Raw genomic sequence first — 131,098 nt, 5'->3', positions numbered from 1 at the left:
GAGGGCGCTGCTGAAGCTCGCCGCGTTCAGACGTTGGTGGGCGCGGATTATCATCATCAGTGAGTGAAACTCTAGACGAGACTCTGCTTGCGGTGGTTTTTTATTGCTTCATCTTCTGTGGCGAGACTGTACTCTATAGCAGAAAGATCGACAAAGTCACAACCCAGACAATACCGCAGGCGTGTTCATTTGCCACTCTACAAAAAGCTCTGGATATGACAATGACTAAAACTAAAGTATTTTCCGATGTTGGCCTGGAAAAGTAAAAGCTCTCCGACAGACGAGTCTCGCGGCACATGGTAAGTTTTACGAAAAAGAAAAAAGTTTTCTCCTGTGTCTCACAAGCGTGTTTATATGGTCCTTTTTACATATCGAAATCGAAATGTACGCGGATTCCTTAATCTCCGATAGTTCGCGTGATGAAGAGTAAAGACACGGACAATGAAAAAGCCTAGATAGCCTATATTTGTGCATTCTGGTATCGTGACAAGCACACTTTTGTTGAGCATTGTCAAGCTGTTACAAAGTTTGTATTTTTAACTGAGCACAGATGTGAGTCCAACCATCAAAGCAGAGATTTTGGCTGCGTCTCAAAACTTAGTGAGCTGGCTTCCTAGACAGCATATTATACCCAAAATGCTGTCAAGGTAGGCAGTCACTAGACTTTGAATCAAACCCAATCCGTTAAATTAAGCAGGCTTAACAGAAGGCTGTGTTTTGTTAGAAATGAACCAATATTGTTTTTAACGGAAGATTTTTACAAATAAATATTGTTTTGTACTTTTTATACAACAATAACAAAAAAATTATAAAACTACAACAATAAAACATGATATTCACGGTTAATAAATGATGATGATGATGGCGAACTAAAATGTAAAAATGTCGAGTTTATTTGCAATTGAGCTTAAATTGCTCTGTTTCTCACTTGAATGAATGTCTACAAACAGCTGAGTAATTATGTTGTTTCCTGTTGAAGGAAGTGGCATTAGCATGATTAAGTAGGCCCTACTACTCTTTAGAGAGCCACCAAATGGTGCCATTTGTCAGTAGACCTGAACAAAACAGCAGTCCAACTTTACCTGTTCATTATTGCAACCCATTAATAATGGTACAAGAAATCCACATATTCCTAGATATTGTTTTAAATGATCTTTGTTCTAGGGATTACGAGTGCTACAGTATATTACATAAAATTGAGATAATGCTGTGCAGTGTGCATGAGCTTTCTAGGATATGAGTGGCAACCTGCATTATGTCAACTGTACTGTAGTCAACAACCATAAAAATGTTGAACGCTTTGATGCATGTCTCTAATTCAAAGGTTACGTGCTGCTGTTGGCATCACAAAAAGTACCTGGCATACAAAAGTTGTATTACTGAGCTGTTTGAGACACTAAGCTCCCATTAAATCTGAACCCCCCTTAAAGTACTGCATTCTTTCAGCTTTATTGGATTAGGATGTCTGCTGTCTGCTAATTAAATTGGTTTAGAACCAACTTTAGTTCTTTTGTACTGTAGTTTTCTTTTGGCTATGTAAACTCCAGGAAAGATACATTACGTTTAAAGTGCCCCTATTATGATTTTTCGAATATTTCCTTTCATGTACCTATTGCGTGTACTTTTTCATATAGCTGTGTGAATGTAAACGGTCTGCACAGTTGGGAAGTCGGAAGTGCACGGCAAATAAAGTTATTGTCTCCCAAAAGAAAGAATTGACTCTGAACCGCCTAAACGAGTCGTCAGAAATTCCAGCCTCACATTCATGACCTGCATATGTAACAAGATAACACATTTGCATAATGCCTGCCTATGATCTTCATTGGCTGCCCAAGAACAATGTCTACTTTGACCCGCCCTCAAACGTGCTCGGAGTGATTGGTAAAATCGACGTCATTGCTAATATCTTTACAGTGTAAACAATCTCTCAGCTTTAAGGAAGCCTCCGGAGTGGAAGTTCAGTCATGGGAATGGGCGTTTTTTGTTTAGACACGCACTGCAAGCGGTAGACCAATCACAACAGACTAGGCAGTCTGGCCAATCAGAGCAGAGCAAGCTCGCGGAAAGGTGGGATTTAGAGAGACTGAATCCTCTGATGTTTTTGGACATTTGATGCTTATAAACCTGTTGTAGGAGACCTTCAAATCAAAACTAGGAACCTTTAAAATAGCATAATAGGCGCACTTTAAAATGATCTGCGTTTTGATACTAGACCGTTTTCATGCTGACTCAATGGTTGAGCCTCACAGTCTCACTAAAAGGGGAGAAAGATAAATGGTTTAAATATGTAGCTGTTAACCACTGACAGTGATTGCTCTTAAAATACATTCCACTTAGACTTCAGGCATTCTAAGGAGGGACTTAACAGTGTACCACACCTGGAGAGTTCATAACCCCTGGAACACAGGCAGATGTCTCCTCCCTGACAGAAGAATTCCATGCCTCCAAATTCCATTCATTTTGAATGTTCTAAAGTTAGTGTTGTTGCGTATGTGTAACATTACCAAATACAAAATTAATAAATAAAGGGGCTGAATATGGTTTTCAGTGCTTTCACCTCATGTCCTAACTCCTAACCAGATCTTGACCAGAGCGAAAGGGAAAGACATGGCTGAGGTTACAAGTCTGTGTCTATCCTAACAGATACTGCCATTTAAAGGGATAGATCACCATAAAATGCAAATTTTATCATCATTGCCAATCGTTCTTTTTCGGACCACAAAAGGAGAAATCTTTTTAAAAATCTCACACTCACACTCATCCATATAATGGCAGTAAATAGCAACCACACTCAATAAAGAAAAAAAATTCAGATAAAGCCACTGCTTTAATGGCAAACGTTTCGGTCTCATATGAGCTTTCTCAATGCCAAGTTGACCACTGAAAAAGGTCACATGTGACCGAAACGTTTGTAGGCTGAGTCTTTTTTTTAAAAGCTTGATGCTGGTCTCTATTCACTGCCATTATATGGATAAGCATGAGTGGGATTTTTATTTTATTTTTTATTCTCCTTTTGTGGCTAGAAAAAGAAAGAATGGCATACAGCATTAGGTTAGTAAATGATGACTTAATTTTCATTTTAGGGTGAACCAACCCTTTAAGCAGATTCATCAAGTATAAGCAGCACTTTACAGTGTTTACAGTTACATGGTCACAAATACTTTTTTTTTTTTTTTGGTACCACTTTCTCATAGCATGTCTGCTATTGTTATAGTAAAAAGATTATAAAACCGTTATAACTTATTAAATAGTTGTAAGTGTGTACTGCACTCTGTAACTTGGTGTTTTCATTGTACCTATTATGCAGTCAATTACATAAGAGGTAGCCTAATTGTTTACCTAGCGTGCTGGTTCTGTTAACTGTTATCTATAGCAGTACACACAATCTTACAGACTAATTATTGTTCATTTTTGCTGCTTCATTCTCAAGTCTCTTTCGACCTGGTTTGTAATCAGGTTAACCCATGCCCGGATTCAGCGGTAACTTTGTAGAGTGTGGAAACAGGGTTTAAGTTCATGTCAAATAGTTAAACAAAGAGCACATGGTAGGGTAATCAGGCAACAAAAGTCGTAAGTAGAGCGTGGCAGAGCGTTTATAGATTTTAGCTGGAGTCATAGAGAACATCTCCACCTTTTAGACACATAGACCTTCTGTCTGAGAGTTTTTGAGAGTCTTCTGCGTACTTCATGAAAACACGTAAGCAAGATTCAGATATTTATGTGTAGAATGATGGTTTAATCTTATTTTGCACTTTATTAAGTAATCAGTTTAAAATATTTACATGTGTAATTCAAATTATGCAATATATATAGGTCTACTGGAGTTATTCAAACTCTACTGGAGACATTTCAAAGTTAAATAACTGGCTGTAGAATTTTTTTCAGAGAAACGAGTATGTGAACATAGTTTCCTCGATATATCCAAACATATGGTGTTTTTATGCTTTAGTAGAGTGAAAAAGTTACATACAGCACCTTTAAATATTAAGACCGTTTTCAACATTGATAATAATAAACAATTTTCAATGATTTCTGAAGGATCATGTGACTGAAGAATGGAGTAATGATGCTGAAAATTCAGCTTTGCATCACAGGAATAAGTTACATTTTAAAATGTATTAAAATAGAAAACAGTTATTTTGAATCGTAATAATATTTAACATATTGCCATTTTTTTCTGTGAGTATGAGAGACTACTTTCATAAACATTAATATTTTTTTTATTCTTATTTTACTTAAAAACTGAATTACATTTGGACGGTAAATTATCATTAGATATTTAGACATACATTTAGAGTTCTTTCCATTTTTAAAAAATGTATTTCACAAGTAAACCTGGCTATATAGATATGCGATATACAATAATTATTTGGACTTAATCATTGCTAATAATACTGGTTTGCATATATTAAAGCATCAAAGTCTGAGTTTCATTTATATTCTTTAACTAAATGATGTGCTAACAGCTCTTAAATTCTCCATGAGAAAAGTATTGCACCCTTGTAATCATGACAAGTTGTCACTGTAATTGAAAAAGTCCAATTTAACAGGCTCTTTGATCATACGAATTAGGTCAAATCCTTTGAGAAGGTGCAGAAAAATAAGGGCTCATCAAGTTGCACTAGAAGAGAAGAAGCTTGAATATTTATGTTTTTCGTGGAAAGGATGAATAAACACAGACCCAGAGTGACAAGCATGTACGTACAGCTGTAAATGATTGGCTACGTCGGTCTACAGAATTAACACGTTAATGAGTGACTTCTGATTTCTTCAAACCTCTCAAAGGCCCCTGTGAAGTGGAGTCTTGTTCAGTTTTGATGATAACATATGCCATGCAAGACCCTTTTTTTTACATTCAGTCGATTTTCTTGAGAATGATTTTTGGTGATGCTTGAAGTTAATGTGACTTGATTGGTTCTGTTTTGGGACGTTCATGGCTATAAAATTAAACCCTTTAATGTGTGTTTTTTGGTTTATAGCTCACCATGGCCACATTGCTGTGTCTCTTCTTCTCTGTGCTTGGCCTGGCTGTCATGGGAGCAGTGAAGAACTGCCATCCGCAGTGCCGTTGTGAGGTGGAGAGCTTCGGCCTCTTCGACAGTTTCAGCCTGACCAAAGTGGACTGCAGCGGGATCGGCCCCGGGAACGCTCCTGTCCCCATCCCTCTGGACACCTCCCATCTCGACCTGTCCTTAAACTCCATCACATCCATCAGCGATTCGATGCTCTCTGGACCAGGTTACACCACCTTGGTCAGTCTGGACCTAAGCAGCAATGTCATAGCACAAGTCAGTCCCAAAGCGTTCTCTAAACTTCGTTATCTAGAGTCGTTGGACTTGAGCAACAACGCTCTTGAGGGTCTTGGCGATGGCTGCTTCACTGGACTCCCTCTCGTTGAGCTGGACCTGAGTGAAAACCAATTCAAAGAGTTCAGCCTTGATCTCTTCACCACCAGGGCACAGGATATACCAATCATGGTAGACCTGTCGCGAAACCTTCTGACCTCCATTACCAGGAGGACGCCTGGCCATCCGCTGTACATCAAGAGTCTTATGCTTGCAGGGAACAGATTGAAAACGGTCCCAGCGCTTAACGGAATCCCACTTCAGTATCTCAACCTGGACGGGAACCTCATTTCCAGCATTGACGCAGGGGGCTTTGATTCGATGACAGAACTGGTTCACCTGTCTCTCAGCGGCCTGTCTGACCTGACCTTGATTCAACCAGGTGCTTTCAGGGGTTTGAGGAACCTGCAGGTCTTAGACTTATCAAACAACAGCCGGCTCAAGACGTTGAGCCCAGATGTATTTAGCGGACTCGTCTCTTTACAAGAGCTCCATTTGTCCAATACCGCTGTCACACCATTATCAAGGACCGTCTTTACCCAGATGCCAAGCATAAAGAGTATAACTCTAGGGTCAAACGTGCATTGCTGGAAGACACACAAGCAAGGACAGTTTCACAGACAGATTGGACAGGCAAAACCCAATGATATACTCACCTGTGACAATGCAGGAATGATCTTATGAGCCTGAAGTGCCAGGAAAGACTCGTTTTCTCATCTCTGTGCCTTATTAGTATCTCTTAAGATCTTTTATATTTTCTAATTCAAGATTGCATCGTATTTGCACATACTATGCCAGCTAAGGTCCGCTATTTCACAGGTGTTCATCATATTTTAACACAGAGACAGTACATAACAATGGCCTTTGCACTTTATTTATCACATTTCTGTTCTTCTACTTAATGTCACCTGAGATTTGAAGTGTGATGTCAGCTCTAATGTGATGTTTATTTAGTTTTTTTAACACAAACAGTCTTAAAGTCTCATAAGTTCATAAGTTGTAAATTCAAACAAATGTGTACTAGGTCAATTTAGAAGTCATGGTGCCTTACAGTGTCCTTCATTTAACAGTATTCTGGAACAAAACATTTCTAATGTTTTGATGCCCCATATATGATACACTTTAAATGACCATAGAAGCCGTACAGTTTACACTAATGCATATAAAAATTCTCGGAAGGTGTATTGGAATTATTTTTCAGTGGACCTTAAACACTGAGGTCAAGCAAATTTGGTTAATTTAGATGTTTTTACTTGTTTTAAAGTGGGGCATTTCTTTTTCGATAGAAGCACAAAGAATAAAATACAATATGTGGAATTTAAGAATTTAAATTTGGCATTTTAATGTAATTTTTTATTTTAGCAGTGAAATGTTTTCCTAATACTGAACCTAAAATATGATTTACATACTACAAAATTTTCTACACATCACTCAGTCTGACGTTTGAGGGAAATGTAACATTAATGAATTCCTGAGTCGTCATCACAGACGTTTACATGATGTTGCTCTGAAATTTTGCACTTTTGATGTTTTAAGATGGCTCATCATGTGAGTTGAGGTATGTTTTATGTTTGTTCAAAACTATACTCCTAATAAAAGTTAATCAACTTTAGATATCTAATATCTTGTGATTTAATGCTCACTTCCCCAAACAGTATAAAAACTTCCAAAGTTAAGCCAGGGCTCTTTCTGAGTCACGTAGTGCATTGGTCATAATGTGGTTCTCTTCAGTCTGACGCACTCAGACTGCAATGATTTGTTTATAAGAAACACCCAGTGTTTTATCCCACATTTTTTCTTTATATATATATACACACACAATAATTAAGCATTAACCATTCACTCAGACTAACCATAGACAGCAGTTTTAGGTGGACAGAAGACGTCATTGCTGAATTGGACCAGATGACTTTAGCCTGTCATGCTTTAGGTTTGTAGTCTTCATATATCCCCCTAGCTACTCTGAATTGTTGCCAAGATCCAGCTCTTTGAAATTCTAGGAGACTAATGCAAGAGACACATCCCCCTCTTCTTTTCTACACAAAAGCTTAATGGAAAAAAAGGTTTACTTAACGGCTAAACTTTCACTTCATCACTTTGCACTTTCTGCCATGCTCAGGATACATATGTAAATAAATGTGGGCCAATGAGGAACAACAGTCAAGAGCAAACAGTCAGTCAGTGTTATCATGACATTCTCTACATGTTTCTGAGATTTCTCTTTGGAGAACACAAGAACACCATTTTATAAGGATAAATCCTTTAAAAGACCTTTAAATGCAAATTAGAGTTGCAATTCCCGAAGAAAATACTAGCACTACAGTGAAATAATAGCTTTAGTTTTCTTTGCCATTCTGCTACACTTTAACACACAATTTTTAAATTAACATTCTATTAAATTAACATAATATTTAATGTTTATCTAGAGATATTCAATACTTATTCTCCTTTTTTTATATAAATTGTAGTATTTGATTTTTCTGGTAAGCCAACTTCACTGTTGTGCCCTATCTAACAAATCAAAATAAATGAGCATTAAACTTTAACATTCTTTTACAGAACATTGTAAATGTCACAATGAATTGCTAAATTTGATTTAGTACAGACACTGCTTATCTTCCTTGTCTTATGAGCCTCAACTTGCCTTACTATGCGAGAGGTTGTACTAGATATGATGATGTAAGCAGTATATGGTACAGAGTTGAATGGTTTAGGGTTATGAACTTACTCTGAATTTTATTTCTCCTCCTTCTACTTCTGCTATCCGGCTTGTAAAGCCATTGTAAATCTATTAGCCTCATATCACCTGCTCTCATTTTAGAACAGAAATTAAATGGGCCTTAGGTGAATAATTTGATGGCATAATCAAAAGCCACAGTCCACTTGCCAGACATAAAAAGCCGTGGTGCATGGAGAGTTCATTTAAAAAATATAAAAAATAAACTTGTCAACTCCAACCATGCAAAATCCTCTAGTCTGTTGAAGCCTCTCGACCCCAGATTCCCAATGTCCAGTTAATTCAAGGCTGAATTGCCAGAGAAAAGACAATGGCCCACTGCCAAACACCTGACACAAACTCAAAGCACAAGAGAATCGATATGGAACAAACAATCAACTTTAAGTCAGATTAAAAGGCTTCAATGTCTGGAACCAGAACACAAACAATAAATGGAATGAAGCCTAGAAAAAAATGCAGCCATGGTCACATTTCGCCCATGAAAATCTCATGAATTTTTCATTGGAGAAGCATTCTTACAAAGTGCCACGCAAATGCTTGTTTCAGACAGCATGCTGCTATTGATTTCCAAATCAGATTAATAGCATGAGAAAAAAGATATGACATCTTTTTCATAGTTGTACTTTTAAAATGACAGTCTTACACAGAAAAACTTCACTATACATGCTCATAAAACATCCCACATGATGCAGTCTCATTGCAATTCGTTGATCTGTTTTAGATTTTGGCGAATTGGTGGCTAAATTGTGTGAATTCGTATCTCATTCGTAAGTTTTCGTACAATCTGTTTACACCCCTGTGACTGGTATATTTAGGGGTGGGGTTAGGGGAGAAGCTTAATTTTTTCTATAAATTGTACGTTTTCCCATGATTCACATTATATAAAAAAATTACCACCTCGCGAAATAGTTAGTTTCCCGTGAGATTGGGTTGGGTGCACAGTACAAACAAATTAAAAGTTCTCATGTGCTCCCTTGAATAAACAAAGACAGGATGGTAACATGACTATCTAGTTCGATATACCTTTTAAAAAACACATAAGCAAATAACAACCTTCTCTAGATTGCACAACCTTATAACAGCATGAACCAGTTGCTCTACATATATTCTAAAAGTGTGCTGAGGTTTCATTCTCAAGCTGTTGTTGACATCACAAGCAGTACAGTCATATTCATTCCCTTTCTGCCTAATGTTAAAGACTCAGCGTAAGTCTCACAGTATCAGAAAACCAGCACAATAGAGCCTTTCTCGCTGTAACACAGCGTGCAAAAGAAAAGCTTTATTGTGCACCAGAATAGACACATCAGGCTCTGTGTCCATACGTCACGCTCAACTGGGTTAGTTTTTTTGTGTCAGAACAGGCCTTTGTTGCTAAAATCAATTGGAGAGGTTCTGACCACATAATGATGTTTGCATTCCATGTAATGCATTAGCGCAATACCATCTTACACTTGTAATTTTTTTTTAGTGCCTACTTCTGCAATGTGGGTTCAAGAAACCTCAGAGAGCCTCAAGCTAGGGGGAAAAAAAGAGCCTTGTTGTAGATTCAATGAAGGCTGAGGACGTAATCTGATCATGAAGCAAACTGTTTTGCCAAGAAATCTTTCTTTCTTGGGACTGTCCCACTCAGAGGACACTAATCTGTCTTTTCATGTGTGAACAAAAATGATTTGTACATGGCTCTAAGCATTAGCTAACTCCTTTGTCCTGCAAGGCACTATACTTCGAAAATATGGAAGAAATTAGTGCTTTATTGTAGGTTTAGTCAATTGTACACTATTGTTTGCTCCTGAGCATAGACCTGTGAGTGTTTGCTTTTACTTTAAAGCACGTGGGTTAGCCAGCTCATGCTTATTCCTGCCCACTCCTGAGTGGTCATTCCAGGTTTCTTGTTTTGATTGATAACAGTGAGGATTGGAGATCAGGTTCACTTTCAGATCTGTAAAAAGGGACGGCAACAAAGTTTACAAAAGTTCTTCTGCAGCTCGTACGAGCATATGAATAAGCTAAACGATGAAATGATTGTGTTAGACATTGTGTAACTTTGGGTTGGTGTTGTACTGCGGGCGTTCCAAGAAAAACAGATATATCCTGATTGTTAACCCACACCGCATCTGGTTGCCATTAAGGTTCGCTGACTCAAGTAACTCACGGCAGGAAACAATCGCACAGCTCAAAGGAACCTTAGGGAGCTTCTCTTTGCTGAAATGCTGCATTTGTTGTTTAAATGGATAATTTCACCCCAAAAATGTATATTCTCATATTATTGTCTAACCCTCATGTTGTTAAACCTGTGGATGAATATCATGTCATAGGATGCCATAAGTCACTTTCAAATTAGTGAGAAGTTGTCATTTGCAGCTCAAAATTGTATGTCCATATTATTAATCTTAAAAATTTGTTTTTTTTATATTTTTATTAACCTTATTATTAAACTAATTATATAAAACTATGTTGTCAGTGCACTACAAATAAACTGGCTATTGCCTTTATTTTGTCATTCAAACATATAGCCTAGAAAAAGACAAGGCCTATTTAAATACATACATACATACATACATACGTATATATATTATTATTATTTTTTTTATTTTTTTTAAGTGTTAAAAAATGTGGTTGATTATGATTTCACTTTTCTAACTTAAGTTAGTGTGTAATGTTGCTGTTTGAGCATAAACAACATTGCAAAGTTACAATGCTCAAAGTTCAAAGCAAAGGGAGATATTTGCTTTTAAAGGGACAATGTGTAGCTTTTTAGGTATTTTATTACCTAAAATCTATATTTTTATTCATAAATATGCCCTCAATGGTGTACAAATACCTATGCCAATGTTCAGACTAATCCTCGTAAACGAAGAATTTATTATCTTTATATACATGGGACGGGTAAGTCCACGGAGGCTTCCATGTAGTTCCGCCATCTTGAAAAACTATAATAGCAGAGAGGGACAAAAAGTACTAGGCCAACGCGTTTCCACAACGCGTTTCGTTCAGAGCCAGCGTCACGTGACTGAAGCCAGCAGAAGCGGAGGAGCAGAGCAGTGAGAGGCGCTTGTCACTGCCGCGGCAAGTTTAAAAGGATGCACACTGCACGATTATTTATACACCGTTCATTCATACATACATATGAGTCACAGGATAAGGAGTCCTCGTCGTCGAAAAAGTCCAAAATAGATCGTAAAAGGAAACGTGACCGGAGATTACAAAAACAAGGGTTACTGTCAGGATAGCTAATGCAGGAGAAAGCTTTCAAAAGAGACACTGAAGTTGCCTGCTTTCTTCTCGACAGGTAAGTCAATGTTACAGTCTTAATTACAAGCTTTTTTTTCATTGCTTGGTTGTGTACTTTATTATATAGACAGTCGAACATTTATAGTTAAAAGTTAAACAGGCTCTTTGATGAATAGCAGCTATTGAGTAAAGTAATGTTAGAGAAGGCTGTGATGATGATGATGATATCTAACAATGCACATACTTCAAAAAATATAACGAGTAAAGAAGGCATTACTACTAATTACCATAGTTAATGTTTTTGACAGTCAGTAGTTCATACTGTAACATTCTTTTTTTCGTTGTTTCAAGTTTCAGTTTGTTTTAAATAACAAACATGTTCACCCGAAGAAAAACTCGAAGTGCTATTTTAAGACATCCTGTCATAGCTTTTAGGTACATAACGGCTACCGTAGATGCAACGCGCATTTGAAAAAGTGAGGCGCTGGAGAGCATTATTTGTTTGAATGCAAAATACAATTTCACCACTAGATGGGAGAAATTCCTACACAATGTCCCTTTAAAGAAATTGTTTTTTAAGGACTACAACAATTGGCTGGTATGGACTACACAAGCTTCCTCCCGGGTTAGTGACATCATCAACCCTAACATTTACATACCCCACCCCCCTGAACACGATTTATAGATTATCAAGACAGAATATGCTAATCAGTGACTAGAAGAAAACTCCATATAAGCTACATAAATTCATCAACTAACCATTAAGAAATTTCCAGTTGCTTCTACATGTTGTCACTTCTTCTTAAGTCTCTCCATTATTGTCTGACTTCGGTTTGAACATAAAAGGCTAAACGTTTTTGAAATTTCCAGTGCATGTGTGTGTGAGGTAAAAGGACACAAGCAGTTGTAGCTCCGCCCCCTGTGCCGGGAGCAGCAGCTCATTTGAATTTAAAGGAACAGACACAAAACGATGTGTTTTTGCTCACCCTCAAAAAGTGACAATTTTAACATGCTATATAAAAATATCTGTGGGGTATTTTGAGCTAAAACTTCACATACACACTCTGAGGACATTAAAGACTTATTTTACATCTAGTGAAAAGGGCATTATACCACCCCTTTAATACATTTTCTGGCTTAACTGACTGGTAAACAGTTTACAACTGATCCTAATTCCAGAGCATGCGTTTTCACACAACCTGACTTCCTGTTGGGCTGACGTATGACTATGAGGGCGAAAGTTTCAATGAATGTATCAATTTGGTTCCTGTATGTGAAAAGTGATGCACTATACAGAGGACTAAAATAATAATATAATAAAAATAAAAATGATCAAAAATAATAATAAGTATATAATACATATATGTATATTTGAAGAATCTGTCCATATTGCAATTATTAAGTTTTACCTCTTAACAAAAAACAACTCTTTTTTAACTTTCAAGGCTTGTCTTTATCATATGAATTTGACCCTTTTTCAATACAGATTTCAAGCTAATTTATCCAGTGCAATCTAGTGTAGGCTATATCAAGACATTGTGAACGTCGTTCATCTTAAAGCCACAGAGCAGCAGCAGGTTGTGTTTAAGCTCAGCTTTTATCTCCAGCAGCAGCAGCAGCTGTGTAATTGCCCGCACATGCCTTTTTATGCTTCAGCAATATCCAGATTTCCCAGCTGACTGCAGTGAAACTATTTAGCTTTGAGCACCACCATGTGGCTGCAAAAAATAGAACAAACTATTGTTTTTCTTCAAGGAATTTCAGTGACAGAAAGTGATATACAGTATCTGGCAGCACACACACATATATATATATATGAAGAGTTCAGATGCAAAAGCCTCTAAATGCCATTTGAAATTTTCTTATAGAATGATCATTTTTATCAAGCTTGTATATTTAAGTTCAGTAATTTCACTTAAATGATAATTAATAGATAATCTTCATTGCCATTTAAGTGAAATGATTGATTTTAAGTATACGAGCTTGATAAAAATGATAATTCTATAAGAAAATTTAAAATGGCATTTAGAGGCTTTTGCATCTGAACTCTTCATATATATATATATATATATATATAGGCTTTTTTTTTTTCATTTCTTTTTTTTCAGTAAGGTATCTGGAAATCATTGGCACGTTTTCATGTTTAAGCATAAATCTAACAATATATAATAATTTCCCAGTGGTGTAAGAAAATTATATTCTCTATTCACTCTTTGTATCTAATGCAGTTTTTCTTCTCGCATAAAGATATCTTATTTTAAGGATGTTTGGATATTTTTACTAGAAAATGACAAAATGCTAAGCAAATTATTACTGTTATTTGCATTATGGGAAGAAACTCTAAACAGCAACACAAAGAAAAGAAAATATCGACTGCATTTTAAAACTGAAGGAAAAACTAGCAGGGTAAAGTTAGTTTTAGGTTCGATATTCGCCAGACATTCACATAGGCTGATTTAGGGACCGTCTGCAAATTCAGCCCACAGTGCAAACCGAAGTCCACTAATTAATGTTTTTGTTTTGTTTTGTGTGTTCAAAAGGTTGCAGTTGTTCATAGTGACGACTCTGGCTTACTACATATGATATTTTGCCAATAGCTTCCTTAATGTACGTACAGTACACAAATATTAATATAAAATATTATAATATTTCACATATAGTGTTTTTTCCTGCTTTAATGGTTGTAGTAATTCCCTAGTGACCAGACTGACTTACTACAGGTGAAATTTTAACAATACTTCCCTTACTGTATGTACAGTACACAAATATGAATGTGATTATTATACTGTAATTCACCTAAAGTGTTTTTTTTTTCATGTTTCAAAGGTTGTAGTAATTCCCTAGTGACCAGACTGACTTACTACAGGTGAAATGTTGACCATACCTCCCTTACTGTACATACAGTACAAACATATTGATATGAAAATATTACTGTAATTCACCTTTAGTGTTTTTTTTCAAGTTTCAAAGGTTGTAGTAATTCCCTAGGGACCAGACTGACTTACTACAGGTGAAATTTTGACCATACCTCCCTTACTGTACGTACAGTACACACAGATTGACATTAAAATATTACTGTAATTCACCCTAAAGTGTTTTTTTTTTAAGTTTCAAAGGTTGTAGTAATTCCCTAGTGACCAGATTGACTTACTACAGGTGAAATTTTGACCATACCTCCCTTACTGTATGTACAGTACACAAATATTGACAATATAATATTACTGTAATTCACCCTAAAGTGTTTTTTCATGTTTCAAAGGTTGTACTAATTCCCTAGTGACCGTACTGACTTACTACAGGGGAAATTTTGACCATACCTCCCTTACTGTATGTACAGTACACACATATTGACAATAAAATATTACTGTAATTCACCCTAAAGTGTTTTTTCATGTTTCAAAGGTTGTAGTAATTCCCTAGTGACCAGACTGACTTACTACAGGTGAAATTTTGACCATACCTCCCTTACTGTATGTACAGTACACACATATTGACAATAAAATACTACTGTAATTCACCCTAAAGTGTTTTTTCATGTTTCAAAGGTTGTAGTAATTCCCTAGGGACCAGACTGACTTACTACAGGTGCAATTTTGACCATACCTCCCTTACTGTATGTACAGTACACACAGATTGACAATAAAATATTACTGTAATTCACCCTAAAGTGTTTTTTCATGTTTCAAAGGTTGTAGTAATTCCATAGTGACCAGACTGACTTACTACAGGTGAAATTTCGACCATACCACCCTTACTGTACGTACAGTACACACATATTGACAATAAAATATTACTGTAATTCACGTTAAAGTGTTTTTTTCATGTTTCAAAGGTTGTAGTAATTCCCTAGTGACCAGACTGACTTACTACAGGTGAAATTTTGACCATACCTCCCTTACTGTACTTACTGTACACAAATATTGACAATAAAATATTACTGTAATTCACCTATAGTTTTTTTTTCAAGTTTCAAAGGTTGTAGTAATTCCCTAGTGACCAGACTGACTTACTACAGGTGAAATTTTGACCATACCTCCCTTACTGTACTTACAGTACACACATATTGACAATAAAATATTACTGTAATTCACCCTAAAGTGTTTTTTCATGTTTCAAAGGTTGTAGTAATTCCATAGGGACCAGACTGACTTACTACAGGTGCAATTTTGACCATACCTCCCTTACTGTACGTACAGTACACATATTGATATTCAAATATTACTGTAATTCACCTATAATGTTTTTTTTTCATGTTTCAAAGGTTGTAGTAATTCCCTAGTGACCAGACTGACTTACTACAGGTGCAATTTTGACCATACCTCCCTTACTGTACGTACAGTACACACATATTGACAATAAAATATGACTGTAATTCACCTATAGTGTGTTTTTTTACAGTCAACGTCTAGGCTATAGGCTAACCTAACACGTTTATGATTAGTGCTATTGACAGTCGACTGTAGTCAGGATTATCAAATGTTGTTTTTACTCACCAGTTTTGAAAGCTGTAGATAAGGAAAAATAATCCCCAAAAAATAATAGAACAAAAAGAACAAAGAAACATATCACACTGATTCAGTAATATAAGCGTGGAAATCGAGCCGATCGCGATGGCAACTATGATGCACTGTCTCAACTGTTTTGTTCTAATTAAAATCCGTCAGAGAGAATTTTTTTCTGAAATTTATTTTATAAATTTTTTTCTCGAAAATACTTTAAAGATTTCTGTCTGACGGCTTTTAAAAATAATAAAAATTGTTTTTATGAACAAAATATTTTTTAATTAATGAATAGATAAAAATAAATAATATTTTTCTTCATATTTTTTCTTCCAAAGACAAATTAAAAAAACATATTTACATGAATGATAATTCTAATAATATCAGATTTATTGTGGACATGTACATGTGTAGATATATCTGTGTGTGCGTGTGTAACGCATCACGCATAAAGTGATGAAAATACATATACATACACTAGATCGGTAAGATTTTTAATGTTTTTAAAAAAAAGTCTCTTCTGCTCACCAATGCTGCATTTATGATTTAAAAAAAGAAAGGAGTAATTTTGTAAAATTATAATTACAATTTAAAACAGCTGTTTTGTATGTGAATATATAGTAAAGTGTAATTTATTAATTCTATATATGATGATTTGATGCTCGAAAAACATTTATGATTATTATCAATGTTGATAATAATTTTTTTTCAGGATTCTTTGTTGAATATAAAGTTCAAAAGAACAATATTTATCTGAAATAGAAAGCTTTTGTAACATTAAAAACTACCGTTCAAATGTTTTGGGTCAGTAATAATTTCATTTTTTATTTTTGGGGGAAATAAATCAATAAATCAATACTTTTATTTATCACGGATGAGTTCAATTGATCAAACTTGACAGTAAAGTCATGTATGATGTTTGAAAAGATTCTATTTAAAATAAATTGTTATTTTGAACTTTCTATTCATCAAAGAATTAAAAAAAATATGAATAATGTAATAGACGATGTCATTACTCTTTTCTTCACAAAATGATGTAGTAGAAGATTTAGATATAATTAAGTTGAGGTTAACATGACAATGTGTAACTATGTAATAAACCACTAACAGTTATGTGTGTTAAACATGAAAAAAACCACTATAGTTGAATTACAGTAATATTTTCATATCAATATGTGTACTGTACGTACAGTAAGGGAGGTATGGTCAAAATTTCACCTGTAGTAAGTCAGTCTGGTCACTAGGGAATTAGTATAACCTTTGAAACTTGGAAAAAAAACCCACTATAGGTGAGTTACAGTAATATTTTCATATCAATATGTGTACTGTACGTACAGTAAGGGAGGTATGGTCAAAATTTCACCTGTAGTAAGTCAGTCTGGTCACTATGGAATTAGTATAACCTTTGAAACTTGAAAAAACCCCACTATAGGTGAGTTACAGTAATATTTTCATATCAATATGTGTACTGTACGTACAGTAAGGTAGGTATGGTCAAAATTTCACCTGTAGTAAGTCAGTCTGGTCCCTATGGAATTACTACAACCTTTGAAACATGAAAAAACACTTTAGGGTGAATTACAGTAATATTTTATTGTCAATATGTGTGTACTGTACATACAGTAAGGGAAGTATGGTCAAAATTTCACCTGTAGTAAGTCAGTCTGGTCCCTAGGGAATTACTACAACCTTTGAAACTTGAAAAAACACTTTAGGGTGAATTACAGTAATATTTTATTGTCAATATGTGTGTACTGTAAGTACAGTAAGGGAAGTATGGTCAAAATTTCACCTGTAGTAAGTCAGTCTGGTCCCTAGGGAATTATTACAACATTTGAAACTTGAAAAAAAAACCACTATAGGTGAGTTACAGTAATATTTTCATGTCAATATGTGTACTGTACGTACAGTAAGGGAGGTATGGTCAAAATTTCACCTGTAGTAAGTCAGTCTGGTCACTATGGAATTAGTATAACCTTTGAAACTTGAAAAAACCCCACTATAAGTGAGTTACAGTAATATTTTCATATCAATATGTGTACTGTACGTACAGTAAGGTAGGTATGGTCAAAATTTCACCTGTAGTAAGTCAGTCTGGTCCCTATGGAATTACTACAACCTTTGAAACTTGAAAAAAAAACATTATAGGTGAATTACAGTAATATTTTCATATCAATATGTATACTGTACATACAGTAAGGGAAGTATGGTCAAACTTTCACCTGTAGTAAGTCAGTCTGGTCCCTATGGAATTACTACAACTTTTGAAACTTGAAAAAACCCACTATAGGTGAATTACAGTAATATTTTCATATCAATATTTGTACTGTACATACAGTAAGGGAGGTATGGTCAAAATTGCACCTGTAGTAAGTCAGTCTGGTCCCTATGGAATTACTACAACCTTTGAAACTCAAAAAAACAATTTAAGGTGAATTACAGTAATATTTTATTGTCAATATGTGTGTACTGTACATACAGTAAGGGAAGTATGGTCAAAATGTCACCTGTAGTAAGTCAGTCTGGTCCCTAGGGAATTACTACAACCTTTGAAACTTGAAAAAACACTTTAGGGTGAATTACAGTAATATTTTATTGTCAATATGTGTGTACTGTAAGTACAGTAAGGGAAGTATGGTCAAAATTTCACCTGTAGTAAGTCAGTCTGGTCCCTATGGAATTACTACAACCTTTGAAACTTGAAAAAAAAAACATTATAGGTGAATTACAGTAATATTTTCATATCAATATGTATACTGTACATACAGTAAGGGAAGTATGGTCAAACTTTCACCTGTAGTAAGTCAGTCTGGTCCCTATGGAATTACTACAACTTTTGAAACTTGAAAAAATCCACTATAGGTGAATTACAGTAATATTTTCATATCAATATGTGTACTGTACGTACAGTAAGGGAGGTATGGTCAAAATTGCACCTGTAGTAAGTGAGTCTGGTCCCTATGGAATTACTACAACCTTTGAAACTCAAAAAAACACTTTAGGGTGAATTACAATAATATTTTATTGTCAATATGTGTGTACTGTACGTACAGTAAGGGAAGTATGGTCAAAATTTCACCTGTAGTAAGTCAGTCTGGTCCCTAGGGAATTACTACAACCTTTGAAACTTGAAAAAACACTTTAGGGTGAATTACAGTAATATTTTATTGTCAATATGTGTGTACTGTAAGTACAGTAAGGGAAGTATGGTCAAAATTTCACCTGTAGTAAGTCAGTCTGGTCCCTAGGGAATTACTACAACCTTTGAAACTTGAAAAAACCCCACTATAGGTGAGTTACAGTAATATTTTCAGATCAATATGTGTACTGTACGTACAGTAAGGTAGGTATGGTCAAAATTTGACCTGTAGTAAGTCAGTCTGGTCCCTATGGAATTACTACAACCTTTTGAAACTTGAAAAAAAAACATTATAGGTGAATTACAGTAATATTTTCATATCAATATGTATACTGTACATACAGTAAGGGAAGTATGGTCAAAATTGCACCTGTAGTAAGTCAGTCTGGTCCCTATGGAATTACTACAACTTTTGAAGCTTGAAAAAACCCACTATAGGTGAATTACAGTAATATTTTCATATCAATATGTGTACTGTACGTACAGTAAGGGAGGTATGGTCAAAATTGCACCTGTAGTAAGTCAGTCTGGTCCCTATGGAATTACTACAACCTTTGAAACTCAAAAAAACACTTTAGGGTGAATTACAGTAATATTTTATTGTCAATATGTGTGTACTGTACGTACAGTAAGGGAAGTATGGTAAAAATTTCACCTATAGTAAGTCAGTCTGGTCCCTAGGGAATTACTACAACCTTTGAAACTTGAAAAAACACTTTAGGGTGAATTACAGTAATATTTTATTGTCAATATGTGTGTACTGTAAGTACAGTAAGGGAAGTATGGTCAAAATTTCACCTGTAGTAAGTCAGTCTGGTCCCTAGGGAATTACTACAACATTTTAAACATGAAAAAACACTTTAGGGTGAATTACAGTAATATTTTATTGTCAATATGTGTGTACTGTACGTACAGTAAGGGAGGTATGGTAAAAACTTCCCCTGTAGTAAGTCAGTCTGGTCCCTTTGGAATTACTACAACCTTTGAAACATGAAAAAAAACCACTATAGGTGAATTACAGTAATATTTTCACATCAATATGTATACTGTACATACAGTAAGGGAAGTATGGTCAAAATTTCACCTGTAGTAAGTCAGTCTGGTCCCTTTGGAATTACTACAACCTTTGAAACATGAAACAAAAATATAGGTGAATTACAGTAATATTTTCATATCAATATGTGTACTGTATGTACAGTAAGGGAGGTATGGTCAAAATTCCACCTGTAGTAAGTCAGTCTGGTCCCTATGGAATTACTACAACCTTTGAAACATGAAAAAAAAAAACACTTTAGGGTGAATTACAGTAATATTTTATTGTCAATATGTGTGTACTGTACGTACAGTAAGGGAGGTATGGTCAAAATTTCACCTTTAGTAAGTCAGTCTGGTCCCTATGGAATTACTACAACCTTTGAAACATGAAAAAAACACTTTAGGTTGAATTACAGTAATATTTTATTGTCAATATGTTTGTACTGTATGTACAGTAAGGGAGGTATGGTCAAAATTTCACCTGTAGTAAGTCAGTCTGGTCCTTATGGAATTACTACAACCTTTGAAACTTAAAAAAAAACACTTTAGGGTGAATTACAGTAATATTTTATTGTCAATCTGTGTGTACTGTATGTACAGTAAGGGAGGTATGGTCAAAATTTCACCTGTAGTAAGTCAGTCTGGTCACTAGGGAATTACTACAACCTTTGAAACTTAAAAAAACACTTTAGGGTGAATTACAGTAATATTTTATTGTCAATATCTGTGTACTGTATGTACAGTAAGGGAGGTATGGTCAAAATTCCACATGTAGTAAGTCAGTCTGGTCCCTATGGAATTACTACAACCTTTGAAACTTGAAAAAAACCCACTATAGGTGAGTTACAGTAATATTTTCATGTCAATATGTGTACTGTACATACAGTAAGGGAGGTATGGTCAAAATTTCACCTGTAGTAAGTCAGTCTGGTCCCTAGGGAATTACTACAACCTTTGAAACATGAAAAAAAAAAAAAAACACTTTGGTGAATGACAGTAATATTTTATTGTCAATATTTGTGTACTGTTCAATTGTAATGTAGCCTACTAATTGTAATGTACTAATTCCTTAGTGACCAGACTGACTTACTAGAGTAAGAGAGGTATTGGCAAAATGTCACTGGTACATCGGTGTTAATAGTAACCAACTGTAAGCTTTGGAATTTGAACTTGTCTGTTTTTTAAGTGTTAAAAATTATACGTTTTAACGCGGTTGGTGTAATTTGCAGACGTTCCCTCGAGCATTATGAGCCGTGACAGCGCGTTGAAGCACTCTCATGTATAAATATGCAGCTATAATGCACGTAAGATAATTTTTAACGAATATTTCATGCCAACATAAATTGATTGACTACTGTTAAAAGTAATATTGTTCTTGAAATATCTGTAAGACTGCTGACTTTATAGAGCAGTGACATAGAAAAACGAATGTCTGGCGAATATCGAACCTAAAACTAACTTTACCCCGCTGGAAAAGCATCCTTATCTGTAGTTTAATTTCCTGCCCAGTGCAAAATTACCACAGCTGGACAGACACACATAGCTATTGCAAAGAAGGATTCACAAAGTAGCAATGTTAGTCTATCTAGATTCCATCATTCGTCTCCTAGTTTCAGTCAAGTTATAATGGGATGTCAACAGTGATAGAGATTCCCTGCTCCAACAGGAAGGATATGATCTAGGTTTCCCTAGCGAGTGGCAAACGTGCCTTTCCTTCCTTAAAGTGCACATGAACAATTCGACTGAAGCTGCCAAGCGTAATTAAACTGAAAGAGTACATTTCCCTGAAGTGAATAAAGAGAGTGGGTGTTTACGGAGCTAGAAAGAGTTTAGAAAGGAACTAGTATTGTTGTAGGAAACCTACCGCGGAGACGTGACAGAAGAATCATCCGAACTTCGAGGACTGCTCGTCAGATAGTATGGAAAAATTGTGAATGATGAAAAGCGCTTACAGGTGTTCCTTGACGTTTCTGGCATTTTTGAGTATGTTAAAAGGTAAGCCACTTCTCAAATTCATAGTTAAAACTGCGGTACTTTCAAAAGTAGGCTACTTAAAACTGTTTTTCTTAATAAAAAATTTTGTAGTAGTGTAAACATGTCTTTCTCAGACTTTTCTTTTTAATGGTTTTGCACCCAAAAATGAAAATTCTGTCAACATTTACTCACCCTCGTGTTGTTTTAGACCTGTATGAGTTTCTTGCTCTGTTGAACACAAAAGAAGATATTTTAAAGAATATGGGTAACCAAACAGTTGTGGGGCACCCTTGAAGTCCATATGGGGGAAAAATACTATGAAAGTCAATGGTGCCCACAACTATTTGGCTACAAACTTCTTCAAAATATCTTCATTTGCGTTTAACAGAACAAAGAAAGTCAGACAGGTCTAAAACAACACAAGGGTGAGTTAATGATGACAGATTTTTTTTTTTTTTAACTATCCCTTTAATAGCAGCCTACAATCGGAACACAGTAAACGTGCTTTTGTGTAACTTAAATCTCAACTCGCTTGAAATACTCTGATTTCAGCATGTGAACTGTGCTTATCTGTTCGAGCAAGTCGTGCTTCCAAGTTTGTTCCAGAGGGAAGCAGTCTCGAGTTGAGCTGTGAAGTGCAACACTGTGGGGTTGGCTGGACTGGAGGATGGGTCTTCCAGGAAATGCAGAGCACAGGATTTACTCTCCTCACTCCCTCCGGAAGAATCGAGCTGTCTAATTACAGCTCAACAGCCAGTAGCACACATCTGTTAGTCCACATTCACAACATCAACCAATCAGATGCTGGATCATACATGTGCTTGATAACCTGGGCTCAGAATAAAACTACCAGCAATGGGCATGTGACATATGTTAATGTGACTGCTGCAGGTATGTGTATTCTGGACATGCTATTGTTTTGAAATTTGCATACACAATGAGAAAGTTTGAATGGGATCATCAACCTTTAGCTGAATCAAATCCATTTAATGTCTTTATTTCTGGACAGCATCAGTAGACTCATCGGGAAGAAACCTCTCTCATAGAGTTCTGCTGTGCCTTAGTGCCTCGATGTGCTTTCCTTTTGTTCTGGGATTAGTTTGGTGTCTGACCCGGGATCATCCACCACCACCCCCTGTCCCGCCTCGCTCCTACACTTCATGTAAGAGCCAACTCTCTATCTATCTATCTATCTATCTATCTATCTATCTATCTATCTATCTATCTATCTATCTGTGTGTGTGTATTGTTGTTTATCTGCCTAGTGTTGACATTTTTTTTTCTAGTTGCAGCTAGAGTGAAACCAAAAAAGGAAGTAAGTACCTCAGTTTCTTGTGCTTTCTGTTTAAAGCAGTAATGTCATCAATTGTTTTTACATTTTTTTTAAAAATGTTCTCTGAGGTCCAATGTTATCAAGATTATCAAGATACATTAAAAAAACATTTTTATTAAAATAATTTTCAACGTCCCTGCCATTACATCTCGAAAACTTCCGATGTTGAAAAATATTTTGTTAATAGTTTAAACATTTTCCAACAATGTGACACATTCATGCTTATTACATATGCTTTTAAGTCTTGGTTGTGGCAAATAAAGTGTAGTGTCGTGTTTTTAAATAAAATAAAAAGGATAGAATAGCATATCACAAGTTTGACTGCGGCGCTACAGTATAAATACTCAAAAGATCTTATATCAAAAGATCTGTATCAGACAAAGCAATAGTGACACATGGTAGAAACACTGCAACACACACTTGTGTTTTGCGACATTACTGTCGGATCCAATGTAGTTGGCACTGCATCATCTGTTATTTTCAGTCTCTCTGAAAAGCCTGCAACTGTGTCTTGTTTAAAAATGAATCCACAGTAAAATGAATTGAACAATTGAATAGTCTTACTGACGCCATTTTAATTAAATTTGACGCCATTTGACGCCCTTTCTTAAAGGGATAGTTGACCCAAAAATGAAAATTAGCCCATGATTGACTCACCCTGAAGCCATCCTTGGTGTACAGTATATGACATTCTTCTTTCAGACGAATACAAACTGAGATATATTAAAAAATGTCCTGGCTCTTCCAAGCTTTATAATGGGAGTGAATGGGTGTCTGTCTTTGGAAGTCCATCAAAGTGCATCTATTCATGATAAAAGTGCTCGACACAGGCTCTCCGGGGGTTAATAAAGGCCTTCTGAAGTGAAGCGATGCATTCGTGTAAGAAAAATATACATATTTAAATCTTTGACTAAAATAACTAGCTTCTAGCAGACGGCTGTATGCATCCATTTACGCCAAAAGAGTAAAGGTTCTTGCACACTGTGTATATTCGTATATTCGTCATTCCTTGTCTCAAAATGCTTGCTACGAATGCGAAAAACACAGAAAATCAAAACCCTTTCGAATTTTTTTTTTATGACGGATGAAAGTTTCGGAGGCAGTGTGAAAGCGTGATTGACATAACGTGAGGTCGTATTTATTTTTTAACGTGCGAAAATTTCGGACGAGAATTTCGGACTCGGTGTGCAAGGACCTTAATCCTTGAACTTGACAAACAACGTAATGACGAACGTGGTTGCCCAGCCCTGTTTGTTTAAACCGCAAGAGGCGTCAATTGCCGTCATTACGTTGTGCATCAAGTTCAACGGTTACGTTACTCTTTTGGCGTAAATCGATGCGTACGGCCGTCTGCCGGAAGCTAGTTATTTTAGTCAATAAAGTTTTAAATAAGGATATTTTTCTTACACAAACGCATCGCTTCACTTCAGAAGGCCTTTATTAACCCCTCTGAGCCGTGTCAACCACTTTAATCATAAATAGATGCGCTTTGATGGACTTCCAAAAACATACAGCCATTCACTCCCATTATCAAGCTTGGACGAGCCAGGACATTTTTTAATACAACTCTGATTGTATTCGTCTGAAAGAAGAATGTCATATACACCTAGGATGGCTTCAGGGTGAGTAAATCATGGGCTAATTTTCATTTTTGGGGGAACTATCCCTTTAAAGTTAGGATCACAAGGTTGGTAATGCAAAGACGTCTTGTAATCCCCAGAGACGTCTCCATGGTTTTGTTGTTGGAGTAATCCTGTGTTTGGGTCTGTCTCGTATTTACTACATGACATGTTTGAATCAGTGGGGGGCTAAAGAGGCAATGATGTAGAAGTAGGCGTTGATCTTCTTCTGTAGAGGCGGTCTTTCGTCACATTATAATGTCATAATGTGACAAAATCCAAACAGAGTCGTTTTCTGAACTTGATTTAAATAAAAGCTGGTTCTGGACTGGAAGTTTTCAGTTCTAAAACTTACAGGATATTTTTATAGTACAATGACCTCTTATATGTCAAAAGATCAAGGGAAAGTAGATTTCTCTATTCATGACCTTTGAATATGATTGATTTCTTGTCATTATTTATGCAGTTGGTGTATGCAGAAGTTGCATTGAAAAATTCAAGGCGGAAGAATGATTGTCCAAAACAAGTGCCTGAGCCAACTGTTTACTCCTCTGTGCATTTCTCCTGAACAGAAAGACTTCATCTTGCATTTCTATCTCACATGTGGCTGCGGGTATTTTTGAATACCAGAACAAACATGACTGTAAACATAGTGGCTGTACAGTTGCAATGTTAGACACAACAAGAATATATCACACTTGTGATCCTTTGAAATGTGAATGCTAGCAATGTTACACTTTGATTTAATATAGTTGTGATGCCGTATCTGATGGTGTTGCTCTTCCAGAGATGCCTGTAAGATGTGCTTTGTGTATATGGATTTTGTGATTGTACCTGAAATAAAAGGAGGCATATTTGAGCAAATGGCATTGGAGATATTTTTCAAATGATTTAGACAACAGACCGCTATTTGACACAAAATACATTTTATTTTATAATAAATTCTTAATGGCACATGCCATAACCAAATATACATATACATCATCTTTTAAATTATCTTTTAAATAGTTTTTGACTCTGTATGTTTTTTTTTTTTACGTAACATCAACAACTTTTAAAAGCAATAAATTATGGCAGTACAAACATATATGCCATCACATTTTATGTGAATGTTCTTACTATTGTACAAGAATATTTAACTCGCTCTCTGCAGTCTAATGCCCTCACCAATAAGTACCGCTGAAAACTAACAACTGATTCATGAGGAATGAGAAGAGACACATATTTGTAAATAACACAATTTCCCAAAAAAAAGAAAAAGAAAAAAAAGTCCTTCAAAACATTATTCTGCTAGCCATGGTTGAATAACGGTGCATTTACATTACATTGAATAACGTTATTACATCCACAAGTCCATAAACCATGTTGATGTGTCTCTGCTTTCTGGCCTGGTTTCACAGACAGTGCTTAGATTAAGCCAGGATTAAGCCTGGCTTTCACACTTCAAGCGGATGCGGACTGTATTTCACAGTCAACATACGGCTTTTTTTGCCCAGGGTAAAGCAAGGAAAACTACACCTTACCTCAACAAGGCCAAAATGGATGGCACTCTTTTTCATCTAAAATGCAGCATACGTACTGCAAACAGAGTACGTGTGAAACAGGCGTTAGTTCAATTAGGATATTTAAGTAGCTTTTTAAAAACATTACTGGTGTGCATTCAGAGATAAAACAATAGCACTGAAATATTTTAAGATATGCCAGTGCAAGTTATTTCAGTTAAAACAGCTCAAACATGCATTTTAGTCTGGGACTAGCTTAAGCCTTTTCTGTGAAACCAGGGGTAAGTGAATAATTTAAATATGTATAAATATATTTGGAAAGTAATTTTCTTTTACTCAATTGTGCTAATATACCTGTTCAATAAAGTCAGCAGTAGCTGCCAACCCAGTGTTGAACAAATTTATTGTAGTCTTTATTCAAAAAACTAAATGTATACTGAAAAGATTTTGCTTTAAAATATAATAAAATGTGTCTTTGTCAATCACACAATGGCATGTTTTTTTTTGTTGTTAAAACCTTTAACTTTCTACCAACAATAACCCCAGGTAAATCTTCCTCTTTGGTTGCCCTCAGGAAAGAATTCGACCTCTTCTTACATCACTCGAAAAGAACAGAACCAATTCATTTCTCAGCAGTGCACGGCTCTTTAAAGTGAAGAGAATTTTAAGGCTTACACTGATGGGCGATGCGTTACAAGACTCAAAATGACCCGTAATCTCTGCAACAGACAGGGTATAGTAGCTGTACAGGAGCTGATAATGCAGTTTTGTAGTCCTTCTCTCTTGTAACATTTAATGACTGTACTGTTCAAGTATTTCAAGTGGCTGTGTTAATATTGAGCATCTGTCTAGAAAGCAATCGCAGCTAGGCAAGGACAGTTTTCAACACTTGTTTGAGCACTACATTTAAAATGTTGGACTAACAGAGACATTTGTTGCTTTTTCTACTAAGACTGGTGTCCTCTAAACCCTTTTTGTGCGAGATTGTAGGATCAGTTCTTAACATAGTGTTCAGTTGTGTAATATGTTGAACAGTAATAACTGTTGCATCGGCTAGAGAAAATGGTCCCTTTTTTCTTCCAATCTATAAAAATCCATTCATAGCCACTGCCTAGAAAGACAAAGAACAGACACATTGGGTAAATTATGTACGTTAAAAGTGCACAGATTCATTAAAGGGATAGTTCACTTTGAAATTAATTTTTGGTATGTTTTAGCTTACCTCAAGGGCATCCAAGATGTAGGTGTCTTTTTTTCCGCAGTAGTTTCAATTTTGATATTTTTAGGTCAAACCGTTCTTGTCTGTCAGTCATATAATGCAGGTCGATGGTCACCGCCTCAAAGAGCATGCACAGAGTCCAAATTAAAACAATTCCCCGTCGTCCAAATTAAACAATTCCCCATCGTAAGTACACATTGATGGCCTAAGACACGAAACGAGCGGTTTGTGTGAGAAAACGAACAGTATTTATATCGTTTTTACCTCTTATACACAGCCATGTCGAAGTGATCTGATCTGACGTGTGCGCAGGCTGGTGCATAGATATATACACACTAGATGTCGCCTTAAAGACATTCGTTCCAATGAACTGCCGTAGACAAGGCGACATCTAGTGTATATATCTATGCACCAGTCTGTGTACACGTCAGATCAGATCACTTGGACATGGCTGTGTATAAGAGGTAAAAACGATATAAATACTGTTCGTTTTCTCACACAAACCGCTCGTTTCGTGTCTTAGGCCATCAATGTGTACTTACGATGGGGAATTGTTTAATTTGGACGACGTGGAATTGTTTTAATTTGGACTCTGTGCATGCTCTTTGAGGTGGTGACCATAGACCTGCATTATATGACTGACAGACAAGAACGGTTTGACCTAAAAATATCAAAATTGAAACTACTGCGGAAACAAAGACACCTACATCTAGGATGCCCTTGAGGTAAGCTAAAACATACCAAAAATTTATTTCAAAGTGAACTATCCCTTTAACAATCCATTAGAAAGGCCTAAATTGAAAATGATCAGACTCCTTTTTTGTTGTTTATTTGTTAAAAACAATTATAGAACATGTTTCAGCATTCATTTAAAGCATTCATATTCCCACGAAATAGTTCCTATCCAATCCATATATGCTGTACTTGCTAACAAAATGAGTTTTTTCACCTCAAAGCTTATGATATCCATTCATTTTCATTCTAAATAAATCAAATGTAATAAAAAAAACTTTATTTATATTTCTATGCAAGTGTCAGTATCGAAAGTTTTGATATTTCAATATGCATCTGCTCATCCCTACTAGCTTAAAGATGTGTGCATACAGTAACATGCAAAGTACCTTTTGTCCATGCAGTGGCTTCTGTCTGACCTAATGACCCTGAAAGAAAGGATTGTTCTCAGTAAATGTATTTTCATTATTCACTTTGCAAATAGAAACAAATGCACTGTTATAGATCTAAGATATCAAATGCACTTTCACCATAAAACCCAGAGTAACACACGTGCCGTTATCATTTCAACATCACCGTTGTTATCAATCTGATCTACCAAAAAACAATCGACTTTGAAACCAATATCAAAATACACACACACCCTCAATATTAAAGGTTATTCGAGGACAGGGAACTTACTGTGGAGTGGCTCAGCTTGTCGAAGCGGAATTTCAAGTTTGACCTTGGTGAAGTTTTGCTCTTTACATCTGAGGAAAACAGGGGGAGTTCTTGTTTTTTTGTTACAGTGCCAACGTGCAAGAATTTGTGTGTGCATGCCAAGTACATGTGCGTGTATGCATACAATGGCCAAAAGTACAGTATGTGAACACCACCCTCAGTCTAACTGATGATTCAGACTATTTAAAGGGATCCTATTATGCTTTTTTACATTTATTATTATTATTATTTTTACATCTTTCTAATCTGTTTGTGCATGAAAAAGTTGAAGCCTAAATTCAACCTGTTCATCATATAAAGCGATCAGGTCTCTTCAGAAAATTTGAACTAAACCGCATATGGATTAGTTTTACAATCTTTTACAAGCATAAATGTGGTAGTTGCGTAGCTGTCAATGGAGGGACAGAAAACTCTCAGATTTCATCGAAAAAATCTTAAGTTCTTTGATCTTTAAAAGTCTTACGGGTTTGGAACGACGTGAGGTTGAGTACTTCATGACAGAATTTTCATTTTTGAGTGAACTAACCCTTTAATTGCGAGTCTGACTATTTCAGCTATTTCCAATTGCCTATTAATACTGAATGGTTTTGACGTGAAATGTTCATCGAGCCCCTATGGGTGTGGTTTTCGGGTGTCTGTCCACTAACTTTTAGCCGTGTAGTGTATGATTGCTTTTTTCACCTGTGGGACTGCGGCACATGATCAGTGGCGTTCCGGAGTTCTGGCTTTCCACGCTGAGAGACGGACTGTACACAGATGAAGCCGTGGACGGGTGACTGCTCTACAGGACACAACACACACCAAATGACAGTCTGAGTGAACTGCAGTGGCACTGTTAATACTACTGCATTTGTTATAGATTGTCCTAGAACTAGTTCTGGTGCAGTAATTAGGCACATTGACAGGCGTCAGGCTGAGTGGATCAATGCAAAGGGCCATTTAGAAAGTGTGCGATGGTTATCTGCAAATCAATTGTGTACTGGAAGCTTCTAGATGTGACAGAAGCGTAATTGAATTGTTTTCATAGTGAGCTTTTCTGAAGCGATTATCCGCAGGAGCTTTGCTAGAGAAAGAAACATATGGCAAAAAGTATTTTCTTGATCATTTTGTCTCAGCTTAAAAATTATTTAAAAAACACATCTGCAATTGATTATCTGCAAATCAGTTGTGTACTGGAAGCTTCTAGATGTGACAGAAGCATAATGTAATTGTTTTCAGTGAGCTTATCTGAGGTAATTATCTGCAAGAGCTTTGTTAAGAGCCAGACACACTGCAAAAATTATTCATTTTGTTGTTTTTCCGCTGTAAAAAAACATCCTTAAAACGTTTTAATACTCAATTGATTTGATTGTATTTGCTTTAAGCATAAACCTAAAAAAATTTTGTTAGACTTAGATTAAAACAAGAAAAATAAAAAAATTTCAAGGTAGATTATATATTTTATAATATGTGACCCTGGATCACAAAACCAGTCTTAAGTCGCACAGGTATATTTGTGGCAATAGCCAACAAAACATTGTATGGGTCAAAATTATCGATTTTTTTTATGCAAAAAATCATCAGGATATTAAGTAAAGATCATGATCCTTAAATATATAAAAAATATATTTTTGTGAGTGGATGCAGCACAATCACCTATAGAAATTTGAAAACTCCCTGATTTTCTCAATATTTCAATTTTTCTGCACCCTTAGTTTCCAGATTTTTAAATAGTTGTATTTAGGCCAAATATTGTCATATCCTAACAAACCTAATATCAATGGAAATATTATGTATTCAGCTTTCAGATGATGTATAAATCTCAATAAAAAAAAACAAAACACATAAGACTATGATTATGTGGTCCAGGGTCACATATTAAAATAAATCATATGTATCGTGTATATACACAGTATATATATATAGTGTGATATAGCTGTATATCAGCATGGCTGTGATTCGGCCGTAGGTAATCACAGTATGCTGATATACAGCCATATTGCACGGTTACGAGTGTGATATTGCATTTATACAACAGTTTGACATTGTATAAAGGTTTTTTTTGCATTGAGTAAATAAATCTTATTTTTTCACACGTGAGTAAATAAATAAGAAACAACAACGGAGTGTCTTTGAAAACCCTCTTTTGTGTAGAACTACTTCCTTCCACCATGGATTCAAATCTCAAGTTGACAGTAAAGTCCCTTTAAGACTTAAAGCAAAACAATTCAGTCAAACGTACAAGCAGCACTCTAGTACAGGATTTAAGTGAAATATAGCCTAAATATAAAGTTATGAAACCTAATTTTCCCCTTAACCAAAATCAATTTGTTCCGGAATAAGTAATAGATTAATAAGACCAAAGATTGCTCGTTTGATATACCCAAAATGAATTATATCTCATGTTTAAACACTATCTACATAAGAGCCAGCAGCAAATTCCTGAAGGACTGGGCAAGGTGAAGCTGTTCTCTGTGCGCACATGAATGCTGAAGAAAAAACAATTTTTTTGTAATGTGTGTGTGTGTGCGTGCGTGCGTGTGTGTGTGTGTGTGTGTGTGTGTGTGTGTGTGTGTGTGTGTGTGTGTGTGTGTGTGTGTGTGTGTGTGTGTGTGTGTGTGTGTGTGTGTGTGTGCGCATCTTTTGAATCTCCTGAAAGGTCAACAGAACCGTTTTTGTTTCTGTATGTGTGTGTCTGTGTGTGTGTCTGTGTGTGTGTGTGTGTGTGTGTGTGTGTGTGTGTGCGTGCGTGTGTGTCACCATTTCCAGCTCCTCCAGTCCATCTCCATCCCCCGCTGTGCTGCTAAAGCTGCTGGTGCTGGAGGAGGATCGGGAGATATTAGCTCTGCCGCTACACTCTTTCAGCTTCACGAATGGCCTGCAGGACCAAACCAGCAGGAGAGAGATCACACAACAGAAATCACAATTCTTTATTTTGCTGAAGAACTATGAAATAAACAGGACTTTGCTAAAGAAAATGTGCTGTAAAACCATTTAAAACGGCATTTCGGAGTCATTAGAAAGGCCAAAACATCCCAACATTGCATTTAAATCAGCTGTGGCTACATGAGGAACTGGAACTCAGAAACAGCACAAAGACCCACCTTTCTTTGTTTGGGCAGATCTCTGGTGAACTCGGATTGGACGACGTCTCTGACCTCACTTCCTGTGAGTGAGGGAATACTTCTGTTTTTTGGTCACTATGAAAACAGAGAAAACTGTTCATGTAGTGTTTTTCAGAAATACTAATGTACAAACGTGGCATACACAGACACACACAAGTGTAACATTGTGAGCTACATTTGCTGCGTCCCAATTTGCATACTATCCATCCTAGATAGTATTCAAAATGGTAGGCTACCTAGTATCCCAAAGGTACCAAGATGGTCTACTATTTGTGTACAGAGTACGGATCCGTGCACACTCTAACGACTAATATTATCATGCGCTGGCCGAAGATTCGATTAGAACTACAAACATGGAAAAAGTGTTAAAACCCGAAACACATGAGAAGAGTTCTCCGCATGAAAGTCCCACGACTGGCAAATCAACATGCTACTACATTTCTATTCAATATGAAATAAAATAAAATGTGGAGGATGTTAACTGTGACAATATGATTGACAGGGCAGTTTAAACGATGACAGGATACATGTAACTAACTGACAGAGCGGTCAGTTTAAGACACAATTATGATGAGGTAGTATGTCTCAAAGCTTGCCTACTCTTCTGCTACACACTCAAAAGTATGTACTTTTCTCCACAAAAACAGTACTTACTTTTAGGGCATAGTATAAGTAGGCTTATTGGGATGCAGTGATCATCTTTGTATATAGAGTCAGATTTTTGCACATCAGTGTGTGTATATTATATATAAAATGATGTGTTTTTTGAGTACCCGCGAGCTGGATGTTTCTCAGTTGGACTTTCTGTGCTGGAGTGCAGTCTGGGGAACAAACCAGAGCGCCGCTTTACAGGACTCTTTAACGGAGACTTTGCAGACAGCACTGGAGGCTGACAAACACAAACACACAAATAAAGCATCAAGCTCATGCACTGCTGCACCCCAATAATAATAATAAGTGACTTATCAGCATTCACTTAATAAGATAAGAATTTCATCTGAATAAATGAATGTAGGAGAATATAAGTACAGTGAAGGTGCTCTTGGTGCACTCCATGCTGTTCTGCTGGAGTCCTCCACCGCTGACGCTGGACGGGACACCCGCCACGGCTCCTGGACTCTTGTGTTTATGAGTCACCATCGTCTCCATGGAGTGGCTCCTCACACGCATGGCCCTCTGACAGAGAGAGAAAGAGACAGAAGAAGAGGGTAAGAGAAGGACTGAGAACGAACCTAAATATAGAACCCGTATTGAGTAGAAGTACAATACTTTTTTAGAGCCAAATGATGAGGAAACGTAAAGTTGTCAGAGATTATCTCATCACAGAATATTCTTAAGGCTTATATGTGCATTGTTTATATTAACTGGCTAATAATGCATTTAATTTTAATGATTTATTTGTTTATATCAGCCCTAATAATTATAATGAAGTTTGGAAAACGGAATTGTATTTCCATGAAAAGCCAGTAGGTGGCGCTAAACACTAACTTATGCTAAAGCCAAAAGTTAAAGGGCAGAAAACACAGTCTACTCTAATCTTTAGTTTCATTTATATATGTATTTTTTATATATTACGTTTATATACTTTTTTGTAACTTTACAAACTTTCCACAACAAACATCTCTAAAAGTGTAAAAAAAAATTGTGACATACAATTATATTATACCTACAATATATATAATTTACTTAATATTATAATATATTATAACATTATCTATCTATCTATCTATCTATCTATCTATCTATCTATCTATCTATCTATCTATCTATCTATCTATCTATCTATCTATCTATCTATAAAACATAACATTTATAACAAATATATATAAATATAACATTTTATATTGTATTATAATATATTCATGTTATATATGTTATATATTATATATATTAAAACTACTAAAATCAAATATTAATAAACAAATCAAATAAAAATGTATACAAATAATAAAAAAATAATAATATGTAAAAACTTGCACAAAAGTACAAACAACCTACAGAGAAATCTAAGAGTCTTGTGTTGTTGTATACATGTTTAATGTATTGATGTATTGTTTAATGTGAACTGGTCATCTGCACCAGTTCGGCTTGGTAATGATACACAGTCACAGCTGCTACGCAGATCAGAACTGCTGGATATGTGTGTGTCTGCAAACTGCCCAACACACACCTCCACCCTGCCTGTAAACACCCACACACGGCAAAGTCATGCATATGGTCACTAACACACAATATAAACAGGCCTTATAATGAGAGCTTAGTAGTTCAAAACACCCCAGTTTCATGCATTTTAATATCTAGACAGACAGAATGACATGCAGACAGGCCGATCAAGACAGACAAGTGCATAAAAATTACATTCAGCGGCAGACATTATAACTGTGGGTATACATATACTACCGTTTGAAAGTTTAGGGTCGGTAATGTTTAAAAAAATAAATAAAAAAAATTCACCAAGGCTGCATTTTTTTGATCAACAATACAGTAAAACATTAATAATGTGAAATATATTATTACAACTTCATTTATTTAAAAATAAATTTATTCCTGTAAATGCAAAGCTGAATTTTCAGCATCCTGTCTTCAGTCACATGATTCTTCAGAAACCAGTCTAATATGCTGATTTTGTGCACAATTCTTTTTTTTTATAAATGATGAAAAGAATTGCTGTTGCTGATATTTTTGTGGAAACTGTGCTATATTTTAAAGGATCATTTGAAGAATAAAAAGTAAAACACAAACAGCATTTATACATATAAATCTTTTGTAACATTATAAATGTCTTTACTGAATTTAATGCATCCTTGCTGAATAAAAGTAAAATCTTACTGACCCCAAAATATTAAATGGTAGTGAACATATTTGAGAATATATGATATATTTTTAGAAGGAATTGAGAATTTTCTTTATACAGAAAAAAAATCAAAGAGCTACATCCTTCAGTAAACCAAATCTTTAGGTTCTCAGAGATTTTAAGAGGGTCAAGTGGAAGTCAGGATAAGACATCTCACCTTAAAAGACTCCAGCAGCCCACCATGACCTCCATTTTCTAGCTTTTCTTCATCTGAAGCTGAGCCCAGTCCTACTGTGGCCTGTGTCTGTCTGTGCAATTCATCGTGAAGGTTATCTAACAGTGCTGCTCGTGTCCTCTCCTGTCAAAACACACACACACACACACACACACAAATAGACAATGAAGCATATCGACTAATTAAAGAGATAGTTCCGGAAATGAAAACTCAATGACAGCATTAGTAAATAATGACAGAATGTCTGAGAAAACAAATCTGAACTGTGAAATATAAACTCGCTAAAAAGTTGCGATTTTACTCCGTGGTGGAAACAAGCTTCCATAGGCAGGTGATATGTTGATCTCTGGATGTTTTTTTTCCCCTCACCTCTAGCTTGGCGAACTTGTCTGACTTGTAGCATGCATTTTCTGCATTGATCAATTTTGCCAGGAGAAATTCCCGGAACTCAGGACCCTGGGGAAGAATTGATCTCCATCATCAAATGATACCAATCATCATCTTTTGATGCAGTATTTATATGAAACAATCTTCTATACTACCTTCTTAAAGACTGAAGGGTTTGGAAGAGGGGGGCCGAACGGAGGGACATCCTCTCGCGCTGTGACGGACACCTGTGAACACAGATCAATATCTCAGATCAGTGTTGGTTAAGGGATTGATGGCTATCTGGAGTAAATCAGTGAGGTGTTTGACAAACCTTGTACATGGTATGATCAGTACAGGGGTTTTCTGCCTGCACTAACACGTAGGCATGAAGGAAGTTGGAAGCGATCATATCAGGTACGAATGGCGTGGGCCCTTCCTGGAAGACGGCTGCGACGATGTCATTGCCAATATGTCTCTTCCTCTGGAGCTGAGAGATATGACACAAGAGAAAAATGTTTAGAAAATAACAGCAAAAAACCAAACAAACTCTGGATTTGTGTAGCCCACCTGCTGAATGTCTCCTTCTGTAAAGGGAAGTTTTGTGGAAACGTGAAACATGATTTCTCTCTGACGGAACGTAGTATAGACGGACTCGGTTCCCGTCTGTCCATGAGACACATCCAGACCGCCTCTGAAACTGAGCAGCACAATATCACCAGACAAATGAGTTCTGCGGAAGCTTAGGCAGATCAGTCTGATTACCCTGTGCAGACTTGCAGTCAAAATCACGCACATTATGAACTAAATTATTCACATATTAACTCTATGATTATTGTTTAATATTAAAACGGGCCTTTTGTGTGTGTGTAGGTGACCCCTGGCGGCAGTTTTCAGAGTTTAATCTCCGTCTCTCACCCTTTAAAATCCTGCAGTTCAATATTGTCTCCTAAAACACTGAGGAATTCAGCAAAGGCAGGCGTCTCCTCGTTGTTGCCGAACAGCTCTTCCTCTGATGTCTGATGTGAAAGGACAATAGCAATGAAAAAAAACGGAAAACATTCAGTGAAAATAGGCCTGAATAAAATGGAAAAAGAAAAACTACTCAAGATGACTCTCACCTGACCAAACTTCTGATAGATGACTCCAAACTTGAAAGTGTTGTTCACTTCGTGCTCATCAAAACTGACGATCAGTTGCGAGGCCTTGGGCGAGAGAGAACCAAAAAGTGAGCAAAAGCGCCCGCAGGGTCAAATATGTGTGTCAGTGCCTTTCCATAATTCAGGAGTTTGTGTTTGCCATGCAAAGCCTTGAGATGATCAAGGCTTCTCTCAAACACTCTATGTGGTTCGGGCACGCCAGGCAGTGTAAAGCAGATGGATCTGTGAGTCCCCTGGAGCATGGGAACATTTTAATTCAGATGACTTGGGTACTAGGGTAAGACGGAGCAAAGCATAGCCCTATTTCACCCTGACGCCTGGAGTAGGTAAGTCACAGATGGAGTGAGAAACAGAGAAATGCTCACCCTAGGGTAGAGGACGGGGTTGAACTTTAGACCCGTGACATCATCGCAGAGCAGCTGAAACACACAGGACACATCTGATGTGAGCATCTCGCATCTTTTGAGTGGATTGAGGGAAGTTCAAAGGAGGTCTGCTAAGTATGTGGTCTTGAGAAACTTTGAGAATTTGTGTCCTCATGCACTTTAAAAGTTTGATTACAGTTGGACTAGAACAATAACTCTAAAATCTTTTTTGATTGGTTGTTTCAAATAATTAAAATATACACTGTATATGATCAATAAGCTATGACAACATGTTTTTACATTGCTCTTACTCATCAAAATAAGTTAAGTTATACAAGATTTTAAAAAATTAAGTCAGTTTAATGTAATTTAAGTTGAAATGATTTGAACATCCAAGTTGATTGTACTTAAAAAATTTAAGGCAGCAACTTTGTTTTTTACAGTGTATAAACTACCGTTCAAAAGTTTGGGGTCAGTATGTTTTTAATAGTAATATTATTATTAATATTAATATTATTATTCTGCAAGGATGCATTAAATTGATCAAAAGTGACAGTAATATCTGTTACATTGTTACAACATTGTTTACAAATACATGTTGTTCTTTCATCAAAAAAATCCTGAAAAAAGTATCATGTTTTTGACAAAAAAATATTAAGCATCCCAACTGTTTTCAACATTGATAATAATAATAAATGTCTCTTTAGCATCAAGTTCTGAAGGATCATGTGACACTGAAGACGAGTAATGGCTGCTGAAAATTAGGCTTTGCCATCACAGACATAAATTACATTTTAAAATATATTGACAAAGAAAAATGTTCTACTGTTCAAAAGTCTGGGGTTAGTAAGATAACGTAATATAAATGTTTTTGAAAAAAAGTATCTCATTTAAAAAAAGGCTGCATTTGTTTGATGAAAAATACAGTAAAAATCAATATTGTGAAATGTTAATACAATTGAACAAACTGTTTTGCACTTTTCTCATGATGCTAAAGAATGTTCAATTGAAATCACATGCTTGAACGCTCAAAATGAGTTTTTGTAGAAAAATATATTGTATGCCTATTTATTAAATATAAAATAATTCCTTTATTTATATTTGTTTTTAAATGACCAGCTTGTGAAGCAGAAACAGCCAACAAGCACTCAGGATGCATGGGAACTTCTTCAAAGCATTCCAGGTGGCACCTCATCAAATTATTTAGAGAATGCCATAAGTCTGCAATGCTGTTATGAAGGCAATGGAACAATCTAAAAGACCGTTTTAATTTGTTTGGACTGCATACTTTCATTTACGTTATTTAATGATGAATTTTGCCTGGTACTGCACATCTTGCCAATACACACCTTGGCTATCTGTGGTACACTTGGTAACTGGAGGAGTCCTTCAAGTGGGATCCGCTCATGAAGGGTCTTTGTTTTTGACCTAGAAAATGACACTTGAGAATAAATGCTCAGCTATTTACTATGACAATACAGGCCTACCTAGCTATGACCATACCAGAGTTTCAATATGTGTTGGAGTGTGTGATGTTTAATGTGGATGTGGCACCTGAGCATGATGCGGAGTGACTCCTGTCCGTCTACTTCTTCATACTTCAGAGACATGATGAGGTGTCCCATACTACTGGCTGTGCAGTAATAGTTCATGTGCTCCTGAGAAAGGTGTTTACACAGGCGTCATTGTTGCTTCCTCACAAATTTTAATATGGTTCATTTTCCAATAGACTGATTTTTCATCTATAGCACTCAAGCGTGGCTCGTTCAAGTCAAGCTCTCTGTGAAACAGAACTGATACAAAAATGTAGAGCACAAAATGTTCGTGTCATCACACCTCATGTCCAGTGTTATGAAAAACTGTGAGTGAATAAGCCATGGGCACATTAAATATTACCTCAGACGGGACACTTACTTTCAGCTGAAAGGGCATATATTGAAATTGTGTGGCTGTGGTAAGAATAACCCATTATAAATAATGTGTACATGGGTGTGTCTTTAACTATGGGTACTTTTGACCTTGTGGACTTACAGTATAGAAAATAAACATAATGTCTGCAATAACAAATGAATCCTGACCTTGCCCAGAAAGTGTTTGCGGTAAGCGCGTGAGGTGTTGTTACACTCCAGCCGGTAGCTGGAGCATCCTCCTCCTCCACCAGGACTAAGACCATCATCCTCCTCCTCACAGAAGCTGCCGTCTGAGGACGTGGGTGTCCCGACTGGAGCCTCGGGATCCTCAATCCAGTATCCGCCAAACTGAGGTAAAATGACCTGAGGATAGGGACCACCCTTCTCCAGGACCTACACAGCCAATATGAAGAAAAATATCAAAGTCATTTTGATTTCAGTTATATAACTTAATAACTTTATAATAAGCTAAAAAAATCACAAACCTTACAGATTAGCAATTCAGGTACTTATAATGATTATATAAATATATCTTACTATTATATAAATACACATACACTACCGGTCAAACGTTTGGGGTCTCTTATGCTCACCTAGGCTGTATTTATTTGATCAACAATACAGTAAAAACAGCCATATTGTGAAATTTTAGGTAACACTTTATTTTACTATAAGTCACTTTGCAACTACATGCCAACTAACTCTCAGAGTATTAGTAGACATTCTGATAGACTGCTAACACTTTATTTTAATGGTCCTCCAACAGACACTCTACTGACTAAAAGTAACTTTGCAACTGCGTATCTATTAACTTATTCTACAAACCTGAACCCTAACACCTAGCCCTACCTAACAGTCTACTACAGTCTACTAATACTCTTATGAGAGTAGTGTAAACTAATTTTGTATTATTTTAAACTGTAATTTATTACTGTGCTGGCAAAGCTGAATTTTCAGCATCATTACTCCGGTCTTCAGTGTCACATGATCCTTCAGAAATCATTCTAATATGTTGATTTGGTGCTCAAGAAACATTTTTGATTATTATCAATGTAAAAAAAAAAGTTGTGCTGCTTTTTTATTTATTTTCAGAATTCTTTGATGAGTAGAAAGTCCAAAAGAACAGCATTTTTTTAATAGAAATATTTTGTAACAAATGTTTTTACTGTCACTTTTGATCAATTTCATGTGTAATTTTAAACGATTAATAGCAATGTTGACGTTATTAATGAATGCTATTATCATAGTGTAAGTTGGTTATGTTTCATGTTCCTGTTTCATGTCTGTCATGTGATCCCTGTTCTAGTCCTGCCATGTGTTCCCTTGTCCGATGTGTCATGTTGTCATTGGTTCATTGTGTCATTGTTCACAGGTGTCCCTTGTCTTGTCATTAGTCTTGTGTGTATTTAAGCCCTCATGTTTGCCATGTGTCTTTGTCAAGTTTTGTTTGTGTAACCATTAATGGGAAGCTCCATGTCCACGTTTATGTTTTGTTCATGCCACGCCACGCCATGCTTTTGTTTTATGTTTGATCTTGCTCTTGTTATGTTATGTGTGAATAGCACATGGGTTCTCTACAACTTGTCTTCAGTGGATCTATTACAGTGTTATTGTATTGATTATCTTTGAATTGATTATGTAATTGGCATGATACATGTACCTGACTAATAATAAATTGTTACATTTGGATATATCCTGATTTACTCTGAAATTATTAACTCTAGTAGATTACGTTAAATCCATAACATCACAATTCTACACTCAGGTTAGTAAACGGACTGAAATTCAGCTTAGGTGGAGCAGAGAAGCACACCGACTGAAGTTTTAAAGATCCGACTGACACATTGGCATTAGTCATGTATACTTAGACTGTAGAGGCTAATAATGGGTTTTCCGTTTAGAACAACAGAGTGTTGTAAGACCAATCTAAATAGGGGTGAGCCTCAACCTCTGATTATTATTTAGTATTATTCTAACTAAGTGTACATGGGAAACCACGGCATGATTATAAAAAGTTACCATTAGAAGTAGTTAAGTTGGTCAGCTTGATATACAGCCATCTAGGATATTGGTCAATCGCCTCTGTCTAATGACCGAGACTGACGAGCTTGTGATTATGTATACCCGGCCGGTGCGTGTTATAGTGTTATAGGAATCCGGATGAACGAGTGTAATTTTAACAAAAAGTTCACCTAAATGTAATGATTAACATCTGACCATGTTCAATTAAACCTTTTTCATTTTTGGAGTTAGATGAAACAAAGAGGTAATTCAATTAAACCTTAACCTTAAATTAAACCTTCACCCGCTTATCAGAAACTGTCGTTGGGCCAATTGAGCGGCCCTTACAATAGCTACCTATGAAAACTATGGAAAAATAAAAACATTGTAAAAAGTGGTAACCTGCGATTGTTAACTTAAAGGTATAGCGGAGGATGTTTTACTTCCTGGTGGGTAGTCTAAACTATTGGTCCTCCTAATTGTCAATCATTCTGGTGAATCAATCAAACTTTTCAAAAAGTGGAGAGGGCGGGTCTTATCTAAAATTTGGAAAGATCCTCCGCTATACCTTTAAAGAGCGATTTCTACCTGCTTTAAAAAAAACAAAAAGATCTATAACTTTATTGGAATAAATTAATGTACTTTCAGATATATTAAATTATATTTTTGACTTCAATAAAACCAGTTAATTTAGATTATATCATTTAAGGTTACCATTTTTTTCTGTGTAGCAGAGTAAATGAGATTTGTTGTCAGGGACAACAGCTTGAGCTTAGCAAATCATTTTGCAAACCTATCAAAATGCAGAACACAGTGATTGACCAATCAGTATTAGTAATCCAGAGAGCTGTATAATAAATAGAGACAATCAGTTCCTTTCGGTCCTAAAATACTTGTGCATAATGAAAACTCTCTTGAGCTGATTTGCTAAAACAAGAACATAATAATATACAGTACATATAACTATAGGCATGATTGTGTGTGTGTGTGTGTGTGTGTGTGTGTGTGTGTGTGTGTGTGTGTGTGTGTGTGTAAGGACTCACATCCTCAATCCGGGGGTAAGGGATGTAGTCATCCTGTAGGAGAGAAAAATAAATTTGATCTTAGGATAACACCGTAGAGCCAACTGCGCAAATTACAGTCTGTTTATTGCAATGAGAGCATCCCAAGAGCAGGATAGAGAAATAATATCCACAACACAATATGACTGATAAAAAACAAAACAGCTGCAACAAAAAAAGGCATCTGATTATTCTCTGCTTGCATTCCTATAATCATATATGAGATATAAAGGTTTTTAAGTCTGCATTTGGACTCTCTGGTAACGTCTGATGGCCATCAACACTGACCTTTACATCACTAAATGTACAAAAATACTTCAAAATGATTGATGTGGATTGATGTTGTGAAACTCCAGACTGTGGCTGATATTTATCAGAATATTTATAGAGAAGAAAAGACTGAAGAAGAAGATATTATACACACACAACTCTCCCACTCACACGCATGCACTTACAGACACAAAATACACAAACACGTTCAGAATACCAGCCCAACCTTGGTTCTCTTAGTCTCCTCAGTTTTGGGAATCTGCCGTGTCCAGGTAAGCAGAAGAGAGTGGAAGAGGAAGAATGCATGACACACTAAAACAGCTATGTTTATAGTCAATGGAGTCTTCCAAACCTTTTTGTCCTTTTTTCCCCCATTTTAAAATTGTTTTAATAACACTATGGTGGCTAATATCAAGATATTTGGTCAAAAACTGTGGTTCCCCTGGTAAACTGTTTCCTGTTAGTCTAGGAAAAACAGTTGCCTAGAGATGAATAAAGGCAGAATCTCTTGTTCAGTTTGAAACCTTTATAATGTTTGGCTCTTAGCTGTGATGAGGCTAAAGCTGTGTCTAAATTTGCTTCTTAGTTCCCTTTATTGAGAATCTGAATATTGGGACATCGATGGCAATTATTTTGATGATTACGAGGTGACTCAATAAAGGTAACTGATATATTCCCAATGGGGCTGTATAACACACCATTGACAATCTTCATTTTAGCTGTTAACAGTTAAAGGGGTGCTTCAGTGCTGGCAAAATGGGCTTTTAATAAAACTTGGCTGCCTATATAGTAGAAAGGTACGAATGTTTTGAAATCGGTGCTAGCTGAGAACAGAGAAAAAAAGGCTGCTGTTTTCCCTTTTGACAAATAGGAAAACTTCAACACCCATAATGCACTGGGCATGTTTTTGTCCAAGGCCACTCCCACCCAGTCTGCTACAGATACGCTTACCAGAGTAAAACACCGCCTTGCTTTAGTAGGAAATACTTCTTAGCAAACTTTTAGTTATAATGGTGTTGAATGGTGTTCCCGGGTGCAAGAATTCAAAGAGTAAATTTTAAAGAGTTACTTTCAGTTTCCAGTGAATGATCCAGCGTGTGTAGGAAGAAAGAATTGTATTCATTAAAATTACATAATATTTATTTTGATTAATTTAAATATACATTTTAATTAATGAACTTTATTTAGAAATTAAAACATTAAAAGTCAAAATTTTTAAGTTAAATAAAATTAAACAAAAAATAAGTTTCTTCAAATTTTATTCCTGTTCAGTTCTTAAAAGTTCGTGGCATTGTTTCCCTTTCATAGACATTAGGGGCCAGATTTACTAAGAGCTTGCTCCAGCGAAAACCCTCTTTTGGCATTAAAAAACTAGAAAAGGCACGCAGTGAAAAAAATGAGCTAAAAAGGCTTGGACAGGGTTATTTTTGCGGCTGACCTTATTGCATATGCATTTGTAGGAGTATCCCTTTCAGACACAAAATTTATGGGAGGAGAGTATTTAAATGAATCATGTATTTAAATGAATCATGCAGGGGGATTTATTAAGGCTTGCGCATGTCAATATACTGGTATTTGCGCCATTATTTACCACCCAAAAAAGCATGTCTTAATTTGCTCTGCTCTTGGTTGGTCATTATGGAAATGATCCGACAGCGTCTGTGTTCTTTCATTTGCGCATCGCAGTAGATCACGCGAAGAACTTTCCACTCCCATCGGCACTTTATTGGGATTGCGCTCTCACGCAAAAGTGCCCTGTTTAGTAAATCTGGCCCTAGGAATGTAATTAAAAACAAAATCTCTTTTAGAAAAAGAAAGTAGGAAAAGGCCAATTCCTTGGGCTCTGTACATGCTACAGAATGGACCTGACTAAGACACACCTAAACACCTTCGTATTTGATCGAGAACATCACAAGTGCATGTGATGGAGAGAGACATCGGCCCTTCAGACAAACCATCGATCTGTCACTCATACAGAGATCTGGTCAAGAAGACCGAGGGCTTTAATAACACCCGACTAAGATACCACGCTTCTGCCTCAGCATATTGATCGGCTGATCTTTAGCTGCCTGCTGCCCATCATCTACACACCCTCACAAACATACACACAATGACACCACAACTGTTATATAACAGGTCAGTGTGTCCTGTTCCCAGTCTCTCACCCAGTGGGGTTCCTATAAAAAACCCAACCCAAAGACTGACCACAGAGAAAAGTTCTGGCCAAATTACTGCTTTGTCAAATGAGCCGAAATGTGTAATTATTCATTCAGAATAACTGATGATTGGTGGTCCACTGGAGAGAGAACACTTAGCCAGCACTCAAGGTCAAAAATATGCAGTGATTGTTATATTATTATACAGTAAAATGCTCTTCAGCCTAATTACAAAGTTAGTGGAGGAATACTGTTATTACAGGAATCTTAAAGAGCGACATGCACTTATAAGATCATCTGAATAATGGAAGGAGTCTTACCTGCATCCTTTCCAGCATGTCGAAGAACTCCGCCGACTGGGAAAGAAATATAAATTGAGATAAGTCAGTATTTGAATGTCTAAATTTACATCGTTTTGTGGTGATATTTACATCAAACCAATATGTTAATTTTTTTTTTTTTTTTTTTTTTTTATCTGGAAGGAAATTGTAGAATCAAGAAAGAAATATTCCTAAGAACAGGTTAATTTTGACACCACTTATTTTTTATTATTACTTTTCCATTTTAGCAGTAAAGACAATAAAACTTGGGATGCACCATTATTAAAAGTCTGTCCAATAAAATTCCGATAATTATTTTCATGTAATGGATGATAAAAGATAAATGTCAGATATTACATTTCTACTTTTTATTTTTTTTATTAAACAATCAATAAAACACTAAAAACCAATATCAATAGTTGTAGATTCTACAGATGCATCAAAACATTAGACATTTACAATATGAAAATTTGGATATTTTGAGATTTTAAATAATACATTTAACAGTATTAAAAATTAGTAGTGCTTTTAAAGATTAAAGTTAAGTCATTATTAAATGATGGCAAAGACAATCTACATGTAAATAAATAGGTAAAATGAGCATTCTCAATTAAATATAAGATAAAATAAAATAAACCTGGAACTGATTTATTGTGCATCCCTAATCAAAAAAATAAAAAATAAAAAATACTATGAAAAAATAATTATTTACAGTTATTTAAAAAATACAAAAAATTAACTAAATAACTTTAAAATACTTTTATAAAATACTCCATTTTACAAATACAATAATTAAATAAATGAAACAATTTTTTTTTTACATTTTAAAAGTAACATGTAATGGTCACGAAATAATTTCTGGACAGCTCTGCTCACTTTGGACAATCTCTCAATCAACTTGAGGTGCATCCTAGGATGGTTTTTAAATGGGCTCTCAATAATACACACCCAACTCACACAGTCTTAGGGCAAAATATACAAGCCTGATCATATCTAAAAAATCAACTACAGTCTGGAATCCACTGCACATTTGTAGTGCTATACCATAAACACTGGAATGTGATATGGGTTGAGATATGTTTAATGCATGTTGAATGACAGTAAATGACTCTTTCTCCATAAAGACTTAAGCCATAATACATCTTCAATCTAAATCAAACTTACTGAACCTTTACAGCCTCATTTAATCAATGGGCTGTGCAACCATTATGGATTAAATATTAGAAATGCACCAGATATTTAAAGTATAATTTTTAGTCTAGACCTGAAGGGCTTATAATAAACAACCTCAACTATTCTTGATAAACTTGCACAATACTTCAACTGAACCCAGAGTCTCTTACCTCAACAGAGCACCCCTGCTAGTTAAGAGCCAGACCACCCCAAAGAAATCGGATTTTTGTTCAAAAGAAATTCCTTTGGTTTAAGGATATTCGTATGATCAGACAGAGTAACAGATGTAGGTGGGTGGGACAGAGCAAACGCAGATCGGTTAATGTTTAACCTGCCATGGATCCAAGGGCAACTCGCCTTCACAAAGTCAACAAAGTTCAGCCCAGCTGAAGCATTTTTGCCCAAATAACCTTGAGGGATTGAGACCACAACATCATTAGGACACATAAGGGCAACTCCTAAATTCTAAGGCACAACGCAAGGCCAAAGAAGGAAACCAGTAAAAGATGTGTAGATATTTGGAAAGGCTTTAAACGTTTTGTAATGCAATGGCCTGTTGACCTTTTTGATTATTGAATATTGAGATTTTTGAATGAGAAATTCACATGAGTCAGCGGTCCAATGCAGTAGCAGCTAAATTACATTAGTAGGGCAGATTCTAGGTCTTAGCGCAAGTTTGTGTTAAACATTTTGTAAGCTTTATAATCGAATATCCTTGCGTTATTCAGCCTGAGGGTGGCGCTCAAATGTTGATTGACAGGCACACATAGAAAGCTAGTATTACCTTAATATAGAATTTATTGCCTTATTAAGTTGAGGAGGAATTCCAATAAGGAAAAGAAAGTCATGTCTGTTTTCAGAACATAACATAAAATGAAAAAACAGAACTATATAAAGTCTATTCACAAGAGCACATTTAAACTAAAGGATTTACACTTTCATTAATTAGGAAAACCAGACATTCCAACTATAGTTGATAGCACACGTACATCACAGAGGCGTCTATTTGATGTGCGTGTTTACATCTGGAAGACGTATTTTTTAGAGAGTTTGCTCATCAATACGTTTCCTGTCAGATGTCAAATAGAGTTAAGAAACTGTCTTTAAGATGTCTATGATTTAGAATGTATTTAAAACTGACATATTAAAGACGTCTATAAGATTAGTAAACAGCAGATGCTTTCCAGATGAAGTGATCTTTAACAGACCGTCTTTCACGATCTTGCAGACGTATACGTGTGCTATCTTACTGACCTGAAGAAGACTAATGTACACTGAAGACAATTCATATTGTCTTGATTTGGAGCGAGATTTACGCAAGGTAACGCGAAAAGCGGGGCAGTTTGAAATCTACCCAAATGGCTCTACATTAGAGGGTGCTGCAGTTTTACATTGGAAACCTGTGGGGCGCCGTAGAGCTGCGGACACAGGCACCATCTTCCCCGATTAGTATCATGATAAATGCCTGCCGTAGCCACACACTAAATTTTGATATATCCCGCTCAATTTACGACTTAAAATAATCAAGAAAATGATCATCATAATGTTGAACACACTTACAATTTATTATTCATTCAGTGTATATAGAGGTCTATGTTTTGGATGAATATTTTGGTGGGACACTGCCCCACCTGCCCAGATGACGAGTACATCAAATCAAATATAAACACATCAGAGCTGCATGATAAACAATTCATATAGTCTTAAATGATGCCTGTGGCGTCATAGTAAGGTTATAAAGAGACAAAGCTTATCTGCCACGACAACCTGTTAGTTTCACTGTTGTCTCAGGCAAGATTAAAAGGATCTCTGAAGCTTCACCCAAAATACAATGAACTGAGGGACTAAAGTATTCTCGAGCAGACACAAAAAGTTATTGATAGTTGATAAAACACATTTAAACCTGGTTTATAATGACTCAAAGGGTTTGTTAACACTTTACGATGAGGTAATACATTACTTTTACTTTAATCTAAATTAATGTTACGACATGTATGAATAAATTTTTAACATTTCAGGTTGTATGAGTTAACATTACACCATGATACAGTATGTGTGTGTGTGTGTATGTGTGAGAGTGTGTGTGTGTGTATATAATTGACTTTTAAAAGACCCCCTAAAGCGTGTGGTGGGTTTGGAGGGGGGTAATTTAAAATGAATGGGGGAAAGTCACGTGAGATGTCTCCATCGCGCTATGATGGGATGCGATTGGTTTGTGCGATAAATCCCGCCTTTTCATACATGTTCTGTGTTCACGAATCAGTCTGAATGAACAAAATGATGGAGTTAATGATCGACTAATGAAAAAGTAAACAGCTCCCCCACTTTAGATATCACCGCTTTAAGTCACGTCAAAATCAAACTTGAAATGGCCTGAAAACATGATGACTGTGGGGGTTTTTTAGTGAGCAATTAGCTTGGTGAAATTAAAGACAAATCTTCGTTTCCGTGATATTTTATATTTTTTAAATTGTTATTGTTTAAATTGTTACTCCCTTTAGTTATTATTTTGGAATAAATGTAAAAATGCTTAAAAAATGTTGATGAGGTTAATACTTGGTTTTAATAAATAGAACATTAATTACATAGTCAATGTAAAACTACAATATAGAATTGTGTTTGCTTTTTTATGTAATGTTTAACCAGTAAAATGTGACAAAATTAAGTGTAACTGGGACATGAATTTACATTTGATTTATTTAAATAAATTAAATAAAAACTGTGAGGACTTTGCTTCCTTGTTTCAGAACACTACTGCACGCCACTGATATTAATATGTAACATTTCAGGTTGTATGAGTTAACATTAGATCAATCCTCCATTTATTGGCCCAATTCATTTTCATTGGAACTGCAACCTAGATTTTTGCAGGACAAGTCAGATCTATAACGCAGCAAATGCTGTCAAACTTAATCCCGGAATATTCTTTTAACATGCCTTAGATTAATAAATGCAAAAAAAATGATAACGATACCAAATGCACTAGCAAATGTTAACAAATTGAACCTTACTGTAAAATGTAAAAAAAAAAAATATATATATATATATAAACACTATATTTACTTGAATATGCCAAGATATGTTTTGACCAAGAAGTTATAGGTATAAATAGAAGCACAAATAAAGACATTGAGGTAATATGTGCATCTGACACTCTTGTCCAATACTGGCTAATAAACAGATATTACATAAAGATCTTCACAAAGACGCACTAGAATGAATGAATAAAGCTTCATCAATAATAAACACACATCCAGGCTAATACCTCTCACATTCTGTTTCCCCCGTCACAGTGCGTAATACAGGCGATCATACCTCTCTCCTCAGATTAGCTGTGTTTCTCTTTGCAAACGCTTTCAGTAGCACAAAACCGGAAGAGGATGACCAAGTCCGCACCCTAAAACTGGTCCTACCAGTGTGTCTTTACTTATGAGTTAAGTTCTCTCATTTTGTAGTTAGTTCTGCTTTGAATATGACCAACAGCTGAGCCACTGTTCAAGAGAGCTTATCACATCCACACACACTCGCTGTCCTCCCTTTCCTCTTTTCTTCTTTAGGCTCTGGGTTTACATTGGGAGTGGCCACTAACTGTGTGAACAAAACATAATTATAGATCTTAAAAAGACATGTACACATACAGATTAATATGTCCTTACTAACTGTATTGTTTACACCCAAACACAGGTGTTAATGGAGTCTTTGCACATTGTGGGAGTGTTTTTAGTTTGTGTGTGCGTGTGCGTGTGCGTGTGTGTGTGCGTGTGCGTGTGTGTGTGTGTGTGTGTGTGTGAGAGGTAGTTTTGGCTACATTGTGTGGACCAAATGTCCCTACAAGGATAGCTAAACCTAAAAAGAGGTACAGTACAGTACATTGTGTTGTGTTAACGTGTGTCCTGCAAACATTTCCCTGTAATGTGTAAAGTGACTCAGTAGTCTAAGGACAAGGTTAGAACAGGAAAAAAACTGGCTATGTGAGTTTTATATGACAAATATATTTTAGGATTAGTGCAGTACAAACTAAAACTAGATTTCGGGAAGGGTTGGTAAGATTTTATAATGATTTATAATGATGAGTCTCTTATGCTTAACAAGGCATATTTCATTTATATGATCAAAAGAACAGTAAAATAGTAATATTGTGAAATATTATTTCAATTTATTGCTGAATTTAGCTGAATTTTCAGCATCATTACTCCAGTCTTCAGTGTCACATGATCCTTTAGAAATCATTCTAATATGATGAAAATTATTACTGACCCCAAACTTTTAACCAGTACCTTCATGTCATTTCATATTTTCATGACTTATTTTCTTCTGTGGGACATAAAAGAAGATTGAAGAACGTTTGATTTCAACTATTTTTGTCCATACAATGAAAATCAATGGTGTCAAAATAACATTGGACCCCATTGACTGTCATAGTATAGGGAAACCACTTAAGTAAATGATGACAGAATTTACAAGATGCTCAGAAGAGAGGCAAAGAAATTAAAGTTCTTTTTAAAAAAAAGGGAAAACAAGAAATATTTAAATAAATAAAAAATAGCAGGTGATAATGAAACACCTGATGGAGACCTTAATAAATTTCAAGTATAATGTTCAACTAGTTCTGTGTGCTTCAGACATTTAATCAGTCCATATGAGAAATGATCTACATAATTAAAGCACTGGCTAACAGGATCATGACCTCTGAGTTCGACTTCATGTCTTCTCATCTTAATATCACGCCTGACACCTCGGCCTTTTGCCCTGCCTTCCCGCATAAACACCCACCTCTCTCCCTCCTCTTCTGATTTTTCGGCAATTGTGTCTCATTTCAAGGTGACACCGACTGTGCTCCGCTCACGCCACACAATCCATCTCTGAACTCTGTACCACTTTTAAACAAGACAGAAAATCTTTCCAGACCCTCGAGGCTGTTGCACATATAAAAGAGATAGCGATACTGTGCGATCTCAATGGGACCTTAATGCTCCGAAGAAAATGGATTTCTCAGTCCAAATGAATTAGAATTACATTTAGAGGTAACCTTGAATGAAAAGCTTTACCTCAAACACACCGCATGTACCTTCACAGACAGCACCGCAGGTTAATGTGCATGTCTAAGTCGGTTAGAGACATTATGTAATGAGCATGTTGACATTTCTGTAGAGAAATGAGGGTCATTTTATATAGCATGCTACAAAGGGCATTCTCACTTTCTCATGCTATTACGCTAATAGAGGTTAATTTAGTAAAGAAGTGTGACTGAGAGATGAATGCACCAGTTTTCAGCTAGCAGCAGCTAATAGAGCGACGCTTGTGTTGTGTGTGAATGTGGGACCACAGCACTCACCTTCATGGTGGGTGGTGCAGTGCGGGGAGGTGAGGGTGGACATTCTCCCAGAGGCACACTGGAGATGGTCAGCAGCTCTTGTTTCCTGCAAAACACACACACACACACACACACAGTTAGACTGGAAAACGGTCAGCAGCAAGCTATGAAGAAGACTAACTTAAAATGCAGCAGTTTTGCACAGAAGACTGGCCCTCAAACACATATTCAGAGGATATTTAGAGTGGAAACCAGTATAAAACAGTAAAAAACGGAAGGAATAATACAGTTTAAAACACATGTGCAAAGTCCTTAGAAATGTACCCTTTACATCCATGTTTTTGAAAAACATTGATACCATTTTTCTTTATGTTGGTTGCACCACTTAGCTGTAATTTTGCAGGCAAAATTTAAATGTAAAATATTAATGCAGTGTTAAAAAAAATATTTTCCATAAATAAATAAATAAATCTACATTTTGACATTTCTTAATGAACATACTATATAATTAATGAAAATGTAAATGAGTTGCGTGATGCAAATCTTTAGTAGCTTTTTAGCTGATATATTCAAATATTTTAAAATGCTGTTCATCCATACAAAGACTTGACCTCTTCTATGATGAGCATGTTTTTTTTTCTATGTTAAAATTAATTTTGATATTTTTCGGGGAAGTTAAAGTCAGAAATGTCAGGGTGACACCATCATGAAGAAAAAATCCTAAATGAAAACAACAATAACAATATTATTATTACAATTAATAATAATAAAGTAATAATTGTATTACTATGATTATCATTATTATAATGAATGGATGTTCAAATAAAAATAAAAATTGTGCCACGTGGACCATTTACATTTTCATGAATTATTTAATATTAATTATTAAACATATCTCAAAATGTAGATGATTTTACGTTTTAGTGTCCTTTTGGGTGAAATTTGCTTTTGTTTGGTAGTTTTCCACTAAAACAAAACCCTGGCCCTCAGACGTACAGTAGATGTACACACACACACACACACACACACACACACACACACACACACACACACACACACACACACACACACACACACACACACACACACACACACACACACACACACACACACACACACACACACACACACACACACACACACACAGTCAGTGCAGTACCCTTTGAAAGAGTTAACAGAAAAGAACATGGTTTTGCCTCTAGAGACTAAGGTAAAAGACTGCAGGATAGAAAAACCCAATAACATCAATTCTTCTGTTTGCCTTGGTATCTGCACAGAGACATAACAAGAACAACTAAGAGCAGCCAGCCCTGCAGACAAACTGCTGTAGGTCAAAAAAGAAGAGGGATAAAGAAGAGGGATAAGGAGGGGGGACAAGGAGTAAGGAAAGGCGTAAGTCTCCAAGCAGGAACATGATCGCATTTTAAAAGCAGTTCTTTCAGCCAAAGACAAATGACAGAGGGTCTACTTGGAATCGAGGTTAAAATTAGTCAGGCAGACAAACTCTGGTCTACAAATGCAGCTCCTTGCAGACGGTCTCAAGTGAGGGTCCATTAAAATCTTCCCTTACATTACACCTCTGAGGGTCATTAAACTCCAAAAACATTGACCACATGAAGAGCTGTAGCTGGAAAATGGCACATTGATGCATATAAGAGGCTGTGAAAGTTTCAATGGAAGATGTGGATGGAACCAATAACATAAACACAATTTATACATAATATTTAGCATTTATATCATAATACCACAATAACCACAAAGGTTATATGTATTTGCAGAGATTTTGACTGTGGAACTGTAGATTTAGTCCAACAAAAAAGTTGTAGGACTAAAATGAAGATGAAATTTATAAGATTCAGCACTATTAAAAATCAAATAACCAAATTTGTGACATTTATCAGAAAAAAACCTGTTGGTAAAACTTTACAATAAGGTCCCATTAGTTAATGTTATTTATTGCACCAAGAACGATAACTATAACGATAATGATAAAAATAAAGATATAGTTCTAAAATAGTAATAAATATATTTTTTTAAATGTGTTGCAGAGTTTACACCACAACTATAAAAATGGCACAGAGACACAATATCATTGGAATATGACACGATTTTTTTTTCTCCAGCTGACGAACAATAAAAACATTGGCAGCCAATCAGAATCCATCCTGTTTGAAAGAGCTCAAGCATTTAAAGTGGCAGATGACAAAAACTACAGCACGCGCTGAGAATAAACGGAGTGTTACCGTTCGTTGGTGTGGACACTAATATAGTTATTGTTATCCTTATAGTTATCATTCTTGGTGTGAACAGGCCTTAACAAATGAGCAATGCATTTGTTACCGTATTTATAAATATTTGGTAACATTCATACATGACGTTAATATAAAAAAAATATTAGTTCATGTTAGCTCAAGTCTATGAAATAATGTTAAAAGACACAACTTTTAATTTGGAATAATTTATTAGTAAATATTGAAAATAACACAAACTAAGATTATTAAATGCTTTACATTTATTCATTTTAGCTGACGCTTTTTATCCAAAGCGACTTACAATTGCTATATATGTCAGAGGTCGCACGCCTCTGGAGCAACTAGGGGTTAAGTGTCTTGCTCAGGGACACATTGGTGTCTCACAGTGGATTCGAACCCGGGTCTCTCACACCAAAGGCATGTGTCTTATCCACTGCGCCACTACCACCCCTGGTATTTTAGAAGTATTTTTCATTGTTGTTAACTAATGCAGTTAACTATTGTTGAAACAAAAATGGAACCTAATTGTAAAGTCTAACCAAAGTTACCAAACATCCAGTAGTCTAATGCAGTGACAAAGCAAATTTTCTGTTTTGTTGCCTAGAAGGTTTCAGCATGGGTAGCTGTCCTGGACATTACTAAAATATCACATTAAGTGGAGGGACACAGTCAATGTTAATGTACTTCGTTGATGCGTATATTCCCTTTTTCCCTTTCTAAAATACATCCAGCACACAGAAACCATTAACTTAGACTCAAAAGCCACATGTGAGTGTGCGTCTGGATGCCAGCCTTTCAATTGTTAACGGGAAACTGAGTCTACCCATGACTGCAGCTGCTTGAGGGGACATGCTCCAGAACACCAGGACTCTTGTTAAAAATGACCAGTTGTGCTCCAGATTCATGTCTATACTGCACTGCACCTTTTTCCCAGCTGGGTCACCAGAACAATGCCAGCTGCTGCTATGGATCTAAAGTCAAGAGGACAAACAGATGGGCAACAGCAGAGGCTGATGTCAAAGTTTGTGGGACCAATCCCAGTCTACTGTGTTTTGACAAAGTTCCCTCAAATTAGGCAGATGCCAACATGTGCTGCGAGTTTTCCTGCAACAAAAGATAAACACGGTTTGTATACGACAGACCACACTATGTGTTTTGTGAGGTGAACTGAGAAACCATAGAAATTCAAGACACATTTAGAAACCAAATACTAAAACCATAAAAGACAAGCATGTTGAGTTAAAAAAAAAAAGCAATAGGATAATATAACAGGAAATCCTCCTCACACAAAAAAAGTTCACACACACACACACACACACACACACACAATGCTGTAACGTTATAATCAGAAATACATATGCGCTGCTTTTACATGCAGTCTGAAACCGGTGCAGCTTTAGAGGCAATGTATTGTTGATCAGCATTTCTAATGACACTCATTGCTGATGTAACTGTCACTGACTAGGCCTACATCACTCTCACTTTGCATGAGTGGACAGGACCACAAACACCACTAAATGCCCAGTGTTCGATCATTACTCATCAGTGGGAGATTTTCAGCCGTTAATGATCTTAAACATACAGTTTCCCCAAACAAAAAGGGATAAAACACTTAAGACTGAAATTATCTACAAAATGATGTTTGTAGCGTATGCGGTTAATTCACTGAATATAAGAACAAACACCTAACCAGAATGTTTGAGGTGGTTTGGGACGCCCCCAGTTATACCTTCAGCACACTGAAATTGCATTCAAAAATGCACAAATAATTACAAAGAAACAGCAAGTAAAACATTGAACTAAACAAAACATTTTAGAGTAGTAAGGCTGAAATTGTAAATTGTAAAATGTATTACAATAATCTGTTTAATGTTTAAAGCCATTTTTTACAGTGTAGCAAAATTGTTGTAAAATTACAAAACAATAAGTCAAGTCAAGTCAAGTCAAATTTATTTGTATAGCGCTTTTCACAATACAGATTGTATCAAAGCAGCTTCACAGTATTAAATTAAAATAATACAACAAAGTTTGTTTCAAGAGGAATTTATTGATTGATAAAATTAAATTAAATATCCCCAAAATATCCTCAACTGAGCAAGCCAAAGGCAACAGTGGCAAGGAACCGAAAAACTCCATCAAGTGACCTAATGGTGTCCTAAAACTCCATCAGGTGACCTAATGGAGAAAAAAAAAACCTTGGGAGAACCCAGGCTCAGTCGGGGGCCAGTTCTCCTCTGGCATTTATGAGCTAGAGGCCGGATTGTAGTTTGAACTGTGGGATTATATGAATACCTAGATTAAAGTCGCATCACTTCAGCCAGGCATGACCAAAAGCCTTGAATTTAGTGATCTTAAAGAGCGCGATGGATTATAGGGCGATAGAAGATCCGTTAAATAGACTGGAGCTAAGCCGTTTAGGGCTTTATAAGTCAGTAGCAATACCTTGTAATTAATACGGAACTTTATAGGTAACCAATGCAGTGATGATAAAATCGGTGTTATATGATCATATTTTCTTGATCTCGTAAGAACTCTAGCGGCGGCATTTTGGACTAACTGTAGCTTGTTTATTGAGGATGCAGGACAACCAGCTAATAAAGCATTACAGTATTCTAGTCTCGAGGTCATGAATGCATGAACTAACTTTTCTGCATCAGAAACTGATAGCATATTACGTACCTTAGCAATGTTTCTAAGGTGGAAAAAGGCTGTTTTTGTAACATATGAAATATGATTTTCAAAAGACAGGTTGCAATCGAGTATAACACCCAGGTCTTTTACTGTAGAGGATAAAGTAACAGGACATCCTATGATGTTAAAGTTGTATTGTGCGAGGTTTTGTGGGCGTTTTTTTTAACCGATAAGTATTACCTCTGTCTTGTCTGGATTTAATAAAAGAAAATTACGCGTCATCCAATCTTTTATATCTTTAACACACTCTGTCAATTTGGAAAATTTAGCGTTTTCATCCGGCCTTGATGAAATATATATTTGAGTGTCATCAGCATAACAATGGAAACTAATTCCATGTTTCCTTATAATATTTCCAAGTGGCATCATATATATTGAAAATAACAGAGGGCCTAATACAGATCCCTGCGGCACTCCATAGTTTACTGGAGTTATGATCGATTTTTCTCCATTTAAATAGACAAAATGGTAGCGGTCAGATAGGTATGATTTGAACCAGCTTAGTGCTTGTCCTTGAACACCAGTATAATTTTGTAGTCGATCTAAGAGTAATGTATGATCTATAGTATCGAACGCAGCACTAAGATCAAGTAAAACTAGTATTGAGATACAGCCTTGGTCAGAAGCTAAATACACTCAAACTAGACTTAAAAACACTATTTCAGTCTTTCTACTTCAAAATGTTATGTTCAATTCAAAGTGTTACTTGCAGTTTCTTTGTTCACTGTAAAAAGTGATCAGTTGACAACATAAAAAAAGTAAGGAAACCCGTTGCCTTAAAATTATTAAGTAAGCTTCATGCGTAATTGAATAAATTAAGTTTAAAAAATTTTCAATTATGCATGAAGTTTATTTACTTAATAATTTTAAGTTGTGTGAACATAACTTAATTTTTTCAATTACGCATAAAGTTTATTTACTCGCAACGGGTTTCCTCACTTTTTTAAGTTAAGTCAACTGATAACTTCTTACAGCGTAATCATTTGTGAAATTTACTAGCAATTTCTGGGGGGAAATCCAACACAATTGTTTTGTGTGTATGTGTGTGTGTGTGTGTGTGTGTGTGTGTGTGTGTGTGTGTGTGTGTGTGTGTGTGTGTGTGTGTGTGTGTGTGTGTGTGTGTGTGTGTGTGTGTTCACTGTGATAAAGATTGCATTTGATTAAGATCATAAAATGTACATGGGGGATGTGGAAAGAGGCTGAGAGGTTTGCTGTGCTGTGCACAATGGAAAGATGAAGACTTCACTTATGTGAAAGTTATATGAAACTTTTTTCCTGGAACTGTACTGCAGAGTGCGTTTATGATGCTGACTTATGAATAAAGCCTTACAGCAGCCCTGAAACACAATTAACAATCACAGTAATTCACCGCTATGGCTTTATTAGAATCTTATCAGCTCATAGGGAGAACCGGGAAGTTGTGATATCTCTAGTTGCCCTGCACATGCTGTCTTCCCTCATTTCCAGTCCATAGTTTCATCACGAGGCTATCTGCCTCTTTAATTAGGCCTGATTCAATACTAATCACATCTGCCCAGTGATTATGATTATCTGTTCCGGCAACATGCCTCATGCTTTGATTACACTCCAGAGAAACAAAGACAACATATACATGGCGAGTAAATATATAAGCGGTCTTGATTCTGATTGGTCAGAATATTCAGAGGTATAATATTTTTGTAAAAAAACTCCAGGCAACCACTGAAGACTGGAGTAATGATGCTAAAAATTCAGCTTTGCCATTACAGGAATGAATTATATCTTAAAATATCTTAAAATAAAAACAGTTATTTTAAATCATAAGCCTTGGTGAACATTTCATGAGACTAGACTAGACTAGACTAGACTAGACTAGAATCGAATAGAATAGAATAGAATAGAATAGAATAGAATAGAATAGAATAGAATAGAATAGAATAGAATAGAATAGAATAGAATAGAATAGAATAGAATAGAATAGAATAGAATTTGTCAATTTTTTCAATGATTTATCAGGAAAGTCCTGATACCTGTCCTGATATGTTAGGTTTTTTTGTGTGTGTGATTCTCACATACTGACTATACATTATCACTTACAAATTAAATAGGACAAGGGAGAAGACCAGACTAGAGGAAAGGAGATATTGCCTGAGGGCTGACAATTAAATCCTAATTATAAATGTTATTTTTGACCTTGATAAATACTTATGAAAACCGAAAATGAACTTGATCAGTCTCCCTTTGATGATTGCAAATGGCAAATCACTGTAGTAATGGACTTAATATTCAGCAAATTAGAAAGAGAAAAAAAAACAATGACAAGCAGAAGCAATATTATTGTTACCTACCAAAGGCACTGAGTATTTGTTCTGCTCTCATCAACTAATTGAATATGATCCCGTAAGGTTCATTCTTTTACAGATACAGTCCGCGGCCTAAACATTATCTACGAGCTATACGATTATGCCATTACTATGACAGTGTCAAAGCTCTGCTTGTCAACGGAACTGACAGTTCACATGTCTCTTTTATCATTCTTCTCCCAGCAAGGGATTATGGGAAGCAATACCAGTGTTGTTTAAATGGATAATGTTTTAGTCCTTAGATAACTCTCAGAGTGGTCAGAGGACGGCTTCCTGTTGTACGTTGATATGTTGAGGCTATTTATAGAAAGTGTTAAATGTGGACTGCAGCCAGTGTCCCAAACATGGTATATACCACATAGACATTCAGTCTCACACACACTGACACGCAAACAAATGAAAATGCCTTGTAATACAAATGTAATTTTGACAAACTCCGTATGGAAATTTAATTAAGAAATAATTGCTGTTGAAACAGAACGTTTTAACACATAAAAGGAACAATCGATACTGAGTGCTGCTAAAACCCTCTCTGCTTTTAGACCCTGCTGTGCTAACAAGAATTAGAAAGTCGCTCAATAGGGCTCAATTAAGGCATTCAGTCTTTTTTCTTTGATTTTTTTCTTGTTTAACTTTCGTAAACAAAGTGTTCAAGTACTAGAGGAATATGGCATTGTGCCATGAAGACAAAGTGTTACAACTTTTATTTGATCAAATTCAATCTTATTCCTTCTTAACAGACTATACGAAAATGAACATTCAAAAATAACATTATAAAAAGAGCCCAAAAAGGTCATTCAAGTTCACTGACTGGTTCCAACAACTCCAAAGACTAGCAGCTGCCAACCTTGTTAGGATCAATTAATGATGCAATATACACAGCAGGCTAAATTATGAACCTCTAGAAAATCACCTTTTTTTAATAGGAAGCTGTCTGGCTCCTGACTCTTTGCACCTGTTCTCCATTTTACTCTACTGAGATTTTGCCCACCACCTGTAGACAATCAATAACTCACTTAATAAAGCAATTCAGTCACCATTACACATTAGCAAGACTAGCCTCGCTACTATGGCAACTGCTCAGAGGTTGATATCCTATATGGCTAATAACTCTCAGCAGGATGAGAGTAACAATAAAGAGCTCAGGAGAAAATGTTATACATTTACATGTTATTTCATTCCTTTTCCACAGAACAATGGAAACATAAAATAGTTGTTCAGCTTTAGTAAAAGAAGAAGTTCTGAGGATCAAACAATCTAGATGTCACAGTCCGTGGATCAAAATCAAACTCTCATACACGTTCATTTTTAAGTTGCATTCTCTACCAAGTTCATAAAAACAGTACTGTGCTGGTTCCATTTCATTCCCTACCATAACAAATAAATAAATAATAAATAAGTAAATACGAGACAGGCACAACTGCAGTGCCAACTACATTGGATCTGACAGTAATGTCGCAACACACAAGTACCAGTGTTTTTACTATGTGTCACTATTGCTTTGTCTGATACAGATTGCTTGATATTTACTGAGTATTTATGTAGCGCACTACTCAAACTGAATAGTTGTGATATGCTGTTCTTTCCTTTGCTTCAGCATTTATGGGGTTAATGCGTTGGATTAATATCGGATACGGAAGAAAACACGTAGAGAATGCTGATTTAGTTGTTTTTATCTAAGCCATTTACTGTAATCCTGAATAAATGCTTCAGTGGCCGACATCTTACGTTTTATCATCAGTAAGACATTACAACACATTTCATTTTATTTAAAACACGACACTGCAAAATGACAATGTATATGTTTGAAAAGGATGAACTAATGGCCTATAAGAACAACAGTGTGACAAACAATGGCACATTCATTCATAAATCCATTACACAAAACACCGTAAATCATCCTTTGTCCATTCTAACTGTGGTTACTCCAAGTACTTATTTTAATATGCACAACTGTTACCCAATCATAGCAGTGGGCGTTAACCTCCAAGTCTCCAAAAACAGGGTAGAAAATGGCCTATAACTTCAAAATTTGGATGCAAAATTCTTTAAAAGGTTATAAGTGGACCTCGGAGAACATAAAAAATGCAGTTCATGACCCCTTGAAATCGTATTTCAGTCTTTCTACTTCAAAATTGTTTAATTCAATGTTACGTGCCGTTTCATTGTATGTCATTTGAGTGAAATGTGTTTCAAAGTAAATCCTACGCCATTTTTTCCCCCCAATGTAGCTGTAGTATATTTCAGAAAGTGGGACCCACGCAAGAGGATTTTCATGTTTGGTGGTGCGTCGGCATCTCTAGCATTATAAATAGTATTACAATTACACTAGTATTGCAAAGGTACTTCTTGCAAGTGCTTTTTGTTTCTACAGATTGATTTTACAAATATAAAAAAAGCTAAATAAGAAAACAAGTAGGCTACTGGCAAGGGAACAGACACAAACCTGTTGATATGTAATCCCTCTTTCCAACTGTCCGAATAAATCCCATTCATTCTCACATCAACAATATCTTCCCTCACCTGTTTGACAGTATTCAGTCAGGTTTTTGCCTCCAGCGTGACTCTGGGAGCAGCTCGTGTTTATTTGCCTTTAGACAAATTGGACAGTTGTTAGTTTTTGGAGGCTTTCCACATTCAAAAAGTCAAAAAGAGTCTCATCAGACCAGCACAGGGGCCTTAAGGGGGGCTGGTGAGACGCTGCCATTGAGCAGGGCTTTTGATATCACTCCCTCTATTAAAGCAACCTGTGCTCCTCTGGGGGTTTTAAATGCATTAACCCTTTGTCCATATCTCTAAATCAACAGTCTAACAGGAGACAAAGAGGACGCCACAGGGTTTTGAGAGAGCGAGAATGGGAGAGAGAAAGGGGAAAAGAAAAGTGACTTCTAAAAATACCCTCCTCAGTTCAACTGCTCTGTAAATAGGCTCTATACAACCTGTCAGTGAAACCGTTTCGGAAGCACTTGTTAAGAGAGACGTGGTCACCTCATCTATTCCACTTATACAGATACAGTTCAATGGACCATTTTATACACACACACACACACACACACACCAGAAGAGACACTTTTATTTTGATAATGAGTGGCAGCTATACTATCGCCCTATAAAAGGTAAAATGCAGAAACTATGGCAACAGTGAAGCTGGGGGAAATGGCTTCAATGTCTTTTGATTGAATTTTGATTGATTTGATATCACTTTTCACACTCTGTCTTCTCTGAATCTGAGCTTAGTTGAGCTAAACTAATCCGTCACAGAACAAATCATATTCTGAAAGATCTGATTTTGTTCACAAATCGATTAGGAGGTTGACATTTGTCCATATCTATTTTTTTAATTTAATAAAAATATATAAAAAGCAACGCATTTCTTACAGTGACTTGAATACACAACTTACAGCATCTGGTCAACATGTATTTGTATTTTTATGTGCATTTATGTATTCAAACTGGAGGTATAATGTCTGAAAAATCTAAAATATCAAGGCGATACAGAGAAAAAGAAAAAAAAGCCTCATTAAAAGGATGAAAGAGAAAACCATATTGAGTAGTTTGGCATAATTGTGCAGACATCCAGAATGTGCAGGCGGAAAAAAACAGGAAATTACATCACAGAAAGGAAGACCATCATAATAACTGTGTAAGTCTCTTAAAATATTAGTTAATTTGACTTTATGACATGGTAAGGATATTCAGATTGTGGTACAAAAAGCATAATGATATTTATTTATGAATTAGGCCTAATCATAAATACTCAGAATAATTCATGATATTTGTAATAATGATGTGGATATATTCAAGGTGCATCGAATCTACTTAATACAACACATGACCTGCTTAGAGTCATTAAAATGAAATGTTGATACAAAATCAAATGTATTTTCAGATTGTTAAAATCACTTTATCACTGATTTGTTATTGACTCTTTGACAAAATTACTGTGTTTTGTTTTCGCATGGTAGTATAAATCAAACAAAAAGAAGGAATATTCCACCCCCTCTCATTTAATGTTTACCTTTAGTAGGACTGATAAGGTACATTAGAACGTAATCCATCACTTGCTCAATATGCTTTGTTGCCATTTGACCCCTTTACTTTGAGTTTTTACTGTGTGTATTTTACTGAGTGATCTTCGCCATTGTGCTGGCAGCTAGAGGACTGTTTTACAGCCTCTTCTGGATGAATGAGCCGCATGGTTTTTTCCAGGTACTCAAAGATGACTCGCTCTTACAGTTGCAGACTATGATTCAGCTGTGATACCGAATGAGAAACTGAACTGGAATCTTATGCTGGGAATCTTATCCTCGGACCTAGAGGACATTGAGTCTGTGTATGTTTATATGAGAGGCAGAGGGCAAAAGGTGACCTAGTTTAGTTTAATTTCATGCAGCTGCTAATCAAAAACGCTTTCTCAACAACAGAGAGAGAGAGAGAGAGAGAGAGAGAGAGAGAGAGAGGGGTAAAACAACTGAGCGAAGAGGAAGTAAAGGTGGGAGGAGGGCACAGCGGAGGTACATAAGGAAAAAAAATTACACATGGAGAAAAGTGAAAAAAGCTGAAGGAAAATAAAGTGTGATGGAAACAGAATGAGTCAGGAGGTAAAGGCAGTTCATGTGAACTGCAGGAGACAGGATCATGGGAGAAATGAGTGATGAAGGTGGAGAAAATTAGATTTCAGTGAATGAAACAGGAAACCAGAAAAACATTTGCTTTGGTGCTTAATGAGCTTATGAAGAAATGCTTTCGCTGCTGCTCTCATCTTACAGCACTTGCCAAGATAAATGGAAGAGGAGCATCATGTAAAATAAAGAATCATTAACCAAAATAAAACATGAAACTAGTCAAGGTGGTAGAGAGACCAAAAACAAAGAAAATAATGACTTTTTTTTTCTTTATTAAAAAAAAGTATTTGTCTTGTTTTCCAGTAAAAAAATAAAATAAATAAATATATAAATATATATATATATTTTTTTTTTTATAAATTTACTTGAGGAGCAAAATTGTAATAGATATCAAGGCATTTTTAGAGAATATATATAGCATAATTTAACCCACTGGAAAATAGTATGAAGCATTAAACTTACTATTTATTTTATTTGTTTTTAGATGTATGCTACAATTTTTTTTTTAATTATATTATATTATATTATATTATACAGCTAAGGTGCAGTATTACATAAAAATGTAAAATGTAAATATGTCTTAATTAATTTCAACTATATAATATTTTTAATGAATAACTTGTTTAATAACTTCACCTTGTTTTATGGATTTTTTTATACTGGAAATCAAGACAAAAGCACTGGTAAAGAAGGCTCTTTTTTAAAGAGCTTTTTACCAACTCAAAGAGCGTCATTATCTCATCAACATCATTCAATTACACTCTCGAACCTTGTACCAAACCTTTCATTTTAAGATAAAACAATGCAATTACTACAGCATTCACCCCTTTGATTAAGACAAGAGAAAGCAATAACTTTCCTGACAGACCAAACTTGAAACAACCAGCTTTCAAGGTGATTCACATTATAATGTTGACAAATATGCCCTGCTTATCACTCATTCAAACACAGCAGACCTGTAAAGCCTGTCAGATGTAGACTTTCTTCTCACGGAGTGCCCATCTGAGCTGAAGAACGGGACAGAACGGATCTAGAGGGAATAAACAGGGCGACTCCAGCTGGGCCGTCTCGCAGTGATGTCAGTAACCATGCCAGTTATCGATGAGATCTATGCAAATGGGGTCGCACACGCGGCGCCTCCGAACACAAATCGCATTGTGTGCAGGGTTCAGAGCGGCACGACACCTGCGTAAAAGAGTTTGTTTGGATGTGTGTTAGGACGTGCCTATGCGGTCAAATCGGTTTTAATTAATGATTAGACAAAGTATACACTAGGGCCACTGTTAGTGATAATCATGCCAGTTGATATAGAGCAACACGGCCACTGACCAGACAGCCACTGGAGAAGCCTTTAGTAAATGATAGCTGAGAAATAGTTTTGTGGTTTCTTCCTCTGAGATTTACTTCTACAAACGATCTGACCTGGATGACCCTGACAAGGCAAGTTTGGTGAAAACTATCTGCCCCTCTCTCTCTCTCTGTTTACTCTCTGTTTGTTTAACAGAGCTGTATTTGCTTTTGAACTCTTTGTACATGGACTGTTACAAAGGAAAGAGAAAATACACGTGATCTTCTTAATATCTTAACTGTTTCTCCTAGACAGCAATGAGATCTGATAAGAGAGCAAGGGAGCTTTTGCTTGTCCTGAAAAAAAAAAGACCCCCAACAACCTCACATTGAGTTTCAGAAGATTAAGAGTTATTATGGTGAACTAAAATTATTTAAAGTATTCATTCATTAAAATATAAATATTAGATTAAACTTAAAGTAAATGAAAATTTAAGCTAAAATTTAAGCACTACAATTGCTGGGAAAAAACAACTTAAACTAAAAAAAAAAAAAACGACTTAATTTAACCTAAATTACAAAAGAAAATTAAATTAAATTAAACCTAAAAATATGAAATAAATATGAAAAATAAAAGTTAAATTAAAATAATCCAAATTACAACATTAGTATATTAAAAAAAATCTAGAATAACACTGCTCTCAACAATGTCTCAAACTGTCCTCAGATTTGTACCAAATTTACACCAAAGTCTGTGATTAAATGTCTCAACATTTATCATCATATTCTTGCGAGACCAAAAATGTAATCCATGATAATTCTATAGCCATACAGTACATTGACTGTACAGTATATCAACAATTGACTAATTTATGTGTTACGTCATTTCTCCATCAGAAACAGTTGAGATACTTTAATGGCACATAATTGAGAACTCCATCAAGTGTCCTGAGTTATGAATGAGCAATACCTAAGAAATGAACATTTTTCTTTGGGGCATATGAGGAGGGAAGCTGGGAAGTTGCAAACGAGAACATCCTCAAAAGAGCCACAAAAAAATGATCCTTTACTATATACTGACCCAATTACAACACACTCTGGGATGACAATAAATGTATGAAGTGTACATAAAGACCTATACATAGCCATAAACGCAGGTCAACTAGAGCACGACGACCGAAAACAACACCAGAACCAAGCCAGATATGAAATCACAGGTCAAATTAGTGGGTGGGAAAAAATAAAGTTCACCCACCGCTCCTTCTCTCTCTCTTTCTCCTTCTGTCGTCTGGACTTGTGCAGTAGTCCGATCAGAATGACAGCAGCCCGAATGCCGGCTTTTTTTGAGTTCACTCTGGCTTCAGGATCCGACATGCTGTCCGGCCCACACTCCGAAACACACTTTGGACCAGGACCGTCCTGTGCTATTCTGGTATGACCAAGCTCTCTGCCTCTGGCTGAGGGACTGAGAATATACATCTCCGTCTACCTCTCTCCTTCTCATGCTCTCTCTCTTTCTCTCTCTCTCTCTCTCTCTCTCTCTCTCTCTTTCCTTCTCTCACTCGCTCCTACACCAGTTGTCATTGCCTGCCCCTGTCTGGATCTGATAGGCTGAGCAGAACGCAGGCCCCGCCCCCTTCTCACCAGTCCCTCCCTCTTAATCCCTCTCTCTGCTGTGTTCCTGGACTGCTTGCCTTTCTGTTGCCAGACCTTTCCGCACTCGTTCAGTCTAAAAAAAAAATCTGTTCTCTTCTGCCCTCTTCACGCAACTACGAAACACGGTCAGACTTAATTACATCTTGCATCTTTCTGAATCTCAATGTGACCTTTTGATTAGTATTGAAAGAAACTCGATCACTCTATCACAACATCCTCGACCCCTTTTCTTATGTTCTATGGCATTTCTTACCATCACAAAAAGGCTTTCAGAACATTGAGGTGTATAACAATAAGGTGGTCAATATTTGTGACTTTCCTCCTCTGCCAAAACAATAATTTCCATTACATTTCGGTATATTTGCATCTGCATGTTTGTGCGTTCCACAGTCTAGCTAAAGGTGCGTGTTGCGGTATGCTCCCTTCTGCATCTTGTCTGACCTGTTCTTCGTTTTTCCCTCCCGTCTCTGTTTGTCTTTCATCTTCTCTTTTTGTTTGCCTTTTCCCACTGCAGGAAGTTACTCCCTCTTCTGCTGTCTGCCTAGTGTGCTGGGTCGGACTCTTTCCATGCATATCTCGCTCATTGACGGATTAATGCATAGGCCTGCTGAGCAATTGCCCCAAGGAGGTCTATAATACCTGGAGAAGGCTATCCGTTAGCATTTCCATTCATCTCAGTGGCAGCTGCTCAGCTGGTGCAGAAACCTACTGGTTAGAAATCTACCCTTTTTTTGCTCATGCCACACTGAATAAAAATAAAATATAATATTTATGATGCTGGTTGGTCTTTAACACCCAACATCAACACTGAAAGTATGCAGTGTGTCATGGTACAAATTCACAATCCTTCCCTAGTCTCACTGGTTGCCCAAAGCTTGTAGTCAGATGTACTATTTGTGTTTAATAATGGCAATAACCCATCCAGGTTTTTTGTTTCTGTTTAAAAAAGATTAGCTACCCATATCTGCAAAAACAGATGGTTCTCTGACAACTAAAATGAAGGCTAAAACAGAAACATTGGCCAGCTGGTCCTTAATCAATAAGGATTAAAGAAGACATAAAATCAAAATTGACTTTCCTTTTTACTTTCTTAAAAGGCATTCCTTGTCTTGGTCACACACTGCTCAAATACAAATATTTCTATTCATATTCTTTCATTATAGAATTGCTACACCTCTAAAACATCTGTATGTATCGACTGACGTCACCAAACCCACTTATTTTTCAACTCAGCTCCTTTAACCGTCATGGTCCAATCAGTTCCACATAAATACAATTAAGTTCCACCCTAACTTTTTCTCAGTGTAACTTTTTCTAATTGAATATCCCGTTTCTCTCAGAAATACAGTTCAAAAGTTCTTCAAACATTCTTTTTTATAAATAGAAATACTTCTGAATGTGAATGCATTGGAGTTTAATATTTTGTAAATAAAGGGGTAAATTGTTTTTTGCACAAACAAAGCACTCGCGTTACTTCATAAAACTGAGGTTAAATCACATTGATTACTTTTATGATGCCTTTACTACCTTTCTGGGTCTTGAAAGTGGTAGTTGTGTAGGCTGTCAATGGAGGGACAGAAAGCTCTCAGATATCATCAAAAATATCTTCATTTGTGTTCAGAGTCTTACAGGTTTGGAACGACATGAGGGTGAGTAATTAATTACATCATTTTTGGATGAACTAACCCTTTAAGTAAACCGGGTTGTTAAAATTAGACGTGAACTTGGTTCCTTGACATATATTGAAAAGACTGAACTTCAATCCTTACCAGACCTGTTTCAGTTCAAATGTGCTAAAGTAAGTCTAAAAAGTAAAAAGTAAGTCTATTTGGTAAGATATTGAAGTATCTGTTACTTTGTCATATGTAGTGCTCCCTCGTAAGTGCAAAATATTAATAAGTTAAGAATGAGACAAAAACAAGCAGGAAGCTGCAACAACAAGTGCTTCAAAAAGCCCATGTGCCCCTTCCCCAGACTCAGGCTCTGCCATGGTAACGTTGCTTCGGATTCTCCAAATCTGCCACCAGGATCCTCATCCCCACGGCAACCCTGAGCTTCCTCTGGGGAAGGGGAAGGTTGACAAGCAAACCGAGTCATGTGATCATTGGAAGAGATTTGGTATCTTGTATCTGAGGAGAGGTACTGGGAAATGAAAATGTGAGGTGTCTGGAAGGGAAGGTGAACCTTTTCCTCTCGGCTGAGCTGTTAAGAGAGATGGAGAGCGAGAGACTCAGAATGGACACAAACTGAGCAGTCTTTCAACAAAGATCCATGAAGCTCCAGGCTGAACCCCTCAGAGAGACACAAACACAAATGCATGAGCAAACACATCCCCCTCTCCCACTCCCTCATCTCCTTACACACACAAACATTACTCCCACTGTCCCTCAGTACATCACACACACACACACACACACACACACACACACACGGTGTAAATACCTTATAGGAAATATTACACAAATTCTTGTCTTCCAAACATCTGTAGTAGCTCACAGCAACACACATTTCACTGCACTTCACATGATATCCCAGTGGTCTTCTTCATTCAGGTGCAAAAACACACTTTGGCCACTCATGAGGGGATGCATGGCCTGAGAAACACCGCCAGTGACAAAATAATGCTGGCAAGTTACATCACATAACCTGCAGAGCGTTGGTCATATGAAAACTCGACACCTGTGAAGGCTAGACACACGCATGCTAACACGAAGATCAAACACAATATCAAACCGTACAACTCAGTCAGAGTTGAAATCTTCACTGTTTCTTAAGTAAAAGCTTCTGTTATTGCTGAGGTGAGGTGAGGTGCTCAGGGTAGTTACATAGCTATATGTATGTAACATATTTCGACTGTTTGCTAAGCAATTTTAGTTTAATTTAATATTGAAACTTTTTTCCAGTAAAAACTTGCTCCGCTGAAGTAAACAAGTCCATGGAGGTGGAGAAAAACAAATGTTACAAATAGGCTTATATTAGACAATAAAATCCTAGCATAAAGAATGTTAGACAGAATGAACTTATCCTGAAATAATATTAGACAATAATACATAAATATATTAGCCGATTACATCCTAGCATAATTAGCATTAGCTAATAATATTGTAGCATGAATAAAATTGGCAAATAATACTCCAGATTTACTATTACCCAAAATACTACAGCATATACAACATTTGCCAATAATTTCCTTGCATAAACAATGTTAGCCAATAATATCTTAATATGTAATTAGCCAATATCCTAGCATAAAACAACTTTATCCAATATTGTAGCATAAATAACATTAGCCAATAACATCTTTGCGTACAAGATATTAGTCAATTGTCGCATAAATAGTATTAGTCAATATCCTGGCATAAAAAATGTTAGCAAAAAATATCCTAGCACATAACGTTTGCAAACATGGGTTATCTAATCAAATCCCAAATGATAAAAGCAATTCTCGTCTACACTATTTCCCACTCAACATTGTTTCATTCAGAATTATTATTATTATACATGTTAAAAAAACAAAAGAGCTGTGTTAAAGAGAAAATGAAGGTGACTAACACTGAACCAGACTACTGGAACACAAGGTTTTAAGGTTGCCATCAATCCGGTTTCTGCCTCAAGCTCACACATACTAAATTCATCAAAATGAAAGTACAGTAGATAGGTCTATTAGCCAGCCAAGATAGAAATGCATTGACTTTGTGTGAAGAATGAGACTAGACAAGACAAGGTGACTGAGAGAGCAGCTGAGTATAAATCCAAGCCAAACACTACAGACAGAAATAGCAGAGCACCGCACAGGAGAAACATGTGGCCCTGGAGCCAAGCCCAGCCAAGCCAAGCCAGAGCTCCTTAATGAGCATCAGTGTGTGTTTATACACTTTCACACTAACACACAAGCTCTCATACAAAAAGATAGGGTCATTCACAATCTCTGAAACACACACACACACACACACACACACACACACACACACACACACACACACACACACACATTGGCAGCCACTTACACACACACTCTTGGAACACAGCATCTTACTAATATAATTAGCTTTATGGGAACAAAAACATCTGTATGACACTGATGTTGATGTAGAGTTAGAGCCCACCAATAAAAAAATAAATTAAATGCTTAATGCAAAGGGGACAGGTAAGAGTGAGCTGGTAATTGGATAGGTACTGAGAACTCTTTTACCATGGTGTCTTGTCTTTAAATGGGTCATCTTAACCTTATGTTGCTCCAGGGAGACAACACTTGCACAGAATACATAGTAAATTGCTTTGGAAAGGACCAATTAGCCCTGTTAAATACCAAATAAGCAATATTTAAACTGTAGAAAACAAAGTGAAAATGATGTTGAATTATTTTTGTCAGTGCTAAAAGTAAGTAAAGGGAAAAAGTCAGCTGCTCATTATCGCAAAATAAACCTGGGCAGGTTGGCAGGTCTTGTGAAGGGGTATATTTTTGTGATAATGGCCTGCTGACTGTACAATATCCAGATTATTTCATGGTTACTTACTAAATAAATACTAAATAAATGGACATGAAAAATCGATTTTAACCGAAATAAATTTTCTTTTACGCAAGATGAAAGCGTCTGTGGCAGTGTTGTTATTGTCATCTAAAACTAAAACTATTAAAAAGTGTTTTTGTTTATTGAAATAAAGCTTAAATTAAATAAAAAATATATACCTAAAAAATTTAAATAAAATTAGAAATTATGCCTTGGAAAGAAACCAACCCAGTTACTCACTGGAGATATGTGCCTATGGCAGCATTTCTGCAAAATGATATTCTGTTGATATTATATTTCACAACCAATTGAAGTGAAATGTCCAGTGAATGGTGCTAAAAGCATGTTTAATTTTACCCGAAACATGAACATAAGTATGAATCTGGTAACGTTTTATATAATGGTTGTTGTACAGTTGTAATCGAAATTGTTCAACCTCATTGCAAATCAGGTTTATTGGCAAAATTTACAGACTTTCAGCTGTTTGCAATGAACAAATCAAACAAAGTAATTGTAATAGCTCAACAAACGTTTCAAGTGGTTTTCCCAAATTCAACTAAAATGCAACTTTTAATGACTTCTGCAGTCTCAAAATTATTCAACCCCTTCATGGCAAGCATCTTTAGTACGTAAATACTTCTTCTGCAACCAAGTCTTGGTGAAATCTGAGGTATGCTTGGGATCATTGTCCTGTTGGAAGGTCCACACACACAAGCTTCAGCTTCCTCGCTGACGGCATGATGTTTTCTCCTAGGATTTCCTGATACTTCATCTTTCCTTCCACACGCTGCAGGTTTCCATTGCCAGAGGATGCAAAGCAGCCCCAGAGCATCACAAGGTACCACCATGCTTACCTGTAGACAGAGTTTTCTTTTCAGCATATGCTTCATTCTTCTTCCTCCAGATATACAGCTGATCCATAGGGCCGAAAAGTTCCAGTTTTGTTTCATCGCTCCACAGAACAGAATCCCAAAACCTCTGTGGCTTATATGATTTTAAGCACTTTTCTAGTGCTTTTGGGTCAGTAATGGTGTAGTTGGAGTTCTGGCATCGGTTTGCCACCAAGTCTTGCTGTAGATCTTTTGCAGTCACTCGAGGGGTTTTCTGAACCTGCCTTCTCAGAAATCTGGTTGCAGTCGTTAATAGCTTCCTTTGTCTGCCCCGTCCAGGAAGTCTAACCACTGTTCTTTTAACTTTGAACTTGAAAACTATGCTTCCAATGGTGTCTCTTGGAATATTTAGTGCTATGTTTTTGTATCCTGTTCCTTGTTTTTGAAGGGCGATGATATCTTCTCTTAACTTTTTGGACCATTCTTTTGACTTTTTCTATATTTCTAACATGCAAGTCAAACATGACACTCAACAAACCTAGCCAGTTCAGATATGTCATGTGTTCTAGCTCAAGCACACCTGCTGCAACTAATTAAGCCCTTGATTAGTTGCTTCAGGTGTGATTGAGACAACACTTGCAGATTTGTGCTGATGTGAGGGATTCCATTCAGGGGGTTGAATACTTTTGAGAAAGCAGAAGTCATTAAAAGTTGCATTTTCAGTTGAATTTTGGAAAACCACTTGAAACCATTTTTGTGTTGAGCTATTTCAATTACTTTTGTTTGATTTGTTTATTGCAAACAGCTGAAAGTCTGTACATTTTGCCAATAAACCTGATTTGCAACAGGGATTTAATAATTTTGATTACAACTGTATATCACAGCAGTTCAAAAATGACATGTTTGGTTAATGGCATTAAAAGGTTAAACTATCGCATTTGAAATAACATACCACCTACACTAAATCCTACCCTAGGATTCACGGGACTCGTACCCGAGCGCTCCGCATCACAAGTGCACTACTGCCAGGTGATCTACTAAAGCAAGTTTACTACATTAGAAAAGCCAAACATATGGAGCTGATTATCTGATGCAAATTTCAAAATGTATAAGTTTACAAATAGGTAAAAACAATTTGAGGTCATAACATAGTTTTGGTGCAAGGAACCATGTGAAAATAAGTCCTTATTAATAAACAATATGCCTCCATAATAAAAAATTTGTGTGAAAAGGAATAAAGGTTGTTAGCACTATACTGCCTCTAGTGTTCATTTCAGATGGAAAATGAAACTTATGGAAAGACAGTAACATGTTTCTTATTGGCCAAGGTGAGGTATGTCATTCTGCGATGATGACAACCCTCTATCATAATGTGTGTCCAAGGCCAGGCACTCAATTTACGACTGTGTTTTTTGTTTGTTTTTTCAAACATGATTTAGGATCAAGCTGTCATCACTTAAATCTTCTTGGATCATGTCCCAATGAATGAATGTATTTTAAGACTGATTTTAATAAAATATAGACTACAGAGCACTCATAATCACATACATTAAAGAGAGTAGGCCTAATGTTTTCACTGTACATGTTTGTGTTAAAAGATTGTAATGCTATTATTAACAGTCAAGGTTATTTCAAAGTGTATGTGCTCTTGGCATTGCATATAACAATGTTCAGACAAGTCTGAATGAAATGAGACAGTAAAGTCCTGACATGTGCTCAAATTTACTGTAATGACATTTGAAAGACAAAAAAAATAAATAAAGAGGACATGAATATTCATTTTTAAGTTAACTTGAGTATATAAACTGTTCTATTAGGTCTATAATGCATCATATGTTATGTTGGGTTGCCCTAGAGTACTGTTATGGCACTGTACTTGGGTTTCTGTTATTACTTTGAAGGTTAATAAAGGTAATTTTCCTCTGTTCTAAGAACAGCGGGTCCAAAGGTAATATCCGAATGAAGGTCTTCTTCATTCTCTACGGCTTTGCCTCAATATGCTTTCTGTGACTGTACTTGTTACACCAGTTGACTGTTTGCACAGTCACTTTGGTCCAAAAGCATCTGCAAATTGAGAAAATGCTAATTTTATGTAAATCAAAGCTCGATTTGAGGGTGACCTTTGCAAATGTCATTGATATGTGGCACGATAGCTTCTACAGAGAAATTTTGAGACAGAATTAGTGTCAAAAAGGTGTCAAAGGCTTCATTTACTAACATATAGGTAATTGGTCGCCTATTTTAAGTCTCAATCTACAGTATCAGATGCCAAAAACCATCTCAAAACAATGCTGCAAGCCAACGAACGTTGGTAAGCAGAATAACAACTGTGTGATAACAAAGAGCTCTTTTATTGTTTCTTGATCTCTTAAAAACACATTTATAACAACTTCCTTCCACTTTACAGAATAACCGCAGTCCCACTGGGCCGAGTGAAGGATTGGTCACCTGAGGTACACTGAGTATTAACATCATGAAACCGATCCCTCCTGGCTCATGCCACAACGACACAAAGATTAAAACCTGGGGAATAAAAAGCTCTCATCTGACGTCTATCAGCTTCCAGGCAAACCTCCGAGGAGCTGTGTTTTTCACACACCGCTATGCTCTGAACTCGGCAGCGCAAGAATCTCTTCATCACACCTGATCATTTTATGGGAGTTTCTAACTGAATCTCTGAAAAAGAAATCGTCACTATAATTATTAAGACCTCTCTGCTCCGACACAGGGCATCCGGGACACTGGCCGACAGATCATCTATCATTTGCAAATGTCTGCACCCTGTAGATAGGCAATATGACAGGCTGTCTGGAGGTTAACGTGACAAATCTTTCACTTATAGAAGTACTGAATCCCTGAGAAGAGATATATCTATGACAGGGAACTTGGTTAATGAGTATTATCCCATAAATGAGCATCCAATCGAGAATTATGACAGGTATATGATGATGAAGGTATGTGGAATCAAGTTATTAGATACTTTTTTCGGTGTTCTTTTTTTTCCAAGCTCGTTTTTTTTACTTCTGGATGACCTCTGTCATCATCAAACACTTTAATAGCACTAATATTTAAATCATATAAGAAATATTTAGCAGATTTCAAAGGGAAAATCCATCTTTCACGTTTTCAATTTAATTTTCAATTTCAATATACACTATGTTCAAAAGTTCGAGTCAGCAAGGATGTACTAAATTTAATCAATTGTGACAGTAAGGACTTTTACACAGTTCCAAAAGATTTATATTCCAAATAAATGCTGTTCTTTTGAAGTTTCTATTAATTAAAGTAATCTGTAAAAAATTATCACAGTTTCCGCAAAACAATTTGGGCACAATTTCTTGACCACCAAATCAGAATAATTTCTGAAGGATCGTGTGACACCATCAGAGTGAATGCAGCTTCAAAGACTTCAAAAACATTAACAAAAATCTTACCGGCCCGAAACTTTAGAAAGATATACTATGTCTAAATTTAAAACTATTCATTTTGTATTTGTGTATTCCACTTTTTTTACACAAACTATAATATAAACATTATTACCATTAATATAAGAAAAAAATACATAATTATCGGTACATCCCTTTAATTAACATCATCCGTTATTAGTGACATCTACGGTGGCCGAGAGAGCTCAACGCGCTGCAACTGAAGAAAATGCATGCAAATAAATTAAAAAAAACATCTTCATCAGTTGTGCAACACATGTGTGCTCCAAATACTCACAACACAACCAAATACAGAAACGTGCTGCAAATAGCACAGAACACAACAAAATTGTTTTCAGGGGACCCCAATAAGTGACGAACCCGGCTGGGACACCCTTATAACTCAAAGTCTACTTTCAAAACATACAGAGATTACATGTTTATGACTTATAACTTTGTATACAGTATACAAAATGTATTAACAATATGTTCAATTTGAAGGGAGTAGGGCATAGGGATGCTCACGGGCAATAAGCATGTCCCAGCCGTTTCTGTATGTGGTTGTGTTGAGAGTATTTGGAGCACACACGTGTTGTGAAATTTATGTTTTCTTAATTGCGGGTGTTTTCTATTTTCATGTGTTTTCTTCAGTTGAAGCGCGTCGAGCTCTCTCGGCCACCGTAGACATCAGTGGAAAGAGAGAAGGCATTTCGAGGACGTGTTACTAGAAAGACTAAACCCGTTTGGTTTAATGATTTTATTTATTGAACGATTTTCAATACTTTTTCTCAAAGTCAAATAGCACAGTCTGGCATTGAAATCAATGTGCTGTGAATTCCTTATTAAAAATTTGGAGCAGATATAAAAGATGGTCTCTGAAATGCGCTACGACTGACGTTTCTCATCTTTATGCAGCTACTAATTGCTTAGCTGCCCTTCCGTGCTGGAAAAGCAGGTTATCATCTCCAATTAATTTGGCTCAAGAGACACGGAGTGCGCCATTGTTCCACGGCAGCTCTATCAAAATAAGATTCTTTGAGTGAATGCACAGCATTGCCTGAGTATTAAAAAGACTTCTGCATCTAATCTCTGTCCAATATTTCTCCCTTCTCTTTTTCCTGTCTGTTTTTCTCTTGGCCAGACAGACAGAACGTTCCTCTTTTTTTGCTCCGCCGTGATGCGTCCAGTCAACCAGACCCAGACTGATCTCCCCCTCTCCTCCTCCTCCTCCCAAACCCTTTCTTCCTCTTCTGCTGCAAATGTCATTTATTTAATTTAAGTCATAAATCAATTTGGTCCCATCCTTCTGTTTGTGGAGAGGGTTGACAAAGCTTGGTCTGACAATTGTTTAGCCCCTGCCCCGATTCCCCTCAGAGAAGGGCGGATGCTTGCTTAAAGAGAGGAAGAACAACAGGATAGACTGATAGGAGATGAGTAAATACCGGGTGATCGATATGATATACAGCGCAATAAACCAATTCCACAGCTGTGAGGTTCCTATGTTGAAAAGTAACAGGTAAAATGGCAATAATAGCCACAAACAAGAAATTCACAAGCAAGCCAACTGATTTTCTCTCTCCCTGATCTGTGACGCAGACAGAAAGCAGATTGCAGATAGGAGGCACACTGAATCTTCTTTCATGCATATCTTATGTAAAAAGACAGAGTGAGAGAGATCGAAAAAGCAGGAACAAAGAGAAAAGGAAGAAGAGGACAACAGAGGTCAAAGTCAATTTAGCGAATATGATAGAAATTTTGGCCATATCCTGTGTGGCTTGTGTCTCATTGAAAGGAGGCACGTTTTAGCCTTTATGCAACCTGGTCTTGCCTTCTCAGCCCTTCTGCTGTTATTGGCACCTTGCTTGTGCTTCTGATCCCGATATTTGGTATCGGCTCCAATAGTGCAAATTTTACTGAATCGTAGGACTGTGCTATTAATCGTTATTGATTTTTCGTTTTTGATTTTGGCTTCCAACGATTATGAAAACAAGATAATCGACGTGAAACAATTATTTTGCTGCCGCATACTGTCCCGTGCAAAAGGGGGGGTGGGTTAGACGGGTCGCGGGAATGGGGGTGTTTCATTAATAATATTATTAGTAGTATTTTTGTTGTTGTTATTAATAATTGCTCAAATACCAAATACAAAGTATTTATTCAATTTCCGCATGAGATTATGACTTGTGTTGTTTATTAAAAGTGTTGTTGCCTTTTTGGACATCGTGTGATAACGAAAATATGACTAGGCCTAGACTACTTGTTCTGAGCAGGTGTTGTCAGTGAACAGGCTGTAAAACTGTTGACTAAGTTACAGACACTCATGAAAAACTGATGCTGATTATCTGGGAAAAATTCTCTAACAGCAGTCAAGTTGTCATTGTTTGTGCCAAACAAGTTGTGAATTTGTTGTAACATTAAAACAGGAGATCATGACTTACTCTGCTCAAAGTGATGCTCGAAGTGGTTCAGAAGACCGAAGACGTTGTAGCAGAATCACGTGAACAATTCCAGGATATGCTTTTTTTTTTTCATTGGTTGTTGCGTTAAATCTTACCCAGATACAATAGTGCTATTTTCTGATTGGCTATTGTGTAGCCCCTTTCTTTTTTTTTGATTGGCTGAGTGATAAGTGGCAGGCTCGACTAAGAATTCCAGGGGAGACGCGCTTGATTCATGCCGGTTCCATAGTGAGAGCGGCGCGGCCAGAGAAATTTTGGGCACTGCGGCATATTAAATATATTATAAATAGTTTTTCCGCGTGAGAAATACAATGTGTGGCGGGTGACAAAAGACCGAAATTAGTGACTGTCACGCTCAATGCGTGACACTTGAGAGGCCCTGCAGTCAAATAACCTACACACAAATATGTCAAAAAGCGTTTTGATAAGTATCCTTGTAAACATAGTCGGTTATGTCTTAAGTGAATGTAAACACTGAGAAAGAACGCATGTGTAACAGTATATTGGATCCGTGCATTAGCTGTTAAAGTGACAGCAGCCTAATAAATCTGATGCAGTCATTATTGTTAATTAAACAACAAAAGACAAAGATAAAATCACTCACTGCTCTTGAATTAATAAACTGTAGTTTTAATAAGGATTAGTCTATATTTAAAGGTGCAATAGGTGATCTGAAAAATGTTAACTTTAGCCTGCTAGCATTGAAAGCATATGATCCCGCCAGCCCTGCAATTTGCCGTCCAAAGCCACGCCTCTTCCAAAACACACGAACACGCACAGACCAGAAACGAGACGACCAGAGACAGCGTTATTGGATTATATCATGTGTCATTCACTAGTGAGAAAACTCTACAGTAAAGTGAGTAACAGTTATACTACAAAAACAAACGTAAACAACTGTTTGCCTGCCATTCTCGCTCTGTCCCGCTTAACATAGTGATTGCAATCAGGATATGAGACTTTCAACCAGGATAACAAAAAAAATGTCTGTAGAGAATCACCTATTGCACCTTTAATTTATACAGCAGTGTTATTTTACATTTGATTACTTTATTCAATTTCAGTTGTAGGGTATTACTTATCTGAATACCACTGTTAGTACAGCTTCCTGAAAAACCTAAAGCACTCTTTATTTAATTTGTATTTTTCTTCTGTTGTAGCCTATTTTTTGTCAGTTTTGTTTGTAATTTAGTTTCTTTGTTCTTATTGTATTGCTGACTGTTTACTTGTCTTCTGTTACTATTTTGAGGACTTTTACTTGCATTAATTAACCTATTTGTTTTTGCTGAAGTATTGATCATTGTGAAATTTACTGACATTTAAAATCGGGATCGGATTGGGTATCGGTAGGGACCAACCCAAGTGTGAAACTGTGCTTTCACGGCTGTTACTGTTAAGATCTACAAAAGGCAAAAATAGCTCCATTCAATAGCTTAATGTGAAGGACAGATGAATATTTACTTTGCAAAATTAAAGTTCATGGAAAATCTTCCTTCGCTGCGGCTGTCAGTCATTCTCCGTATTCAAACAGCGTGTTGCGTTCAGTTACGACAGTCAGCACGGTAAAAATCTCTACGAGATGATTCAATATCCCCATTATTATACTTGATCTGTGGGTAAAGGTCTGTGGATTTGCAAAAAAATTACTTTATCTGGCTGGAGTTTATTGTTGTTATTAAATGATGTGGTAGCCTACTCACTACCAGTCTTTGAGATCACAACACTGGAGCAGAGAGGACTATGAATTGGCATTGTGCGCACTGTGACTGGAATTTAATACTATGAATAAACAAATGCTCAATAAACTGCTGAATATATATAATATATAATATACTAGGACATCTCTTCTCTTTGTGCCCTGAACTTTTGAATATGGAGAACAAAGCGTTGTGAATCCATGTTGCTTTAAACACATTATTCTGCACCCAAGAGGCACATAATCATAAGTGGTTTGTGCAGCTCAGTATTGGAGTCTTTAATATTATTAGCCTATAGTTTTTTGCACTGAAAGATTATTGAAAGCCTATAGGCCTATATTTATATTTATATTTATATTATATTTGTTCTGTTGTATCTATAATATCTTGTTTCTGCATTAGCTGTGCAACACAATTGAAATAAACTTTTAATTTTATATGATTTATTTTCTTAAATATAATATTACATTTTTAGATTTATATATACATCTTGTGAATTGTTTAGATGTATATAAATATAAATCTAATAAATTGTTTTTCACAAAGGTATTTTATAATACAAGTAGTAATTTGTCATTTTTTTTTTATTTAGATTTTACCATATTTAGCTAGTTTGATTTTTTCCCTCTAAATTATGTTTTTACTAAATGCATAGATTTCATAAAAAGTTTTTCTAGAAGTACTTTTGCTGCTGAATTATTCACTCACCTACTTAATATATTTTTGTGTTGTAGATTGATTTTTATTTGTTTGTTGTTTTTCGCTATAATAAAGTAGTGTGTAATTAGTGGAATGTGTTTAACACATAAAAGATTGATCATCAGTTCCACACACACAGATGTAGATTTAGATATATTCTACAATGATCAAGAAAATACAGCACTGGTATCGGATCGGTATCGGCCGATATTCAGTATTCAGATATTCAGATATTCAAAATATCAGAATATCAGAATCAGATCGGTTATGAAAAAAAGTATCGGTGTATAATCTCCGATAGAAATGCATAAATGTGTTTCAAGTAAATGCACAATATAACGGTTATCATAACGGTTATCTGTTAATATTACATATTTTTCTCATTTGTCAGCAGGGCCGGACTTTATCGACGAGCGAGGTAAGCGGCTGCTTAGGGCCCCAGGGAATCAGGGGACCTTGACAAATACTCAGAAGTCTATATAAATAATATATATCGTATACATTTTGTCACATTTTATATTCAGGATATCATCATCAAAGTTTTAACATTATTATATCTGCAAGAATTATTACAGGCCATTAATTCCTAGAGAAATCAATGGATTTCCTGCATTCTCCAAAGCAGAATAATCTCTAGGGGCTCCTAGATGAAGATAAGACTTGGTGAAGGGCATCAAACCTGCTGTGGAAGGGACACAGCAGTTCTCATTTGCTTGAAATAAGAGAACATATTTTCATGAGAAGAGAGCTGGTGGTCTCAAGGAGTAAAAGTTATTTATATTATAGTATTTACTATAATATATATAAGTATATATATATATATATATATAACAGAAGTTATTATATGTTTATCATAATATAAAGTTGGATAAGTATGTCAAACTTTCTGCATACATACTGTAAAGTATTACTCATGTATGGTAAATTGTAATTTATGGCAAATCTCTTTATTGCTTATATGTTTACAAAATAAAAATGTATGTCCAGCTCTAATCTGCTAAATGTGACTATAAGATAAGATATTAAGATTTTATAAACATTAACATCATGATTGGAAGCTGCTTTGATACAAAAGGCGATATACAAAATGATTTGATTTGACTTGACTTTGTATATAAAACATTTATACAAATATTTATCCATTGCAGATATTTCTATAATATTCTGTACAAATCGATATTTTAGATGTAATAATGTATACATATAATTTAAGTAACTATATATACAGTATATTAGATCATACCAATGAATAAAAATCTCCAATATTGACATCAACAACCAATTTGGTACTGATATATCATGCATCACAAATATTCATACATTATATATTATCTTTGCATGGGAACAACTAAAGATGTAAACTCCATTGAGATAAATGGGAATGCTAACAGATAGTCATCTCTCTCTCCAGGTATCATAGACCTCCTTGGTTGGTCACATGACCGGCATACACCTTGGGGGGCTTTAAGTGTGAATCCAGAACAAAGACAAATGAAGCGAAAACAACCTACTACACCATCCTCCACCTTCCCTTCTCCGTGTCTTTATCCTTCTTTCTCACCCTGATCCCTTTCGGAAACTCATCTTGTGGAGCCACTGTCCAGCACACGCTCATCAAAATTCATTTTTCCAAGCTGCCTGACACCACTTCAACCAATAAAATGAGTCCTTGACACTCTTATCTTTCATGTCACTGAGGTGGTTTTTAATTTTCTACACACTGTACATGCACTAAGTCTCCAGGCTTTGAGACGTCAGCGGATTTCCGACGGATACGTGGAAAACGGACAGACTTGGGGCTATGAGATGAATTCAAATCAAAAGCTGACTGACAGTTCACCCGGTGAGTGTCACATCCCAGAAGGGCTATGTGGGATTTATTTATCCAATATCGCAGTAACCCCTCACATCTCAAGGACGTTCAGCCCTTAAGTGAAATCAATCAAGGCAAAAAAAAAACATAAAAGGACTAAATCTAAACACGCCTTTAAGATCTCCGCTCAGGCCCGCCGGAGGTCTCTGTTAGCCCTCCTATTCAGACAGGAGAGAGCCATGAGCTATCCTCCCAGTGGGCTCTAGGCTTCTTTATGGCCCTTAAAAGCCCCATTAAAATCAAGCTGCCAGATGGTGCCCTTATCAGAGCCGTCAGAACGTTGCAATGGGGGCAGAGTAGTAAATATTTGTCAGGAGAGGAGGGCAGCTTCTTCTGAAGACAGATTTGTGGAGGAGTCATCGTTGTACACGAGTCCGCAACACTCCACGCCTTCTCGGACAGATTTTGGCGTTCGCCGTGTGTTTGTGTGAACGAGAGAAAGCGAGAAATGGAAAGGTCTGTAGCATCTGTAGCTGCGGGTCTAATAACAATAACACAAGCTGTCTCGGCCGAAGCGATGCCAAACGCCACTGTCATCCAAAACAGCTAAGCAGGGAATAGCCAAAATATTCCACACAGTCAAATTTCAGCGCTGTCAATCAGCACCAGATGTTTTCAAAGCTAATGAACACTGTAGCTTTCATTATGTTTGTCTTTCTCATGGCAACTAGGCCTCTCGTAGCCTGGAATGCTCTACTGTCCGTCTCTGATGTATTGCCACTCCATTGTCATAACCGTAGCCCACGAGAGACTGTTTCACATTGTCAACATGCTGAGCCCTATTCTTCACCGCCTACAAATGATGCGACCCTCTTTCATTAAGTCGCTCATTCAAAAATAAAGACACTGAAATGATACTATTATGATATATTATATAAATAACCACATTTTGAATGCGTCAGCTGCGGTCTTACTTCAGTTTCTACTGAAAGCCTTCACACCAAAAACCTGATAAATGAGTTTCGCTTCATTGTTTAATTTGAAATTCAACATAAAATCTATTACTGCATCTATTAAAATGGGTTGCAAAAACAACAAGCCAAACCACAGTAATTCACTTTGTAAATTGAAATGACATTATTATTGAACCGAAACGAGTTGCAAACAGCAATTCAAACAGCAATTTACTTTGTAAGTTCATAAGACAATAAAAGTAATTATATTATTAATTTTATTTAAATGTAAATATTATTAGGCCTACTAATAAGCGTATAGTAGTACAATTATTATTATATTTAATATTATATTATTAATTAAAATATTACATAATAGTAATAATAAATAAAAGCATATTAAAAATGACAATATTATTATTGCACCGGAAATATTTGTCAATATTAATAGTAGTAGTATAATCATTATTATATTTAATATTATATTATTAATTAATATATTATATTATTAATTAATATATTATATAATAATAAATAAAATCATAATAAATGTTGCATTATTACTATATGCTTGCATTAACAGGTAGTGCACAGTGCTAGCAATGTTAAATTCATGGCATGGGTTCAATTCCCAGGGAACACACACAATGATAAAAATGCAGACCTTGAAGGGGGGGGGGGGGGGGGGGGGGGGGGGGGTACTAGTGTATGAATAAATATAAACACTGTCCTCTTGAAAGAAACAAACATTCAAGAACACTGCCCTCTGGAGGACACTTACTGAAAAAAGCATGAATCTCTGCTGCCCTCTAGTGCCAAACAAGTGTGAGAGCTCACTGAAACTTATAAAGATAATGCAAGTGTATGCAAATTATTCTCATAAATCCTTACAAAAAAGGTCTAAATTGGCCCCAAGGCACAAACCAGGTTATTTTAATGAATAAACAGATTTTTAGTGTATAGAAAATTCACAGAGTTTTGGGGGAAACAAGTAAGATTCATGTACATATCCGTGAATGAATGACAGATGGATTAATTAATTAACATGTTACATTAAAAGTGCAAAGAAAAATATTGCAGAAGGTCAGAGCAGAGATAAATTTATGCTCCTTGACATTTAACATTTTGGTAAGAAAGCAAACTCATCTCCATATAGGCTACCGTCTGGAGTCATGTGTGTTGTTGCTCTCAGTCTCTGTTCAGTGTAATGGGTAATTGTGGGTTTATGCCTCTAATTGTCTCCTGTAGGACTACAGGCATAATTGAGACAGCTGCAGATGTGGCTGGAGACACAGCGCCGTCTCAGAAGACACTGCATTGAGCAGTCATACCGCTCTCAGATCAGCCCTATACACTCCCCTGATACACAGCAATGACTCAGTCTGAGCGCTCTCAGTGGTCTTTTCAGTCTAAACAGCCCATTTCAAGTCTCACACAGCAGAAGGTTTCAGGGGCAGATCGCTGACCCAGGACCAAATTAGTTTATAGATAAAGGACAACAGTCTTTCAGAGTCGCTTAATGTCACCGCCGTCAGCCATTCACAGCACCCTGTAGAACAGGCTGTTGGGTCCAATATTAGATCGTTATGGGGGAGATAATTAAATCACAGTACTGGGGATGGGATCAATTGTGACAGCTGTAACAGCTCTTCAGGCGTGGTCTCATTTAGGTGTCAGATGTTTTACCTCCAGTCCTGCATTAAGACAGCAATCTAACTTAATTCCCTGTTAAACTGGGCATTTATGGTTTACGTAAACACGTGTTTTAAGCATTTTTTAAGAAAGAAAGGAAGAACCAAATTGAAATTGGAAATATACCATTCCCACATAAGAAAAAAACACAATCGAGAACCCTTTAATATCTTTTGCTTTGTTAAATTGTTTCTCCTAGGTAGAAGATTATAAAGAGATCAGTTGGAGACTATTACTTGAACTAAGATATTTCACAAGAGTCTGCTCTAGAGTTTCAGAAGAGATATCAAGAACGTCACTTGCTGTGATAATCAGCAAAAGATCTCAATATGAACTCAAAACATTTCTCATTAAATTCTTAAACTATCTATCCTATGCAATCTACATTCATGTTATAGCTCTTAATGTGTCAATAGCCTGTTATTTCTGAGGAGAAGCATCTGAAGTAAAACTGACACTTAAATGAGACCTAACTGAGATCAGGTTAGGTCCCGTTAGGTCTCCCAAAGGCATCAAAATGCAACCTATTAACAATTCTTTTCTGTGATCTCTCTTAAATCAGAAATGGATACTCTCATTTACATATAAATATAAAGCATTTATATTCATTAAAAAAACAGATTACACTACCGTGCACTGGTTTAGGATCAGTAAAATGTTTTTAATGTTATTGAAACACGTCTCTAATGCTCAACAAGGCTCCATTTTGATTAAAAAATACAGTGAAACCTGCATTGTGAAGTATTATTACAATTTAAAATAACTGAAATATATTTTAAAATGTGATTGATTCCTGTGACGCAAAGCATCATTACTCAAGGCTTCAGTCACATGATCCTTTAGAAATCATTCTAATATGCTGATTTGCTGCTCAAGAAACATTTCTTATTACCAACGCTGAGAATGACACAAGTGCTAAACAGAATATGCAAACGCAACATAAAATACGCAAAACTCAAGCAGAAACCAGAAAAACTCACCAGATTTTGCGAGGCATCTTACACGCTGAGAGGTGCACCCAAAATACACGGCTCTCTCCTCTCAGGCTCTCTATTTCAGCCTCTCTCTCTCTGTCCTTCCATTTCTAAAGCATATTCACATAACACTAAGCTTTATTGAATAAACAAAAGCACCTGCATAAACAGGCAGACACACAGGCCCTAATTATGCTGTTCCTCTAATGTGGCCCTGTCCTTCAGGTGGAGAGAGCCGACCATTCACTTTGTAGTTGCAGATGCGATGGGGGGAAATCATTGGTTAGATTCTGCCCGACAAAGCACAGCCCCACATAGACAACGCGCCCAGACACGCCAACCTGTTCTAATACACACACACACAAATTTTTTTTAGGTCCTTACTCATTTCCATGGAGACCAAAATAAATAGTAAGCAGCGACATCAGGAATTGTTATTCGTGACAGAAACACACACAGAGACACACAAGGAGAAATGTGACATGACCAAATCTGGAGGTATATAGTATACTGATACAATTGAGCACGCTGTCCTTCTCACACACAAATACAAGCGCAAAGACCACCTGTGCTAATCCACAGCGGGGGGCTTTGATGTCGGTCCGTTTCTGTCTATACCGAGCTCACGATTATTGCCTCCACTCCTCCACTTGCCTCTCTTTCATCCCCGTCTCTCGATAGACACTTGAAGATAGACACTTATAGGTTGAGACGTTCATACAGAACAGGCATGTGTGAAGATCTCACACCAAAGACTTCACACAAAGTAAGATTAGCATGGGCACGGGGAGAGAAATGATTGCTGGATCAATGGTAGATGTATTGACTGAGTATTCATGCATGTCATTAAGACAGAGATTTAGATGGATCGAGTTTATTCGACACACACACACACACACACACACACACACACACACACACACACACACACACACACATAACACATAACACATACACATACACATACACATACACATACACATACACATACACATACACACAGAGACTCACCGGCTTCTCAGGGCGGCAATGCCGGACTTGTCAATCCTGTAGAGCAGGAGAGAAAGAAAAAGAGAGAGAAAAAATGACTCAATTAAAAAAATAAAAGACCAAAATCATCAATACACCCTTTGAAACAATAAGATACACCTGCTTTTTAACCTAAAAATACATGGTATATTCCCGAAAAACAGGAATGCACTCATTATTTATAATTAATAAGCCATAGATGCTGTCAGTATGTAAATTGTCATATTCGTCCAAAACAAAATTTTAATGCCAATTCTAATAATGAAAAAAGTCACACAATTTATTTTTGATACTTTGGCCCTAATTCTGTCATCAAAACAAGTTTATTCAAGTGTTATATTAATATACTTCCTTTAAATTAAAAAACAAGAAAGGATACTTTCAGTACACTGCTTATGTACTTCTCGTACTTCACAGAAATGTACTTAAAATTTCACTTAAGTATATACTTGACTTATACTGACAGAAAAGTCTAAGTCAATGTGGCTGATACTTGTACTCAGTCTTTTGATCAAGATATACTTAAGTATTCTATTTCACATAGATTTACATACTGTCTTATAAACGTACATGTTCAAGTTTATATAACAAGTCAGCTTTGGGTTACAAAGTGCAAAAATAATACATAAATAGTCTAAACTATAAGTATGATGTTAAGTTCACTTAAAGAGAACTTACAAATATACTTGCAATATAAAACTACTAAACTAGTAGTTTACTGAGAGTACACTTCAAAGTATACTTTCATAAACTAAATAATATGTTTTAAGTATTTATATCAGTATAAATATGTTCACTTGTAGTAGGCTATTGTTGCAGAACAAACGAAAAACTAAGTTTACTACTTAAATGTATACTTTTATACACTAAAAAGAGGGCCAATTTATTCCATAGCACACTAAAAAAAAAGTTCCTGCCATAAATGTTTAAGTACAAACAACTTGGATGTTTAAACCATTTCAACTTAAATTACATTAAACTGGAAAAAAGTTCCAAAACTTATTTAAAAAGTTGAAAATTGCTTAACTTGTTTTGATGAGTTAAAGCAATGTAAAAACATGTTGTCATAACTTATTGATCATAGAATTTTGTACAGTGTAGTATTGAAATAGTACACTTACAAGTATACTACTAGTACATTGATACTAGAATGTTACTACAGAAAGTATACTTAAAATATACTTGAACTTGACTTAAGTATACTTAATAAAATTACTCAAATTTAAGTCATATTTTACTAAACATCTTGCCCTTTGGTGCAGCAGGATAATCTTTCAAAATTGGTTTTGTGTTTCACAAAAGAAAGACAGTCATATGAGTTAAGAATGATTTAGCAAATATCCTCTAAACAAGCTGTTGTGCTAGGTGGGAGATGCAGGTTTGAATCGGGCTTCTCCATGTCAACTGGTATAGTAAATAAATTGATAATTGCTAAATCGGATGAAATGGTCTGTCTATGACCTTGGATGAGTATTTACTATTTAATTTGTTTCTCTGTTCAAATCTATTTTTTTGTGTAATTCTACTGAGGCCTGATGTGGAGAACAGCGTGAGGTTTATCATTTCAGCTAAATGAGTGATGAGCCAAACACATGCTGGTAATTTGCCGGCACGGAGAAAGTTTATATTTCTGTTTCACAAGCAAAAAACAAAACAAACAAAAAAACCTTGCAGACATACATCAACATTTCCCCAAGGAGTTTCGGAGAACCGTTTAAGGACATTTCAAACATTTTGTCCATTTGAACGTGTGAACATTTACAGCCCAATGACGAAAGAGAGATGTTCCATTCCATTCAGAGAGTCGACCATCAATCATTCACCTTTACCTGCAGCACACACAACTGGATACATTAGAATACAAAAGAAGAGTTGACTTATTAATTTTCTCTAAGAAACGAGTCCACTGTGCCTTACGTTAGCTTCCCTATTTATCAACCCGAAACTGAAGCGACTAAATGTAGATAAATGTGTATTTTACAAAGAAAGTCAGCGACCTTCACAGCAGCAGGCAAAAAGAAACCAGTTTTGCAAGTCAGATTTTTTATTTGATTGTATTTTGATTATCTGTCTCACTGAAACATGCTCTCTACAATGAAATTCATATTACTCAGAGCAGCCAGTGACACTCACGTAAGCAAAGGTGTGAGATATGAAAGCTGGTATCGTCACGGTCCCCAGTTGTGACGCAGTCATCTAATCAGTGTGTATTGTTGTCAGATACGACAAGCTTTGTCACTGTGCGTCACTATCATTACATCAGCACTGGCCCACCACAAAGCACAGAGGTAGACCACCATTAAAACCGCAACAGTCTGCATGCTCATTGTGCACTGTATAACATGAAAAGAGGTGACGCTAAAAGGTTGGCATCACTTTTGTTCTCTTCGCTTTAACTTAAGATACACCACAGAGTTCTTGAACACTCATTCTCACACTATAATTACATTTGGTCACATACAAACATCTCTAGACATGTGCCGGTATACGGTAGCCTAATACAATTTATCATGATAATGAACATGCACAATATTGTTATCGTGGGCACTTCAAAGCACCGTGAATAACTATCTATTATGAATTATTCCGATTTTTAGAATACTTTTTTTATGGAACAGCAGAAATGCAGCCATTACCCTGGTAACCCCGTAAACAAAAGCAATGTGCAACTTTCTGTTTCTGAACAATATTTAAATGGTTTAAACAGCCATTCAGATTTTTGTATTCGCAATGGTGTTCATTGCAGCACCGAATACTTAAATACTTAGACTTAATAGGCTATTTATTTTCAAATGTGAAGATTTTTTACATTTGAATCTGGAGTCTAGATGACTAAAACATGCCCTATTGTTTAAAAATTTTCAGATTCTTTATTGTTTGGTCACACTTTACAATAAGGCTCCATTAGTTAACAAACGGACAATGAAAAATACTTCTAAAGCATTTATTAATCGCAGTTAATGTTAATTTCAGCATTTAATTACACATTATTACAATTTAAAGTTGTAACTGTCTTATTTAATGGACATGAGCTAACATGAACTAACAGCTGTATTTTTTTAACTAACTTTAACAAAGAATAATAACTTCTGTAACAAATGTAGCTATTGCTCATTGTTAATGTGTTAATGCATTAACTAATGTTAACTAATGAGACATTATTGTAAAGTGTTACCTATTATTCTTTATAATTCTTTTGCACTTTTATCTGTTTGAAACATTTGTTTACTTATTTTTTTTTGTATTGCTTTATTGTTGTAATGATTTATAATGAACACATTTTAAATCATCGCAATTGTATTTAAATGTTCAGTGCTTTTTGTATAAGAATAGTATGACTATAGTATGTACTATCTGTATATGTACCTAACTGTATAGTATGACATCACTTTTTTTGCAACTTATTTCAATATCGTGATAATACCGTAAACCGTGATTAAAGCTTAACATTTTTATATCGTCACACGCCTAATCATCTCCTTCATCAAAACAGTATTTTCACTTGCGTCGCATTGCCCGGCTCTGTCCCTTCATTAGCATCAAAGATGCCAAATCAGTCTTGTTTTGAAACTAAATTTGTTTCATGGCGCCTTAAATACTGTAATGCCATTTTCATTGGCTTACCAGCTACCCATTACCAGATTGCAATATATTCAAAACCCCGCTGCAAAGATTCTCACCCACACTAAGCATTCTGCCCACATCACACCTATTCTGTTTGAACTCCACTGGTTACAGGTGTCCTATCGTATCAAGCAATTACTGCTCACTTTTCAATCTTTACATGACTTGTCTCCCCGCTATCTTTGAAATCTGAAATCTCCTAGACTCCGACCCGAAAATTTCGGTCTTCTGAATGTGGCCTTCTCTCTGTCCCTAGGTATAGCCTCTCTTCTTGGGTAGATCATTTAGCGTTGTTACACCCTAACTCTGAAATTCTCTCCTCCGGTCACTGCATTAAAAATAATAATATTTCTATATTCAAATCGCAACTCAAAACCTATTTGTTTTCTGAATGTTATCATTTCTTAAATAATGTTCTGTATTTGTGCTTGATTCTGTGTTGCTGTGCACTACCTCGTCTATGCAATGCCCCTTTTACTGTCTTTGTATTATCTTTGCTCAATTCTGTTTGTAATATTCTACTCCACTGCTTGTGCTGTTGTCTGTTATTATTGTCTATCATATTGCTGTAATCTTTTCTTTATTGTATCTACATTATAAAGCATCCTTGAGCAATGGAAATGCGCTACATAAATAAAACGTATTATTACTCCTCCTTTCCCTCGCCATTCTCATTTTTATTTCCTTACACTCAGAGAGAATATCTGTGAACTATTTAGCTCCATGCATACAGATTTTTTCCTCGGATTCTGAGTTCAACAGAGTTCATTCCTCAGGGGTGTCAGGGGTACGTGTAGAAAATCCAATGGAGAATCCTCTAACCATATAACCTTAATGCTTAACTGAACTAAAGAAACAGAGGGCTCAAATACACAGACAGGCAGTCAAAGAAACAAGGAACAGGTGATCCAACGAATTAGAAACCATGATAACAAATGAATGAATGAGAACAGGCAAAACAGGGACAAGGAAAACCATGACAAAGAAACTAAACAATGAAACTATAAACTTAAGACATAAACGTGACACAAAGACGTTGTAAATATCTCATACTACACCCGTTTGAAGAGCCGAAGCAGAAAGCACTTTGATTCATCAAAATTAAATATAATAATAATTAGCTTGTTAGGAGAAAGAGTTTGCTATTTCATCGATAGACTGTGAAAAAAACTGCAGCCTTGGTGAACATAAAAGACTTCTTTCAAAAACATTAACCAGCATTTGAACTGTAGTGTATGTATATGCACCTTTATCATTTTTACAATCATACAGTCTTTCTTTTATAAGAATAAATCTAAGTACACACACACACAAAAAAGAAGCTTGGAAGCAACTGAAATCAATTTCAATTTCCTGTCTTTTTTGGGTTTTGCCCTTGTAAAGAAAGCATGAGCCTTAAGGTCAATACCAGTTGATTTTCACCTTTTATAAGGCTGTTAAAAAGTACTTTTCTTTGCAACATTTTCTTGTAAAGTGTCTAAAAGATACTTTCAAAAATCTAAAGAACACAAATCTAAAACACAGAATTATTTACTAGATGGACAGTTTTACATAGCTTGATGATGTACTCTCCCAAAATAACGTATCTAAATTAAAAAAAAAATATCTAAATGGAAATCTATAAAGTGTATTATGAAAAAATAAATTTAGCCATAGGCCTATACAATTTGCCATCTTTCTCACTAAAAAGCAAGTGATTATATGCAGGGATTTTTATTAGCAAATAAAAAAGCAGATTTATATTATTCTACCATAAACTCAAATGCACTGAGCTTAACTGTACTTTACTGAAGCGCAACTTTTGAGTCACAGTTTCAGGCTAGAGAGAAAGAAAAAAGTATCCTACCATCCAAAGCCCCCAAATGACACACTTCTTTTCCTCCTGTACATGCTGACCACAGTGATTTCTCTCTCTTGTCTTTCTCTATCTGCAGTGACAGACAGAAGACTTCACCTCTCTTTCCACCCTTTTAGGGGGAGGCCACCAGGGGGAAGAGTAAGGGACAAGAGGGAAGGAAAGCTGACGCCTCCTCCTACCTCGTTTCCCACCCCTAACCCCCCTCTCTTCACTTCACCTCCCTCTTTATAAATGTGTCTGTATGGCTTTTTAGGTCACACCAGCTACTCATTATATCCAGCACAGGTAGTAAGCACCATTTATGTAATGACTTTTAATCAATAGATACCAATGTGATTTTTAGTGGATGCATTTTCCATCAAGTTTTAAAGGGGTGGTATAATGCCCTTTTCACAAGATGTAAAATTAGTCTTTGATGTCCCCAGAGTGTGTATGTGAAGTTGTAGCTCAAAATACCCCACAGATAGTTTTATATAGCATGTTAAAATTGTACATTTTTAAGGGTGAGCAAAAACGCACCGTTTTGTGGTTGTTCCTTTAAATGCAAATGAGCTGCTGCTCCCAGCACAGAGGGCGGAGCTACAACCGCTTGCACTCACACAGACATGCACTGAAAATTTCAAAAACGTTTAGCCTTTTATGTTCAAACCGAATTCAGACAATGATGGAGAGACTCAAGAAGAGGTGACAACATGTAGAATGCAACAGGACGTTTCTGAATGGGTAGTTGATGAATTTATGTAGCTTATTATGTGTAGTTATCTTCTAATCATTGATTAGCATATTCTGTCTTGATGATCTATAAATCGTGTTCCCGGGGATGGGTTTATGTAAATTTTAGGGTTGGTGATGTCACTAACCCGGGAGTAATGTTGTGTAGTCCATACCAGCTGTTTGTTGTAGTCCTTAAATAGCGATTTCTTTAAAAGCAAATATCTCCCTTTGCTTTGAACTTTGAGCATTGCAACTTTGCAGATGTTGTTTATGCTCAAACAGCAACATTACACACTAGTTAAAGTTAAAAAAGTGAAATCATAATCAACCACCCCTTTAACTCACAATAGCAGACTTGTGTGAAATTTCTTAAATAAAATCAGTGCTATTTGTTATGATCTTTTGTAATGTGATGCACTGATATTTAGACAAAATAATTTTATATTTTAATTTCTAAATGAGTGGCCGAACATTATTCAAAGACAAAACAATAACAAACCATGACTGAAAGGACCTTAAATACACAAGCTGACAAATTCAAATACAAACAGGTATGTTCTAATTAGGAACATAATGAATCACCATGACAACTGATTCATGTAAACAGGAAAATAGGCAGACGGCAACAAAGAGGAACATAATAAGAGTCCATGAAAACGAAACTAAATCTAAACTGAACATAATGGTGACATAACGCCCCCCCTCCGGAAAGGCCGTAACACATCGACAGGGGGATAGGGAGGGTGGAGGCTCTGGAGGCGGACGAGGGGCTGGCAAAGAACCAGAACTAGGCAGGAGGAACCAGGGAGGAGCAGACGGCGGAAGGACCCCTGGAGGAGCTGATGGTGGACACAGCCATGGAGCATTTGAAGCTGGAAGGAACCAGGAAGGAGGCAATGACAGAATGGAAAAGGTGGACGTCCAGAGCACAGGTTGTACGAATGCCCACGGCGGAATCGATGGTGGGAGGAGCCAAGGCAGAGTAAGCGGTCCGACAACCAACGGTGTAGCCAAGAGGTCTGTAGACCCTGGTGGAGCCAAGAGACTGAAGGGACCGGGTGACAACAGAGGTCCTGGAGGGCAGTGCGGAGCCGCAGCGACCGAGGCATAACCTGGGTGCCGGAGGAACGAGGCGGAGGCGGTGTGACCGAGGACCCTGGTGAAGCTGCAGGGAAGGCAGAGCCAGCGGAGCTGAGGGGGTGGAAAGCCGAAATGCAGCGGAAGGATCGAAAGTACACGGCGCAGGCAGGGTGATGTCCGACCAAGGTGGACCAGGTGGAATGAGGAAGCATGGTGAAGCAGAGGGGACGATGGTCCCGGGTGGAGCCGAGGGAGGGAAGAGCCAAGGCAGAGTTGACTGCTCGACGGGCTGAGTTGGAGCTACGGGCCTGGAGATCTGAGGAAGAACACAGGAGTCAACACACCATGGCTAAGCTGATGTATCAGACCAGGTAAGAGCCAATAGAGGAGCCGAGGAACTGAAGGGTTCCAGCGAAGGCGGTGCAGAGTGACTGACTAGCCTGGGCAGAGGAGGTAATGAAGTATTTAAGCTGGGCAAGACAAGCGGTGAAAAAGTCTCTGAGGCTGGGCAGGACAAGCGGTAATGAAGGCTCAGGACTGGGTGGAATCAATGGAGGGAGGCTGTCTTCCTCTTCCAGCTCTTCGCTATTTCCCACTGGCTCGTATGTAGATGTCGGCACACCTGGTCAGACTGGGCATACTACGTTGTGGGCATGGACGTTGGCTCAGGGTCCGTTGCGTGCTTCAGCTTGGTTTCCTGCTCTGCGGTGGGCTCTGCCTCCTTTCCTGCCGTGGGCGAGTGCTCTGGTTCTGGCAGTGGCCATTAAAGCTGGCATCAGCTGAGGGTATGCACACTGCAGACATTGGAGGATCGCCTCTCTCCAGGTTCCTTCTTCCATGTCTGGTAGATCTAGGGGACTATAATAATTCACCCCAGTACAATAAAGAGATTTTTGTCTCTCATTGTTAAATCGTCGTAATCATCGTAAAATCTTAAAATCGTAAAGTCATGTTTTAGTCCAATGATGAGAAAGAAGATTCAGGTAGATCCGCGTTTATTAAAACAAACTAAACTCAGTTAATCCACATAAATGCGAGACAGTGTGCCATGCACAAACGATAACGGACCATGACTGAAAGAAACCGAGGACCTTAAATACACAAGGTGACAAACTCGAATACAAACAGGTATGCTCTAATTAGGAACATAATGAATCACCATGACAACTGATTAATGCAAACAGGAACATAGGCAGACGGCAACAAAGAGGAACATAATAAGAGTCCATTAAAAAATGAAACTAAAGCTAAACTGAACATAATAGTGACATCTAAACTCAAAGCACACCTCCCTATACATCTGGGATGTTTATTGAGCACAGTATATTTTGTTCAGGTACAGTAGTGATGCACTTTGATAATTAACGTAGATGTAACGGCTTGAAATTATCACAAATAATTATTTTTCATTTCCTCATTCTCAGAAAGCTAGAGAGCTTTTTAAAATGAAGAGAGGACAATTCATGATCGCTGTGGACATATACTTCTCTCCCGCACCCTTGCATTAACATCCGCTTCGATAATGATTAACGCTGGCCATGGCGGAACATCAATATATGTGGTAATCAGAAGAGTATCACTTGAACTTTTCTCACCGGCTTTGTGATTCATAACGAATAGAAAGGGTTGAGATGTTTTATGACTGGTCACAGGCATTGATTAAAAAGGATTTGATCACACACACACATACAGGCACCCACACACACACAGATATGACAGACATCAGCTATCTAAGTGCATTAGACTAGGCAGACAGAATGCAGTCTGTCAAATAAGGCGCTCCCCACGGCATGAAGTCAGAAGCTCATAAAGAGATGACTCAGCGTTGGTTGAAATAGCCTGATGCCTGGTCTACCGAACCCCCGACTGTTTCGTTATTTACACCTTTATGTAACAGAGAGCAACAAAAGAGTTTGTGCATGAAAGTAGATGAAAATAGTTCATGTTATTTTTCATTCTATTTAAAGTTCTAACTAATGTTTTTATTGTAATGTTCAGCCATTTAGATATTTAAATTCTATATTAGTTTGTCTAAATTACAAAATAAAACACTATGAAACTAAAAATCAGTTGTTTAAAATGTTCACAACATTATATGAAAAGTAAACATAAGATTAGATTAAAACATAAGTTATTAAAAATGTTTTTTTAAGATTCATTTTAAGTGAGCGTTAGATGAAAAAATAAGGGGAAATGAGCATGTACAATTAAATATACAATTTCAACAGAACTAAAAAAACTCTCTGATATCAGCCAATAACCAGTATGGTACCAATATATAGTGCATCCTTTGCCAGAATAACATATTTTGCACTGTATTTTAACGGACACAGATAAATTAGTGTGAATTCAGGTTAATAGGCCATTTTGCCTCAATTTACCTTACGTCTGTATTTATAGATCATGTATGGCTGATAAAAATCTGATGACTTAAATTAACTATGTACTGTCTACTAACTGTATCCTGAACAATGACACCCTATTGGACAGTTTGCCTTTTCCTCTCTAGTTACACAGCAGTATTCCTTCTCTGATAAAGAAGAGTGAAGGGCGTACATGTTGTGAATGAGTTATAAGAGAGAGAGAAAAGGAAAGAGTGAAAGCTGCATATAGGCTTTGAACCAGTGCTGCAACAAACTTAAGGTTAATCATACCTTATAAAAAGAGTGAAAGAGGGAGGCAGGAAGTGGAAAAGGCCCCTTCTCTTACATATTTATCTGACTTGGAAACCACTTGTTTCCTGAATCTCAATTTCAAATGTCCTTTGAACTTCTTTTGGCATTCATGCACCTCAGCTCAGTCCAATAAGAGTAAATGTAAAACGTAATGCAAAATACAATGGTGCTAAATTTTACATGTTGGAATAGCACTCTTTGGTTTTTAATGCTTTATTTAACAACTGACATAACAAATAGAATACTCAGTCAGATACACAAATGATTACATTTTGACGTCACTGCCGGGAAATAATCTGACTTTTTATTAAAGTCTTTGCCAGGTTTTTGGTTTGCATGTAAACAATGGGTTATTTCATTTAGCTGCTTTTTGGGTGTTTTCAGCGTAAGTGCAAGTAAACAGTGATTGGATAATAGGAATATTGTTCAAGTTCTTAAGCCATTTTAATGTTAGGTATAAGGTAAGAAATGCAGTTACCTAACCTAATGTGATTGGTTGATAAGAATTGTGCTCCAGGACCAAAAAGTACAAGTCCTACTTGGTCAGGACATAAAGCATGACAACTCATGATTCATACATTTCCAACTTGTTGACCATGAAGGTCCATAAGTCCTAAATTTAACTCTAACCTTAACCCTAACCATTAACATTAACTATTGTTCCACCCACACTGAAATCTCACTGGTCTTTAGTCCTGTTTCTGATTAGCTGTTGTTGTGTCAAGTTGTGAAGCAGTTTTTGATTCAATCTGAAAACTTGTTGCATCACACCTGGTTGGGACTCCAGATCTAACTCTATGCCAAATATCGAAATGCTTCAAGAGGCACAAGGATGGTGATCCAGCCCAGATCTTTGACCATTTCACCAAAAGACATTAGACTCAGATTAATCAGTCATTGGAGTGTGAAGCATATGTTCCATATGTTAGAAAAGTCTAAGCAAGGCACTTGGCATGATTGTGCTCTACCTAATGGACTGAAGACAGTGTTTTGTGGGCTCCAGCAGCCCTGAGCCAAGACTGACTGATGGGGCTGTTTTCCAGCGCTCCCGCTAAATGAACGCCATGCTCTCTCATTAGATTAGTAGGTAGAGAGGGGGTCGCATCACTCGCACACAGCGCTCACACGATCTGGCTCATTAGATCCACTGTCTGGGCTTCCCCTTATCTGTCGCTGGAATCAAGCCACCAAAACCTGAAAACAGGATGACAATATTGCTTTGCTTTTATTTCACCTCATTATTTTTTTTCCCTTTATTTCTCCACAAAACCTTCGGGGTTCTAATTTACAATTCTACTTTATACTCTCACCTTCCTCTATTCATTGGATATGCTGCCCTCTCATCGACCTCATCCTTAACTCCTCTCTCTCATAAGGCCTTCTCACATTTTGACTTCCCGTGCTTGACTTCTACTCTGATCCACTCATTAGTGATGAACACCGCTCTCTCTCACCCGTCTCTGTGCTGCGCGTATGGATTTCGATAGCCGTGACAAAGAGCTCAGCTAGTACACCCACTCACAGCCTGAAACCCGTTTACACCCACCCAACCCGCAAATCAAACACATCCACATATGTGTGTGCGCGCATACACCGACACTCACAGAAACAAATGCTGGTCTCTGCAGTGCTTCTAGCTCATCTGCAGTCCCTTATGTTTTTGAGTTTACAAAGAGAGATGGACAGCACAGCTCTGTGGTACAGAATGAGGTTTATGAGCCTCGTTCATGCTGTCATTAGTCAACATTAGACAATTGAGGAGAGGAGAGGAGAGGAGAGGAGAGGAGAGGAGAGGAGAGGAGAGGAGAGGAGAGGAGTCGCCCTTCACTCTTGCCATTACAGTGACTCATTCTCCATTTAAGTTTCTGCTCATCACTCATTCCCTTCAGCGAATCAAGAGAGGGCAGGTACAGAACAGAGGTACGGAGGGGGAGGAAAGAGAGAAAATTAGCAGTGGAACGACTAAGGCGCAAACTAATGAGAGACCACAGGGGGAGGAAAGACACTTGAGAGAAAGTGAGAAAATGAGCAATGGGGAAATGACCGGATGAGTATCACAACAATGGAAGGATGAAGAGAGAATAGAGGACAATAGAGAGAGCCGATGAGGCCGATGCACATGGCAGGACCCACAATAGACTTTAAGAGACATAATTATGCCGTAATGGTGAACTGTGCACACTCTTGAGAGCACACACTGGAGAGGACGGCAACATACAGTTCACTTATCACTCTGATATACACATGCATACAAGTAATCGCACTAGCTCAGCAGAAGCGCAAGCTACAGGTTGCAATAATAACTGCAGTTGTTTGACATAATGTTCTGTAATATTAAACCCAAGATCATATATCATTTCCTGCTACAACCACAAGGAAATGTGGCTGTGTATATATTTAAACTGTGTAAACTTCATGCAAAAACTATTTTGCATCTTTTGATGCGTAAAGTCTCTTTCATTTTATCATTACGCAGGTTCTTTATGATTGCTCTCTGTTTGCCAAATCCCGCACAGCCCGTGCAGAATGACTCATATGCATCATCCACATACTTTATTTTTTTCTAAAAATTGAGCCATCGTGCTGAAAACGTCCCCTGGCAGCCACAAACAATGGCATACACTGAGGGAATGAGTCACTAACGCAACACACACACAAGCCAAAAACAAGCTATAACTATTAATTTAAATAGTCACGTAGGTTTTAATATCACGCGGTTGCGTTTTAGACTTTTTTGTAAGAAAATATGCAAGTTTAAAACTCCATATCAGTTTAGAGACCCTGATGCAACTCATGGGCATGACGTAAGAAAACAGACACAAATACAAACACACCCTAATATATACAGTAGCAGTTTAGTCAGGTCCCACTCAAACCCAAACGCTGCAGTCCATTAGTGTGACAAAATCCCAAGGAAATAAGCTCTTGAATTCATCGTGCACTTAACCATTAAAACATCACCTTACCTTGAATCTGCCATCAGAGGCTCTCAGAACTGAGTAAACACAGCAGTGCTGCATGAAATGACTGGTTCAACACGAGTGAGGAGAAACAGAGGGAGAGAGAGCGAGAGAGAGAGGGAGGGAGAACAAAACAGTGGAGGGAGGGAAAAGGATGAGAATGTGAGCGAATCGTGAGGGGAGAGAGATGTGTATAAGAATGCAGGTAGTAGTTGTAGTAGTTGCTATGGCATTTAATACGCTCTGGCCCTCTATGATGGGCTTGTGAGGGAGTGCGGATTATTCCTCTGATGTAAAATTAAACAGAGCCACAAAAGTCAACCTTACAGAAGATTTATGGCACAGGCGTACTCATATACAAGGCTAGAAAGGCATAAGCTTAATAACTCGGGGGCAGAAAGCACCTCTATTGAATTTTTTGATTTAAACGCATTTAAATTTCAACAGATTTATGGCAGCTTATAAGGCCATTGTATCTGATGCTACTACTTTGGTTCTGTGTTAATTAGGGATGCACTGGTATTAGAAATCTGGTCGTTACCAAAAAGGTAATAATTATTTTAGTCATGCTATGGCCAATGGTAAATGCCTGATATTAAAATTCTGCATTATTTTGTCTTATTAAATTAAACCACTAAACATTTAAATCAATCATTTTAATCATTCTGAGATTGGCTAAAGATTTCATTTAATGTTCTCAAATAAGTGTTTTTAAAGATGAACTTTAAATGAGTGTGCACAATGAAATATCCAATGTTGGCCGATATTATATATGCAATATAAAACAGATATCGATGAATTAATAGAAAAAAATTATAATAATATCAGCTGATGGTGCCATTATATTATTCATCCCAAGAGTTACCGTAATAACATGCAGCATCATAGCGGCCAGTCATGTCAGAATATGCTATACATTTATAATTACTATTTTTATTTATAATTTCATATTTAAAACATACATTTTATAACATTATTTTGGCAATTGCCATTTCTGTATTAATGCATTTTTTTTTTATTTTTTTTTTTTATATAGTGTTTAGTTTAGTTTAGTTTAGTTTTTTTTTTATATAGTGTTTAGTTTAGTTTAGTTCAATCATGATGTTGTTTATAATGTTTATAATATCTTAATAGTCACATTTAGCAGATTACAGCTGGATAATATAGTTTACATGTTGCGACAACCACACTGTAAAAAAAAAAAAGTTGCTGCCTTACATTTTTAAGTACAATCAACTTAGATGTTTAAGTCATTTTAACTTAAATTACATTAAACTTTAAATGAGTCTTAAAATGAGTTGACAAAGTTGAAAATTGCTCAACTTATTTTGAGGAGTTAAAGCAATGTAAAAACATATGCTGTCATAACTTATTGATCCTAGAATTTTTTTTACAGTGCAATCGAGCAAATGAAATATGAAATATATATCACGCATATACTTTATGTGTTATATCAAAGTAAGTATACATAATATATATCCAACTTTCTATAAAGAATTGGGCAATATTAGTTACACTTAGAAAATTGAAAAAAATGATGTCGCCTCTCTGCAGCATCAAACAGTCTGTGTAAATGCATCTTCAGCAAAGGAAACAAACAGTTCAGAGCTCAAGTTCTCACAGTAAGCCATGTAATACAATGAGAACATGGATCTGTTCAAAGAGGAAGATTCCACTCAGATGTTCCACAGTTTCTTCACATGCAGACACATGTGCCTCACATTATAACAGCATGTGGTCAATGCAGTCAGCCACCGCTGGGGTCCAGTCAGATCAATGTCCACAGTCCACTCACACACACACTCTCTCTCTCTCTCTCTCATCCGCACGTACTGGAGGAACATCAATAACCTGGATTCACGAGCAGTGCGTCATAAATATGAACCACAACGGATGAGTTTTCTAGAAACGCTACAACCTAGGCAAGAAAATTGTATCAACCCCGATCCTTGCTCACCCTGCAATCTTCCACTAAAAGAGCCTGTTGATCATTACCTGGTTCTTTCATTTGTCAGTTTGTTTAGAGCTGTTGTCTCCATCTCCTTTAATCTCTTGGCAGTTTAGTGTTTGAGAGCCATTGCGCCTTCTAATTGGTTCACTTTCTGGGGTTGCCTTGGTAACCCTCTTTGGAAATGTTCTTTGGAGTTCTGCCATAAGGTTTGGATGGATGAACATATGTATATATAGCATTAACCCGAAAATGACAGCAATTTCACATAAGGTTTCACATCTGATCAACCTGTTCTTTTCCCTGCAATGATATAACCAGATTTTATAGGACTTAAAAATTAGCATATGGCACTGCAATGTTTGACAGCCAGCTAGAGGTGTGACTTCCCTCTGAAAAGAAATCCATCAGCTTGTAGTTTAATTCAAGTGTATATGCCAACAAACCCAATGTAATATGTAGACATGTTAGAAAAAAAAAGTGTTTGTTTATTCAATAACATATATATTTTACAATATACTGTATATTATATTGTATGCTATCTATTATACCATTAGTATATTATACCATATATTTAATATACTATAATATCTACATTACAATATACTACATATTTTTTAATTATTTAATTTTTAATTATTTATTAAAAAAATTGTATTTAATTAATTTTTTTATTTAATTTTTTATTATTTTAATTTATTTAAATTATTTAATATTTAATTTTTTAAAGAAAGCATGTCTATTTACTTTAGCTTTTAACTCGCAAGTGATGTTATGAAGTATACTCACACACACACACTGTCTATTTATATATTTATTTAAGATATTATTATTTAAAAAGTAAATATTAATTTTAAAATTAAAAATGCATTATTTTGATTTATATTATAAATAAATAAATAATAAATAGGTTACTTTAATTATATATTATAAATTAAAATGTATAAATTATAACAGTAAATGAATACAATTAAATGAATGTGCTTATTGTAATGGATATATTTTGTAAATTAACTGAATTTCTTGTATGAAAGGTGCTATACAAATAAAGTTTATTATTATTATTATCATTATTATTATTATTATTATTAAAATAGGATAAATGAAAGGTGATAAAGGTGCATAAAATGCATCTTAATAACCGTCACCAAAACAATCCTAAGGTCACTTTATTGTGAAATTGTTGTAACACTGGTCTCCGATGCATTAAAACAATATTTAGTTTCATGCATTCTTTTTTGGACTCTGAGATCAGATGTCCCCGATCTGCTCATAAAAGCAATCTGATCTAGAGCAGTGATCAGAAACTGATAATATAAATCACCAAGGAAAAGAGAGCTTGTAAGACCAGAACTCCACTCTCTGTAAATGTTGAATTGATGTTAAAACAACCCTGCTATTTGCTTTGAACTGTGCTGTTAGTCTGACTGGTGCAGCAAGGAATTGTGAACTTTAATATTATATAACGAGAGGACACGCACACACACACAAACACACAAGAAAAACAGGCCTGCAGCATACAATCCTACCCTAAAATAATTCGCTTGTTTATGTAAAGCAACATCAGGACAGATTACCCTGGTGGCACCTCTAATGTTGATCACAATTCTGATCAGACATTGCAGGCGACAGCTGACCCACTCAGGCGGAATTAGGGAATGAACCAGTCCGTGTTAAGTCCTCTGTCCACACCCATCTGCGGTGATAGTGAATACGCGAAACTCAATACCGTAATTACTGTGATTCCCCTGGCGTGACACAGCTGTCCGCTCCTGTGCTGTTTCTGCTGACAAACATCCATTAGCTGCTGATGTCTGATGTCTCCGAGGCCTTGATACAAAAGCCTTGTTCAATTATTTTGAGATTTTTTTTTAAAACTAACAGCTCAATAAAATCTTGAACTACAGAGTCAACATGAGTGATCTGCTAATGGGGCCAACAAGGGACATCAATCCAGCAGTCTGTCAGACTCCTAATGTTTCACTAAAGTGACAGTATACGTGAGTTGAGCAATAATCATCCAGAGAAATACAAAGCTGAACACCATGAACTGATCCATATTAATGCATACACATTGTAAATGAGTAAACTATAGGCTACTTCACTCGGGAGGGTAACATCTATAGCTTGGATGCAGGCAAACAGAAGTCTGAAGTTTTCCTTTCTCATGGAAACAGGCTGGCTAAACACAACGAAGGTTACAATTTTAAATCATTTATGTGTATTTTGGGTGCATTACAAAATCGTATAACTGACCACAAAAAAACGCATTCCAATATCTTGTTCAGCGATAGACATATGTGAAAAATACCCCTCTATATACAGTTGTAATCGAAATTATTCAACCCCTGTTGCAAATCATGTTTAATGGCAAACTTTACAGACTTTCAGCTGTTTGCAATGAACAAATCAAACAAAAGTAATTGAAATAGCTCAACACAACAAATATTTCAAGTGGCTTCCCTCAAATTCAACTGAAAATGCAACTTTTAATGACTTCTGCAGTCTCAAAATTATTCAACCCCTGAATAGAATCCTTTAAAACAGCACAAATCTGCAAAACAGGTGTTGTCTCAAGCACACCTGATGCAGCTAATCAAGGGCTTAATTAAACAGACACATTAAATGGATAGTTCACCCAAAAATTTAAATTACCCCATGATTTACTCACCCTCAAGCCATAGGTGTATATGACATTCTTCTTTCAGAAGAATTCAATCAGAGTTATTAAGTCCATCAACGTGCATCCATCCATGATAAAAGTGCTCCACACGGCTCTGGTGGGTTAATAAAGGCCTTCTGAAGAAATTGTTAGGCCGTTCGTGTAAGAAAAATATCCATAGGCCTATTTAAAACTTTATTGACTAAAATAACTAGCTTCTGGCAGACTGCCGTACGCATCGATTTACGGCGAAAGAGTAACCCTTGAGCTGACGAACAACGTAATGACAAACACAGAAGTGCAGAGGATGGAGCAAAACAAAACACCAGTCACAAATTATAAGTCTAAAACGTCAATTTTTAAATAGAAATGTTGGAGGAGCTTGAGTTTGTTGCCCAGCCCTGTTTGTTTGAACCGTGAGAGGCATCTTAACTTACGATACTCCTACATCCTACGTCATACATGCGCCACTGGTTACTCTTGTGGCGTAAGTCGACTTGCAGCAGTGTGAACATGACAGTTATTTTTCAGGAAAGTCTAAATCCAACAGCCAACTTGTTTGTTGGCATTTGTCTGTGTGGTGTGAATTGGCCTTCAAGCACACCTGAAGCAACTAATCAAGAGCTTCATTAGTTGCAGCAGGTGTGCTTGAGCTAGAACACATGAAATATTTGAACTGGCTAGGTTTGTTGAGTGCCACGTTTGACTGTATGTTAGAAATATGGCTAAGTCAAAAGAATGGTCCAAAAAGTTAAGAGAAGATAATATCATCGCCCTTCACAAACAAGGAACAGGATACAAAAAGATAGTGAAGGAACTAAATGTTATAGTGAAGGAACTAGAGACACCGTTAGAAGCATAGTTAGTTTGCAAGTTCAAAGTTAAAGGAACAGTGGTTACACTACCTGGACGGGGCAGAAAAAGGAAGCTATCATGGCTGCAACCAGATTTCTGAGAAGGCAGGTTCAGAAAAACCCTTGAGTGACTGCAAAAGACCTGCAGCAAGACTTGATGGCAACAGGCACTGAGGTTTCAGCTTCCACAGTAAGTCACTAACTAAACTGATGCCAGAACACCAACTACACCACTACTGGCCCAAAAGCACAAGAAAAGTGCTCAAAATGGAACTTTTTAGCCCTATGGATCAGCGGTATATCTGGAGGAAGAAGAATGAAGAATGAAGCTGAAAAGAAAACTCTGTCTACAGGTAAGCATGGTGGGGCTCTGAGATGCTCTGGGGCTGCTTTGCATCCTCTGGGCTTGGAAACCTGCAGCGTGTGGAAGGCAAGATGGATTAATTGAAGTATCAGAAAATCCTAAGAGAAAACGTCATGCCGTCAGTGAGGAAGCTGAAGCTTGGGAGTCTTTGGACCTTCCAACAGGACAATGATCCCAAGCATACCTCAAATTCCACCAAGGCTTGGTTGCAGAAGAAGTCCTGGAAGATTATACAGCGGGCATCAGTCACCTGTCTTGAACCCCATAGAAAATCTCTGGTGGGATTTGATGAATGCGGTTGCAGCACGCAAACTGGAGGCCATTTCTAATGAGGAATGGGCTAAGATTGCTCAGAAACGCTGCCAGAAGCTGGGGATTCTGGTTATACATCTCGTTTCCAGCAGGTCATAACAGAAAAAGGGTGTTCTAAGTACTAAAGATGCTTGCCATGAAAGGGTTGAACATTTTTGAGACTGGTCATTAAAAGTTGCATTTTCAATTGAATTTGGGGAAACCTCTTGAAACATTTGTTCTGTTGAGCCATTTCAACTACTTTTGTTTGATTTGTTCATTGCAAACAGCTGAAAGTCTGTAAATGTTGCCATTAAACCTGATTTGCAATGGGGGTTGAATAATTTCAATTACAACTGTATATAAACTACCGTTCAAAAGTTTGGATCAGTACGTTTTTTAAATGTTTTTGAAAGTCTCTAATGTTTACCAAGGTTGCAAGGTTTCATTTGATCAAAAATAAAAGTAATATTGTGCAATATTATTACAATTTAAAATAATTGTTTTCTATTTTAATACATTTTAAAATGTAGTTTATTCCTGTGATAGCAAAGCTGAATTTTCACCATCATTACTCCAGTCTTCAGTGTCACATGATCTATCAGAAATCATTCTAATATGCTGGTTTTGGTGCTCAAAAAACATTTCGTATTATTATCAATTTTGAAGACATTTGTGCTGCTTAATATTTCGTGAAAACTGTTATACTTTTTTTTTACATGATTCTTTGATGAATAGAAAGTTCAAAAGAGCATTATTTATTTCAAATAGAAGTCTTTAGTAGCCTAACATTATAAATGACTCTAATGTCACTTTTGATTAGTTTAATGCATCCTTGCTAAATAAAAGTGGGTTAATCATTTCTTTAAAATGATCTCCTATTGCAATATAATATAGTAAACAATGATCATAATTGCCATTGTAAAGAATAGGGATGGATCATGGTGTTTAATTGCACTGATCTGGTCAAAAGTTTGGAAACATTACTATTTTCAATGTTTTTGAAAGAATCTTATGCTCACCAGGGCTGCATTAATTTGATCAAAAATACAGAAAAAACTTTTATTGTGAAATATTATTACAATTTAAAATAATGGTTTTCTATTTTAATATACTTTAAAATATCATTTATTTCTGTGATACAAAGCTGAATTTTCATCAGCCATTACTCCAGTCTGATCCTTCAGAAATCAGTCTAATATGCCGATTTATTATAAATGTTGGAAACAGTTGAGTTGCTTAATTTTGGGGGGGAATTTGTGATATTATTCATGAATATTTTTTTTTAAAGAACAGCACTTATTCAGAATATAAATATTTTCTAACAATATAAATCTTTTAATCTATTAATTACCTTGAAAAAAATGTGTTTTCACCACAACAACACAAGGCAATATGAATGTTGTAGCCTACTGTTTAGAAAACAAGAGCATTTTAGCGAGAAGATGTTACAACACCTGTGGCCAGTTGCATAAACTGTTAAGACTAGTCTTACAAGTTAGTCATCCAATTTTATTCTTTAAAACTGTTAATAACTTTTTAAAGTCAGTAACATAAAAACGTAGATTGGTCTAATTTGACACCGAACAGTAAGACTGATTACCCCTAACTAACTTCTAGTTGATCATACTAGTTCTTAAGACACAGTCTTAACATAATGGCTATGTTTATGCAACTGGCCCCTGTTAAGTTTCGGTTCTAGTTTCGGTTCATAGTAAGTGAAATCAACACCCCCAACACAATAACTCAGTGAACTCTCTCTAGCCTATAGTCTAACTATGGACACTGAAGAACTGATTCTGTGTACTCACTGGTGAGTGTTTTACAATGTATTGTAAACATATAGCATAGAGATTTAAGATCGTCTTTTTATGTTCATTGCCAATGCAAACAAATGATATATCGTGTTCGTCGAATTTTAGACGATATTATCACGACACATTTCTCTCTGTCAACAGTAGCAACAACAGCATTACAAACAAAAACAAAACATACAAACAAAAAAAAACATTCTTCTTATTTAGTAGGCTACACAACAATAATGACTTTTTCTTTATGGTGTTAATAACTGTGGCCTAACCTTAACAAAGTGAAACCATTTCCATGGGGGCCAGCTATGGCTGATAGCTGACAGAGAAACTTCATTTAGCCTGATAGCTATTAACTTGATATAGTTCACCCAAAAATTCTGGCATCATACTCACCCTCACGTCCTTCTTAAACCGTATGACTTTCTTTCTTCCGTGGATCACAACATTTGGATTTTGGAAAGGTATCCAACGTGACTGGGGCTTTTACGAAAAAAATAACACAAACGCATAATATGCTACGTATTAGAAGTAGGCTATGACTCGTGCTCCGTTCAAATTACACGAAGCTATATGATAGCTTTATGCGAGAAACGAGCCGATTTAAGTTATTTACAACTCTAAACCTCGAGCTCTTAAAGCTGTGACTGGTTCATTGAGTCAGTGTTGAACTGAAGAATCGGATAATTCTGATTCGCGAACAAATCATTCAGATCCGTTCTGTTTTTATTGAAATTAAATTTTATATAAAAAATCAATCATACATCACATCAGTTATTCTTTTCCATTCAGTCCCGTTCAGACCTGGTTCAGACATCTATGATTGAGACCTTTTTTATGAACTCTTTCAACCGATTCATTCATCTGACTCAAAAGAATGATTCATTCACGAATTGAATGCCCCATGAATAGTTGGGAATTATTATTATTATTTTTTGACAGCCCAAGTCGCTATTCACTTTCATTATATAAAAAAAGAGTGCTTAGGATATTCTTTTAAAAAGTATTTTGTGTTCCTCAGAAGAAAGTCATACAGGTTTGGAACAACATGCTGGTGTGTAAATAATGGCAGAATTTTTGGGTAAACTGTCCCTTTAACTCTAGAATGCATAAAGGGGGTCAAATTGACCCAGCATGCTTCAATTGATTAAATATTTGATCAATGAAAACATTTGTTTGTTTGATATTCCATGAATTCTTCTAAAAACTTGTTTCTGACCATCATCAATGTAATTTTCATATATATTGGTCTAATGGGGAACTCCGAACTTTGTAATTTTGGGTAATTTTGACCCACTTTGTGCAAATTTTTTTTGGTTCATGCATTCTAGGGTTAAGAAAACATGTACAGTCCCAGCGTTTCCATCCTCCAGTCTCTGTAAAGTGTCTCTTTTAATGTTTTTATGCAGCAATAAAGAGGTGGCAAAGGCCAACTATGACCTCCACGAACCACACTGTAAGAGGTTTCTGTGTAAATGCCCTGACTGCAATGACACTATCCCTCGAGATCAACTGGAGGAGCATAAAACCGAACAGCACGCGCAGGTCACAACCACTCCACTCAACACATGGTTAACATTCTGATCTATGCTCCTTTTTACAAGATCTTAGCACTGTTTGTCACACACACACAAAACAAGATGCATTTTCCTACTGAACGTTTTCCACTTGACTTGCTTTTTACTCATCATTGCAATCTCCCACCTCTAAAATACTGTTGGTGGTCTCATTTTCATCATGTCTCACAGGTAAAATGTAAGATGTGCAATAAAAAGATGGAGCGAAGGCATTTGTTGGACCACGAGGTGAATATTTCATCTGACACCTATTCAAGCTGATGAGCTCGGGGTGTTTTTTTTCCACTTATTCCTTTGTTCTTTCTGTCTTTCAGAAAGACGAGTGCTCCGAAAGGCCTCAGATCTGTGAGTTTTGTCAGCTCGAGCTTCCTCTGAGCAATCTGAAAGAGCACAGAGTGTCCTGTGGGAGTCGGACCGAGCTCTGCTCCGACTGTGGCCGTTATGTCAAACTGATGGACCAGCTTGATCACGCTCAGATCTGCTCAACTACCACTCCAACAACATCAAAGGACCTTGTCTCCGAAGATGATGCATCTGACACTGACGGTTAGTTCATCAAGACACAATCAGTTTTAAACATTATGGATATGTTAAAGGTCTTAGTATTGCCAAGTTCTGGGTATTTTCATTGTAAAATACTGATTTAGCATATCTGTTATCTCCAGAGCCGACCATGTTGCAATGTCAGAATTGTCTGAGATACATTTCCTCAGACAAACTGAAGGATCACCAGGTAAAATAAGGAAATAAATAAGATATTACATAAATATGAAAATCTATTTTTTTAACGCAGCAAATCTTTTATTATTCCTTTTTACTAGCTGCGTTGCAACCAGATTTTTCAGAATGCAGACTACTCGGATGATGACTCGGATGAAAATTTCAAAGCTGGAAATGCCAGTGCTCCAGATTTCTCCTTCTCAGCATTGCAAAAGACAAAGAGAGACAGAAACATTGACATGGACCTGGATAAGATAAGCAGCTGTCCGCTCTGTCATCTGGCTCTCCCTGTAAAGACACTCGAGTGGCATGAGGTACTGATCACTGCGCTGTACATAATGATATTTTAAACTTGTGCGGCCTCAACAACAGTCAACAATCTGAACAGTCGTCTTGTTGTTGATTTAATAAATATTTTGGATTAGCACATTTATTATACCAAAATGAATACACTACCGTTGATAAGTTTGGGGTCATTAAGATTTTTTGAAAGAAGTCTGCATTTATTTGATTAAAATGCAGTAAAACAAAAATAATAATATTGTGAAATATTATTACAATTTAAAATAACTGTTTATTTTATTATATTTCAAAATGTTAATCCTGTGCTGGCAAAGCTGAATTTTCAGCATTGTTTTTGATTGATTTATTGTATCCTTGCTGAATAAAAGTATATATACATTTTATATACATCTTTTTTTAGAAAGTTGACCCCAAACTTTTCAACAATACTGTAAATTATGTACATTTGAGCCTGTACTGTTATTCTACTCTAATATAATATACAATATTTACTGATGATTAATTATATATTTATATATGTATTTATATTGTTTTTTTTGTTTTTTTTTAAGAAAAAATGTGAATTATTCAAACATCTAAACCTGGCATGATGGCTGGTGAAAGCAAAGCTAAATGTGTAAGTATACAAATAATACATTATGTATCACCAGTATAACTTTGCAATGCAACTGATGCCATCCATGAATTGTAATAAATGTATGAATTATCTTACAGGGTTGCTGGAAACTGCAAACTCATCAATCATCACAAATAATAATATAGAAAATTTAGTTGTGGAAATAATATACTTAAATATTTTGAAGATACAGTAACTAAATTGTAAAAAAGTTTACAATGCTTCTGTTGTCTGATTTTAATTTGATAATAATGACTTTAAAAAGTGACTTATTCGGCCCAGTGAAGCCAAAGTAATGCAGAAAGTTTTGCGTTGAGTGCAGATACTTTATTTTCTGACTACTGACTTTTAACCCTTTTTATGATTATTATTTGTTTAAAACTTCCTGCATGTTAAATCTGGACTAACCTTGTGTAGTAAAAAAATAAGATAACATAAGACAACCAAACTATTTGTTTGAAGTGCATGAAAAGATTTTGAGTGCAGTGTATTCTAGACTTTAAGTTATTTCCTTTGTATGAAATGCCTTGAGGATCCAGCTCTACCAGGAGAAACGGGGAAGACCACAAGATGGCAGTTTCAGTCAGGAGGGCCTTTTCTTAATATCCCTATCATATCTTACTATATCTTTTAATAAACATTACTTAATTGATGTATTTAACTGATGTTAAATATATTTATAAAAATGTTTTTTAATGGTCTTTTTGGCCATTTGTAAATTGATTTCTCCCCCCACTTGTTCTCCTGCACTTGGCAACAAAAGTGCAACAGTGACATCTAGTGGACATTTTCGCATTCCTTTGTGAGAAACCAGTGTTTAGCGTGCAGATTCAAGAGTAGGCCTGATCGTTGTTTAGTCAAAATCTCTTCTCTTCAAGAAACTTCAACTGTTGTTGTTTTTTTCTCATCTGTTGACAAAACAGATTATACAAAGTAGATTATATAAATAACATTCCTCTCACTTTATAAAGCTTCCACTGTTGAATGTAAAATGTTAAAAAAAATAAAAAATGTATGGACTACACTATGGACCCTTTTCACAGACTGATGACACTTTCCCACAGTTATCAACTTCGCAAATCTATTTAAATGTTTAATAATCAGACATCCCACCCAGTGCTGGGTAACTTGATGTAATCTGGATTGCATAATCAGATTCCAAAAAGTAATATTACGCATTCTTATATGAATATATAAGATATTCATATAATAAATGCACTCTATTATATGAATATATAAGAATGCATAATCAGACTACAGTTACTTTTTTTATTGATAACATATTATTCACAGAATGGCAGTAAATCAATCACAATGTATTGATTCTCCCTTTCATGTTTAAAATTTTCCTTTCTAAAAAAGAAAATCATTCAGAAAGTCCTCTTTTGGCCTATTGCTGTCTTTGGAAGGCATTTTTATTAAAATGTTACATTTCTTGATTTATTTAATTATTAGATTTTCATTAAACTCACGAACCCCCTGCAGTTCAATGTTATAAATGAGGTAGGTCAAAAGTAATCAGATTACATTAAATGTGCAATTAGATTACGTTGCTAACTACAATTTTTGTCATGTAATTTGGAATAAGTAACGGACTACAATCAGTGGTGGTTTAAGACTCTTTGGTGCCCCTGCACTGACATCTAGAGTAAAACATTATTAAAGGGTTAGTTCACCCAAAAATGAAAATTCTGTCAGTAATTACTCACCCTCATGTTGTTCCAAACCGTAAGACTTTTGCTCATCTTCGTAACACAAATTAACATATTTTTGATGAAATCTGAGAGCTGTCTAACTCTATGTTAGGCTTCTAGGTAATTGCATCTGCCGGCCCAGAAAAGTTAGTAAAGACATCGTTAAAATAGTCCAAGTGACTACAGTGGCTCAACCTTAAGTTTATCAAGCGACATAAATACTCTTTGTGTATAGCACAAATAAAATTACATATGGTAGCCAAAACCCATTTTCCCGATTACCTGTCACACTTAATCGGAAGGAGCAAAACACAATACTGATTTTGAAAGTAATATTTCAAATTATTTTATTTTCCATCTTTGACATTGGGTTTTAAAGTAGGAGACATCTTTTAACAGTGTGCTGACTTTTCATTTCTGGGAGATCAAACACAGGTCCATAGGAGCTACATCTAAGATAATGTGCCTTCAATCACAATTCAAAATCGCATCTGGAGAAAAAAAAAAAACACACACTAAAGGAGTCTTTGGAAATTCAAGTGAAGAGAAACTACTAATAACAGATAATGCACATTGGCTAACCGATTAAAACATTTACAGCAGGTCTGTCAAGCAATGCTTGCGCCAGAAACTGATTTAAAAGAATTTCAGAATAACAAACCTAAATAAAGAAGACTGTAAAATCAGATTACATAAATTAAAACCACCCAACTTCATGGCCACTTCGCAATATGTTAAAAAGCACCACAAATATAATTATCTTAAATTACCAGTCAATTTTTAAATACATTTTGCCTCTTATATTACCTGTATAACAGCACATAATTGGTCCAAACAGTCTATGAGACCCAGTCATCTACTGAAAATATCATTCAGTATATATGAGGAACTCTACAAAGAACCTATTTCAGCTTCCAATGCTTCTCATTTTGGTTATTATGTTATAAACAGTTTTAGTCCTGTCAGCTCTGTAACTCAATATATAAGATATTTAAAGATTGCCATATACTCTAGTGTCACAATATCCTCAGCTTATTGTATTTTCTGTGCTATTAGCATTCACTGCTTATGTAACTTGCTCCCAGTTGTAGCAGTCGATAGCGTTGCGGTGTTCAGAAGCTATGGATGTCCGTTGAACTTGTCCTGCAGGAGAGTCAAGGCGTTGGAGGAGAAGTCACGTAGGACGTGGAGTGTTTCACGCTGCAGTTGTAAGGTGTCACGTGAATACTGCTGCTGGGTGTGGACCAATTTCTGCACTGACTCCGCAAGCGACTCCAGCGAGCGAGACAGCGACCCTATCAGCAGTGTGGTGCCCTGCTGTTCCTGCAGGCTGAGTGAGGCACTCTGGGATAAACGTTCCTGCAGACTGCGGGGTTCCACGGAAGCAGGTTGGGGAGGGATTCGAACAGGAGCTGAACGTGATGATGAGGCGGCCCCAGAAGGTGCAATAAATGTTGAGGTCCTGGCAGATGAAGGCCCGTTAAACGTGTTGTGATTAGGTTTTTCTCGAACTTGGTTCTTCTCAGCAATGGGACGGCTAAGGAATCCAGGGATAACAACAGGATTCGGATTTGGTTGGTTTCCTGTTTCAATAAACTGCATGTTACCACCTGGAAGAAACAGAAACATGTTCATGCTATTATAAGCATTCAAATAGAAACGTTTTTTTGGGGGGATGTGCAAAACATCAAGTACCAAAAAGAGTGTACAGGATAATGCTGTTCACAATGCACCATTTTCACAAAAAACTTTGAAATTCCCCCCAAAAATATGTGGTTTGACCAATTTAAAAAAAAATTTTTTTTTACAATAATATTTAGTTTTCCCTTATACATGAAAAACATATACGATGACCAAGACCTGACTTTATTTATCTACAATAAACAAGAACATTATAATTTTTTACATTAACATTCATTTTTTTATGTAATAAATGTTTTCCCCCAAAAAAGTTACAAATATATGCAAAAGCCTCTAAGTGCCATCTGAAATGTTCTTCTAGAATGATAATTTTTATCAACCTTGCATGTTTAGTTATGTTCAGTTATTTCACTAAAGTGAAATTAAAGGAAATTTCAGATGGCACTTAGAGGCTTTTGCATCTGAAGTCCACATATTTCAATTGCCTTTCTTTTTTTCCCCAAATATAATATATTTATAAATAAAAATTCATCATGTTTTTAGGGAATTGCACCACATGGTGAATAAAAGTTTTTCAATTAAAAACCTGCTCATCGTAGAAGAGATGTATTTCACTTTATGTACGAACTGCATTTTTTATAAAAATGTTATGCATTTTTAAACCGTATGGCAAGTAGCTCTGCATTATTACTCACCTTCCTTTTCTGACGTGTCAGTCTGGAGGTCTATAAGAGGCACTGCTGAATCTATCATTACAAAAACAAAATGACCAACTTATTATTTAAACATTTAGTAATGAATAACCTTGTAATTACTCACTAAAAAAGGAACTCACCGCTAAACATCATGTGTGTGGGAAGCACCATATCTCCTTTGCTTGGGATACTAGTGTGGAAAGGAGGTGGCATTGGTAAACCAAACGAATGAGGCCTGCCATTTGCCATGTGTGAGGAGCTATGTGGTATCTCAGAGAGACCTGGAATGTCTTCGTCTTCGTCATCCATTTGGTCATCAATTGCCAAACTGCTCACATTTTTGTTAGGGTTAGACATCTGAAGGATCTGGTGTACCATGGTTTCTATGGGTGACAGCTCTTGAGCGATTTGGGTAGCCGTGGCTCCCGATGCCCTCATGGCAGCCACCCTCCGTTTTGTGTCGCATTTGAGGTCTGCCCATTTCTTGATGACTTCAATAATTTCTCTGTGACACTCACTGACCTCATTGATACGCGCTGTCAGATCCGCCCAAGTGCGGTTTTTCAGATCCTTCGAAATGCCCCTGTTGAACTTTCCTGTTGAAGACATGAGTTCGTTTAACTAGAATCCATCATGTATGCAAAGCATAATTTACATACTTTCAAATCGCTGTCAGGTCTCAGGTCCTATCGCACTATGTGATACAAAAATAAAAAGGTATGTCTTACCAACTAGAATATGGCGTTTTTTCTGCACCTCGCTGAGCAGCAGTTCAACCTCCTGGAATGTGAACCGTGACTTCCTTTTCTTAAAGCGCATCAAAGCACCTCCTGGCCCTCTGTAAGGGTATGGCAGAAATTCCGACATCCTTCCTCCTTCGAAAACTTTCGCTGTTACCAATCACAAACCAAATCTAACAGTGCTTCTAGACAGCATCCATCAGAAGGTTTCCATGAATTATATGGCTGAAATAATAAATCAAATAATCAAATTATTATTATTATTCATCCAAAAGCAGCATCATTTAACTCACTCATCCTCTTCAACCTGCCTTAAATGCAACTAACCTGTTCTTATTTCATTGCACTGTGTGTGTGTGTGTGTGTGTGTGTGTGTGTGTGTGTGTGTGTATATATATATATATATAAACTGTAATATTGTGAAATATCATTACAATTTAAAATAATGGTTTTCTATTTTAATATACTTTAAAATATAATTTATTTCTGTGATGCAAAACTGAATTTTCAGCATCATTACTTTAGTCTTCAGTGTCACATGATCCTTCAGAAATCATTGTAATGCTGATTTGATGTTAAAAAGAACAGCATTTATTCAAAATAGAAACTGTTTCTAACAATATAAATCTTTACTATCACTTTTTATAAATTCAACACATCCTGTGTAAAAGTATTAATTTCTTAAAAAAAGAAGAAAAAAAAAGGTAGAGGATATTGTTACAAAAGATTTCTATTTTAAATAAATATGCTGGGGGTTTTTTTTTTTTTGGTATTTTTATTCATCAAAGAATCCTGAAAAAAGTTGTTTATATTTAAACAGTACAACTGTTTCCAACATTGATAACAAATCAGTATATTAGAATCATTTCCCTGAAGACTGGAGTAATGGCTGATGAAAATTCAGCTTTGCATCACAGAAATAAAAATGTTACAATATTACTGTTTTTCAAAAAATGTGACCAGTACTAATATATATATATATATATATATATATATATATATATATATATATATATATATATATATATATACATACATATACACACACTATATATACACATGTACACACACGTCTACATCACATAATGTAATCATTTAATATCTGTCTTTTAAAACACACAACACAAGCAACATTCATCATACTAAATTCAGAGAGAAGACAGTACATTTATATATGTGTGTGTGTATGACGATTTACTATCCCTCTGATTAATAATGTGATGACTGCTGCTTATGTTCTGCTCTTTAAAAGGACAGAACAGCCACAGACAGAGATTATTTGGAAAAGCACAGATTCACATTTTTCTAGGATCCTTTTACTTTAAATTAACTGTTACGACTAATTGCGGCGTGATCTCACACCGCCTCGCCGGTGTGCCCATATGCTTCCTGCTTCTTTGTTGTTGTCCTGCCTAATCGTCAGAGAGCAATAGGAACAGAGAGAATCGAGCGAACGCCATCACGGACACACGGCGTGTATCTCGAGCGTTCAAATCTGCCATATCTGAAATATCTCGCGTACAGTATTCGCTCGTACACGTAAAGATAGATTCCATTTTCGTAATAAGCAAACATTCGTCCAGGAAACGCAAACGGATTTGTATTTTGTTTGTCGCTAGCCTGCCGAGTAGGAAAATGGACTACGCACGCATTTCGTAGACGTATTTACGAACGAATTTAGCGTCAAATCTAAACTGCGTACATCGGAACGGCGATAAACTTTCTTGCTATTGATATTAGTGATAGATTGGGTGGTAATTACCTACAGTGTGGTCGAATGTGTCCTAGGATTTGTCGGTGTAGTCTTGCCCGATAAACTTCGTAGGCAGTGATCCCCTGCGTCGCGCAGACTCAGCTCTACGTGTTTTTCCCCCTCCACAACGATAGTTCGCCAACATTCTATAGTAATCCTGCCCTGTGCCTGACTGTGTGGAAACATTCCTAACTACACACGAACACCCTGTGGCCCAGTCTAAGCATATGAATGTGCAACTCACAATTAAATAAACGTAAATTTAAGTTGCATTTTATACACATACAAGTTGAATATATCGCGTAAAATATTTGTGAATTTTGTACGCTTCCCCCCACCCCCCACTCTAGGCTGTTTAGTAACTTTCGAGGCTATACGGCGCACCAACAGTTATAAAAAAAATGGAAATAGATAAAAATTGTGATTTCCTTGTCTGATATTAATCAAATATTTAAACACATAGCTTTGACATCATTTAAAGGCATATCATTTGATAAATGCACCTCATAAGGGGCCGTTCTTCCTAGTAAGAAATACTGGAATTAATCTAGGCCTCAATACATCTGAAGAGATTAAATTAGAAATATTAAATTGTGTTGTATCTCTTTTGTCTTTCTTCTGTGGTCCTCAGGTCGTAATCAATGGACTCATTGAGTATCATATGCATATCTAAGCATAAGTTTGGAAGGCAATACAATTAAATTCAATATTTGAGTGTTTGTTTTAAAAAAAATACCATTATTTAAACAGTTCACTGATGATGTGGCCATGCAATAACACGCCACCATCTTGAGGTTCTTTCTCAGACATGGGGACATGGGGAGTGGCATTGTAATTGCCTGCAGCAACCGGTAGGTGGGTGTAGTGAGAGTTCCTCAAATGCCTGCATGAGTCTGGAAAAAAGCTACGTTGAGATTTTTCTAACGGCTTAAAGGGATAGTTCGCCCTAAAATGAAAATGTGTTTCCCGAACCAACATTACTTTCTTTCTTCCGTGGATCATAGAAGGAGATTAGTTAGGATAATGTTAGAGACTATGTTAGGATAATGGTTAGTAACCAGTTTCATTGTATAAAAGGATAAAATCTCAGTGAATGGTGACTGAGGCTGCCAGTTCCTAGAAGAAAAAAATCATAAAGGCTCTTAATCTAAGCAGGCTATTTGGGGAACATAAGCAAGTGGCCCATATTTAGCCGAAACAATGTTTGTCAATCAAAAAAAAAACACCCTACAAATTAATATGGATTTATGGATTTTTTTTTTTAAGTTACTCAAAGTAAACAAAGACATAACATTTACCAATACAACTTTAAGACAGTCTGATGATTAGCTGTTATCACCCATGACAAGTGTTCTGGAGGCTTAAAAAACAAGTTAGCAGTCTAAAACATTTTATGTACAATGCATGTTCAAATCACAAGACTAGTTACAGTATATTAACATTCATTTCATTTTTCTATAAAATAAAGCTATGTTGTCGGAACATAATAATATGAATAATTTACTGTCATATCAGTAGGCAGTCATCCAAGTTCCATAAATAGTCATTTAAAAGATGGATAGCCTGATCATTTGTGTCATTTTGTGTGCACATTTTCCAGAAGACTGTAAACATGTTTAACAAAGGAAAATCCCATGTTTTTATCTTGCTATTAGCTTTGTGGTCCTCTGATTGGCCTCATTGATGCGGGATTCATTGACCATGGCCTGCAAAAAACAGAATCAAAGAACAAGGAATGGTTAATATAAATAGGTTCAGCTGCTCCTTGTATAACAGACGTCTCTGAACCCTTTCCAAACACTGACCTTGCTCTGTATGCGTTCAATCTGGACATTCTGAGTGTCGATTTCATTGCCCATGTCAAGTGCCATGTTTCTGAGGTTGCCAAGGATACTGCCGACCTGGGCCAAGTTTTCTTCCATTTCATCCTCCCTCACATCGTTTGTCACTCTGTCAAACAGATCACACACAAATAGTCAAAGATATACTGTCAACTCACTGTTGATCACTATACTATCCCTCCGCTTGCGGCGACTGTCATGGCAGTCGGGCAAATCCGCAATATTTTTTTAAAAATACTGCTGTTGTTCTATCACTCACTGTAGTTTTAAGAGATTTTTAGACCTAAAATATGTGACTCATAAACACAGCACCTATTTTACAATCTGTTTAAACGCTTTCTCAGATGCGAGCTCCAGGCCATCAGTGGCCGTTAAACGTTCATGTTCCCACAGATAATCAGCTTTATCTCGGCCAGTCCTTCAGGAATTTGCCGCTGGCTCTTAGATAGTGGTTAAACATGAGATATAATTCATTTAGTCTAGAAGAACCACAATAAGCATCATGTTTACCAGAGGTGGACAGTAACAAAGTACATTTACTTAAGTACACTTATCTGTACTTTACTTGAGTATTATTTTTTCTGGAAACTTTTTACTTTAACTTTACTACATTTGAAAGACAAATATCATACTTTTTACTCCACAAAATTTCTGTCAAGGTCCTTTGTAGTAGTAACGTCAGTCAGGGGATGATTTTGGTTGCAGGGGTTGCATTTTGGTTGGAATTGAAAGTCGGGTTGACGTGGGTCTCCATCAAGGCTGGCTAGCCTTTCCGGGAGGGGGCATAGTGTCACAGTTACATTCTGTTTGATTTTGTTTTCTGTCTTTGCCTTTTCTTGCCAGCCTGAGTTCGTTATTAGTTGCCATTGTTACTCATTTGATTAACGTTAGTCATTTTGTTCAGCTGGTCGTGTTTAATTACCTTTGTTTGTCTCCTGTATTTAAGGGGCTGTTTACACGACACCATTTTCAACTGAAAACGTAAAACTTTTAATGCGGTTTGGCCATTCATTTACACGACAACAGTGTTTTGGGTGCCTGAAAATGCAAACTTTTTTCAAAGTTTTTGAAAATGGTAAAAATGCGAATCTCTGAAGACGATGACGTCATGCACATGCGTATTACGTGTTCAGTCTATAGTGTTTAAACGCCTTCTAATGGCCTGGCAGCAGAATACAGTGTTTTTAGTTGTTTTCATGGATCCATGTGAATGTGGATCGTTTTGAAAATGGTGTTGTCTGCATATGGAAAATTCAAAGGAAAAACTTCTCAGTTTTAAGTATATCCATCAATTATAAATATATCCACCAAAACGCTTATTTATATATTTGAGAAAGAAATGGTAATGTCAAAAGTCCTGGCACCTTCTAATATATCCACCGCTCATGGTCATCTTCTCTCTCTCATCCACAACTCGAGAGGAGGGCTGGCTAGACACCACCCCATCTTGATTATTACCCCACACCTTCTTATACGCCCCACTTGCTTCAAAGTCCTTTAATCTGAGAGAAACCATGAGAAAGACACAAAGTTACCTAAATTAGTCATTTATGTTGTCAAGAACCTATACCTAGAGTATGATCTGTGAAATTTAGGCAGTAATTGCCTAAATTCTTTGAGTAGGATTCAAAGCTGACTCTGATGACACAGTTAGTTGATGTTGCATCTGTTTTGAATGAACCACATAAAAATCACAGTACATATTATTTGGTTGGAGTTGGTCAGTATATACTTCTGTAGTTTAAGTCATGAGTTTCATGAGTTCAATGGTAAAGACCAGTGAGGGTAAATTTTTTAATGGTATTATTCCTTTCACAATGTTATACACACACACACACATACACAAAGGTGTATGTATCCAACCACTTTACTGTGATTTCTTGAGTTCACACAAGCAACCACTGGCACAAAATGACACAAATGAGGTATGCAAAGTTTTCATGCAAGCATACTAGAAGCCGAGCCCCTCCAAACATCACATACTTATCACAGGAGCACAGACCGCAGCATTTGCCCAGATCTGTAAGGTTTTTCTCAGCTTCCCTCATGTCCTGGTTGATCTGGTCCAGCCCTTCCTCAATCCGTTCCAGTTGCTCTGGATGACGGAAGGTAGGATCACAGAGTATGGGAGTTTCAGTGGTTAAAGTATGGAGACAAGATAAAAAACACAACAACAGATGTCTCAGCAAGACGCGCCACACACCCACAAACAACTAAACAACTATGGCAGATCTAGCTCAAAACGACAAGCAAAACAGAGATATGAACTTAAACACGACTGAAAGACATTAGGATTTTGTGAACACGGGTGGCACATATTTTAGGTTCATTTTGAATGTTTGCATGGGGAATTGCATTCACATCTGCTCACAAAACAGCCAAAAAAAAGACAAAGATGAAGCAACGTCAAAGCAGGACAGGTTAACCAATGGGACAGAGGCATGGGCAGAGAGGTGACATCATTGACTGCCAAAGTCCAGCCATGGCTCAGGTGTCTGGGAGGAGACCTACTTTGTACATGGCCAGATGCACAGACCACAACACCTGGCCATGTCAGTGAGATTTTTCTCAGCCTCCTTCATGTCCTTGTTGATCTGATCCAAGCCCTCTTCTATGCGGTCCAGTTGTTCTGCCCATGAGGGGGAGATAGGGGAGGGCATGGGTGGCAGCAGGAAGGGCAATTGAAAGGGGTAGAAATATGCGAGCATGCACACACAAACACATACAGGGTACGTATTTCTATATGCACATATATGGCTGTATATATATATATATATGTTGCAAAGGACGAGTAAATAACAAAAGATGAAGAACACATTGTCCCCACATCTTGCACATGTTATCATTAGCATACAGATAATAGCTACCTGTCATAGAGATGCAACAGGATTAATGAACAACTAATTATGCATTTGCAAGTAATTAGTTCATTGTTTAGCTGCTGTACATTTGATCTCTATTTAATTACGGCGAGTATGAAGATAACTCATTATACCTCCCTGCTCGTCCAGCATTACAAGCGTCCTGATCCCTGCATCTTTACTCTGTTGAAGAATTACACAAATAATTCAGTACGAGTGCACATTGACATAGATAATTCATCAATATTCTTTCAAAATAAATCAGCTTTATATACACTTTTGATTTCTTTCTATATATATACTGTACATATATATATATATATATATATATATATATATATATATATATGTGTGTGTGTGTGTGTGTGTGTGTGTGTGTGTGTGTGTGTGTATATACATATATGTGTGTGTGTGTGTGTGTGTGTGTGTGTGTGTGTGTGTGTGTGTATATATATATATATATATATAATATATAATATATATATAATATATATATGTTGATCGATGTTGATTTACAAACTGAATATCATTCAACAAAGGCACCATGTATATATATCACATGACTTCTTAAAGTTATATTTTACATTAGTGTTTTATGAAAGAATGAGAGATTTTAAGATGGGGTACTAAACTTTGAGAACATGAATTTAGTATTTAGTATATAAAAAAAAAACTTCCATAGATAGATAGATAGATAGATAGATAAATACGATTCTGCAATATTGGTGATAATATATTTTACTATCAGCAATTTTGCAGAATTGTAAATATTTCTTATTTATTACACATTATTACATTTCTTTGTTTTAAAACAATTTTGTTGCAGTTTAATATAGTATAATAATTTTTGTTTTTATCTTAGTAGGCTACATCAAGTAAAATAAAAAAAATAAAAAAAAAGAAATATAAGAAATGTTCTCTATGACCATGACATCATCATCACCAACAACTGTTGCTGATCACAGGATGAGGTAATTAAAATTATGAGACATATTATGAATGCTGTTGTTAATAATGATCACTCACCCCCTCCAACAGAAGCTTCAAGTTTCTGGTGATCTCAAGGGACTGTCGGAGGTAAAGATTCAAATTACAATGTTGACTAAAAAGAACATATTGAAAACTCAGTTCAGCCAGTTTATTAAGTGTGATTCCATGGAGTATCAGTTCTGATTAGACTGAATAGTCAGTTAGATTGTAGTGAAAATGACTTGAGGGACTTTTATAGTATTTTAATATCACTGTAATATTGTTGCAGTGTTCGACTCGTTGCTAGGCCAATTGTTTTTTATATTGTATTAGACTTTTTTATTAGTGGCAAGACAATAATATATGCGTGTAATAAGCACTCTGAATCTGGGTCAGAACCCAGTTGGGTTAATTTTGCCATAAAGACCGGCGAACTGTACATTATCCATTATATAACACCCAGTGGATGAATAATGGCTTCATTTATGTTTTCCTTGCTACGTCACAATGGGAATTATAATCAATCTGCAGGTGCATATAAAATATGTTTAGCATCATCATCCTGGTTGCTATGTACCATGGGAATAACTGAGACCTGTAGTAACCCTAACAAGGCAACACGGAAAATGTTTGATGTCATCACTGTCGGCCTGTTGATAAGCAGTTGTGCAGCCTCACCAAAACAGGACAGCAAAACACACACCATCAGCTGAAGATCCACACAAATCAATGCGAATCAATGTAGAAGTTTGCTACTTTAATCATTGTTGTTGGAATTACCTCATCTGTCACCTGATTGGCCCTCCTCTGCAGCTCCTCCACTTCAGATGTCATGGTGGAGTCGGCAGCCAGCTGAGTAATGCAGCGGGGGGGAGGACAGGTCGAGGGATGCGGTTATTCTTAGAGCAAAGGCTTTATAAACTCAGCATGCCTCAGATTGACAGCAATAATTGGTCTGGTACAACGGAGAAGAAACAGCACAGCATAAAATCAGACCCCCTCGTGCAACACCAAAACCATCATTCATTAATTGCTAGGTGCATCTCAGAATCAGCACGCATCCCGAGCATTAGGGTGGGAAATTATATATCTCGACCAACCTTAAACATCTGGAGCTTACATTGTTTAGAGGGTGTGTTTAAACTGTCACCGTCTTTCACACCTTTATTTTGTGACTAAAGAAAATCAGCGGTATAGGCATTTGAAACAATGCAACGAGGCTTATTTGCAGCATAAGTTATTTTGAGACATCTTCAGTGTCTCTATATACGTGCAATAAATTTGACATACACTACCGTTCAAAAGTTTGGGGTCAGTAAGATTTTTTACTTTTGAACGGTATAGTGTATGAACATGAACCAAAGATGCAAATATATGAAGAAAAGGTCAAGATGTTCCACATAATAAAACAAACACTTTCCATTTAATGTGATACAGATCTTGAAATGTTTAATGAAAACCCATCACAAATGTTTCCATTTTAAACAGCTTCTTTCATACACAACATATAACACATTTCCTCAGAGGAAACTGATATTACCTCTGTGGGTAGTTTTAATTAGTACATCATAAACTTAATTATAGTCTTATGATATTAATTGGGGAAAATCATTTATAAAATCGCCCTGTACATCAATCAACACAAATAATTCTGAATTATACAATTGTAAGAAACCTTTGATCATATGTGGACTAATGGATCGTAGCATGTGCATCTATGAATTAGGAACTAATTTCTAACTAATAACTAATTTTATGGTATCAGAAAACCACTAAATGGGTTAATGCACACAAACTGTAAATGAAGATTGTTAGATTAGATTCAAGTTAGATGCATTAGCCTAAACTGAGTGGAATTTATTGCAACTTTAATTTTATTAGAACAATTTTATTATTGCAACTTTAATTTTATTGACTTTTTTTAATTTCATGTTTTTCATTATTAATCATAATTTGTCAACAAACAATTTACTGTTATTTGATACGATTTGCATTATACCAAGAAGGCAGAACAAACTAATATTGATTTATCAATAAACATATAAGACCTAAATTTTTATCAAATATAATTTACTGGACTGGTTTGGCTGTGGGCCGCATGTGGGCATGGATTTAATGAGGGGATTTAATTTGTTCATTAGCAAAAGACCACAGTCCAAATGCAAAGGACACTAAATCAAAGCAGGGTTTTTTCCCTAAAGAAATTTGCTTGAAATTGTTATTAAACTCTTGTTAAATTGTTGAAACTCCAGCAAGAAGAGCAAAATAGTAAAAGCATCTTTTGGCAGAATGAGCAGTAATAACATTGCATAATAATATTGAGCTTATATGTTGTTGTTTTTTTTATCAATTTGCTTCCAGTACACATGAGACAATAATACACAGATGATATATTTCTATATATTTCTATACTGGAAGCAAATTCCTTGTGGGCAAATAATATATATAGGGAATATCTAGGGATTAATCTTGAACCAAATCAGATCTGTGATGATTATGTAATTGTTTGCCTTCACGAATATAAAATTAATAAAAAAAAACAACATTTATATCAGATTAAACTATAGGAGTGATTAAAAGAATAACCTCAAAACAAATAGCATCCCAATGCAACAATAAAGCATAACATTAAGAGATGCCATTTATTATGATAAATTAGATTACCAAAATGATCTAAAAGTTTATTTTTCAACTACATGTTTAAAAAAAAGAATGCAACTCACCGTATAACAGCAGATACACGCTTAATTTGTATTTCCCCTGAGGATGACGCAAAGATAAAGCCCGTTTTGTTCACCTATACTCGCGCTCAACACCTGTTTGCTCATTGATCTGATTTCAGCATCATCTACTCAGCGCGAGCAGCAGTTTGTCTTCATCCCAGGTAACTCTGAGGCCACGCCCCCATTATAAAGACGATTGGCTGTTGTTCGATATATATCTGGTGCTGGGCTGTTTAATTGGCTATTGTAACAGTCAGTCATTTTCTATTTCAGCCCACTGATGCGGTTAGATGGCGTTGCTCAGAGCAACCGGTGTTTGCACACTAATGAGTGGAGATCTGCATTGCTTTTGTGTTTTCAGAACAAATAACGTTTATTTGTACATCAGCTTAATAACTATGCAAAAATGACAGCTGATTCACATCCTCAGTGACTAAATAATATGGCTCTGAAATGTTATTTAAAGCTATTATCTAAAACAACATATGAATGAACATGGTTTTTAATCTTTGGTTGAATGCACTTTATAAAACTATAGAGCCAGTCATGGAATTAATATAAAGGACACAATTGGCATGGAATAAACTATGGAAATGTGGCATAAACTTGACCTTTAGAAACCACAATGCAAACACTATCTAGCGTCGCAACAAAGCTGCCATCTAGTGTAGAGGCACAGTATGATCATGCTGTCATGCTAACAATTAAACTAATAATTATGTCAGTTAATAAAACACAAAGACAGGCCACAAAGAAGAACTGACAACTTAATATAACCATTGTGCAGTATATTCGTCTTCATTCAGGAGTACATAGTCAGCTGCAACCACTGTGAACAAGAAACAAAAGAGAGTTATATAGAAGCTAATTTAGCAGACTCATGGTACAAGTCATAAAATGTTGGTTTCTTGTGGTCTTCAATTATAGTTCATGTACAGTACCTCTTGAATGTCGACTTTAATGGTGCCATTGTTGTCTTTATCAAGTGTCTTGAAGGCACCTGAAAATTTGAAAATATTAGCAAGGCAAGTTATGCTGAGTCTAAAAATATACTGAGCCTGTGATGAAAGAATAAAGACTGCAAAATATTCTGACAACGTACGACACATGGCATCCAGGCGCACAAGACACCCAATGAAATTATCAAAATCCATGTTGCCCTGTTCATCACTGTATCGCCGAACGATCAATTGGAAAAGCTGGTCATTGAGCGGGAACCCTAAAGGATGGAACGAATTACAAATGAAACCCAACAAAACATATTCTGTTCCACTTCTTTATTGTGAATAAGGACAGGTAGATATACTAGTATTTTTCCACAATATAAAAAAAAAAGCACATCGAGGACTTCAGCATGCCTTTCAAAACTGACAACACTGCTCACCTGCTGCACTGAAAGCTCCAGGTAGCTCACCGGACCCAATCATACCAGACTGATCGGCATCGAAAGTCTTGTAAATGCCCTGGATTTAACAAAAATAGTTTGCTCTGAAACATTTATGACAGGAAAGGGCAATCTGTTGGATGTACAAGAAAGCTAACAAATATCCTAAGTGGCAAACGTGTTGTTAAAGCAATTAGAAAGAATAATCCTGATCTTCATAATAGTTAGATGACACTAAATAGTTGCCTGAAAATAAAGTTTGTATAAGATAAAATAAAGGCTCTCACTTTATATTAAATGTATTTAACTACTATGTACGAACATTTATATTAATCATTTGATACAATCCATGGTTACACTTTATTTTAGGGTGTCATTGTTACAGTGTAATTATATATTTAAGTACCGAGTAATATTAAGCAACTACATGTACTTACTATAGGGTAATGGTTGGATTAGGATTTGGTTGCATGTGATTATGCATAATTTACTGTTATTACTATGGTAAGTACATGTAACATTATGTAACAGGGACACTGTAAAATAAAGTGTTACCCAATCCACTTATTGTGTACATTACCACAATAGGTACATTGTACCTATCAATCTATGCAACTATATAGTAAGACACCTAATATGTAGTGTGACCCTATAAGGTCGGGTACTAAAGGTGTAAAATGAACAGTTATTGTACCTGCCACCTCTTGATATTATTCCAAAGATACTTGAATTCCTCAAATCCCAGTTTTCCAGTACTGTCACTCTGAGAGCAGATAGTTAAGGCAAAATTGATGTACCATTTTAACACTTATTCACGAAATGTAATACTTCTGTTAACTTTCTGTTAATGATTAATTGTATTGAAGGATACGTCCATTACTGCGACCATGCTTCTGCAGGACTCAATAGAGAAACCATCCGTCTTCAGATTCCCATCTAGAATTGAAAATAAGGGATCATCTTATTAGCATCTTTTACGTAATGCCTCATTTGTGTCATATTTATGTATATTTTAAATGAAACTTACGTTTGGAAATAATTTTGTTAAGGATGTTCATCAGTTCATTAGGGCTCACCTCCATGTCCTATGATGAGAGGAAATGAATAAAACATGTCAGAACAGCCGCACTCTTCTTTCAATACAAGCTTAAAACAATCTCACTTTTTTTAGAGACTAGTAATATCCTAAACAAAGAACTTGTATATAAAACATATTTAAATCAGCAGTTCTCAACCAGGGGGCCACAGTAAACTGAATGACTTTAATTAATTGTATTAATTATTTAAATATTATTGAATTTTTTTAAGTGTAATAAAAAGTGTAAAAAAAGTTGTAACCTGGAAACTTATTTTTCCCCATTTCAGTAATTGACTCCCAGTTTCTGGCTGTCTTGTCATAGTTAATTTGATTATGCTGTTTGCAATGCTTCATGGGAGTGTAGTTCGTTGCCTTAGTAAAGCCACTGAGTACACAGTCTTGTACCTTTGTCTTTCTGCATGACTTTCAAAAACTATTTTGCTTCAAATCAGAGTTTGTAATGTTGTGATTCACCTTGTAGCTGATTGGCTTGGTTCAAGGGTTATTAGTCTTTAACAAAAACATTTTTTTTTATTTTTTTTTATCCCTATGGGAAAAATGAATGGAAAAAATACTTCCGGAACCAGTGCTACTGAATAAGGGGGCAGCCACTGTTACACTCTATTGTTATAGGAAAAAGTAACTTCAGTGATTTTCTCTAATATTCCCCCAGTTTCACAGACAAGGTTAAGCTAGTCCCAGACTAAAATGCATATTTGAGCTGTTTTAACTAAAAACAACTTGAACTGAAACATTCTAAAACATGTCAGTGCAATTGTTTTGTCTCAAGATGCACACCAGTAATGTTTTTTCTAAGGCAGTGCACATTTATAAAAGCTACTTAAATGCCCTAATTGAACGATGGCCTAATCCTGGTTTTATCGAAGCGCTGTCTGTGAAACCAGGCCATTATGTTTTGATAGTAATTTTCCAGTAGCGTAAAAAGAAAGTATCCCTTTAACTTTAAAGAGAGCTCCTGGATCTAATGAATCCAGTACTCCAGTAAAGCAGGCTTCCACGCCCCTCTATGATTCAACACAAACCAAACCAATTGGGTCACAAAGGCAGGAATGTGAAAAAGAGGAACAGCCAGCCACACTTCTTGCCCCCGGACTAGTTAAGCATGGTATAACCACGCCCAAGTTGTCATTTTGAAGTTAAGTAACTCTGAATGAGATATACAAGCCTATACGGAAACAAACACAAACCTAACTGAAAACAGAGGGCAAGTCATGCTGGGTGGAGCAAAGTGAAGGAATGTGGACAATGCATTGATGTGGAATTTTCTGGGTTGAAATGGAACATCTGATGAATGTGTTCTAATGTGTCTGATTTGTAAAACTGTAGTCAGACTTATGGATCTTTATATGCAGGTATAGGGATCATTTGAGAAGCATAGGAGGATACATTAGGATGCAGGTCATAGGGGATGATATATTTTCCACTAAGTGAATGAAGCTGACTGTGCTGATCTTATATAAGAAACTACTGCACCACAGAATAAACATTCCAAGACTCCAATAAAATGGAAATTAAAAACAACATTGGAAAGAACAGATAAAAAGTATGAGGTCAGGACAGGTCTACTCACATCCCCTGCAAGTTGTTGAAATACTTTGCGAAACTGCCTCTCCTCATCAGTTTCATTCTGGTTTGCATATGCGAGCGGTCTTCTGGGAGGAGGCTGGAAGAGCAGACAAGTTAAGTACTGTGAGAAGTGCATTCAACTTTTTCATGCGCCAAGATAAGAAATCAATGGACCACTATATTTGACTTCCAGGATTCGCCAAAGTGCTTAATGACATGGCACAACCTCAACCATAAACATCACCATGAAAAAATTATAAATAAATAAATAAATATGCAAACTTACAGGGTCTGAAGGAACAAACTGGTCGACGTTGCTGTGATGCATGGAACAAGCAAAACGATACCATGAATTTGTTGGAAATGTATTATTTGAACAAGCAGTAAAGTAGTAAGAGTACAGGCTTACCTGACTGCATCTACGAGCCCTTTAAGTAATCTTTGGGCCAAAAACATCTTGAGACTGAACAAGACAGGAAAAGAAAATATAAAAATGGGATTAGACAAATATAAATATACTAAATATACTGCAATAGATAGACACAGACCAATATCCATGACAGACAGCTGACTACTCATTTAGATAAGATTTAGATAAACTCATTCATCGTTATCTAGCAGTAAAAAAATTTTTTTACATGGTATTTAACGTTACGTGTGGTATATTTCTTTTGAAAAGGTAAATCACTGAATAAACAAACCATGTCAGTACTCTACTCTACAGGCCTAAGGGAATTTATATGAACACATGAATTGGTTACGCATTAGAATGATGGGGCTGTCTTGGTTAATCTAACGTTACTGTAGAAATCAACTTTAAAGTTACAGTTTAGCAGGCCGCTGTGGTTTAATCCTGACGCACATCCGAAATTATGAATGCTAACCATTTTAACTACTATTAAATAAGAACTTACCAGAACAAAGACGCTGAATGGGTCCAGCGAAAAGGTACAGATAGGAAGAAAGACGCGCAGCTCAGGTAAACAGGTAAAAGCAGCTGTTTGCAAAAGGCGATCAGTCAGTTCTTGATGAATAGAGCAGTTCTCCACACCCAGTTCTCTTATTTGTCAAACTCAAGGTCCTAAAACCAGCCTGGTTTCAGAACAACTGCAGAGAGGATGCGTCATGACGTCAAATTGTAGGCCAGATTAAACGCTCCCCAGTGTACAAACCCTGTACTACAGACCTGATGTTTGTGACTTTTGTTCAAAGAATTTCAATGAAAGAAAACATTTACAACAATATTCTGCTATTACTGTTTATTTTTTATAAATGTAACCAAATATCCAATGTTTATTAGCACACACACACAAAAAAAAATGCAGTTTGAAATGACAACAAAAATCAAGCAATACAAAAACCAAAAAGATATAAATATCTAATTAATATAAATATAATTAATTAATTAACCAAAAATCAAGTGTTTTCAAGCTTCCTCTTTTTTTATGTACTGTTTAATTTAGTTAAATGTGGTTTGTAATTAGAGAACTTACTTTTAAACTGACTGTAATCATCAAACATTCCCGTTTACAATGACCTGGCCAAATATGTGCAGAGAATTTATGAAGCAAATAATTAGAAAAGAAGAAAAAAAGGTAGCCTATAAATACAAAATGTACTTTCTGTAATAACTACCATGAAACCAATTATTTGGTCAATGTACTTATTCAGTTATATTGTAGCATGAGAAATGTCAATTTCTGTCAATTAACAACGTTTAAAGCACTTTTATATAATTTATTTAGTTATATTTTGACCAAATTTCAAATTCATAATTGCAAGTTAAAAGCCAACTTTATTACAACTTGTCTCACAGTAAGGCTGACTCG

The 131,098-nt window shown here is 36.2% G+C and overlaps 7 protein-coding genes and 1 long non-coding RNA gene across 20 annotated transcripts; 3 read left to right on the top strand and 5 right to left on the bottom strand.

Annotated features, from left to right (window-relative positions):
* Nucleotides 1-48: 48 nt before the first annotated feature.
* On the top strand, nucleotides 49-6,957 carry tsku (tsukushi small leucine rich proteoglycan homolog). Its single transcript, XM_082179530.1, is given in 3 exon segments — nucleotides 49-285; nucleotides 288-299; nucleotides 4,980-6,957. Coding segments are annotated over 3 exon segments (1,101 nt in total). The 5' UTR covers nucleotides 49-246; the 3' UTR covers nucleotides 6,030-6,957.
* A 14,603-nt stretch (nucleotides 6,958-21,560) lies between these two features.
* Nucleotides 21,561-25,776, top strand: LOC309506147 (uncharacterized protein). Of its 2 annotated transcripts, none has more exons than XM_082179758.1 (5): nucleotides 21,561-21,981; nucleotides 22,513-22,851; nucleotides 22,970-23,122; nucleotides 23,253-23,275; nucleotides 25,379-25,776. In XM_082179758.1, exons 1-5 carry the CDS (start codon nucleotides 21,921-21,923, stop codon nucleotides 25,478-25,480), a joined length of 678 nt encoding a protein of 225 aa, XP_082035884.1. In that variant the 5' UTR covers nucleotides 21,561-21,920; the 3' UTR covers nucleotides 25,481-25,776. The 2 variants fall into 2 exon arrangements, with proteins under 2 accessions (XP_082035884.1, XP_082035883.1); XM_082179757.1 differs by having other exon boundaries at nucleotides 21,571-21,981; nucleotides 23,247-23,275.
* A 1,559-nt stretch (nucleotides 25,777-27,335) lies between these two features.
* On the bottom strand, nucleotides 27,336-108,019 carry rap1gap2a (RAP1 GTPase activating protein 2a). 8 transcript variants are annotated; one of them, XM_082179710.1, is made up of 24 exons: nucleotides 91,720-91,848; nucleotides 86,232-86,267; nucleotides 51,336-51,420; nucleotides 44,828-44,863; nucleotides 42,064-42,096; nucleotides 39,188-39,412; nucleotides 38,664-38,767; nucleotides 38,459-38,537; nucleotides 37,110-37,163; nucleotides 36,706-36,789; nucleotides 36,503-36,603; nucleotides 36,155-36,284; nucleotides 35,919-36,074; nucleotides 35,761-35,832; nucleotides 35,588-35,674; nucleotides 35,201-35,341; nucleotides 33,219-33,365; nucleotides 32,963-33,078; nucleotides 32,169-32,264; nucleotides 31,825-31,942; nucleotides 29,767-29,866; nucleotides 29,047-29,114; nucleotides 28,755-28,793; nucleotides 27,336-27,525 (listed from the first exon to the last, which is right to left on the bottom strand). In XM_082179710.1, exons 1-23 carry the CDS (start codon nucleotides 91,761-91,763, stop codon nucleotides 28,785-28,787), a joined length of 2,121 nt encoding a protein of 706 aa, XP_082035836.1. In that variant the 5' UTR covers nucleotides 91,764-91,848; the 3' UTR covers nucleotides 27,336-27,525; nucleotides 28,755-28,784. The 8 variants fall into 8 exon arrangements, with proteins under 8 accessions (XP_082035836.1, XP_082035835.1, XP_082035838.1 ...); XM_082179712.1 differs by lacking the exon at nucleotides 91,720-91,848 and adding an exon at nucleotides 107,484-108,019 and having other exon boundaries at nucleotides 27,337-27,525; XM_082179711.1 differs by lacking the exon at nucleotides 91,720-91,848 and adding an exon at nucleotides 99,167-99,227 and having other exon boundaries at nucleotides 27,337-27,525.
* On the bottom strand, nucleotides 55,495-55,838 carry LOC309506170. The gene is made up of 2 exons (XR_014208672.1): nucleotides 55,742-55,838; nucleotides 55,495-55,710 (listed from the first exon to the last, which is right to left on the bottom strand). It is a non-coding gene; the product is annotated as an uncharacterized lncRNA (long non-coding RNA).
* Nucleotides 106,718-111,327, top strand: xaf1 (XIAP associated factor 1). Its single transcript, XM_082179756.1, has 8 exons — nucleotides 106,718-107,092; nucleotides 108,497-108,632; nucleotides 108,836-108,892; nucleotides 108,979-109,210; nucleotides 109,330-109,397; nucleotides 109,486-109,698; nucleotides 110,239-110,303; nucleotides 110,402-111,327. The coding sequence occupies exons 1-7, from the start codon at nucleotides 107,058-107,060 to the stop codon at nucleotides 110,275-110,277; spliced, it is 780 nt and encodes a 259-aa protein (XP_082035882.1). The 5' UTR covers nucleotides 106,718-107,057; the 3' UTR covers nucleotides 110,278-110,303; nucleotides 110,402-111,327.
* On the bottom strand, nucleotides 111,194-117,215 carry LOC309506141 (uncharacterized protein). 4 transcript variants are annotated; one of them, XM_082179750.1, is made up of 5 exons: nucleotides 116,836-117,215; nucleotides 115,062-115,223; nucleotides 114,474-114,929; nucleotides 114,334-114,384; nucleotides 111,194-113,607 (listed from the first exon to the last, which is right to left on the bottom strand). In XM_082179750.1, exons 2-5 carry the CDS (start codon nucleotides 115,198-115,200, stop codon nucleotides 113,117-113,119), a joined length of 1,137 nt encoding a protein of 378 aa, XP_082035876.1. In that variant the 5' UTR covers nucleotides 115,201-115,223; nucleotides 116,836-117,215; the 3' UTR covers nucleotides 111,194-113,116. The 4 variants fall into 4 exon arrangements, with proteins under 4 accessions (XP_082035876.1, XP_082035877.1, XP_082035875.1 ...); XM_082179751.1 differs by having other exon boundaries at nucleotides 116,840-117,215; XM_082179749.1 differs by having other exon boundaries at nucleotides 115,062-115,298; nucleotides 116,840-117,213.
* An 869-nt stretch (nucleotides 117,216-118,084) lies between these two features.
* On the bottom strand, nucleotides 118,085-125,437 carry LOC309505491 (synaptosomal-associated protein 25). Of its 2 annotated transcripts, none has more exons than XM_082178866.1 (8): nucleotides 125,221-125,437; nucleotides 123,278-123,452; nucleotides 122,555-122,596; nucleotides 121,663-121,711; nucleotides 120,651-120,762; nucleotides 120,032-120,169; nucleotides 118,632-118,776; nucleotides 118,085-118,532 (listed from the first exon to the last, which is right to left on the bottom strand). In XM_082178866.1, exons 2-8 carry the CDS (start codon nucleotides 123,329-123,331, stop codon nucleotides 118,467-118,469), a joined length of 606 nt encoding a protein of 201 aa, XP_082034992.1. In that variant the 5' UTR covers nucleotides 123,332-123,452; nucleotides 125,221-125,437; the 3' UTR covers nucleotides 118,085-118,466. The 2 variants fall into 2 exon arrangements, with proteins under 2 accessions (XP_082034992.1, XP_082034993.1); XM_082178867.1 differs by having other exon boundaries at nucleotides 123,278-123,349.
* A 130-nt stretch (nucleotides 125,438-125,567) lies between these two features.
* capns1b (calpain, small subunit 1 b) lies at nucleotides 125,568-130,342 on the bottom strand. Its single transcript, XM_082178865.1, has 11 exons — nucleotides 130,184-130,342; nucleotides 129,679-129,732; nucleotides 129,556-129,586; nucleotides 129,274-129,366; nucleotides 127,632-127,689; nucleotides 127,476-127,540; nucleotides 127,299-127,367; nucleotides 126,605-126,683; nucleotides 126,323-126,439; nucleotides 126,162-126,220; nucleotides 125,568-126,049 (listed from the first exon to the last, which is right to left on the bottom strand). Exons 2-11 carry the CDS (start codon nucleotides 129,723-129,725, stop codon nucleotides 126,023-126,025), a joined length of 645 nt encoding a protein of 214 aa, XP_082034991.1. The 5' UTR covers nucleotides 129,726-129,732; nucleotides 130,184-130,342; the 3' UTR covers nucleotides 125,568-126,022.
* Nucleotides 130,343-131,098: the final 756 nt, after the last annotated feature.

The sequence above is a fragment of the Leuciscus leuciscus genome, assembly GCF_965113295.1.
Source record: "Leuciscus leuciscus genome assembly, chromosome: 9".
In the NCBI taxonomy this organism is placed as follows: Eukaryota; Metazoa; Chordata; class Actinopteri; order Cypriniformes; family Leuciscidae; genus Leuciscus; species Leuciscus leuciscus.
The sequence above is the reverse complement of the archived record's forward strand: the minus strand, read 5'-3'. Positions and strand labels throughout refer to the sequence as shown.

Coding starts and splice junctions, on each gene's coding strand:
- LOC309506141 (XM_082179750.1), bottom strand. CDS start 115,200: ATGTCGGAATTTCTGCCATACCCTTACAGAGGGCCAGGAGGTGCTTTG. Junction 114,930..115,061: donor AAAACGCCATATTCTAGTTG/GTAAGACATACC, acceptor TGTCTTCAACAG/GAAAGTTCAACAGGGGCATT. Junction 113,608..114,333: donor TGACACGTCAGAAAAGGAAG/GTGAGTAATAAT, acceptor TGTTTCTTCCAG/GTGGTAACATGCAGTTTATT.
- capns1b (XM_082178865.1), bottom strand. CDS start 129,725: ATGTTTTTGGCCCAAAGATTACTTAAAGGGCTCGTAGATGCAGTCAG. Junction 127,541..127,631: donor TAACAAAATTATTTCCAAAC/GTAAGTTTCATT, acceptor TTTCAATTCTAG/ATGGGAATCTGAAGACGGAT. Junction 126,684..127,298: donor ATAATATCAAGAGGTGGCAG/GTACAATAACTG, acceptor TGTTAAATCCAG/GGCATTTACAAGACTTTCGA.
- LOC309505491 (XM_082178866.1), bottom strand. CDS start 123,331: ATGACATCTGAAGTGGAGGAGCTGCAGAGGAGGGCCAATCAGGTGACA. Junction 121,712..122,554: donor TGAAGCTTCTGTTGGAGGGG/GTGAGTGATCAT, acceptor ATTCTTCAACAG/AGTAAAGATGCAGGGATCAG. Junction 120,170..120,650: donor GGTCTGTGCTCCTGTGATAA/GTATGTGATGTT, acceptor GGTTTCTCTCAG/ATTAAAGGACTTTGAAGCAA.
- rap1gap2a (XM_082179709.1), bottom strand. CDS start 65,990: ATGTATATTCTCAGTCCCTCAGCCAGAGGCAGAGAGCTTGGTCATACC. Junction 44,864..51,335: donor CTGCACCACCCACCATGAAG/GTGAGTGCTGTG, acceptor TTTCTTTCCCAG/TCGGCGGAGTTCTTCGACAT. Junction 36,604..36,705: donor TCTATCAGAAGTTTGGTCAG/GTGAGAGTCATC, acceptor CTTTCACATCAG/ACATCAGAGGAAGAGCTGTT.
- xaf1 (XM_082179756.1), top strand. CDS start 107,058: ATGGACACTGAAGAACTGATTCTGTGTACTCACTG. Junction 109,398..109,485: donor ACAAACTGAAGGATCACCAG/GTAAAATAAGGA, acceptor CCTTTTTACTAG/CTGCGTTGCAACCAGATTTT. Junction 109,699..110,238: donor AGACACTCGAGTGGCATGAG/GTACTGATCACT, acceptor TTTTTTTTTAAG/AAAAAATGTGAATTATTCAA.
- LOC309506147 (XM_082179757.1), top strand. CDS start 21,921: ATGATGAAAAGCGCTTACAGGTGTTCCTTGACGTTTCTGGCATTTTTG. Junction 21,982..22,512: donor ATTTTTGAGTATGTTAAAAG/GTAAGCCACTTC, acceptor CTCTGATTTCAG/CATGTGAACTGTGCTTATCT. Junction 23,276..25,378: donor GAGTGAAACCAAAAAAGGAA/GTAAGTACCTCA, acceptor TTATTTATGCAG/TTGGTGTATGCAGAAGTTGC.